The sequence below is a fragment of the Eumetopias jubatus genome, unplaced genomic scaffold, assembly GCF_037043125.1.
Source record: "Eumetopias jubatus isolate StellerSeaLion01/CBP00866 unplaced genomic scaffold, mEumJub1_p1.0 scaffold_13, whole genome shotgun sequence".
In the NCBI taxonomy this organism is placed as follows: domain Eukaryota; kingdom Metazoa; phylum Chordata; class Mammalia; order Carnivora; family Otariidae; genus Eumetopias; species Eumetopias jubatus.
In genome coordinates, this window is record NW_028274819.1 from 8,746,892 (window position 1) to 8,891,070 (window position 144,179).

General features: G+C 39.2%; 2 protein-coding genes across 3 annotated transcripts; both read right to left on the reverse strand.

The window, feature by feature from the left end:
• Positions 1-33,809: 33,809 nt before the first annotated feature.
• Positions 33,810-69,006, reverse strand: LOC114220453 (organic anion transporter 7-like). Of its 2 annotated transcripts, XM_028118345.2 has the most exons (10): positions 68,605-69,006; positions 67,809-67,912; positions 61,459-61,613; positions 61,192-61,360; positions 60,323-60,446; positions 39,142-39,257; positions 37,952-38,166; positions 36,512-36,620; positions 35,851-36,054; positions 33,810-33,870 (listed from the first exon to the last, which is right to left on the reverse strand). In XM_028118345.2, exons 1-10 carry the CDS (start codon positions 69,004-69,006, stop codon positions 33,810-33,812), a joined length of 1,659 nt encoding a protein of 552 aa, XP_027974146.1. The 2 variants fall into 2 exon arrangements, with proteins under 2 accessions (XP_027974146.1, XP_087873664.1); XM_088017538.1 differs by lacking the exons at positions 61,192-61,360; positions 61,459-61,613.
• Positions 69,007-93,740: 24,734 nt separating this feature from the next.
• LOC114220484 (solute carrier family 22 member 10-like) lies at positions 93,741-116,268 on the reverse strand. The gene is made up of 10 exons (XM_028118395.2): positions 115,867-116,268; positions 114,497-114,600; positions 103,535-103,689; positions 103,264-103,432; positions 101,711-101,834; positions 100,349-100,464; positions 98,296-98,510; positions 96,011-96,119; positions 95,121-95,324; positions 93,741-93,810 (listed from the first exon to the last, which is right to left on the reverse strand). The coding sequence occupies exons 1-10, from the start codon at positions 116,266-116,268 to the stop codon at positions 93,741-93,743; spliced, it is 1,668 nt and encodes a 555-aa protein (XP_027974196.1).
• Positions 116,269-144,179: the final 27,911 nt, after the last annotated feature.

Sequence of the window (144,179 nt, forward strand, 5' to 3'; positions counted from 1 at the left end):
AGTGGTTTCAGGTGTACAATATAATGATTTAGCAATTCTCTGCATGACTCTGTGCTCATTATGGTAAATGTGCTCTTAACCCCCACCACCTATGTCACCCATCCCACACCCACCTCCCCTCTGGCAACCCCCAGTTTGTTCTCTGTATTTAAGAGTCTGGCTTTTGTTTGTCTTTTTTTTTTTTTCTTTGTTTGTTTCTTAAATTCCACATATGAGTGAGATCCTGTGGTATTTATCTTTCTCTGTCTGGCTTATTTCACTTAGCCTGATACTCTCTAGATCCATCCATGTTGTTGCAAATGGCAGGATTTCATCCTTTGTTATGGATAATTGGTATTCCTTTATATATATATATATACATAATTATATATATCTGTTCATCTATGGGTGGACACTTGGGCTGCTTCCATAATTTGGCTATTGCAAATAATGCTGCAATAAACATAGGGGTGCATGTATTCCCTTTTTTTTGAGAGAGAGAGAAAGAGTGCAATTGTAGGAGAAGGGGCAGGGGGAGAGAGGGAATTTTAAGCAGGCTCCACACTGAGTGCAGGGCTCCAACTCACGACAGTGAGATCATGACCTGATCCAAAATCAAGAGTCAGACACGGGTTGCCCAGGTGGCTCAGTTAAGCGTCTGCCTTTGGCTCAGGTCATGACCCCAGGGTCCTGGGATTGAGCCCTGGATAGGGGAGCCTGCTTCTCCCTCTCCTTCTGCCCCTGCCCCCACTCGTGCTCACTCTTGCTCTGCACTCTCTCCCTCTCAAATTAAAAAAAAAAAAAAGAAGAGTCGGACACTTAACTGACTGAGCCACCCAGGTGACCCACATGTATCCCTTTGAATTAGTGTTTTTGGGTTTTGGGGGGGTAAATACCCAGTAGTTGAATTACTGGATGATATGGCAATTCTATTTTTAATTTTTTAATGAAGTTTTAAAATTTTAATTCCAGTATAGACAACATCCAGTGTTATATTAGTTTTGGGTGTACAAGATAGTGAGTCAACAGTTCTATACATGACTCAGAGCTCACAATGATAAGGGCACCCCTTCAACCCCATCCCCTGTTTCACATCCTCCACCCACCTCCCCTCTGGTATCTACCGGTCTGTTCTCTACAGTCAAGAGTCTCTTTCTTGGTTTCTCTCTCTCTCTCCTTTGCTCATTTGTTTTGTTTCTTAAATTCCACATACGAGTGAAATCCTATGGTATTTGTCTTTCTCTGATGGACTGACTTCACTTACTATAATACTCTCTAGCTCCATCCCTGTCATTGCAAATGGTAAGATTTCATTCTTTTTTATGGCTTATTTTTTATTTTTTTTTGAGGAAACTCCATCTCTTTTCCATGATGGCTGCACCAGCTTGCATTCCCACCAACAGGGCACAAGGGCTCCAAAAAAGCAAGATCTTAGAGGGAAGGCTGGTTTCTGTATCTGTGGGACTTGGATGCTTGTGCCACACATGGTCCGGCCCAACGTTAGGGCAGTGGGAACAGAATGCACTGCCTTCTGACGCATAGACCATTCTGACCCGCATGCTTTTCCTACCGAAACTTCTTTTGTCACTTGAGCAAAACAATAAATGGCCGTACAAACTCAGGGGAAGCTCTGTGAGCCATGTAAGGTTTTGTTCTCTTGAACTGTGTCTTCCCAGTGCGGTTGAAGCCATCTGTCAGTTAGGCAGAGCCTGTGATTAGAAGACAACTGTTCGTGGACCTCACGGCTGCTTCCTGGCACAGAGGAAGTGGTTTGGGTTTTGTTTTGTTTTGCTGGATTATGGTGGGTATTTTTTTTTTAATATTTTGCTCACTCAAATTATTCTGTTTGCTAGGTTAAATATAAAAGATTAATTTTTATGTTTGCTTTCAGACATATTGCTTAAAGTTCAACCCCAAAGTTAAGGCATATCTGAGTCTGTAGCCATGTGGGGGATGCTTTGTGAGTGAATACATTCGGGTACTTGGGCTTCTGCTTCAAAAGAAAGGCTTTCGAGAAAATCAGCGGAGGAGGCCACAACAGGCTTCCTTCACCTTTGCCCAAACCCACGAGCAGGGGTCAGGGTGGCAGTGAGAAGTTCTGAGTCAAAAAGACAAGGCTACTGCGGCCCCCATGTCATAGCAGCAGAACTCTCTCCAGGCGTGATGTCATCGAGCTGCCTGTGTCTGCATGGGATAAACCTGGAGCAGCTCTGGGTGAGGCGAGGCCCAGGGGGCAGCAGGGGGCTGGGGCTGGAGGGCGGCGTCTGCTGGATGGGAAGCCTCTCAGAGGAGCTCTGCCAACCGTTGATAAGAATGCAATACTAAAGACTAACGACAAAAGTAATAGTGACATTCACGGAGCGTGCACGCCGCTCTAGGCGCTGTTTTAAATGCTTTAGGACCTCCCTTGACCCCGTGCTTCATGTGTTTCTTACCTTCACCACAGACTCTGTGGCCCCTGAAACAGCTGCTTCCGCTCGACACGCTTGGTCCAGGGCTTTAAGTGGGTAAATGTTTATAGCAGTAATATCTCCACTTGGCGAAACAAGAACTTTGAGATCAAGAGCTGCTTTATTTTATTTTTTTTTTAAGATCTGCTTGATAATGAACCCCTAGTTAGGGGAAGAGAGTTCTTAAGGCTCAAAGATGCATAATGATGACAATGTGCAGGGCCAAAGACCGCATCATCCGTGGGGCCCACCAAGCAGAGGCAGCGTCTCATATAATCCTGACAGCGGCCCACGGCTGGTAGGTGAGTAGGAGTAGAGATTCGGGGGGAGGATGAATTTTTGAAGCTGATCTGTGCCACCTTTGGGATGGAGGTGCTCTGCAGGATCTCGACACTGAGCTGTGTTTATCCACATGCAGTAACGACTCATAGAACTGAAGCAATAAGGTGTGTTGTCTTTACAGGAGGTGGAGAAAAGCTCAGTCTGGGGAGGGACAAGGGAGTCACAGGACATCAGAATCTCTTTGGTAGGAATCAGCCTTTCAGGATTGATGTGGCAGAGCATCAACTCGTCTACTACTCTGCAAGGCTGGGCTCAGGAGGGGTGGGGTGGGGGAGGCTCACTCAGCCTTGTCCGTCAAGAACATATACCCACACTCCAAGCATGAGGACCCTGGCAGATACATAATATTAAGAAAAGTGTAGAAAGATGCATATGTATCGTGATCTGTCATCCTCCAAATATGGGGAAATAATCTGGGAGAAACTTCTTGAAGGCTTTCTCTCTAGATATTCCCAGAGCTGCAAGTAGACCTGTCTTAGGGCTCTCTTAGTTGCAAAGGATGGAAAACTCAACAAAATAACATAAGCAAAGTGAGGAATTTGCTGGTTTAAGTGACTGTCAAATCCTGGAGTAAATGAGGACAGCTGGATTTAGGGCTTCATGACATTGGCTTTAAAGTAGCGTGATGGGCCGTTTCTCTAGAACCATGTGATCATTGTGGATTAGGAAGTGAAGGAATTGGATAGCCAGAAAAAGCAAATGACCGCAGTAGATCCTTGCTTGTTTTCTTCTGGTGGGACCCAGAACATGCTCTGATGCCCAAAAGCTGATCGGTCAGTCCAGACTCATGGCTGGTCTTCCTTAGAAAAGCTTCATATGTAGTGAGACACATAGGTAGTGCCTGTTAACAGATTTGCCCCTTAGGTTATTCCATTAAAAATGTGTGTTTGGGGGGCGCCTGGGTGGCTCAGTCGTTAAACGTCTACCTTCGGCTCAGGTCATGATCCCAGGGTCTTGGGATCGAGCCCCACATCGGGCTCCCTGCTCGGCGGGAAGCCTGCTTCGCTTCTCCCTCTCCCACTCCTCCTGCTTGTGTTCCCTCTCTCGCTGTGTCTCTCTCTGTCAAATAAATAAATAAAATCTTTAAAAAAAATGTGTGTTTGGGGTTTACAGTTTTTGCGGCTTCAGTTTAATGCCGCACTGTAGAGAATCTACTGTTGCAAATCAGGCTCCCTGGGATGCAGACTCTGAGGCAGAGGTTTGCCCACTGCGGGAGGATGAGGCAGCAAGACCAGTCAGAGAGTCCAGCCGTGATGCAGCCACAGCAAAGGTCTGAGCCAGCCTCGGGGGAGCTGGGGAGCTGCAACGGCCCTGCAGGGTTGCCCTTTAATATAGGATCTCTTTATTTATTCGCTGGTGGCCACAGGCTGTCAAGGACGAGGGGAGAGGGTCTCAGCTGGGAGCTGCCAACCGTCAACAGTCCTAGCAGTGGGAAAGTGGGAAATTCATCCTTCAGTCCTGAAGACCCTGGCAAGTGGACAGGACACCACAGATGTAGGCCACCCACTGCAGTTTCTACCACACTTAACATTTTCTGGGCACCCTGATGGTTTTCTGGGGAGTCAACGATAAAAAGGCCCCCCGAGAAGTTCGGCGAGTGGAGGATTGCCTGCCCCTCGCATTTGCTATCAATGCGATTCTGCTGGCAAATAGGAAAACAATTTCTGTTTTGGGGGTGTTTGGAGTTTACTCAACACCGGTGTCAGAGTTGCAGATGAGATCTCCTCTACAGCCAAGTAACTAGGCTCTGCGAAAATGTAACTTCGAAAAAGTAATAACTTTCCGTCTGTTTAGATTCCCAGTTCTGCCTGTTGGCACGCAGCATCGGTACTCAGTCATTTCGGGTTTAAACCAAGCCATTTCCCTGTATTTTCCTTCCTTTGCCCACGGATGATACCTAAGTGACACGGAAGAGGGTGGAATCCGGTCTATTTCCTCTCCCCCATTGCTTGCACCTGCTGCGGGTGAACTCTTCCAGCGGCGGTGCAATTATCGCGGGCACCTTGCGGAGCAACCTGTGGGTCCTTCATTTCCCATAGGTGCAGTTCACACCACTGTCCACAGGGAAGCACCCTCCTCAAGACTCTGAAACTCCTTCCAGCCATCACTTCGCTCCAGCTGTTCTCTTGGCCTATTTGCCGCCTCCGCAGGCCGGAGGAAACTTGGGTCTGTCATCACACCCTTCCTGGCGTGCAGCCATCCATACTCTGCTGCTTCCTTACCTTTGTGTCAGGGGAACATCTAGAGTGTTGTCAAGTGACAAGAGTTTCTGCTGGGAATCGTGCACGAGTTCTTCTATTCTCAGTTGCCCTATTTTGGGGAGGAGGAGGGGGGCGCAGAACCTAGCGTATTTGTCGCCCGGAATAGGTCATATTTTAAGCCCTTCATCCTCTATATGGCAAAATAATTTTCAGTAATAATCAGGAAATAAGCGAATAATATTCATAGCCAGAATAGACAGGGGAAAATTTTTTTTAATTGAATTTCGAATATATAACCAAGCAAGTTAAACAACTGAATAAAATAGAACAACTAATACAAAGTACCACCAATACAATGCACCTCCTTATACCTTTGCTCAATAGTTTTTATTCTACCTTGTATTTTGAACTTGATCCTTTGGTTATTGCCTGATATGGTATTTTATGTAAATAATTGTCCAGTAAGTAAATTAAAATAAAACCCACACACAACAAAATAGAAACATCAGCAAAAGGTACAATAGAAGCAACCTCTATTGTACCGCTTAAAAAACATTTTGTTTTCTTAATTTGTTCTTTAGTTTTAAAAGAGGTAAGCACTTAAAAAAATGTGAGTTCCAACTGGAAAATATTATTCAAATTCAGTAAAATATTTCATTACATAAAATGAAATGTTCACTTGCCAAACAAAAATGTGACATCTCACAGTTGGTGTTGTTTTACTGGTGTAAATTTTAAACACAGATAAGACTCCAGGTGGTCACAGAAAATGACATAATTTAAGTAATTCAAGTTGAAGTTCATTATCTTTCCAATCACTATGCTTTCATCATTTATTTGAACCCACTATGGAAAGGCAGGAATACATCATGCCACAGGGATTGAAGATATGCTGGTGCCCAAAGTGAGCTGGTATGATTCTGAATCCTCAAGAACTTCTTGAAAGGAATGAGTGTGGCTGAGTCCACAGATACCTGGAATCAACTGTAGAGGGGGCAGTGCCCCAAATCAATGTCCATGTGGATACAGTATCTGTTAAGTGATAAGTAACAAAACTCTGCTAACTTTAAGCATACATATATATTATTAAAACTTAGCAGTAATCACATCAATTATTTAGAACTTGGATTGGCAAAGTATTTTTTGGGTGGGTAGGAAGAGTTTATCACTTATATTATTTAAAATTGTTGATGCCTGTGATAATAAGACAGAGATTGACTTAGTAAGTTTTACTGACTGTTTTCAAATTCTCTCCATAAATGCACCTCCTTATACCCTTGACTTCCTGCTAAGTGAGAGAGTTCATTCTATTTTGGTTGGTGGGACAAGTACTCTGACCAGAATTCTTGATGAGCACCTACTCTCCTGTTGCTTCCTCTTAGACAGTCGTCCCCCAGCTCAGAAGGTCTTTAGCTAGTCTTTGGGTTGAGGGGATGGTATGGAGGACAGAACTAGCTAAATAAGTTGTCTCCCTAACTCTTTCTTACACTTGGACAAAGATTTCTGAACCCAAAGTAAATAATTTGCTGGTTTACCTTAACACGTTCCCTCCCATGACATGATAACTCATGTCTAGTTTAATGACCCATTTCTAGCTGCTTGACCTGAAAAGAAAGGCCTTAGGTAGGATGATCATAAAAGCAAAACTTAGGTACTTTTGGTGGTAAAAGGGGATGCTGAATAATTATGCCAAAATAACAGGTGTGAGCTGGACAAACCAGGATGCATGATCACGCTAGTGCATGCGTGAAGATGTTAATGGAAGAGTGGTGTGTGTGTGTGTGTGTGTGTGTGTGTGTGTGTAGAAAAAATAAAACATGAGTTGTTACTTAAAAATATTATCTTGTTTTGCATAAAAATATAACATATAACACTGCTAAATACTCCAGGCCTTTTAAATACATTTTTGGTGACATAGTTCTAGCATTCCGTGTATTATTATTTTTTATTTTTAAAAAGATTTATTTATTGGTCGCCTGGGTGGCTCAGTTGGTTAAGTGACTGCCTTCAGCTCAGGTCATGATCCTGGAGTCCCGGGATCGAGTCCCGCATCGGGCTCCCTGCTCGGCGGGGAGTCTGCTTCTCCCTCTGACCCTCCCCCGTCTCATGTGCTCTCTCTTTCAAATAAATAAATAAATAAATCTTAAAAAAAAAGATTTATTTATTTTAGAGAGAGAGTACAGGGGGGAGGGACAGAGGGAGAGGGAGATAGAATCTCAAGCAGACTCCCTATTGAGTGTGGAGCCTGATGTAGGGCTCAATCCCACCCCTGAGATCATGACCTAAGCTAAAATAAGGAGTTGGTTGTTCAACTGACTACACTACCCAGATGCCCTTTAAAGTCTTTATCTAGTAAGTTCATCCTTTGGGCTTCCTTAGGGATGGTTTTTGTTGGTTTATATTATTCCTTTGAATGGGTCATACTTTCCTGTTTCTTTGTGTTTCTTGTGATTTTTTTGCTGCAAACTTAACATTTAAATTTAACATGGTAACATCGGAAGTCAGATTTTCTGCCTTTTCCAGGGGTCAGTGGTTAAAAAAAAACCCAAAAAACTGTTACAGGGTGTTTCCGTGATAGAGATTAGCTCAAGATGAAATCTTAAGGTCTTTTGGTTCTTTTCTGAGCCTGAACTTTACCTGAGCATGAGTGGTGATGTCTAGATTTCCCTGTATATGTGATTGCTTTTCTTAAAATAAGATTTAAAACAATTTTTTAAAGTAATCTCTACAGCCAACATGGGGCTTGAACTCACAACCCCAAGATCAAGAGTCGCACACTCTACTGACTAAGCCAGCTGGGAACCCCTATGCAGTTGCTTTTGATTGTCCTAGTTCTTAAGTGTATAGCTCCCAAAAGGGAAAAAGGGGTGGAAAAAAGAAAAATGGAATAAGAGGTGCTCTCTCTATAATATCTCTTGGGAGCTGCTTCAGGCCGTGGGGTCTGTGGTGATGGCAGCCTGCCGCTATGTATGCACCTCTGTGATCAGACGTAGCAATTGAACACAGATCCTTGATGTCTGAAGGACAAGGTCCTTTTTGCCCACCCTGGCTCCCCATAGCCTGTTCTAGGAATGTGGGCAAGGCTACCTACCAGGATGGGTGTTCCGGATGGTAGCCAATGCTGTACTAGTGGATGAAACTGACTCAAATGAAAGACAATTTATCAGCCAAGACTTCATTTGGAAGCTATAAGCTTTGAATAGACTCTCTATTTTTTTTATAGATTTTATTTATTTATTTGAGAGAGAGAGAGAGAATGAGTGGTGGGGAGGGGCAGAGGGAAGGAGAGAGAGAAAGAAGCAGACTCCCCGCTGAGCAGGAAGCGGGATGTGGGGCTACATTCCTGGACCAGGAGATCATGACCTGAGCCAGTACTTTTGTTGTCCAGATGAAAAGATGGATTCCAGGTGTTTTCTACTCTCCCATCTTCCATGATGTCACTTCCTACCTAATTCTTTTTCAATCTTCATACCACTGACAAATGCCCATGAGGAACTGTGGGACACTCTCCTCTGGAAACCTCAGAATCCGTGGACTGGCCACCATCCTTCAAGGTGAACAACCATAGGTTCTGCCTGTTCCTTCTCACGATAGGACCTCAAACATTTCATTAGAAGGAGGGATGTGGTTGGATAAGCCAATAATATTAGGGATGATTTCTTTGCAATTTCCTTTGTGTCTTCCCCCAGATTCTTAGGGTTTATCCTATCTGTGCTTTTTTTGTTTTGTTTTGTCTCTTGGAAGACATTTTGCAGATGAAAAATAGAAGAAGCTTGTTAAGACCAGTTGACTTTGCTTTCAAAACCTAAAGTGACCAAGTAAAACTAGAGGTTCTCTGGAAGACATAATGAGAGAGAGGAAAGTTGAGTGTTTGGGGAGGGTGGAAAGTGGGGCAGGGTCTGCAGGTTGTGGGGGGCAAGGATTCAGTCCTGAGATCTGGTAGCACCCCAGGGAAGCAGCAGGCCCATAACAGAGCAACTGCTTAGGAAGAGGGAGCAGCCAGACCGGAAGCCCCCATTTCCAGCGCCCCATGTGGTGGTGAATGTCAATGTTGTAGCAACCAAGTTTGTCCAGGGCCAGTAGCAACCTGGTGCTCTTTTTGAACAGATAACTAATAATCCCTGACTTTTTCACACCCCATCACTGTAGTACCACACCTGTCCATGGGATAAAAAATAGTTCTGGTAGGAATGAGTCATAAAAACAATCCACAAAACTAACTGACCTGTAATTTACTGCCAACTTGGAGGAAATGGGGACTTAAATTAAAATTATGTTGCCCCATAGAAAATAAAACTACAAGACTACACCTGTATTTGTGCATTGAGCTGTATACCATTCAAATCTCTGTGTAGGCCTATATTTTTATTGCATCTTCATCTGGGGAGTGCTTACCCCACTGCTTGGTAGTTACCACGTGATCCACAAATGGCTGCCGAATTAATGAAGACTCATTTAAAAGTTCTCGATAATGACACCAAATTGTGTTTTTAAGCAGCCTTCTAGCAGGAACTATTTTATAATTCTGCTATTGATTCATGAATTTCTGTTTAACTGCACTCTCACCAACCTTGACAATGAGCACCCTTTAATTTTTTGTCTTTTGGAGATAAAAGTTGATATTCCATTTTAGTTTGTGTGTCTTTAATTTCCAGCGGGTTTTATATGGTTTTCCATAAATGTATTGGCCATGTGGGCTTTTTGCTTTTGAAAATTTAATGTTCCAACTTTTACCCATTTCTATTGAATTACTTATAGTCTTTTGGGGGGTAGATATTAAAGGTGTATTTTGAAAATTGTTTATTTTGTCATCTGCTCTTTTATGTTTGGCATGATATTTTGAAATTTTACATACTGCTTGTTTAAACTTTGAATACAGAAAATTACAAAGAAGAAAGTAATAATCAAAAGTCCCCCAATAAAAGTTAATTGTCTTGGGTGCCTGGTGGCTTAGATAGTTAAGCGTCTGCCTTCGGCTCAGGTCATGATCCCAGGGTCCTGGGATCAAGTCCCGCATTGGGCTCCCTGCTCAGCTGGAAGCCTGCTTCTCCCTCTCCCTCTGCCTCTCTCCCAGGTCATCCTCTCTCTCTCTGTATCTCTGTGTCTCAAATGAATAAATGAAATCTTTTTAAAAAAGTTAATTGTCTTTTTATCATTTTGGTGAATATTTTCTGGTTTTCTCTGATAAGTTGTTAAGGTTTTGTCCAAAAAAAACTTTAAATGTGTATTATTCAAATTGATCTTTCTTTAAATTTCTGACATTTGCTTTACTATTCAGAACATTTTTTATTCCAGGGGCACCTGGGTGGCTCAATCGTTAAGCGTCTGCCTTCCGCTCAGGTCATGATCCCAGGGTCCTGGGATAGAGCCCCACATCAAGCTCCCTGCTCGGCGGGAAGCCTGCTTCTCCCTCTCCCACTCCCCCTGCTTGTGTTCCCTCTCTCGCTGTGTCTTTCTCTGTCAAATAAATAAAATCCTAAAAAAAAAAAAGAACATTTTTTATTCCAAGATTTTGTAGCCAAGTTTTTTTTTAAAGATTTATTTATTTATTTGAGAGAGAGAGAGAGAGAGAGAGCAGGGGGTAGGGGCAGAGGGAGAAAGAGAGAGAGTCCCAAGCAGACCTGGAGCTAAGCAGGTAGCCTGACGCTGTGTCGATCTCGTGACCCTGAGATCATGACCTGAGCCGAAGGCAGATGCTTGACCAACTAAGCCACCCTCAAATTCTTCTAAAAGTATGTGGTTTTTCATTGTAATTACTATTAATTGGGAGAAGAATTGTTATTTTTAGTTCTAGTCAACCTTCCCACCCAGAAGCATGCTAGTTATCTACAATTATACAAATATTGTAAGTCTTTTTAAAATATTTTGGTTTTCTTCACCTTTCTTATTGTGATTAATTATAGGTATTTTATACTTAGTAATTTAGTACGATAAATGTAAAAAAATCATTTTTTCCATTTTTATTTATTTTACAAATTTTTCCAGTATTTGGGAGTTATCTGTTTTCTCCTTTATTTTTTTCTTGAATCAGCTCCTAGAATTCTTTAAAACTATGTCACTTTAATGGAAATATCTTTCTGCTTTGCTTTTCTTGGGCCTCTTTCCTGGTAAAAATCCAATGAGACCAACAAACAAGCACAAAAATGAGAGGACATCAAATCAGCATATATGTCCTGCGTTCTTTAGAACAAGCTGATTCTTGACCCACCAGGTTCAATAAAAACCATGACCCCTGCCCCAGGGGTTTGAGCAAATTTTGTGAAGAAAAAGACCAGGCTCCCAGGACAGGATCTGTGAAGGCAGCTTCCATAGTTTCATCTCTCACCTTTGGACGCCAAGGGATCTGGAGGAGGCAGAGGCAGTATACAAAAGTTTAAAAATCCTTTCCAATTCTTGATCATTTAAAAATGCCTTAAAAAGGGGGGGGCGGAGCAAGATGGCAGAGGAGTAGGAGACCTGGATTTCGTCTGGTCTCAGGAATTCAGCTGAATAGGGATCAAACCATTCTGAACACCTACGAACTCAACAGGAGACCGAAGAGGAGAGTAGCAACAACTCTCTGAACAGAGAAGCGACCACTTACTGGAAGGTAGGACGTGCGGAGAAGTGAATCCGAGGCGATATTCGGGAGGATAGACGGCGGGGGAGGGGCCTCCGTCGGCCACTTCTGGCAAGTGCTAGAGCCGCGGAGCACAAAATCGGACCTTTTAGAAGCCGGCTCCGCTGAGGGACGTCGCTCCAGTGGCTAAGCAGGGGGTGGAACCCTCGCGGGACAGTGTGGTCTCAGGACCCTCGGGGTCACAGAAAGACCGGGGGAGCCTGAGTGTGGCAGAGCTCCCAGGGATCGGAGCGGGGAAACCGGCTACAGAGACGGAGCTGAGGCGCGGGCTCTCAGCTCGGGGTTGCCATAGACTGTGATTGGTGACAGTCGGGCCACTGCTTCTCCAGCAGGGACCCAACAAGCGGCAGAGCCGGGGAGACTCCCCTTCCTTCCCCGGGAGGAGCGGCGCGGGAGCACACCGCAGGGAACTGCTGGGTTTGGAGACTCTGCACAGGGTCGGGTGCCAGAGATAGAAACGCTCGGTCACAGGCCGGGTGAGCACGCAGTGCGGCCCAAGACTGGGGACATGGGAGTGACTGGCTGCTTTTCTCTGGGGGTGCACTGAGGAGCAGGGCCCCAAGTTCTTGCCTCCTGTGGGGCGGAGATTGGGAGGCCGCCATTTTCACTGTCGTCCTCCAAAGCGGTACAGAAAGCTTGCAGGGAACAAAAGCTCCTGAGAGCAAACCCGAGCAGCTTGCTTAGCAGGGACCGACAAGGGCGGGGCAATTCCGCCTCCGGCAAAGACATTTGGGAACCACGGCAACAGGCCCCTCCCCCAGAAGATCAGCACGAACAGCCAGCAAGCCAAGACCAAGTTTACCGATCAAGGAGAAAGGGAGAACTCCAGCGCTAGGGGAATACTGCACATAGAATTCATGGCTTTTTTTACCATGATTCATTAGTTTTTCAAAGTTAATTTTTTAACTGTTTTTTTAATTTCTCTTTTTCCCTTTATCAACCAACATCTTATCAATCCCTTTTAAAAAAAAAAACATTTTTTATTTTTCATTTTTAGAGTCATATTTTATCCCTTCATAGTAGTTACCCTTATTTTTGGCATATATATATAAGTTGTTCTCTCTTTAAATTTTGAGATACAGTTTCTTCTAACAGATCAAAATATACCCTAAATCACTAGTGTATGGCTTTGTTCTAGTCTCCTGCCTGATCACATTCTCTCCCCCTTTTTTTTTAAATCTTCTTTCTTTTTTCAAACAATTTCTTATTGTATCAATTCCTTTTATAAAATCTTTTATAATTTTCATCTTTACAGTCATCTTCCATCCCTTCATTGTATCAACCCTTATTTTGTACATATATAAGTCTTTCTTCCTTTAAAATTTTAGGAGGTACTTTTTTCTAACAGACCAAAATACGCCCAAAATCTAGTGTGTGGCACTGATCTATGCACTAGCCTGATCATATTTGATCATACTCGTTTTTTTTGTATTGTCCTGTTTTTGTTTTTAATCTTTTTCTTTTTGTTTTTTTCCTTTCTTTCTTTTCTCTTTCTTTGCCTTTCTTTTCCCCTGGTTTTAGGTCTTTTCTGATTTGTATAGAGTATATTTGCTGGGGACGTTGTTAACCTGTTAGCATTTTGTTCTCTCATTCATCTATTCTCCTCTGGACAAAATGACAGGATGAAAAATATCACCTCAGCAAAAAGAACAAGAGATAGTACCATCAGCCAGGGACCTACTCAATACGGACATTAGTACGATGTCAGACCTAGAGTTCAGAATCACGACTTTAAAGATACTAGCTGGGCTTGAAAAAAGCGTGGAAATTATTAGAGAAACCCTTTCTGGAGAAATAAAAGAACGAAAATCTAACCAAGTCGAAATCAAAAAGGCTATTAATGAGGTGCAATCAAAAATGGGGGAACTAACTGCTAGGATAAATGAGGCAGAAGAGAGAATCAGCGATATAGAAGACCAAATGATGGAAAATAAAGAGGCTGAGAAAAAGAGAGAGAAACAACTACAGGATCACGAGGGGAGAATTTGAGAGATAAGCGATACGATAAGACGAAACAACATTAGAATAATTGGGATCCCAGAAGAAGAAGAAAGAGAGAGAGGGGCAGAAGGTATATTGGAGCAAATAATGGCAGAGAACTTCCCTAATGTGAGGAAGGAAACAGGCATCAAAATCCAGGAGGCACAGAGAACCCCTCTCAAAATCAATAAAAATAGGTCAACACCCCGACATCTAATAGTAAAACTTACGAGTCTCAGAGACAAAGAGAAAATCCTGAAAGCAGCTCGGGAGAAGAGATATGTAACCTACAATGGTAGAAATATTAGATTGGCAACAGACCTATCCACAGAGACCTGGCAGGCCAGAAAGGACTGGCATGATATCTTCAGAGCACTAAACGAGAAAAATATGCAGCCAAGAATACTATATCCAGCTAGGCTGTCATTGAAAATAGAAGGAGAGATAAAAAGCTTCCAGGACAAACAAAAACTAAAGGAATTTGCAAACACGAAACCAGCCCTCCAAGAAATATTGAAAGGGGTCCTGTAAGCAAAGAGAGAGCCTAAAAGCAGCATAGATCAGAAAGGAACAGAGACAATATACAGTAACAGTCACCTTACAGGCAATACAATGGCACTAAATTCATACCTTTCAATAGTTACCCTGAATGTAAATGGGCTAAAGGCCCCAATCAAAAGACACAGGCTATCAGGTTGGATTAAAAAACAAGACCCATCAATATGCTGTCTGCAAGAGACTCATTTTAGACCCAAAAACACCCCCAGATTGAAAGTGAGGGGGTGGAAAACCATTTACCATGCTAATGGACACCAAAAGAAAGCTGGGGTGGCAATCCTTATATGAGACAAATTATATTTTAATTTTATTTTTTTATTGTTATGTTAATCACCATATATTACATCATTAGTTTTTGGTGCAGTGTTCCATGATTCATTGTTTGTTCATAACACCCAGTGCTCCATGCAGAACGTGCCCTCCTCAATACCCATCATCAGGCTAACCCATCCCCCCACCCCCCTCCCCTCTAGAACCCTCAGTTTGTTTTTCAGAGTCCATCATCTCTCATGGTTCGTCTCCCCCTCTGACATACTCCCTTTTTCTTCCTCTCCTGTTATCTTCTTCTTTTTCTTTTTTCTTGAAATATGTTGCGTTATTTGTTTCAGAAGTACAGAACTGTGATTCAACAGTCTTGCACAATTCACAGCGCTCACCGTAGCACATACCCTCCCCAATGTCTATCACCCAGCCACCCCATCCCTCCCACCCCCAACCACTCCAGTAACACTCAGTTTCTTTCCTGAGATTAAGAATTCCTCATATCAGTGAGGTCATGTGATACATGTCTTTCTCTGATTGACTTATTTCACTCAGCATAACTCCCTCCAGTTCCATCCACGTCGTTGCAAATGGCAAGATCTCATTCCTTTTGATGGCTGCATAATATTCCATTGTGTATATATACCACATCTTCTTTATCCATTCATCTGTCGATGGGCATCTTGGCTCTTTCCACAGTTTGGCTATGGTGGACATTGCTGCTATAAACATTGGGGTGCACGTACCCCTTCGGGTCCCTACATTTGTATCAGACAAATTATATTTTAAACCAAAGACTGTAATAAGAGATGAGGAAGGACACTATATCCTACTTAAAGGGTCTATCCAACAAGAAGATCTAACAATTGTAAATATCTCTGCCCCGAACATGGGAGCAGCCAATTATATAAGGCAATTAATAACAAAAGTGAAGAAACACATTGACAGCAATACAATAATAGTGGGGGACTTTAACACCCCCCTGACTGAAATGGACAGATCATCTAAGCAAAAGATCAACAAGGAAATAAAGACTTTAAATGACACACTGGACCAAATGGACTTCACAGACATATTCAGAACATTCCATCCCAAAGCAACAGAATACACATTCTTCTCTAGTGCCCATGAAACATTCTCCAGAATTGATCACATCCTAGGTCACAAATCAGGTCTCAACCGGTACCAAAAGATTGGGATCATTCCCTGCATATTTTCAGACCACAATGCTTTGAAACTAGAACTCAATCACAAGAGGAAAGTCGGAAAGAACTCAAATACATGGAGGCTAAAGAGCATCCTACTAAAGAATGAATGGGTCAACCAGGAAATTAAAGAAGAATTAAAAAAATTCATGGAAACCAATGAAAATGAAAACACAACTGTCCAAAATCTTTGGGATACAGCAAAGGCAGTCCTGAGAGGAAAGTATATAGCAATACAAGACTTTCTCAAGAAACAAGAAAGGTCTCAAATACATAACCTAACCCTACACCTAAAGGAGCTGGAGAAAGAACAGCAAATGAAGCCTAAACCCAGCAGGAGAAGAGAAATAATAAAGATCAGAGCAGAAATCAATGAACTAGAAACCAAAAGAACAGTAGAACAGATCAACGAAACTAGGAGCTGGTTCTTTGAAAGAATTAACAAGATTGATAAACCCCTGGCCAGACTGATCAAAAAGAAAAGAGAAATGACCCAAATCCACAAAATCATGAATGAAAGAGGAGAGATCACAACCAACACCAAAGAAATACAAACAACTATAAGAACATATTACGAGCAACTCTATGCCAGCAAATTAGATAACCTGGAAGAAATGGGTGCATTCCTAGAGATGTATCAACTACCAAAAATGAACCAGGAAGAAATAGAAAACCTGAACAGACCTATAACCACTAAGGAAATTGAAGCAGTCATCAAAAATCTCCCAACAAACAAAAGCCCAGAGCCAGATGGCTTCCCAGGGGAATTCTATCAGACATTTAAAGAAGAATTAATACCTATTCTCCTGAAACTGTTCCAAAAAATAGAAATGGAAGGAAAACTTCCAAACTCATTTTATGAGGCCACCATTACCTTGATCCCAAAACCAGACAAAGACCCCATCCAAAAGGAGAACTACAGACCAATATCCTTGATGAACACGGACGCGAAAATTCTCACCAAAATACTAGCCAATAGGGTCCAACAGTACATTAAAAGGATTATTCACCATGACCAAGTGGGATTTATCCCTGGGCTGCAAGGCTGGTTCAACATCCGCAAATCAATCAACGTGATACAATACATTAACAAAAGAAAGAACAAGAATCATATGATCCTCTCAATAGATGCAGAAAAAGCATTTGACAAAGTACAGCATCCTTTCTTGATCAAAACTCTTCAGAGTATAGGGATAGAGGGTACATACCTCAACATCATAAAAGCCATCTATGAAAAACCTACAGCGAATATCATTCTCAATGGGGAAAAGCTGAGAGCTTTTCCCCTAAGGTCAGGAACGAGGCAGGATGCCCACTCTCACCACTGCTATTCAACATAGTATTAGAAGTCCTAGCCACAGCAATCAGACAACAAAAAGAAATCAAAGGCATCCAAATCGGCAAAGAGGAAGTCAAACTCTCACTCTTTGCAGATGATATGATACTGTATGTGGAAAACCCAAAAGACTCCACCCCAAAACTGCTAGAACTCATACAGGAATTCAGTAAAGTAGCAGGCTATAAAATCAATGCACAGAAATCAATGGCATTCCTATACACCAACAACAAGACAGAAGAGAGAGAAATTAAGGAGTCGATCCCATTTACAACTGCACCGAAAACCATAAGATACCTAGGAATAAATTTGACCAAAGAGGCAAAGAATCTGTACTCAGAAAACTATAAAATACTCATGAAAGAAATTGAAGAAGACACAAAGAAATGGAAAAACGTTCCATGCTCATGGATTGGAAGAACAAACATTGTGAAGATGTCAATGCTACCTAGAGCAATCTACACATTCAATGCAATCCCCATCAAAATACCATCCACTTTTTTCAAAGAAATGGAACAAATAATCCTAAAATTTGTATGGAACCAGAAGAGACCCCGAATAGCCAGAGGAATACTGAAAAAGAAAAGCAAAGCTGGTGGCATCACAATTCCAGACTTCCAACTCTATTACAAAGCTGTCATCCTCAAGACAGTATGGTACTGACACAAAAACAGACACATGATCAATGGAACAGAATCGAGAGCCCAGAAATGGACCCTCAACTCTATGGTCAACTCATCTTTGACAGAGCAGGAAAGAATGTCCAATGGAAAAAAGACAGTCTCTTCAACAAATGGTGTTGGGAAAATTGGACAGCCACATGCAGAAGAATGAAACTGGACCATTTCCTTACACCACACACACAAATAGACTCCAAATGGTTGAAAGACCTAAACGTGAGACAGGAGTCCATCAAAATCCTAAAGGAGAACACAGGCAGCAACCTCTTCGACCTCAGCCACAGCAACTTCTTCCTAGAAACATCGCCAAAAGCAAGGGAAGCCAGGGCAAAAATGAACTATTGGGATTTCATCAAGGTAAAAAGCTTTTGCACAGCAAAAGAAACAGTCCACAAAACCAAAAGACAACCGACAGAATGGGAGAAAATATTTGCAAATGACATAACAGATAAAGGGCTAGTATCCAAAATCTATAAAGAACTTATCAAATTCAACACCCAAAGAACAAATAATCCAATCAAGAAATGAGCAGAAGACATGAACAGACATTTTTCCAAAGAAGACATCCAAATGGCCAACAGGCACATGAAAAAGTGCTCAACATCGCTCGGCACCAGGGAAATCCAAATCAAAACCTCCATGAGATACCACCTCACACCAGTCAGAATGGCTAAAATTAACAAGTCAGGAAACGACAGATGCTGGTGGGGATGTGGAGAAAGGGGAACCCTCCTACACTGTTGGTGGGAATGCAAGCTGGTGCAGCCACTCTGGAAAACAGTATGGAGGTTCCTCAAACAGTTGAAAATAGAGCTACCATACGATCCAGCAATTGCACTACTGGGTATTTACCACAAAGATACAAATGTAGGGATCCGAAGGGGTACGTGCACCCCAATGTTTATAGCAGCAATGTCCACAATAGCCAAACTGTGGAAAGAGCCAAGATGTCCATCGACACATGAATGGATAAAGAAGATGTGGTATATATACACAATGGAATATTATGCAGCCATCAAAAGGAATGAGATCTTGCCATTTGCAACGACGTGGATGGAACTGGAGGGTTTATGCTGAGTGAAATAAGTCAATCAGAGAAAGACATGTATCATATGACCTCACTGATATGAGGAATTCTTAATCTCAGGAAACAAACTGAGGGTTGCTGAGTGGTGGGGGTTGGGAGGGACGGGGTGGCTGGGTGATAGACATTGGGGAAGGTATGTGCTATGGTGAGCGCTGTGAATTGTGCAAGGCTGTTGAATCACAGATCTGTACTTCTGAAACAAATAATGCAAGATATGTTAAGAAAAAAGAAAAAGAAGAAGATAGCAGGAGGGGAAGAATGAAGGGGAGTAAGTCGGAGGGGGAGATGAAACATGGGAGATGATGGACTCTGAAAAACAAACTGAGGGTTCTAGAGGGGAGGGGGGTGGGGAGATGGGTTAGCCTGGTGATGGGTATTAAAGAGGGCACGTTCTGCGTGGAGCACTGGGTGTTATGCACAAACAATGAATCATGGAACACTACATCAAGAACTAATGATGTAATGTATGGTGATTAACATAACAATAACAAAAAAAAAACCCACAAAACGGAAAAAAAAGAGCCTACATTTACTACTCTTTACCCTCTTTTCTCAACAGTTACATTCCCAGCGGAAACCAGCCAGTCTGGATCTCATGGGCAGCCCAACTGGACTCTTCCTTTGAGATGCACGGTCACCTGTGGGAGGGGTTCCTGTCCTCTCCCTGATTCCACTCAGATTCTTCAGTGACCAGGGCAGTCCTCAGACCTCGTGGTGTTTGATTTTATATGTCAACTTGGCTAGGCTGTGGTGTTCAGATGTTTGATCAAACACCAATCTAGATGTTTCTGTGAAGGTAGTTTTTAGATATTATTAATAAATAAATCAGTAGATTTTGGGTAAAGCACATTACCTTCCATAACCTGTGTGGGGGAGGTGGAGGTGGGGGTGGGGAGCTCATCCAGTCCGTTGAAGGCCTTAAAGGAAAGAGACGGGTCCCCCCCACAGGAAGAAGGAACTTGGCCTCCAGATTGCCTTCAGCCAGAGAAACTCGTCTCTTCCTTAAAATCCTCCCTGGGTCTCCATGCTGCTGTCCGTTCACAGATTTCAAATGTGCCAGCCTCCACAATCTCATGAGCCAATTCCTTAAAATAAATGTCTCTCTGTATATGTACATATCCTACTGGGTCTGTTTCCTGGAAAATCAGAATCAGATTAATACAGGCCCACAGGAATCAGCAGTCGCAGAGAACTGACTGCACTCCCGGGGCTGGAGGCTGCTGGGGTCGGAGGGATGAGAGCCCGGTGTTTGGATCTGTGTGTTCGTGAAATACCTTCAAGGTGTGTTTGTCACCCCAAGGCACCCAATTTTGGCCTCTTCACCACTAAACCTATGGTGCAGGCTGGGAAGAGGTAGTCTGTGTGACCTAGGGAGCTGTGGGGGAGTCCGAGGACAGTGTAAGGAGGGATGAGGCTGTAACTAAACCAAAGGCATCAGCCACATGGAATAGTCTGGGTCTGAGACTGGGGGCAGTGGGCTCAACTCATGTTTTGTCTTCCTCATCACAGATCTAGAGCACACAGCTCTCCTAAGGGGCAGCCAGAGGGTTTACTCACTCCTTTTCCACATCCCGGATGGAGTTGAGCAGAGGCTGAATCCTGGTTTCAGCAAGGAGTTGGACAACAAGACCAGCGAGGATGGGGAAGGCTCCATACACAATCCCGGGCAGGTGTATTCTGTATCCAGAATACACTGTTAGGATCCCCTCTTGAGAGGGGAGCCAGGGCTGCTCCAATATTAGCAGCAGTTCCCAGGATTCCTGTGGCTGTTGTTCTTGGGGTACAAACAATAATACAAAATATATAGTGAATATCCACACATATAATTTGTGGTTTATTATTTTGCTTTGGTTATGGGAGATGGCACATCAGTGTGTTTAGACACATGGGAGTCTGATGACATCCTCTTGCTTTGAAAATCTCTCTTATTTGCTGACAAGTTTTTTCATTTAATTGTGCATTAAGACACAATTTGATCATTAAGAAAATACTGTTAACCATAACATCTACCCTTTGTGTGATCCAGGAGATCACATGAGATGTTACATTAAATGATTTAATCCAGTGCCTGGCAAAAACTCAGCTTTCAATAAAATTTAGGCATAATTTTTGTTATTATCATTACAATTATAATTGATGTTTTTGACAACCAAGTTGTCTTGGTTCTCTTCTCTCCAGTAAGTGTCAATTCACTGGGCAATGTCTGTTTTGATCCTGAAAGAGCATCATGAGATTTATACCTGATTACGGCGGGCATGAGCTCACTTCCATGAGTGGAAACAGTGGTGACAGTGGCAGGATAAACTCCTCCTACCCAAAGCTTCCAAAACCCCTCGCAGAGTCTGCATTTCTGGAGAGAAGACCAGTGAGACCCAAAACATCTGAGCTGAAAATCAGAATCCATCAAATTACAAGCAAAAAAGGCCTTTTTTGGAGATGCTTTTGTGCTTTTAAAATACACTGTTGAGAAAGTGCACAGAGGTAGAGCATGTGTGGTGGCTAGTCTGCTGAGAAGTGTGACTGACCTACATAATCTGCCTTGCAGTGAGTAAAACGGTCTGAGTTATTTCATCCACTCTTCCTGTGTATCTGAGATTCGCCAGAAAAGGAGGGAGGGGAAGCTGAGTCCAGCAGGAGCTGCTTTCATTTATTTTGTCCAGTGTCTCCTCTGTCCTTCGTGTAGAATGTAGGACTGCCGTGTGAGCAGTGACTGAGGGTGAAAGACTCCTTCGTGTCTTCCAGAGTTTAAAACCTAGGAGTTTACACAATGTTGACATGGGACTAGTATTGCAGAAGAGAATAACAAAATAGCAACTCCTGGGAGCTTGGGTGGCTCAGTTGTTTGAGCATCTGACTCTCTTGATTTTGGCTCAGGTCACGATCTCGGTCTTGAGATCGAGTCCCACAATGGGCTCTGTGCTGGGCGTGGAGCCTGGCTAAGATTCTCTCTCTCACTCTCCTTCTGTCTCCCCCCCACCCCTGGCCCCGCTGCTGTCTCTCACTCTCTAAAAAAATAAAAAAGAGTGTTATAACATTGGAGTGGGTTCTTTTATAAGACAGCAAACTTGCACCATTGCTGACATTCCATATGAGATGTGGAGCCACTGATCTGGGATCTTATAAAATACACAACTGTGCTGGGAGTTAGGTGGAGCCTGGGGACCACCTTGGTTGCCCCATTCATTACATATAATCATTCCGTTAGTAAAAGAGATCTAAGGGAGCCTCTTAATGATTTAATGCCTTGTTCCTACTGTTTACTCCTCTCCTTGAAGACAAAGAATTTTTATTTTCTTACTGTCAGGATGACATTCCTAAACCAGAGCTGCAGTTATGGTGATCTGATAGAAGACATGTGAGTGGTTACGTACGTACCAGAGAGTAAATGTTGGCTGAAGCTATAGTAATAAAAACAGAGGCCAGACAGAGGAAGTGACAGTATTATGTTCTCATGTGGAATACAATGACAAGGTCCAGATCCTCCACGCTTACTATATAAAGTGTTAACCAGCCAAAATTCAAGTGATCAACTGATGTCCTAGAGAACCTGCCAGCAAGAGGTGGCACCAGTTTCCAGATGCCTCCAGGACGTGATGAAGGCAATCATATATCTGAGCTGACCTTTGCTCACCTCTGGTTCTCTTCCCAGCAACATAATGGCAGAAACTGTGCTCACCCCCAGACCGGTTTCAGGAAATCCTTGGAACACCATCCTCCCTTTCCTTCTGGCTTCAGATCAGTGATCCATACAATCTCTTTTCTTGCCTCGGGGCACATATGTGATGGCTAGAATGGAGATTCCCAGCAGGAACATAAAAATCTCTGGCTCACTTGGCCCAGGCGATTCATTGCCAAAAATCCAGTACAGTTGCCTGGAAGGTTGGCAAAGCCAAAGAGAATCTGGAACAGGAAAATAATTTCCCCCCACATGCTAGAGGTGGAGAGTCAGGCCATAAGCGAGTATGAGAGTTGTGAGTCTGTGGTGAACAAAAGAGGAAAGACAGACGTCATAAGGTTTAGATTCTCTGTCCTAAAAATGATTATTTGAGCTAGGAAGCCAGGGTTGGTGTTAAAATACAAAGGCATGGTCTGATTTGTAGAATATTTGTGTTGACTATATCTTATTTTCTGTATTTTGGAAACTCTGGCATTTTGGGCCTTGATCCTGGAGAGACTGCCTCCCCCAGGGGTAGCTAATTCATAGTGAGAGCAAATGACTCCCCTGTAAGTCCATCTTTGATACACAAACCACCAACCCAGAGGCCATGCTCCAACCATCTCCTTTATCAAGCTCACACATCACACCAATATTCCCTCTCCCCTAAACCACCCCAGGGCCAGGTTCTGGACAACTAGGGGCCACCACTATGGCCCAGAGCCCACCAGAATTGTTCAAACCGTCCAATCCTAACCTTACTGGGGGACCTACCCTCTCCTGTTCCCACCAAAACTGCAATAAAGGTGCTAGACCATGCTTTCTCCTCTCTGCCTCCTGAATGACCCTGGTGCTCTCCACATGGCCCTGTCTGTCATGTCATGCCTTCTCTTTCTAAGGATCTGTGAGCGTAAGCTTCCTTCATGATAATCATTTCCAAGTGTGCATGCCTTGCCATACCTGATTAAAACATAATCTCTGGGTACATTTTAAACAGTTTCTTCTCAAGGTAATGATTTAAAAGTTATCATAAAATAATGGTATGATCATGGAGGCTATAATTGTTGTTAAGTTTATTGGGGGGGTGGGGAGTTTTGTTGTGGAGGTTACATAGTGGGACATTCTAGAGTTTTAGAGTTTTTTCCTAAACTTTATCTGGGTGATGGTTATATATTCACATATGGAAATATTAATTGAGCCACACTTTACTGTTTATAATTTTACCTCAGTTGAAATGAAAACAAATAAGTGAAGGAACTTAAAGCAAGTTCTGTCCATGATTGAAGATCTCATCATCATCTCCAGGGATGAGCCTTGTAGGGCCATATGATAAAACTCCTCATTGTACAATTTGTTTTGTGTTGGTCTTTTCATAACTTGTTTGCTACCTCCCAACAGCAATTATCTTTGTGGCTTCCTCAGATTTTATTTCAAATCTGTCTCTAGAGCGTGTTGTATCCTCTGAAATAACAAACAGAAAAATATCTCCAATATTTTAACATTCCTCATGTACTGTGCGAAGCCTACCTCACAAAGGACAGGGCACAGATCCTTTTAGGCAGGTTGGATATGTGGACCGAGTCACACACAGAAGGTTTTATCTGTGTTGCCTCCAGCTCCTCTTTCATCTCACAACCTTCAACAACAACAGCAAGAAATCACTCAGTTTTCACAAAATGTAGGCATCGTGAGGTCCATAATGGAGGACAAGATAGATGGCTTATTTTTCTGTATACTGGAAAATACAGCCATTAAAGATGCATTGATAATGTAAAAGTGCTATGAAAGGTGAATTGGAGGGTTAGAGGGGACTGAGGGTAATTATGTAGTGACAATGACATTTTAACGCAAGACTTGATTGGGCTGCAGGGCCTCAGAAGGGGTGTATTGGCTAGAGATTTAGATTAGGATGGGAACTAAATGAAGAGTAACTAGGATTATAGTCCAATACTTCATTTATATCAGATGGGCATGACAGTTCTGGCAATCGAGCTTGGTCCTCAGTCCGCTGCTCTTAGTTAAAAAAAAAAAAAGTTTAGTTCAGGAAGGAGGATAATTTCCTGAGAGTCTATATTTTGGTTCTTGGGTTTACCTCTTTCAGAGACATCTTGGCATGCTGTGCTCCACGAATGAGATGGCTAGAATTAAATCTGAGAATGAGATCAGGGGACAGCTTGGTGTAGTATGATTTACACCCAGATTTTATAACCTGGCCTTGTACAACGGCTCTGCAACATGCTAGGTATATACCTTGAGGAAAGTAACAGGACATCTCTAAGCCTCAACTTCCTCATCACTAAAAAGATGAATAAGAAGGGATGCAAGAATGGTTTCATATCCCCAAATCAATCAGCATGATACATCACTTTAACAAAGTGAAGGATAAAAACTATGTGATCATCTCAGTAGATGCAGAAAAAGCATTTGACAAAATTCAACATTCATTCATGATAAAAACTCTCAGCAAACAAATCCACAGCTAACATCTGTTGCATTTCTCTATACTAATAATGAGGTAGCAGAAAGAGACATTTAAAAAACAATCCATTTACAATTGCACAAAAAGAATAAAATACCTTGGAACAAATTTAACAAAGGAAGTGAAAAACCTATACTCTGAAATCTATAGGACACTGATGAAAGAAATTGAGGAAGACACAAACAAATGGAAAGATGTATCATGCTCATGGATTGGAAGAATTAATATTGTTAAAATGTCCATACTACCCAAAGCAATCTACAGATTCAATGTAATCCTTATAAAAATACCAACCATTTTTCACAGAACTAGAATAATCCTAAAATCTGTATGGAACCACAAAAGGCCTCGAATAGCCAAAGCAATCTTGAGAAAGAAGAACAAAACTGGAGGTAACACAATCTCAAATTTTAAGATATATTACAAAGATGTAGTAATCAAAACAGTATAGCACAAAAAATAGACACATAGATCAAAAGAACAGAATAGAGAGCTAGAAATAAACCCATACTTGTCTGGTGAATTAATCTATGACAGATGAAGCAAGAATATACAGTGGGGAAAAGACAGTCTTTTCAATAAATGGTGTTGGAAAAATATATAAAGAACTCATACAACTTAACATCAAAAAAGCCCCCAAATAATTCAATTAAAAATGGACAGAAGACATGAACAGACATTTCTCCAAAAAAGACATCCAGATGGCCAACAGACACATGACAAGATGCTCAACACCACTCATCACCAGGGAAATGCAAATCAAAATCACAGTGAGATATCAGCTCACACCATTCAGAATGGCTAGTATCAAAAAGATAAAAAATAACAAGTGTTGACGAGGATGTAGAGAAAACAGAACCCCATGTAATCTCGGTGGGAATGTAAACTGGTGTAACCACTGTGGGGGACAGTGTGTAGTTTCCTCAAAAAATTAAAAATAGAAATACTATATGATCCAGTAATTCCACTACTGGGTATTTATCCAAAGAAAGCAAAAACACTAATTTGAAAAAATATATGCGCTCCTATGCTCATTGAAGCATTATTTACAACAGGCAAGATATGGAAGCAGCCCAAGTGTCCATTGATACATGAATGGATAAAGAAGATGTGGTATATATGAATAATGGAATATTACATATTTCCAGAGATAGAACAAAACCTGCCACAGGTAGACACTCACTACATATACCATAAATGAAAGTGTGTGGATGAATGAACAAATAGGAAACCTCCTTATGCTCTCTTCTATGCAGTCACTAATCCTTCCTTCTACTGGCTTTACTGTTCTGAAAAATGGCCGCCATAACATTAGTTGGAAAGGCATGGATTACTTTTTTTTTTAAGATTTTATTAATTTATTTGAGAGAGAGAGAATGAGAGCCAGAGAGCACGAGAGGGAAGAGGGTCAGAGGGAGAAGCAGACTCCCTGCTGAGCAGGGAGCCCGATGTGGGACTCGATCCGGGGACTCCAGGATCATGACCTGAGCCGAAGGCAGTTGCTTAACCAACTGAGCCACCCAGGCTCCCAGGCATGGATTACTTTTTATTACTTTTCCTTACACAGAGTGAGACCAATATGTACTCTTTTTTTTTTTTAAGATTTTATTTTTTTATTTGACAGAGAGATAGAGAGCACAAGTAGGCAGAGTGGCAGGCAGAGGGAGAGGGAGAAGCAGGCTTTCTGCTAAGCAGGGAGTCGGATGTGGGGCCGATCCCAGGACCCCAGGATCAGGACCTGAGCTGAAAGCTCAGCTTAACCGACTGAGCGACCCAGGCGCCCGACCAATATGTACTCTTTAGAATTGTTAATACTCAGTGTTTCCTGCCTCCATTGAGCAAAATATGTGTTCAATATTTTTAGCAACAGCGTATTCCCTTCTAATGTTAACCCAAACAATGTTGATACCCTTTGAGAACCAGGAAAGTGAGCTCAGAAGGCCTGTGATCTTACCTTCCATTCCCCTTATGGATACTAACTAATATAGATGTCAGGTTATGTCTTTCCCATATCCCTATCCAGCTCCCTTCCTCCTCATGCCATGGCATTCTTTCTTCCATTCCTGTGTGCAGCTTTTCTAAGTTTCTTTAAGCCCCCTCAGGTTGGTTGGTGATAATCAGCCACCAAGCAGACTCTGTCACCCACCTGATCAAAGAAGACAGAGGTGCAGCCAATTCTCATGTGCCCATTTTTCACGTATTCTTTGCCTTGAGATGTGGAGATGCTCAGAACATACCACCCCAAATATACTGCTCTGGCCTTCTGATTATTTTGAGCTGAAGGCACATGAGAAACAGCAGATGCAGGAAGAGCTCCAACCTCTGTCTTTCTACCTGAAAGTAGGTCATGAAATTTCCCATGACAAAGATGTCCTTTCTGTGCCAGGAAGAGAAGAGATTCTTATCAGTAGAGACTGGGAGTTGATGCCAAAAAGGACCTGTACAAACTTAATGAAATAACTCGTAATAAAATAACTTTTCCCCTTAGTTTTCCCATATAGTTTCTATCACTGTCTCACAAATTACTGCCCCCAGGTCCAGCCCCTTTATTTTGTCTCATTGCCACAATTTACTGTGTGTTTGTGTGTGTGAGTGTGTAGTCAAAAGGTATATAAGCCTTTAGGGCTATTGGCTTTTTTGAATCTTCATTTTCCTTTTTCTTTCCTTTTGTCCTTTTCTCTTCTTCCCTTTTTTCTTTCTTGTTTTTCCCATTTTCCTTCTGAAGACTCCTGTGTACCTGTAAAAATATTGCATAAATTTGTATGTATTTCTCCTGCTAATCTGTCTTATGTCAGTTTAATTCTCATGCCATCCATGGAAACTAAAAGTGTAGAAGGAAGTTTTCTTCCCCAGCAGATAGATGCCTTTCCTCTCCCATCTAATAACCACCACTGTTCAGTTATACCGGAAAATATTTAATCTACTTCTTGTACCATAAGTAGGAAAATATGAGGATGATCCCTCCATGCAGTGCATCTTCACTGCTTGGAATACAGACTTGGAGTTATATTGGCTCCCCTTTTATTCAGGGGAGGTGCCAATTTTAGCAAAAATAAGTACAGTGTGCCTAGTTAAATTGTATTCAAATGAACAGTGAATAATTTTAGTTAAACTATGTTCTATGCAATACTTTGGGCATACTTATACTAAAATATTATTTGTTATATATCAGAAATTTGAATTTTTGACGGGACATCATGTATTTTATCCAGGTAGCACATAAAAATACAGAACCTCAAACAAGTAGAAATGTCACACAAGCAAAGAAAATTTTTCAGAGTACTATGTGCCATGAAACATTTGAGATATAGTTATTATAAAAAAATCATTGTTTGTCTGAAATTCAAATTTAATTTAGTGTCCAAAGATACTACCTGGCAACTCTGCCTGTTCAGCTTCTCAAATCACACAGATTAGTAAAGCACATGCTCAAGGTTTGACCAAGAACCAAACAGAATCCACATACCCTGATCCCATGCACTTTTCATTCCAGAATCCTCTAAGACTAAGAGAGAGCTTATTCCTTAAAGACAGAAAGATGACAAATAATGACACAGGAACAACCAGTTGGAAAGTACACCAGCCTTGAATGGCAAAAGCCAGACCTCGTAAGATTAAATGTCTGAAAATACTGATACAGATTACCAGAATCATTCCCAGGGCTTGGAACTGGGGCACTGTCCATTCTACAACTGAAATAAAACACAAACAGGATTTGAAGTTCAAACAAAGGTGGGATGTCAAAGTCAGAGTCAAGGCTTGGAAAGTGTACAAGGCCAAAAGTGTTGACTTACTGAGCATAACACTATTTGCAAAGACGGTCATGATAGAAAGTCTAGCCAAGAACTGCAGTGAGCAGGAAATGAGGAAGGCGAGCTGGTGGAAACACTTGTTTTGTGTCCTAACATGTGATCTATGCTGGAGAGCATTCCATCTGTGCTTGAGAAGAATGTGTTTTCTGCTGCTGTTGGTGGGGTGTTCTCCATATGTCTATAGAACACTTAGGTGCATTTAGTATAAAGTATACTCTAAGTTTATAATTTCTTTATTGATTTTCTATCTGGATGATCAATCCATTGTTGAAAATGGGGTATATAAGTGGTGCCTGGGTGGCTCAGTCATTAAGCATCTGCCTTCGGCTCAGGTCATGATCACAGGGTCCTGGAATTGATCCCTGCATCAGGCTCCCTGCTCAGCGGGAAGCCTGCTTCTCCCTCTCCCACTCCCCCTGCTTGTGTTCCCTCTCTCGCTGTGTCTCTCTCTGTCAAATAAATAAATAAAATCTTTAAAAAAAGAAAATGGGTGTATTTAAATCCCCTACTATTATTGTATTGTTGTCTACTTCTCCCTTTATATCTGTTAGTATTTGCTTGAGATATTTAAGTACTGTGATGATTGGTGCATATTTTTTTCCTAGTTTTATTGAGATATAATAGACATACAGCACTGTATAAGTTTAAGGTATATAGCTAAAGACTTGAATTACAAATATTGTGAAATGATTACCACAATAAATTTATTTAACAGCAATCATTTCATACAGATACAAAAAGAAAAAAAATTTTTTTCTTGTGATGAGAACTTTTAGGATCTATTTTCTTAGCAACTTTCAAATATATCATATAGCAATGTTAACTATAGTCATCCTGTCATACGTATTTATTCCCCAGTACTTATTTATCTTATAACTGAAAATTGTTCCATTTGACCACCTCCATCCAATCCCTCTCACTGCTCCTCATCTGGTAACCACATATTTGATTTCTTTTTCTATGGGTGTCTTTTTTTGTTTTGTTTTGTTTTGTGCCCACATTATGTGAGATCATACAGTATTTGTCTTTCCCTGTCTGACTTATTTCACTCAACATAATGCTCTCAACGTCCATTTATGTTGTTACAAATGGCAGGGTTTCCTTCTTTTTCTGGCTGAATGGTATTCCATTCAACTTGTTTAACCATTCATCCGTCAATAGACCCTTAGGTTGTTTCCATGTTTTGACTATTGTAAATAATGCTGCAATAAACATGAGGGTACAGATACCTCTTCAACATAGTGGTTTTTTTCCTTCAGATATATACCCAGAAGTAGATTTTTGGATCATATGGTAGTTTTATTTTTAATTTTTTGAGGAATCTCTTTTGCCTCTCCATATAAACTTTAGGATTATTTGATATTTACAAAATAATTTGGATAGATTTTGATTTTGATGCATTGGATCTATAGATCAAGTTGGGAAGACTGACATCTTGAGAGTCCTTTTAAAATTGTGTAGGAATAAGGGAGGGCTTTTTATTACCGATATTATGCAGAGTCTCCAGTAAATAGTTTCTAGTCTGTGACAGTGAGTATGGCTCATTATTTCCTTCTCTTTACCCAATTATTTATTGTTTCTATGATCTTAAAGGAGGTTTGGCAGATAATAATCTGGATGACATTGTATATGACTCAAGGTCAGAGCCTCAGATTAGGGTTCATAATAAAATTTTTAATCATCATCAAAAGGCTTGAATGCATTGCCAATGATTTCCTTTCTCCAAACTCTGATATGTAGCCTCTCTCCAGTCAAGAATATGTAGAGTGACCATAAAGTTTTCATTCTCAGTGGGATACTTTTGACATCAAAAGAGGGTGTTATTATTAGGCAAATAATTAGGCAAATAGGATTACTGGTCACTCGAGGAATAAAGGAATTTGGACTATTGCACTAGATATGCAAAGAGAAAGGATTCAAGGAACCAATGCTGAGTAGATTTGTCTAGGCTCAGACTAGTGTTTAACTGGCACAAAACCGTGATCACTAAGGTAGTTGTCTGAGTCCCAGAAGCCCATACCCACACCCTGAGTCACCCTCACCAGTGTATTTTAAAACTTGTTTCTACAAGGGCACCAGCATGGGTCTTGTCCCAACAATGGAGTGAAGGTGGGGTCTGGCTTGTTTGAGAGATTTAAACCATGAAATTTTTAATTGCTTTGTTTATATCTAAACATTTAGATATTCAACATTTTAAAGAAATGAGAAAAGTATGAGACTGCACATCTTTGAATGTTGGATGAAAGGGATGTATTCTTCTGCTGTTGGGTGGAATGTTCTAGTCTACTAAGTCCATTTGTTGTAGAGTGTGGTTCAATTCCAATATTTTCTTGTAGATCTTCTGTCTGGCTGATCTATCCATTGCTGATAGTGGGTTATTGAAATCTTCTATAGTTATTGTATTGTTGTCTGTTTCTTGCTTAAGATCTGTTATTAATTGCTTAATATATTTCTATGCTTAGGTGTTGAAGTATATATATTTATGATTATTATATCTTCTTGATGTATTGATCCCTTTGATATCATATAATAATTTTTTTTGGTCTTTTTTTACCTTTATGGCTTGAAGTCTATTTTGTCTGATGTAAGTGTGGCTACACCTGTCTTCTCACTTCCACTTGCTCGGAATATCATCTTCCACACTTTCACTCTCCTGCAGGCAGTATATATTAGGGTATTATTTTTTAATCCATTCAGCCACTCTGTGCCTTTTGATTTGTGAGTTCAATCCATTTCATCTAGGGTAATTATCAATAGTTAAGAATTTACTATTGCCATTTCATCTTTTGCTTTCTGGTTATTTTGGTTTCTCCCTTGTTTCTTTTTCTTGTTTTTGTCTACTTTAGTAAGTTGGTGGTTTTCCATGGTAATTTGCTCAGTCTCCCCTTCTATTTATGTTCTGTGTCTCTGCTCTAGATTTTTGCTTTGTGGTTACCACGAGGTCTATATAAAACATTTCATAAAATAATCCTTTTTCTGCTGATAGCAATTTATCTTCATTCACTTATCAAGTTTCCTTCCTTTTACCCTTCCTTTTTTATATTTTTGATATCATGATCATGTCTTTTTTTTTTGAGGGGGGAGGGGCAGAGGGAGAAAGGGAATCTTAAGCAGGTTCCATGCCCATCATGGAGCCCAACGCTGGGTTCAATCTCATGACCCTAAGATCACCAACAGAGCCGAAACCAAGAGTCTGATGCTTAACCAACTGAGACACCGAGGCGCCCCTCATTTCCTCTTTGCATCCAAGGTTCCCAGCATACTGCTTGGTAACAATTATATGCTGAATAAATGATTGCTGAATTAATTAGAGATTTTTAGCGCTCTTTATAATGACACCATCCAGTGTTTTAAGCAGTTCTATGGCATGTGTTATTTTATAATCCTGCCATCAATTAACAAATTTCTATTTACAAATCTTTGGTCTTTTGGAAATAAAAGTTGGTATTTTATTTTAGTTTGAATGTCTTTAAATTCCAGTGGTTTTGTACAGTTTTGCATTATTATAAGACTTTTTTCTTTTGAAAATTATATGTTCCTGCCTTTTGACTATTTAATATTGAATTATGTATTCTTTTCATGAGTATTTATTAGATACACATATTAATATAGAGCCATTTTGAAATTTTTAATTTGTCTTTTGCAATTTTTTTTAGGGGAGGCAGAAGGAGAGGGAGAATCTTAAGCAGACTCCACACTTAGCTTGGAGCCCAATGCAGAGCTCCATCTCACAACCCTGAGATCATGACCTGAGCTGAAATCAAGAGTCAGACACTTAACCGACTGAGTCACCCAGGTGCCCCCCGCAGCTTATTTTTGATGAATCCTTATAATATTTTAAAATGTTGCATTATCCTTTTTAAACTTAGAACACAGAGACTTATAAAAAAAGAAAATAAAAATCTCATAACGGTACACCACTAAAGATTAACAGCTTTTATCATTTTTATGAATATTATTCTAGATTTCGCCTATTTCTCCTATCTCTCTAGAGCTGGTCCAAGAGAGGTTTTAAATAAGTATTTAGTCCAATCTACCTCTACTTACATAACTGGCATTTGCTTTACTATGTGGAACACTTTTGTAATCCCAAGATTTTGTAGCCAGGTTTTGTATTGAATAACATGGTTTAATTGTTCTATATATCTTTTTAATCACATGGAGTATTTTTTTGGTTTAAAGAATTAAGTTAAATTATTAGGCATTTATTTATAAAGTCAGTTAATGGTACTTATTATGTAATCATTCATTTCTACCAGTGATTTATGATGCCCTAATTATTAAACTTTAAGTGTCAAACATGCTACCATATCATTCTGGACTTCTTTGGATTTGTAAATGCACCTGCTATTCGTGTTTTAGACCTATTACCTCTCATTCCAGCATATGCTGCCCCAAAAACTTGTCCCATCCTCCCTCCACGAGCCTCATTTTTTTGAATAATTTTGTCTATCACTAATTTGTAGATGCATTTGGAACTCTTTTTTGAGTTGTCCCAAAAGAATGGAGTTTTCCATTGTAATTACTCCATCAATTACTCTACCAGTTAACTGGGGCAGAATCAAAGTTTTTAAATACTATTCTACTTTTCTATCCAGAAACATGCTAGAGATCTACAATTTTACAAATATTTTACTATGATTCCTTTTAAAATGTTATGACTTTTAATGTATAGAATTGTCAAATCACTACGTGGTGTAACTGAAACTAATATAACATTGTATATCAACGAGACTTCAGGAATAAAAAAATATTTTTTTAATTTATTTATTTAATTGACAGAGAGAGACAACGAGAGAGGGAACACAAGCAGGGGGAGTAGGAGAGGGAGAAGCAGGCTCCCCGCTGAGCAGGGAGCCCGATGCGGAGCTTGATCCCAGGACCCTGGGATCATGACCTGAGCTGAAGGCAGTCGCTTAACTGACTGAGCCACCCAGGTGCCCCAATAAAAAAATATTTTTAAGTATTATGACTTTTCTCAAACTTCTCATTATGATTAATTGTAGATATTTCATAGTTACTTAGTACTGCAATTGTAAATAGGATCCATGATTCCATTATATCTTTATTTTATTTATTTTACAGGTTTTTCCAATATCTGGGGATGATCCTGATTTTCCTTCCTCTATCTTGCTCTTTGATTAGCATTGAGTTCCTGGAACTCCTTAAAACTGTGTCACTTTCATGAAAGTATCTTCCTTCTTTGCTTTTCTTGGAGCTTCTCTCCTGGTAAAAATACAATGAGACCAACAAACAAGCACACAAATGAGAAGACGTCAAATCAACATGTATGTCCTGCATTCTTTAGAGCAAACAGATTCTTGACCCCTGCCCCAAGAATTCTGAGTAAATTCTGGGAAGGCAGCTTCCATAGTTTCAACTCCCACTCTCACCTTTGGAGGCCAAGGGATCTCGATGCCAAAGGGATTTGGAAGAGGCAAAGGCAGTATACAAAAGTTTAAAAATCCTTTCCAATTCCTGATCTTTTAAAAATGCCCATTTTTTTTTTTCTTTTTGAGTAGACTCCATGCTCAGCATGGAGCCCAATGCAGGGCTTAAACTCATGACCCTGAGATCAAGACCTGAGCTGAGATGGAGAGTCAGATATTTAACTGACTAAACCACCCAGCCCCCCCTTTTTCTTTCTTTCTTTCTTTCTTTCTTCCTTCTTTCCTTTTTTTTTTTTTTTTTTTTTTGGTAGGCTCCATGCCCAAAAAATACCTATATTTTAAATTGGGTATTCTTCAGTATACCAAAAGGATAAGCAAACCCAAAAAGAAATAGGTATCACACATGCTATATCTCGAAATATGTTTTTGAGAGCATCTGAAATTTTGTTTGTACATGTGTCTTGGTCATTTATGAAGCTACTATGATCTATAAATCAAGAAAATTCATGGCCTTACCATTTTTAAAAACTCAAAAATTAAGACATCTGTAAGAAAATTTCAAAGTTAGACATTACCATGTATATGAAAGAACAAAGAAAACAAATTCTTTCTAACACTCTCAAATACTAGAAAAATTGTTTTACTCACTCTCTGTTTTCCATTTAACCTTACAGGTGAAAGACTTTGGTTGAACTTCATAACATAACAACTGTTAAAGTGAAAATGTCAAGTAAAAGGGAAGCCTTCCATCTGAAAAAAGCCTGAACAATTATGCCTTCAACTTTTAAAGGTTCTAAACCTGCCCAGAAATCCACCTCTGTATGTGAAGTTTCCCTCTGCCTCCTCTTCTGATTAAGCTTGTTATTTGTTTGAATGCACCAGCATTCAAGATAATAAAATTTCTTGTTCTGTGTAAAACAAACAAACAAACCTATATTTACTCCCCCTTTCCCTCTTTTCTCAACAGTTGAATTCCCCGTGGAAGCCAGCCAGTCTGGATCTCACGGGCAACCCAACGGGACTCTTCCCCTGAGATGCACGGTCATCAGGGGGAGGGGCTCCTGTTCTCTCCCTGATCTCGTTCAGATTCTTCAGTGACCAGGGCAGTCCTCAGATGCTCTGGGGAGCTACTGCACTCCCCCAGCTGGGGGCTGCCAGGGTCTGACGGATGAGAGTCTGGTGTCTGGATCTGTGTGTGCCTGTGAAATACCTTCAGGGTGTGTTTGTCACCCTTAGGCACCTAATTTTGGTCCCTGCACCACTAACTTACTAATGCAGGCTGGGCAGAGCTGGTCTGTGTGACCTGGGGAGTGGCAGGGAGTCTGAGGTCAGTGTGAGGAGAGATGAGGCTGTAGCTAAACCAAAGGCGCTGACCACATGGCATGTGTCTAGGTCTAAATCTTTTCCTGGGAGGGGCAGTTGACTGGCTCAGTTAGTAGGGCAGGTCACTTGGTCTTAGGGTCATGAGTTCAAGCCCCACATTGGGCATATAACTTACTTAAAAAAAATTCATAGAGGTGCCTGCGTGGCTCAGTCATTAAGTGTCTGCCTTCAGCTCGGGTCATGATTTTGGAGTCCTGGGATCGAGCCCCACATCAGGCTCCCGGCTCGGCAGGGAGTCTGCTTTTCTCTCTCCCTCTGCCTCTCTTCCTGCTTGTGCTCTCTCTCTCTGTCTCTCAAATGAATAAATAAAACATTTTTTAAAAAATTCATAAATCTTTCCCAGGGGACAGTGATCCTGAATGGTGTCTTGCCTTCCTCATCACAGACTTAGAGCACACAGCTCCCTTAAGGGGCAGCCAGAGGGTTTACTCACTCCTTTTCCACATCCTGGATGGAGTCAGGCAGAGGCTGATTCCTGGTTTCAGGAAGGAGGAGAACAACAAGACCAGAGAGGATGGGGAAGACTCCATACATGATCCAGGGCAGGTGGGGAGAATACACGGTTAGGATCATCAAGAGGGGAGCCAGGGCCGCTCCAATATTAGCAGCAATTCCCAGGATTCCTGAGGCTGTTGCCCTTGGGGTACAAACAGTACAAAAATAATTTGGTATAAATCCACACAGGTAATTTGTGATTTATTATTTTGCTTCAATTATGTAAGATATCACAACAGTGTTTAGATACATGAAGGTTGACAATATACGTTTACATTTCAAATATGCTCTCTTATTTGCTGGCAATTTTTTTCAAGTGCACAAGTGCATTAAGACATACTTTCATTATTTAAAAAATACTCTTATCCATAGCATCTACCATTGAGTGGTTCTATAAATTATGTGAGGTGATATGTTAAAAAAGAACACAGTGCTTTGCCAAAGTCAGATTTTAATAAATTTTGGCTGTAATTTTTGTTATTATTAATACTATTATAATTGATGCTTTTGATAACTCATCAGTGTTCTTCCCACTATGAATGTTAATTAGCTGGGAAAGCCCTATTTTGACCCTGCTAGAGCTCCCATGCGATTTGTACCTGATTATGGTGGGCATTAGTTCATTTCCATGGGCAGAAGAACACATGACTGCAGCAGAAGCAGCTCCTACTCCCAAAGTTGACAAAGTAACACGGAGGGTCTGCATTTCTGGAGAGGAAGACCAGTGAGAATCACCATCCACCAAATTACAAGTGAAGAAGACACAGCTGGAGATGTTTGCATGTGTTAAATACATTGTAGAGAAAGTGCAGAGAGGCAGAGAATATGTAGTGACTAGTGGCTGAGCTTACTGTTACAGCTTAAACAGAATAAAAAACCTGAGTCATTTTATTACCTCTCATTTACACATCAGAAATTTGCCAAAGACGGAGAGGGGAATGCGAGTTTGCTTTCATTTATTTTGCCCAGTGTCTCCTCTGACTTTCATGTATAAAGTAAGACTCCATATGAACAATTACTGAGGGATGTAAAACTCATCGATGTCCTTGAGAAGTTTAAAACTGGATGCATACATGAAATTGACTTGGGGCTAGTACTGTGGCAGAGAGTAATAAAACCATTGTCTATGGATAAGTAGCTTGATCTACAGTAATATTTGAAGATTGAAGAATAAAGACCTGTATTAGGGGAACAATTGTTGGACCTTGGAAACCTCTGAAAGGAAATCTCAGAGTCCGTTTTCTACTCAATTAAAAAAAAAATCTCACGAGAGTGTTACAACATTGGAATATGCTCCGTGGTAAAGAAGCAACATGCATCATTGCTGACATCCAAGATGATGGCAGAGCTACCAATCTGGGATCCTGTAATATACACACTATGCTAAGAGTTAGGCGAAGCCCAGGACCACGTCAGTTCTCCTATTCATTACATAGGATCATTTAATTTAGTAAAATTGATTCTAAGAGAGACTTTAACTGCTTCACTCCTTGTTCCTGTTGCATACTTCTCTGCTTGAAGACACGATATTTTTATTTTCTTGAAATCAAAAAGTCTTCCCTAAACCGCAATTGCAATTATGGTGACCTAATACAAGACACACAAGTGGATATATGTAGACATCAGGGAGTAAATTGTCACTGAAACTGTAGTAATAAGAAAGAAACCAGAGAGAGGAAATGAGGGTATTGTGTTCTCATATGAGATACAATTAATATATATTGGACAAAATATTGTCATTTACAGTTACAAGTGTGATTGGTCAAAGCCAAAAGGGCAAGTGAGCAATTGCTCTCCTAGAGAAACTTTCAGAAAGATATGGCACCAGATACTTCTCAGATGTGATGAGGATAGCCATATGTCTGAACCAACTTTTACTGGGCTTTGACTCTTTCCCAGCTACTTAATCATAGAATCTGTCCTAAATCTTCAGATCAGTTTTGGGGAATCATTAGAACCATATTCTCCCTTCCCTTGTGTGAGCCCAGTCCCCGAGTCTCTGAGATATTTCCTTTCTTCAACCTATGCTCTTTTCTCACCTTCAGGCAGAAATGTGTTGGTCAGAATGGAGATTCCAAGTACAGACATGAAAATCATCTGGCTTACTCGACGGCCCACATGATTCAGTGCCAAAAGTGCAATGTAATTGGCGAAGAGTTTGAACATGCTAAAGAGAACCTGGAACAGGAAAACATTGTTCCCAATGTGCTGGAGGTGGAGAATCAGGCCAAAAAAGGGCATGTAGATTGCAAATCTGTGGTGAACAAAAGAAGAAAGAAAGATGTCATTACATTTAGACCCTAGGTTCTACAAACAACAATCATAAATATTATCAGACAGGCAGCCGGTGGTTGGTGTTCAAGTACAAAAGGCATGGTCTGTTTTGTGGAATATTCTACATGGTGATGATTTAAAAACTGTCATAAAATATTGCATAATGATGGAGGTCATAATGGTTATTTTTTTGGTGGGTGGGGGTATTGTTCTTAAGAATACATAATCAGGGGGGCACCTGGATGGCTCAGTCAGTTAAGCATCTGCCTTCGGCTCAGGTCATGATCCTGGAGTCCCAGGATTGAGCCCCACATCAGGCTCCATACTCAGCAGGGAGTCTGCTTCTCCTTCTGCCCCTCACCCTGTTTGTGCTCTCTCTCTCTCTCTCAAATAAATAAATAAAATATTTTTAAAAAAAGAATACATAATGAGGTCCTCTAGGGTTTTAGAGTTTTTCCTATATCCTGATTTGGGTTATGGTTGCATATTTACATATGTAAATATTCATTGAGCTGTATACATTGGTACACTTAAATTTTTTTTTAATTTATTTAAGTGATCTCTACACCCAAGGTCGGCCTCAAACTCACAACCCTAAGATCAAGAGTCACATGCTCTTCTGACGGAGCCAGCCAGGCACCCCAAATGTTTGTAATTTTATCTCAATCAAAGTGGAAACAAACAAGTGAAGAAACTTAAAGCTAAAATCTCTACTGTGATTGAAGTTCACAGCCTCCATTTCCAGGTGCTGAGCCTGGTAAGGTGACATAATAAATAAAACTCATTGCACAATTAGTTCTGAGTCAGGCCTTCTGTAACTAAAAAACGCAATTATCTTTCTGGCTTCCTCATGTTTTATCTCCAAATCTGTCCCTACAACATGTTGTATCCTTTGATAGGATTAGATTCATGTCTCCACTACTTTAATATTCTTCATGCATGGTGTGAAGCCTACCTCACAAAGGACAATAAACAGATCCTTCTGCGCAGGGTGGGTGTGTGGAACAAGTCAGGCATGGAAGGTTTTTTCTGTGCTGTCTCCAGCTCCTCCTGCATGGTGGATCTCAAAACCTTCAACAACAACCACAACAAGAAACTGTTCAGTTGTCACACAATGTGAACTTTGGGAGGTCCCCCACAGAGGACAAGCTAGACCACTTGTTATATTTAGTAGGAAATCGACACAGCAAAAATGCATTGACATGTGAAAGGTGAATTAGGGAGTTAAAGGAGCCTTAGGAAAATTATGTAGCAACAGGACTTTTTAAACACAAGATCTGAGTGGGCTGCAGGGCATCCGAAAGGGTGTGTATGTTAGATATTCAGATCGGCAAGAGAATCAAATGTGAGTTACTTGGATTAAGGTCCAAAGCTCCATTTATGCTAGATGGACATGAAAGACCTAGAAGATAAGCTTGGTTCCCAGCCAGCCATTCTTTGCAAAGAAACTGTTTATCTCAGGAAAAATGACACATCCTGAGAGCCTTTATTTTGGTTCTTCATTCAGTCTCTTTGAGGGGAATCCTGGCATATTGTGCCTCCATGAAGGAGATGCCTAGAATTAAATCTGAGGTTGAAACCATGGCAGGAACTTGATGTAGAATAATTTATACCCAAGTTGGTTATAATCTGGGGTTACTTGATGGTCCTGCAACATGCTAGGTGTATACCTTGCAGAAGGTGATTAAGTATTTCTAAACCCCAACTTTCCTGTCATAGAAGAAGAAGAAGAAGAAGAGGAGGAGAAGAAGAAGAAGAAGAAGAAGAAGAAGAAGAAGAAGAAGAAGAAGAAGAAGAAGAAGAAGAAGAAGAAGAAGAAGAAGAAGAAGAAGGAAGAGGAGGAGGAGGAGAGGGAGAGGGAGATGGAGAGCGAAAAATAATAGCACCTTTTTCATAAAGACTTTCTAGCCATACATGAGGTTGCAAATACATAGATGGAATTATATCCAGCACACCTCGGATACTTACTTATTAATTATTCCAATAATATTGACTTAATTCTCATCCCACCTCTACAAGTGAAACAATATCATGAAGTCCATTGGAAAAATTCCATGAGGAAGGGACTTTAGAGAAATGTAAGGTCACCTAAGTGAGGAACTACCAGATCAAGAATATCCTTTTCAGTTGCAGAACTAGCTCAAGCAGCAAAATCCTGGACTTAAGATTTTGGAAGAGAAAAGTCAAGATAGCATCTCCCTCCTGCAACTAACACCAGAAACCCATGACCACAGGCCATTGTCATAGGCAGTATTCTAAGAATGGGTTCCAAGAATACCTTAAACTTGGGCCAGATGAGGGCTGCCATGCCTGTGAGACTGGCCTCAAATCACATCCAATATCAGAGTAAAAGTTTGGGAGATGATGAGGTTATTTCACACTGGCCATTCATTTTTGGTGAGCAGAGATGTGAGTTGCATTTCCAGAAGAATTTAGGAAGGTAATGCCAGGTCATTTATGGGAACTCAAGGAGCTCCTCCTACCTGGTAAAATTCTTATTCATGGAAGAGGAGGCCTATATTCAAATGGGAGCCTGCTGGAACTTTGTTTTTTTTTTTTTAATGCATCTTTTCCTCTGATTGTCCTTTGCTAGTAGAAAAACAAAACAAAACAAAAACGATTTGTGCCAGTCATAACACCATGTTGGGGTAAAAACATGGAACAGCCAGTTGGTGTCCTGGAATTAGCATGTACAAATTCACAAAAGCCCTTTGTTAAATTTTTAGATAGTTTGTGAAGCAGTTGCCATGATGTTGGTGGCTTTTATTGACAATGGTGGTGGTATTCATACTACAAAAATTGATAATCACCACAAATTTGAGATCTATGGCTTTTTTCACTTCTTGTAATGTTAGGTGTTAAACATTTACCAGCACACCACTGGCATGGCCCCTCTGCCATCATTTGGACTGCTCTCAATTGCAAATTTAATCATATCCCTGCTTGATTTAAACCTGGCTAGTTCTACCTTAACCTGCAAGGCCTATTTCAAATGTAACTACGTTCAAGTAGCATTCAGTTCCTGCACATCTGCAATACAGGCTATGTCTTCCTCTTGCCATTCACATTCCACCCTTGCTTTACTTCAAAGAGGCTTTATCAAGCCCACAACCTGGCCCATCTGTTCATGCACCTGGAAGTGGACCCACCTGCAGACTCTGGCAAATGGTCTACACATCCATGGACCCAGACAGCAAGTCCACTGATGAACCCTGCTAACTGGCCTACCCAGAATCTCCAGCCATGGTGACTGGTGAAGGGCATTTCCTGCCAAAAGCTGACTGTAAAGACTGGAAGAGGCGACTATTTCTTCAAATGCACAAACACCCTGGGTGATGGGTATTAAGGAGGGCACGTGTTGTGAGGAGCACTGGGTGTTATATGCAACTGATGAATCATTGAACACTACACCAAAAACTAATGTTGGCTAATTGAAAAACAATGCACAAACACCATACAAGGCTCTAAGGAATTGGGGGGGGGGGGGGGAACTGATAGAAGAGTTAGGTTTTTTTAAAGGATGAACAAAATTGACAAACTTTTAGCTAGACTGGCCATGAAAAAAAAAGACTCAAATAAATAAAATTGGATATGAAAGAAAAGACATTACAACTGATGCCACAGAAATAAAAAAGATCACAAGGGACTATAACAAACAATTATATGCCACCAAAGCAGACAACCTAGAAGAAATAGATAAATTCCTAGAAACATACACACTACCAAAACTGAATCAAGAAGAAATAGAAAACCTGAAGAAACCAATTACAAATAAGAAGATTGAAACAGTAATAAAAAGTATCCCAGAGGAGATGTTTGCAAAAGACATATCTGATAAAGTGTTGGTATCCAATCTATAAAGAACTTATTAAACTCAACACCCAAAAAACAAATAATCCAGTTAAGAAATGGGCAGAAGATATGAATAGATATTTTCCAAAGATGATATCCATATGGCTAAGAGACACATGAAAAAGTAAATTATTGAACACTACATCAGAAACTAATAATGTACTATATGTTGGCTAACTAAATTTAAATTAAAAACATTACAGGTAGCTCCCCCCCAAAAAGGAAAGGTGTTCAACACCACTCATCATCAAGGAAATACAAATCAAAACCACAATGAGATATCACCTCATACCTGTCAGAATGGCTAAAATTAATAACACAGAAAACAACAGGTGTTGGTGAGGATGTGGAGAAAGAGGAACTCTCTTACACTGCTGTTGGGAATGTAAACTGTTGCAGCCACTCTGGAGAACAGTATGGTGTTTCCTCAAAAAGCTAAAAATAGAACTACCCTATGATCCAGCAATTGCACTACTAGGTATTTACCCAAAGGGTACAAAAATACACATTCAAAGGAGTACATGCACCCTGATATTTATAGCAGCATTACCAACAATAACCAAACTATGGAAAGAGCCCAAATGTCCATCAACAGATGAATGGATAAAGAAGATGTGGTATGTATATACAATGGAATATTATGCAGCCATCAAAAGGAATGAAATCTTGCCATTTGCAATGGACATGGATGGAACTGGAGGGTATTATGCTGAGCGAAATAAGTCAATCAGAGAAAGACATGTATTATATGACCTCACTGATATGAGGAATTCTTAATCTCAGGAAACAAACTGAGGGTTGCTGGAGTGGTGGGAGGTGGGAAGGATGGGGTGGCTGGGTGATAGACATTGGGGAAGGTATGTGCTATGGTGAGCACTGTGAATTGTGTAAGACTGTTGAATCACAGACCTATACCTCTGAAACAAATAATACATTATATGTTAAGAAGAAGAAGAAGAAGAAGAAGAAGAAGAAGAAGAAGAAGAAGAAGATAGCAGGAAGGGAAAGATGAAGGGGCGGAAATTGGAGGGGGAGACGAACCATGAGAGATGATGGACTCTGAGAAACAACCTGAGGGTTCTAGAGGGAAGAGGGTCGGGGGATGGGTTAGCCTGGTGATGGATATTAAAGAGGGCATGTACTGCATGGAGCACTGGGTATTATACACAAACAATGAATCATGGAACACTACATCAAAAACTAATGATGTAATGTATGGTGATTAACATAACATAATAAAAAAAATCCTGTTTACAATAAATTCAACAGTAATAAAATCCTTAGGAATAAACTTAGCCAAGGAATGAAAGACTTGTATACTAAAAATCATAAGCACTGAAGAAAAAAATTAAAGTAAACACATGAAAAAATGAAAATACATCCCATATTCATGGATTGAAAGAATTAATACTGTTAAAATACCCATAGTACCTAAAGTGATCTATAAATTAATACAATCCCTATCAAAATCTTAAAGGCATTCTTTACAGAAATAGAAAAAACAATCCTGAATTGATGGAAAGGATTTCAAATAGGCAGGATTCAGGAATCTCCAAAGCACCAGGGAGCAGGAAGTCCAAGAAGAGTCTTGTAGTAGGAATGGTCAGGTCTGGGTACTTGCCTCTTGGATAAATCAACTTTATCCAACTTTCACCTCTGTCCCTCAACTCACATGCTAGGGGCATCTATTGGACTTGTTCTTAAGATATGCTTGCAAAAATGGAAAAAAGACAGTCTCTTCAATAAATGGTGCTGGGAACATTCGACAGCCACATGCAGAAGAATGAAACTTGACCATTCTCTAACACCATTCACAAAGATAAACTCAAAGTGGATGAAAGACCTCAATGTGAGACAGGAATCCATCAAAATCCTAGAGGAGAACATAGGCAGTAACCTCTTTGACATCAGCCACAGCAACTTCTTTCAAGATACATCTCCAAAAGCTAGTGAAACAAAAGCAAAAATGAACTTTTGGGACTTCATCAAGATAAAAAGTTTCTGCACAGCAAAGGAAACAGTCAACAAAACAAAGAGGCAACCCACAGAATGGGAGAAGATATTTGCAAATGACACTACAGATAACGGGCTGGTATCCAAGATCTATAAAGAACTTCTCAAACTCAACACCCAAAAACCAAATAATCAAGTCAAAAAGTGGGCAGAAGATATGAAAAGACACTTCTCTGAAGAAGACATACAAATGGCTAACAAACACATGAAAAAATGTTCATCATCATTAGCCATCAGGGAAATTCAAATCAAAACCAGATTGAGGTATCACCTTACACCAGTTAGAATAGCAAAAATGGACAGGGAAAGAAACAACAAATGTTGGAGAGGTTGTGGAGAAAGGGGAACCCTCTTACACTGTTGGTGGGAATGCAAGTTGGTACAGCCACTTTGGAAAACAGTGTGGAGGTTCCTCAAAAATTTAAAAATAGAGCTACTCTATGACCCAGCAATTGCACTACTGGGTATTTACCCCAAAGACACAAATGTAGTGAAAAGAAGGGCCATATGCACCCCAATGTTCATAGCAGCAATGTCCGCAATAGCCAAACTGTGGAAAGAGCCTAAATGCCCTTCAACAGACGAATGGATAAAGAAGATGCGGTCCGTATATACAATGGAATATTACTCAGCCATCAGAAAGGATGAATACCCAACTTTTACATCAACATGGATGGGACTGGAGGAGATTATGCTAAGTGAAATAAGTCAAGCAGAGAAAGTCAATTATCATATGGTTTCACTTATTTGTAGAACATAAGGAATAGCATGGAGGACACTAGGAGAAGGAAGGGAAAAATGGGGGGGGGAACTGGAGGGAGAGATGAACCATGAGAAACTATGGACTCTGAGAAACAAACAGGGTTTTAGAGGAGAGGGGAGAGGGGGGATTGGTTAGCCCGGTGATGGGTATTAAGGAGGGCACATACTGCATGGAACACTGGGTGTTATACGAAAACAATGGATCGTGGATCACCACATCAAAAACTAATGATGTATTGTATGGTGACTAACATAACATAATAAAATAAAATAAAAAAAAGATATGCTTGCAAAAAAAAAAAAAAAAGAGCTTGCCGCATGCCTAGGAAAAGACAGGGCACCTGACTGATGGTTCCACCAGACTGTATCCAAGGGGAAAGAGGTGATTCCCTAAAAGAAAACTAGGTTGCAATTAGGAAGTACAAATAGATAATGGGCAGCTCAAAATCAACAATGGCTACTAGAGGTTGTCAGCACCAGATCACAAAAGGCTTAGTGGGTCATATTTAAGGACATTGACTTTTATCCTAAATGCAAGAGGGAACCTGTCGAGGCTGTTAAGCAGGAGCAAGGGTGGTGTACAGGATCAGGCTTATGTTTCTAAAGTATCCTCTGGCTGTTTTCTTTCTTTTTTTCCCCTAAAGATTTATTTAATTTATTTGAGAGAGAGAACATGCACAAGTGGGGGGAGGGGCAGAGGGAGAGAATCTCCAGCAGACTTCCCACTGAGCACAGAGCCTGATGGGGATTGAGCAGGGCTCGATCTCACCCTGAAGTCATGACTTGAGCCAAAACCAAGAGTTGCATGCTTAACAGAATTAGCCACCCAGGTGCCCCACTCTGGCTGCTTTCTGAGCAAGGGATGAGAATGGAGCAACAGTGGAGGTGGTAGAGAAGCTAGGCCAGAGGGAAGAAAGATGTGGACTACAACGGTAGCAGTGGAGTTGAGAAATGGTTGGATGGATTCAAAATACATTGGAGAATATATATATTTTTTGTCTATGCATTAGTCTTATTCTTTATGCAGTCTTGATGGCTTTTTAATTTTAATTTCTATTTTCCTCACAAGTGATTCACATATTTGAATGCTGAAAACAGCATCAAATCCTTTGCAGAATGAAGTATCAAATAAATGTTTTTAAAAGAACAAAAAGAAGAAGAAAAAATCCTGAGTTCCAGTCCAGGGTGGCAACATAGGAAGACCCTGAACTGACCTCCCCATAGAACACACTGATCTACAACTCTTTATAGAACAATTCATCCTGAAGAAGAAGGAAGGCTGACTGCGCAAGAAAGAATAGAAAGACCACACAGAGAATGGCAAGAGAGATGGAGACATGATAACAAAGGGAACCCCCACCTCAGACACTGCAAACTGCAGTGGGACTATGAGCAGACTTGTCTGCCCTGGGGCACAGAAAAAAAAGCCAGTTTAAAAGAGCATGTGAGAGAGGAGGAGCAAGATGGCAGAGGACTAGGGGACCTAAATTTCTTCTGGTCCCAGGAATTCAGCTAGATAGTTATCAAACCATTCTGAACACCTACAAACTCAACAGGAGATCAAAGAAAAGAATAGCAGCAACTCTCTGAACAGAAAAGGGACCACTTTCTGGAGGGCAGGACGTGGGGAGAAGTGAATCCGAGGCGATATTCGGGAAGATAGATGGCGGGGGAGGGGGCCTCAGTCTGCCGCTTCTGGCAAGTGATAGAGCAGCGGAGCACAAAATTGGAACTTTTAGAAGTCAGCTCCACTGAGGGACGTTGCTCCAGTGGCTAAGCGGGGGGTGGAACCCTTGCTGGGACAGTGTGGCCTTGGGACCCTCAGGGTCACAGAAAGACCGGGGGTGCCTGAGTGCGGCAGAGCTCCCAGGTATCGGAGGGGGAAGCCGGCTGCAGAGATGGAGCCAAGGATTGGGTTATCAGCTCAGGATTGCCATAAACCATGATCCAAGGCACAGTCGGACCACTGCTCTTCCAGCAGGGACCCAACAAACAGCAGGTCCGGGGAGACTCCCCTTCCTCCCCCGGGAGGAGCAGCGCAGGAGCGCACCACAGGAATCTGCTGGGTTCGGAGACTCCACACGGGATCGGGTGCCAGAGATAGAAATGCTCGGTCACAGGCTGGGTGAGCACGGAGTGTGGCCAGAGACCAGGGAGACAGGAGTGAATGACTGCTTTTCTCTGGGGGTGCACTGAGGAGTGGGGCTCCGAGTTCTTGGCTTCTCCGGGACCAGAGATTGGGAGGCTGCCATTCTCACTCTCATCCTCCAAAGCTATATGGAAATCTTGCAGGGAACAAAAGCTAAGGAGAGCAAACCTGAGCAGATTACCTAGCCTGGCCCCAGCAACGGCGGGGCAATTCTGCGTCCAGCAAAGACATTTGCAAATCACTGCAACAGGCCCCTCCCCCAGAAGGTCAGCAAGGACATACAGCCAAGACCAAGTTTACCAATCAATGAGAACAGCAAAACTACAGCTCTAGGGGAATACAGCACATAGAATTCATGGCTTTTTTCCCCCATGATTCTTTAGTCTTTCAAAGTTAATTTTTTAAATTTTCTTTATTTTTTCTTTTTCTATTTTTTGTGAATTTTCCTTTTTCAACCAGCATTCTATCACATTCTATCCCTTCATAGAAGTTAACGTTATTGTGTGTGTGTGTGTGTGTTTGTGTGTTTGTGTGTGTGTGTGTATAAGTTTTTCTCTCTTTAAAATTGAGGGACACTGTTTCTTCTAACAGACCAAAATATACCCTAAATCTCTAGTGTATAGCTTTGTTCTAGTCTCCTGCCTGATCACATTCTCTCCCTTTTTTAAAAATTTTTCTTCTTTCTTTTTTCAACCAACTTCTTATCAATTCCTTTTATAAAATCTTTTATAATTTTCATGTTTACAGTCACATTCCATCCCTTCATCATATTTACCCTTATTTTTGTACATATATAAGTTTTTCTTTCTTTAAAATTTTGGGAGGCAGTTTCTTCTAACAGACCAAAATACACCCAGAATCTAGTGTGTGGCTCTGATCTATTCACCAGCCTGATCATATTCTTTTTTTTTTTTTTTTTTTTGCTTTCCCTTTTCTTTTCCCCCCAGTTTCAGGTCTCTTCTGATTGTTTAGTGTATGTTTTTCAGGGGTCATTGTTACCCTGTTAGCATTTTGTTCTCTCATTCATCTATTCTCCTCTGGACAAAATGACAAGATGGAAAAACTCACCTCAAAAAAAAGGAGGCAGTACCGACTGCCAGAGACCTAATCAATATGGACATTAGTAAGATGTCAGAACTAGAGTTCAGAATGACGATTATAAATTATAAAGATACCAGCTGGACTTGAAAAAAAGTATGGAAGATACTAGAGAATCCCTTTCCAGAGAAATAAAAGAACTAAAATCTAACCAAGTCAAAATCAAAAAGACTATTAATGAGGTGCAATCAAAAATGGAGGCTTAACTGCTAGGATAAATGAGGCAGAAGAGAGAATTAGTGATATTGAAGACCAAATGATGGAGAATAAAGAAACTGAGAAAAAGAGAGATAAACAACTACTGGATCACGAGGGCAGAATTCGAGAGATAAGTGATATCATAAGATGAAACAATATTAGAATAATTGGGATCCCAGAAGAAGAAGAAAGAGAGGGGCAGAACGTATATTGGAGCAAATTATAGCAGAGAACTTCCCTAATTTGTGGAAGGAGACAGGCATCAAAATCAAGGAGGCACAGAGAACCCCCCTCAAAATCAATAAAAATAGGTCAACACCCTGACATCTAATAGTAAAACTTACGAGTCTCAGAGACAAAGAGAAAATCCTGACAGCAGCTCGGGACAAGAGGTCTGTAACCTACAATGGTAGAAACAATAGATTGACAGCTGACCTATCCACAGAGACCTAGCAGACCAGAAAGGACTGGCATGATATATTCAGAGCACTAAATGAGAAAAATATGCAGCCAAAAATACTATATCCAGCTAGGCTGTCATGAAAATAAAAGGAGAGCTAAAAAGCTAACTAAAAGAATTTGCTAACATGAAACCTACAAGAAATATTGAAAGGAGTCCTCTAAGCAAAGAGAGAGCCCGAATCAAAAGACACAGGGTATCAAATTGGATAAAAAAACGACCCATTCATATGCTGCCTGCAAGAGACTCATTTTAGACCCAAAGACACCTCCAGATTTAAAGTGAGGGGGTGGAAAATCATTTACCATGCTAATGGACACCAAAAGAAAGCTGAGGTGGCAATCCTTATATCAGACTAATTAGATTTTAAACCAAAGACTATAATAAGAGATGAGGAAGGACACTATATCCTACTTAAAGGGTCTATCCAACAAGATCTAACAATTTTAAATATCTATGCCCCTAACATGAAAGCAGCCAATAATGTAAGCCAATTAATAACAAAATCAAAGAAACACATCAACAATAATACAATAATAGTAGGGGACTTTAACACCCCCCTCACTGAAATGGACAGATCATCTAAGCAAAAGATCAACAAGGAAATAAAGGCTTTAAATGACACACTGGACCAGACGGACTTCAGATATATTCAAAACATTCCATCCCAAAGGAACAGAATACACATTCTTCTCTAGTGCCCATGGAACATTCTCCAGAATAGATCACATCCTAGGTCACAAATCAGGTCTCAACTGATACCAAAAGATTGGGATCATTCCCTACATATGTTCAGACCACAATGCTTTGAAACTAGAACTCAATCACAAGAGGAAAGTCGGAAAGAACTCAAATACATGGAGGCTAAAGAGCATCCTACTAAAGAATGAATGGGTCAACCAGGAAATTAAAGAAGAATTTTAAAAATTCACGGAAACAAATAAAAATGAAAACACAACTGTTCAAAATCCTTGGGATGCAGCAAAAGTGGTCCTAAGAGGAAAGCATAGCAATACAAGCCTTTCTCAAGAAACAAGAAACTTCTTAAATACACAACTTAATCTTACACTTAAAGGAGCTGGAGAAAGAACAGCAAATGAAGCCTAAACCCAGCAGGAGAAGAGAAATAATAAAGATCAGAGCAGAAATCAACGAAATAGACACCAAAAGAATAGTAGAACAGATCAACGAAACTAGGAGCTGGTTCTTTGAAAGAATTAATAAGATTAGTAAACCCCTGGCCAGACTTATCAAAAAGAAAAGAGAAACGACCCAAATAAATGAAATCATGAATGAAAAAGGAGAGATCACAACCAACACCAAAGAAATACAATTATAAGAACATATTATGAGCAAATAAGTGCCAGCAAATTAGACAATCTGGAATGAATGGATGCATTCCTAGAGACCTATAAACTACCAAAACTGAACCAGGAAGAAATAGAAAACCTGAAAAGACCCAGAACCAGTAAGGAAATTGAAGCAGTCATCAAAAATCTCCCCCCCCAAAAAAAGAGCCCAGGGCCAGATGGCTTCCCAGAGGAATTCTACCAAACATTTAAAGAAGAATTAATACTTATTCTTCTGAAACTGTTCCAAAAAATAAAAGTGGAAGGAAAACTTCCAAGCTCATTTTATGAGGCCAGCATTATCTTGATCCCAAAACCAGACATGAGACCCCACCAAAAAGGAGAATTGCAGACCAATATCCCCGATGAATGTGGGTGCAAAAATTCTCACCAAAATACTAGCCAATAAGATCCAACAGTGCATTAAAAGGATTATTCACCACGACCAAGTAGGATTTATCCCTGGGCTGCAAGGTTGGTTCAACATCTGCAAATCAATCAATGTGATATAATACATTAATAAAAAAAAGAACAAGAACCATATGATCCTCTCAATAGTTGCAGAAGAAGCATTTGACAAAGTACAACATCCTTTCTTGATTAAAACTCTTCACAGTGTAGGGATAGAGGGTACATATCTCAATATCCTAAAAGCCATCTATGAAAAACCCACAGTGAGTATCATTCTCAATGGGAAAAACTGAGAGCTTTTCCCCTAAGGTCAGGAACATGGCAGGGATGTCCACTATCACCACTGCTATTCAACATAGTATTAGAAGTCCTAGCCACAGCAATCAGACAACAAAAAGAAATAAAAAGCATCCAAATCAGCAAAGAAGTCAAACTCTCACTCTTTGCAGATGATATGATACTTTATGTGGAAAACCCAAAAGACTCCACCCCACAACTGCTAGAACTCATACAGAAATTCAGTCAAGTGGCAGGATATAAAATCAATGCACAGAAATCAGTGGCATTTCTATACATCAACAACAAGACAGAAGAAAGAGAAATTAAGGAGTCAATCCCATTTACAATTGCACCCAAAACCAAAAAATACCTAGGAATAAATCTAACCAAAGAAGCAAAGAATCTGTACTCAGAAAACTAGAGAATACTCATGAAAGAAATTGAAGAAGACACAAAGAAATGGAAAAACGTTCCATGCTCATGGATTGGAAGAACAAATATTGTGAAAATGTCTATGCTACCTAGAGCAATCTACACATTTAATGCAAGCAATCCCTATCAAAATACCATCAACTTTTTTCACAGAACTGGAACAAATAATCCTAAAATTTGTATGGAACCAGAAAAGACCCCGAATAGCCAGAGGAATGTTGAAAAAGAAAACCAATGCCGGTGGCATCACAATTCCGGACTTCAAACTCTATTACAAAGTTGTAATCATCAAGACAGTATGGTACTGACACAAAAACAAACACAGATCAGTGGAACAGAATCGAGAGCCCAGAAATGGACCCTCAACTCTATGGTCAACTCATCTTCGACAAAGCAGGAAAGAACGTCCACTGGAAAAAAGACAGTCTCTTCAACAAATGGTTTAGGAAAATTGGGCAACCACATGCAGAAGAATGAAACTGGACGATTTCCTTGCACCACACACAAAAATAGAGTCAAAATGGATGAAAGACCTAAATGTGAGACAGGAATCCATCAAAATCCTAGAGTAGAACACAGGCAGCAACCTCTTCAACCTCAGCCGCAGCAACTTCTTCCTAGAAACATCGCCAAATGCAAGGGAAGCGAGGGCAAAAATGAACTATTGGGACTTCATCAAGTTAAAAAGCTTTTGCACAGCAAAGGAAATAGTCGACAAAACCAAAAGGCAACCAACAGAATGGGAGAAGATATTTGCAAATGACATATCAGATAAAGGGCTAGTATCCAAAATCTATAAAGAACTTACCAAACTCAACACCCAAAGAACAAATTATCCAATCAAGAAATGGGCAGAAGACATGAACAGACATTTCTGTAAAGAAGACATCCAAATGGCCAACAGGCACATGAAAAAGTGCTCAACATCACTCAGCATCAGGGAAATACAAAACAAAACAACAATGAGATACCACTTCACACCAGTCAGAATGGCTAAAATTAACAAGTCAGGAAATGACAGATGTTGGGGAAGATGCATAGAAAGGGGGACCCTCCTATACTGTTGGTGGAAATGCAAGCTAATACAGCCACTCTGGAAAACAGTATGGAAGTTCCTCAAAAAGTTGAAAATAGAGCTACCCTATGACCCAGCAATTGCACTACTGGGTATTTACCCCAAAGATACAAATGTAGTGATCTGAAGGGGTACATGCACCCCAATGTTTATAGTAGCAATGTCCATAATAGCCAAACTATGGAAAGAGCCAAGATGTTCATCAACAGATGAATGGATAAAGAAGATGTGGTAGATATATATACAACAGAATATTATGCAGCCATCAAAAAAACAACAACAAAATCTTGCCATTTGCAATGACGTGGATGGAACTAGAGGGTATTATGCTAAGCAAAATAAGTCAATCAGGGAAAGACAAATATCATATGATCTCACTGATATGAGGAATTTGAGAAACAAGACAGAGGATCATAGGGGAAGGGAGGAAAAAATGAAACAAGATGAAACCAGAGAGGGAGACAAACCATAAGAGTCTCTTAATCTCAGGAAACAAACTGATGGTTGCTGGAGTGGTGGCTGGGTGATGGATATTGGGGAGGGTATGTGCTATGGTGAGTGCCGTGAATTGTGTAAGACTGATGAGTCACAGACCTGTACCTCTGAAACAAATAATACATTATATATTAAGAAGAAGAAGAAGAAGAAGAAGAAGAAGAAGAAGAAGAAGAAGAAGAAGAAGAAGAAGAAGAAGAAGAAGAAGAAGAAGAAGGTAGTAGGAAGGGGAAAATAAAGGGGGGAATCAGAGGGGGAGAACCATGAGAGACTATGGACTCTGAGAAACAAACTGAGGGTTTTAGAAGGGATAGGAGTGGGGGAATGGGTTAGCCCGGTGATAGGTATTAAGGAGGGCACATATTGCATGGAGAACTGGGTGTTATGTGCAAATAATGAATCATGGAACACTACATCAAAAATAATGATGTAATGTATGGTGACTAACTTAACATAATAAAATAAAATTAATTTTAAAAAACATAAAAAAAGAGCATGTGAAATATAAAGGGTTATGCCCTACAACTCTACCAAATGGCAGGGGATCTGCTGGAACTCTCACCAGGTCAGAGGAGTTGACAAGCAGCAGGGTTTACATTTCCTTACCACCTTGATAGTGCAGATGGGAGCAGGGTCCGGGCACCATAGCCAGTCTATTGCCTCAGTGAGCCCACACTAGCCCCAGTTATCCCACCAAGGTAGCCCAGTGTGGTGCACACCGTGATATCCCTGGCCAATGCTCACGATAGCTCCAGCTGTCTCACCTATATGACACAGGTGCAAAGCACCTTGGAACACTTCAGGCCAGCACCACTTTGTTTCCAGATGACTTGCCAGGGAATCCCTAGTGTAGAGCACCCCAGGACCTCACAACCTGAACCCACCTTTGTCCCAGATGACTTGCCAGGGCATCTCCTATGTGGAGTGCCCTGGGACACCTCCTCACCTGGACTGCACCCACCTCAGCTCCAACCACCCTGCCATAGTGTCCCCTGCACAGAGTGCCCTGAGACGCCCTAGCTTGCACCCACTTCAGCTTCACCTGTCCTGCCAAGATCCTCTCTGTGCAGAGAGAACTGAGAACACTCCAGCTTGTGCCCACTTAAGACTCAGCTGTCCTGTTAGGGTGCCTTCTGCACGGAGAGCCCCAGGAACCCTAGGTTTGCACTCACTTCAGCTTCAGCTGTCCTGCCAGGGAACCCTCTGCATGGAGAGCCCTGGGACCACCCTGGCCCATGCCCACTTCAACTCTAGGCATCCCACCATGATAGCCCCAGCCCAGAGTGCCCTAGGACCCCTAGCCCACACCAGCCACAGATCTAGCCAGCCAGCACAAGTCACCAGGCACACACAGTCTACACAGGGGATAAGCATACATAGGACGATTCCTTCAAGTTTAGGAGAAGTAGCTGTTCCACCTAGTTCATAAAAACAAGCACAAAAAGCCAATAAAAATGAGAAGACAGAGGAACATGCTCCAAATGAAAAAACAAGACAAAACCTCAGAAAAGGAGCTAAATGAAGTGGAGATAACCAATCTACCTCATAAGTTCAAAGTAATGGTCATAAAGATGACCATCAGACTGGAGAGAAGAGTGGATGAATTCAGTGAGAACTTCGACAAAGAGATAGAAAATATAAAAAAAGAACCAATCAGAGTTAAAGAATACAAGAACTGAAATTAAAAAGACACTAGAGGGAATAAACAATAGATTAGAGGATGCAGAAGAACATCTCAGTGATCTGGAAGACAGGGTAATGGAAAACACTCACGCTGAACAGCAAAAATAAAAAAGAATTTTTAAAAATGAGGATAGGTTATGGCTCTCTTGAATAACATCAAGCGAACGAACATTCACATTATAGGGACCCCAGAAGAAGAAGAAGAAAGAGGAAGGGGCAGAAAACTTATTTGAAGAAATAAGAGCTGAGAAATTCCCTATCCTGGGGAAAGAAACACATATCCAAGTTTAGGAATCCAGAGAGCCTCAAATAAGATGAACCCAAGTAGTTCCACACCATGACACATAACAATTAAAATGCCAAAGATTAGAGATAAAGAGAGAATTTTATTTATTTTTATTTTTTATTGTTATGTTGGTCACCATACATTACATCATTAGTTTTTGATGTAGTGTTCCATGATTCATTGTTTGTGCATAACACCCAGTGCTCCATGCAGAACGTGCCCTCTTTAATACCCATCACCAGGCTAACCCATCCCCCCACCCCACCTCCCCTCTAGAACCCTCAGTTTGTTTTTCAGAGTCCATCGTCTCTCATGGTTTGTCTCCCCCTCCGACTTACTCCCCTTCATTCTTCCCCTCCTGCTAAATTTTTCTTGATAAAGAGAGAATTTTAAAAGCAGCAAGAGAAGATTATGCTAAGTGAAATAAGCAGAGAAAGTCAATTATCGTGGTTTTCACTTATTTGTGGAACATAAGGAATACCATGGAGGACATTAGGAGAAGGAAGGGAAAAATGAAGGGGGGGAATCAGAGGGGAAAACGAACCATGAGAGACTATGGACTCCGAGAAACAAACTAAGGGTTTTAGAGGGGAGGGGGGGTGAAGGGATGGGTTAGCCCGGTGATGGGGATTAAGGAGGGCACGTATTGCATGGAGCACTGGGTGTTATATGCCAACAATGAATCATGGAACACGACATCAAAAACTAATGATGTAATGTATGGTGACTAGCATAACAAAATAAAATAAAATACATTTAAAAATAAATAAATAAAAGCAGCAAGAGAGAAGCTACTAGTTACATACCAGGGAAACCCCATAAGACTAGAGCTGATTTTTCAGCAGAAACTTTGCAGGCCAGAGAGGAGGGACATGATAGTCAAAGTGTTGAAAGGAAAAACAACCCCTACAACCAAGAATACTCTACTCAGCAAGATTACCATTCAGAAGGGAAAAAAAGATAGTTTCCCAGACAAAAGTTTTAAAAGTTCATCCGCACTAGGGGTACTTGGGTGGCACAGTCAGTTAAGAGTCTGACTCTTGGTTTCAGCTCAGGTCGTGATCTCAGGGTCGTAAGATTGAGCCCTGTGTGAAGCTCTGTGCTTAGCGCAGAGTCTGCTTAAGATTCCCTCTCCCTCTCCTTCTGCCCCCTCCCCACACATGTGCATGCACTCTCTCTCTAAAATCAATCAATTAATCAATCAATCAGTCTTTTAAAAAAAAGCTCATCACCATTAAACTGGCCGTGTGAGAAATGTTAAAGGGACTTTTTTCTTTTAAGATTTTATTTATTTATTTGACATAGCAAGAGAGAGTACAAGCAGGAAGAGCAGCAGAGGGAGAAGCAGGCTCCCTGCTTAGCAAGGAGCCCGATGCGGGACTCGATCCCAGGACCCTCAGATCATGACCTGAGCCGAAGGCAGACGCTTAACCAACTGAGCCACCCAGGCATCCCTTAAAGGGACTTCTTTAAGTGGAAAAGAAAAGGCCATAGAGATGAGAAAATTCTGGAAGAAAAAATATTTCATGAGTAAAAGCAAACATACAGTAAATGTAGTAGAGCAATCACTTACAAAGCTAGTATGAAGATTAAAAGATAAAAGTAATAAAATAATTATATGTAAAGAATTAGTTATGGGGGCTCACACAGTAATTAGATGTAAAATAGTGCAATATATACATAAAATGTGGAGAGGGGAAATAAAAAGGAAGTTCTTTTAGAATGCATTCAAATTCAAGCAATCATCAACTTGATATAGACTACTATATATTTAGGATGCTATATATGAACCTCATATAAACCTGTAATAGATAACACAAAAAATAAAGAGAAAGAAGGCCAAGCACAACATTAAAGAAAGCCATCTATTACAAGGAAAGAGAACAAAAGAAGAGGAAAGGAACAGAGAAGGACTACAAAACAACGAGAAAACAATTAACAAAATGGTAATAAGTACATATATATCAATAATTACTTTAAATGTAAATGATCTAAATGCTCCAATCAAAAGACATAGGGTAACAGAATGAATTAAAAATAACAAGACCTATCCATATGCTGCTTACAAGAGACTCACTTCAGACCTAAAGAAACATACAGACTGAAAGTGAAAGGATAGAAAAAGATATTCCATGCAAATGGAAGCAAAAAAAAAGCTGGTGTAGCAATACTTACATCAGACAAAACAGACTTTAAACTAAGACTGTAACAAGAGACAGAGAGGGTATTACCTAATGATAAAGGGAGAAGTTCAATAAGAGGATATAACACTGTTGGTGGAAATGTAAATTGGTTCAGAAAACACCATGGAGTTTCCTCACAAATTAAAAATAGAGGGGCATCTGGGTGGCTCAGTCACCTGAGCATCTGACTCTTGATTTCAGTTCAAGTCATGATTTCAGGGTCCTGGGATTAAACCTCACATTTGGCTCCATGTTCAGCAGGGAGTCTGCTTGAGGATTCCCTCCCTCTCCCTCTGCTCCCACCCCCCCCCATTGTGCTCATGCTCTCTCTCTAAAATAAATAAAATCTTTAAAAAATTAAAAAGAGAAATACCATATGATCCACTAATTCCACTACTAGATATTTACCCAAAGAAAACAAAAACACTAATTCAAAAAGATGTATGCACCCCTATGTTTATTGTAGCATTATTTACAATAGCCATGATATAGAAGCAACATAATGTCCACTGATAGATGAATGGATAAAGAAGATGTGGTATTTGTATAATATATATGTATGTATATGACATATATTTATAATGGAATATTACTCGGCCATAAAAATAGAATGAGATTTTGCCATTTGTGACAATCTGGATGGACCTAGAGGATATTGTGCTAAGTGAAATAAGTCAGACAAAAACAAATACCATACATTTTCACTTACATGTGTAATCTAAAAAGCAAAACAAAAAGGAGAAATAGATCCAATAAATACAGAAAATAAACTGATGGTTGTCAGAGGGATGGGAGGTGGGGGATAGGAAAAATGTATGAAGTGGAGTGGGAGGTATAGGCTTCCAGTTATGGAATGAATAAGTCATGAACTAGAAAAGTACAGCATGAGGAATATAGTCAATGGTGGTGTACTAGCATTGTATGGGGACTGTAGCTACACTTGAGAGCATAGCATAACGTATAGAGTTGTTGATTCACTGTGTTGTATACCTGAAACTAATGTAATGTTGTGTGTCAACTATTCCTCAAAAAAAGAAAGAAAAAGCAAGCACTGATAAATTATTGACTACTACATCTGAAATTAATGATGTACTACATATTGGTTAATTGAATTAAAAAAAGAAAGAAAAAGTAATCTTAAAATTCATATGGAAACACAGAAGGCCCTAAACAATCAAAGAATTTTTGAACAGAAACAAAGCTGGAGGCATCACATGTTTTGATGTCAAAATATATTACACAAAGCCACAGTACGGTACTAGTATAAAAACAGACATACAGCCCAATGGAGCAGAATAACAATAAACTCAGCAAACACAGTCACTTGATCTTGGACAGTGGTGCCAAGAATTCATGTTAATGGGGACAGGATAGTGCCTTCCATGATCGGTGCTGTGGAAAACTAGATATTGACGTGTAAAAGAATGAAACTGGAAACCTCTTACGATGTACACAAAAATCAACTCACAAAGTGTTAAAGACTAAGATATAAGATCTGAAACAAAGAAACAGAGAACAGAATGGTATTTGCCAGATGCTGGGGTGTGTGGGAAATGGGGACATAGTTGTCAAAAGTATGAAGTTTCACTGATGTGATGTCAATCAGTTCTAGGGATCCACTGTATAGCATAGTGTCTATAGTTACAATATTGTACTATATATTGAAAATTTGCTATTAGTAGGTCTTCTATTGAGTGTTATCACAAAAATAATGAATAAAAAGGGCAGGAGAAAGTTTTAGGAGATGATGGATATGTTTATTGCATGGGTTGTGGTACTGATGTGTGGATGTGTACTTATCAGATTCATCAACTTTTATATATTAAATATGTACAGCTCTTTGTTAATCATACCTCAATAAAGTTGGGTTTTTTTAGATTTTATTTAAATTCAAGTTAGTTAACATATATTGTATTATTAGTTTCAGGGGTAGAATTTTGTGATTCATCACTTGCATAAAGTTGTCTTAAGAAAAATCCTTCAGATGTGCCATTGAACATATTTCCAGAGATGTTTTATTGCTTCTCTTTGGCTGTCTAGACCCTAATCCTCTCCTTTTCCAATTAAACAGGGGAAGATGATGTTTCCTTGTCTCTATGAGAATCTTTCCATCCCCTTTTCATTGCAAACAGAAAAGTTAAAGTTAAGCTCCAAAGAATTTAAACAGGATCTTGAGATATTTGCACACATATGTTCACTGCAGCACTATTCACAATAGCCAAACCGTGGAAACAAACTAAATGTCCATCAGTGGATGAATGGGTAAAGAAAATGTGGCATATACATACGCAGAATATGATTCATCCATAAACAGAGGAAATCCTGCTAGATGCTATAACAGATGAATCTCAAGGACATTTTGTTAAATGAAATAAGGCAGTCACAGAAGGACAAATACCTCACAATTCCACTTATATGAAATATATAAAATATTAAAATAATAAAACAATAAATAGAATGGTGGTTACCAGGGACCAGGGAAAAGGAATATGGGAGATTGCTGTTCAACGGGTATCGAGTTTTAATCATGCAAGATGAAAAAGTTTTAGAAATCATTGTACTTATAGTTAACAATACTGTATCATACAGTTAAAAATTTAAGAAGCTAGATTTCATAATATGTTATGTTATGTTTGTTAATTTTAATATGTCTTGATTTTTCTCTTATTAATACTAAAGTTCCTTGAAACATGGAATTCTGACCCTTACTGCTATTCAGGATCAAGCATCATGACTAGCACATTATAATTTTTTGATAAATAATGTATATGTTCAAGACATGATGAATGGTTTACTTAATGATCCACAGCAATATCTGCCTTCCAGACCCAGGGTGGGGGAAAAAAAGACTTCTCTGAGGCATTTCCACTCATCCATGTTCTTGGAACTTGTAATAGGTAGAATGTAAACTCCACAAAGCAGAGATCTGGACTATCGTGGCCAATGCCATATCTCCTGGAGAGAACAGAAGGGGCCCAGGGAAGCACGCGGTAAATACCGTTAATGAAAGAGTGTATGACCAACTTAACATGCTCTAGTCTGCATGGTCACTAAGCCTCCCTTCTGCTGGTCTTACTATCCTCAAAAAAGGCCATCAGAATATGAATGTAAAGAAATGGCTTCATTTGGGTTACTTTCTCTAACAAATACACAATCTTTACGATCGTAAACACTAAGAGCTATCTGCTCCTGTTGAGTAAAAGTATCTGTGTTCAGTTCCCAGCAACAGGATATTCTCTCTTTATATTAACTCAGACAATGTGGATGGCCATTGAGACCAGGACAATGAGGTAAGAAGACCTGAAGCCAGACCCGTGTCCCCACCCTTTATTTACTTTATGGACACCAACCAGTGCCTATGTCAGGTCACCGGTTCCCTACATCCCATAACACACTCCCATTCCTGTTCACCTCTATGGTGAGGGCTTCTCCAACATTCTTCCTTCCATTCCTGTGTGCAGCTTTTCTCAGTGCCTTTAAGCCCTCCTCGAATTTGTTGGTGATAACCAGCCACCGAGCAGACTCTACCAGCCACCTGATCAAAGAAGACAGAGGTGCAGCCAAGTCTCTCGTGTGTCCACACTCTTTGTCCTGAAATGCCTCTCCCTTCCCATCTAATACCTACCTCTTGTTCTGTTATACCAGAAAACACAAACTTACATTCTCTTGTACCGTAACTAAAAAACTGGGAGGATGGCCTCTCCATGCGGTACATTTTCACTACTGGCAACAGAGAGCAGGAGTCATATTGCCCCCTCACTCTTATTCTGGGGAGTATTTTTAGGTTTGGCAAATAAAAATAGTGTCTAGTTAAATCTGAATTTAGATAAACAGTGAATATGAGTAATTGTTGAGTATAACCATCTCCCATGTGGTATTTTGGACCTACTTATGCTGAGAAGTATTTGTTGTTTTTTGAAATTTTACTTGAATGAGACACCCTGTATTCTATCAGGCTAGTAAGCAAAAATACAGAACTCTCAGATAAATAGAAATTTCATATAAACTACAAAAAATTTTTAGAGTAGCTATGCTCCATGCAATATTTGGAATATTATACAAAAAAATTGTTGTTTACCTGAAATTCAAACTTAACTGAGTGTCCTTGATATTTTCTGGTAACCCTACCTGTTCAGCTGCGTGAAGCGTACAGAGGACACTTATTAGGAGAGCATGTGCTCAAGTTGTTAACTAAGAAACAAACAGAATTCTTAGGACCTGATTCCATGTATCTTGCATCCCAGGATCCTCTAAGACAAAGGAAAAAAGAAAGCTTTTACCTTGAGAAAAGAAAGGAGACAAATAACGGTGCAGAAACCACCAGCTGAAGGGTGTGCCAGTCTGGAATGGCAAAAGCCAGTCCTGCCAGAATCATCTGTCCTACACAAGCAGTACAGGCTGCCACTGTTATTCCCATGGCTTGGCATCGGGGCACTGTCCATTCTACGACTGAAAGAAAACATGAACAGGATTTTGACTTCAAAGTAGGAATCTCAAAGTCAAAGTCAAGGCCTGGAAAATGTCAAAGATGTAAAGTGTTTACTTACACAGCATAATAGTATTTATCATGATGTTCCCGGTAGAGCAGCCAGCCAGGAAGCGTAGCATGCAGTAAATGACGAAGGTGGGAGCAAAGCCTGCGCAAGTGTCAGCAATGGCCAGCTGCAGGAGGCACCACCTGAGAATTAACTTCCTCCCAAACCTGAGGAACGGGAACCAGTTAGATGGGGGAATAAGAACATCCAGATGGGAAAATTAACAAAAAAGAAGGTACACTTTGAAATTTAGCATGGGTTTTAGTAAGTGAAACTTTGCCCTTGAAACTTTAAAGAATCAACAGCTAGTCAACAGGAGATCTTCCCAGAAGCAACCCACCTGTTTGTAAATAGAGGCTGAGTATAACAAAACTTCTTCCCCAGTCTGTTACCAGATCTTTGAGACTGATTGAAGCCATATGAGACCGGTTGCAATACTGGAAATTTTAACACATCACACATGTCCCTTGTACTAACACAAGCACTTAACACACTGGAGTCTGTGCAGTGTCTAGAACACAAGGGAGCTGCTATGGACTGTGTCCCCTGCCCCCACCCCAATTCATATATTGAAGATCTAATACCCAGTGAAATGGTATTTGGAGATGCGCTTTGAGGGAGCTAATTAGGTTTCAATGAGGTCATGAGAATAGGGTCCTTATGATGGGGTTAGTGCCCTTACAAGAAGAGAGATTCCTCTCCTCTTCCTGCCATTTGAGGCTATAGCAAGAAGGCAGCTGCCTTGAAGTCAGGAAGACAGCTCTCACCAGGACCCAAATCTCTCTGCACCTAGATCTTGGACTTTCCAGCTTCCGGAACTTGAGAAAATAAATTTCTGTTGTTTAAGCCACCTGGTCTCTGGTGTTTCATTGTGGTAGCCTGAGCTGACTAAGACAAGATCTAAATCTGTACTTGGGACTCTGGGACCACGCAGGTCATGGATAAACTACATGAAAGGAATATCCAAGGAACAATACAGCAAAGTTGCTGATGAGTTGCATTAGAGACCCTCTTTGCCATGTCTGGCTTTATAGGCCTTGAACAACATGTTTCCCTAAAATAATAAGTGAACAACTCAGAGAACTTAGAGTGAGTTCTCAGAGGAAAGGATGAGGTGAGATGAGTATAAAGAAACAGAGAAGGAGAAGGTATTTTTATTTTATTTTTTAAAAGATTTTATTTATGGGGCACCTGGGTGGCTCAGTCAGTGAAGCGTCTGCCTTCAGCTCAGGTCATGATCCCAGGGTCCTGGGATGGAGCCCCGCATTGGGCTCCCTGCTCAGCAGGAAGCCTGCTTCTCCCTCACCCACTCCCCCTGCTCGTGTTCCCTCTCTCGCTGTCTCTCTCTCTGTCAAATAAATAAATAAATAAAATCTTTAAAAAAATAAAAATAAAAGAGTGTATTTATTTATCTGAGAGAGAGAGAGTGAGCACGAGAGAGAGAGAGTGGCAAGCAGAGGTGAAGGGAGAAGCAGAGTCCCCACTGAGCAGGGAGCCTGACATGGGGCTCAATCCCAGGACCCAGCCCCCCCAGGTGGGGGGGGTACCAGCGAGAAGGTATTTTTAAAAAGGAAGGAGAATTCTGTTTCACAGTTTTCTGGGAGAGAGGACCTTTCTCTGGACAATGTGGATGATTCTGTGCTGATTCTGTATGACCAGCAGTGGACAAACAGAGGGATTGGACAAAAATCCTGCAATCCTTGCTATGCTTGCAGAATATTTCCATTATAATGCAGTGTTAAATCTTTTATATTCTGAGTATTTATATTACATACATTTGTATTTCCATTTAAAATGGAATAAAATCTATGGAAAGAAAGGCTATGATTAATGAAATAATGTAATGACATTGTCACTTATTGTCAAATTATTGGAAAGTCTGGTTAGTCAAAATGAAAAGCAGCTGTATTAAAGATATATCAGGTAGTGATATCTAGGGGCACCTGGGTGGCTGTCAGTTAAGTGTCTGCTTTTGGCTCAGGTCATGATCCCAGGGTCCTGGGATTGAGCCCCACGTCAGACTCCCTGCTTAGCAGAGAGTCTGCTTTTCCCTCTCCCCCTGCTCATGATCTCTCTCAAATAAATAAACAAAATAAAAATCTTTAAAATGTAGTGATATTTAGAGTGGCAGGCATTTGGTAACAATCTGGTTGTCCATCACTGAAAAATGGATGAAGAGCATTGTCATAGAAGAATGAACTAGAAGTACATGTAGGAATGTATATATACCTCAAAAAACATAGCATTGGGTGTACAAAAGAAAAAGAATGAGATCATAACACATTTACATACATATATGAATTAAAATATATGTAAACCAAGCAATGTCATTTATTTTGAAAAAACACATATGAATTTAAAGAAATATAGTTAATGCATTATAATGACCCCTATTGGGAAGAAGGAAATGGGATTGGGGCATAAGGAAAAAATGAAACAGATACATAGATACATGAAAGGAATTCATGGCCAAACTAATGAGGACACTGTCTCATGAAATGAGTATAATTCAACCGTCTGTGGTTGATATCAAAGGAAGAGAAATTTGTGCTGGCAAAATATAAAGATTATTGTTTCATTAATTATTAATTGTTCACTTTGGCTGTATGTTCACCATTGCTTTTTTTTTTTCCAGATTCAGAAGAAGATGACTCTTCCCAGCCTTATATTTAAGTTAGAGTCACATGTCTGTGTTCTGACCATGGGCTGCAGACAGAAGTGACCAAGGCCACTTCCAGGCCTATCCATACAAGGTCCACATGGGTCCTGCTCAGTCTCTCTGACAACATGGCTGGAAACAAAAAACGTGCAGATGAAAAAGTCACACGATGGAAGATGCTGTTTCCCTGAGCCACTGCTCAGAGGATGGGGGCCACATGACCCACACCACACTGTGAGGACAGTAGAATCATGATTTTATTAAAATCCCAATTTTGATTCTAGGGTTCTTACTGTAACTAGCTGCCATGGCTAACACAGTAGTGTTTGAATGATTGTATTTGATGAAGATAACTAGAGAAGCTTTGTATGTTTTCTTTTTTGGTATAGGTTTCTCAAATTTATTTGAAAAAAATATTTGAGGGATTCCTGGGTGGCTCAGTTGGTTAAGTGTCCCACTCTTGGTTTTGGCTCAGGTCATGATCTCAGAGTTGTGAGACTGAGCCCCAAGTCAGGCTCTATGCTGGGTGTGGAGTCCGCTTAAGATTCTTTTTCTCCCTCTTCCTCTGCCCCTCCCCCCAAGACTGTCTAAAAAATATTTTTTTTAATTGGAAAAGAAAACGTGATGTAGAACTGTAAACATATGCATAAAAAGAGGTTACAAAATTACATATACACTTTTACCAATTTTATTTAAAACATATATTTCTATGGTGATTAACATAACAATAAAAAATTAAAAAAATAAAAAGTAAATAAAACATATATTTCTGATGTATGTGGCTCCCACTTGAGTGGACTTGTTCTTAGCTCTTTATTTTGAAAATTGTCAAATATGAAAGTTTAATTGAATATTATAACGAACATTGCTATAAATCTTAAGCAGATTCACCACTAGATAGCACTTTGCTATATTTGCTTTATTTCTTTGCCTTTGTGAACACACATGCACACACACCCCAAACACACCCCCCCACACACAAACTCCTTTCTACTGAACCATCTGAATGGCAGTTACAGACCACGTGACACATCACTCCTAATTTTTTTAGCATGCATGTATAAAAAACACAAGTAGTTTCTAGGGGTGCCTGGCTCACTCAGTTGGTTAAGTGTCTGACTCTTGATTTTAGCTCAGCTCATGATCTCAGGTTCTTGAGGTCAAGCCCCGTGGCAGTCTCCTTACTCAGTGGGGAATCTGCTTGAGATTCTCTCTTTCCCTCTCCCTCTGCCCCTTCCCCCCTCTCAAATAAATAAATGAAACTTTAGGATCTCCTTGCTTGGCCATATATTCCCCTTTAATGGGAGGGTCATGGGAAGATGGCGGCTTGGGTATTTATTAGCTGAGTGTAATCTTGGCTAGGGGTTATATTTGGGACAGATGGTTTTCAAGCAGATTCATAGTCAGCATTGTTTTCCTCTACTTGAAATCTCTTGCTGCATGACTAATAGGCACTTCCAGTTTATTACACCCAAAACAGAAGTCTTTACTTTCTCCTCTGTATGTGCTTCATTTCCTGTTTTCCTTCATCTCACTAAATGGTATCAGCATGTATCCATTTGCTCTGGCTGAAGATACAGATTCGATCCTTGATCCTCTATTTGCCACACCAAAGCCTCCTTAAAAATCTTTCTGTCAGCAGACTTCCAATTTCTCTACAACCTTGTGAATGCATGTTATTTTCCATCTTGGTTTTGTTTTGTTTTGTTTTTTGTTTGTTTGTTGTTGTTGTTGCTGTTTTAAGATTTTATTTATTTATTTGAGACAGAGAAAGGGAGAGCACAGAGGGAGAGTGAGAAGCAGACTCCCCACTGAGCAGAGAGCCTGACACAGGGCTTGATCCCAGGACCCCAGGATCATGACCTGAGCTGAAGGCAGATGGTTAACTGACTGAGCCACCCAGGCGCCCCCCATCTTGTTTTATTGTATTATAGCCATTCTAGTAGGTATGAAGTGTATTTCACTGTGGCTTTGACTTACATTGTTTTCAATATCATGCTGTTGAACGTTTTATTCTTGTGCTCATGCACCATTTGTACATCTTTTTTAAAGAAATGTATATTCAAGTCCTTTGTTCATTTAAAAATTGGGTTTTTTGTATTTTGTTGTTGAGAGTGGGAGTTCTTCATATATGCTGAATATTAAACCCATTCCATTGGTCTATTTTTCTATTTTATGGCTTATATATAATTTACAAATATTTTCTCCCATTACATAGGTTATCATTTCACTCTCTTGATAATGTGTTTTGAGACACAAAAGTTTTCAATTTTTGATGAAGACCAGTCTATCAATTTTGTCATCACTCATGCTTCAGATGACATATCAAAAAATTCATTGCCAAACCCAAAATCATATAGATTTACCCCCCCATTTTCTTTTTTAAGAGTTTTATGGTTTTAGGGGTGCCTGGGTGGCTCAGTCATTAAGTGTCTGCCTTCGGCTCAGGTCATGATCCCAGGGTCCTGGGATTGAGCCCCACATCGGGCTCCCTGCTCAGCAGGAAGCCTGCTTCTCCCTCTCCCACTCCCCCTGCTTGTGTTCTCTCTCTGGCTGTGTCTCTCTCTGTCAAATAAATAAGTAAAATCTTTAAAAAAAAAAAAAGGTTTTATGGTTTTAGCTCTTGTATTTAAATCATTAACCCATTTTTGTTAATATTCATTATGGCTTTAGGTAAGGATCCAACTTTATTATTTTGCATGTGGATATCCAGTTGTCATGGCGCCATTTGTGGAAAGGGCTATATTTTACCAACTGAATGATCTTGGCACTCTTTTCAAAAAATGAATCAGCCACAGAGATATGGTTTTATTTTTATTTCTGTAAGTGGGTGGTTCTGTGTTATGGAACTGTTAGAAATGGACACTCTGACTTGGAAAACTTTTATAAGCTACATTTACTGTCATCCCTTCAGAGTTCACAGTTTTGAGCTAACATACCTGATGACGTTGTGCTGGTAGGTGGTAAGGGGAACCTGAATTCTCCATATCCCTCAGAAGAGACATGCCTGGAGCTGGCAACTGGCTGTCTAATTCAGAAGTGATACTGTCAAGCACAGGATACTCCAATTTCTAACATCACAAATGGTGACAGCAGTTGTCATTAGATTAATTACATGGTTTAAAACTTACCTTCAAAGCGCTGTTTTTGCAAAAGCAAAAATCAAGGTCACTGGAAAAATGTTCTCTATACACCATCAAGACACATGGCTATGGACACAACAGGTTTAGTAGGAATGCCTACCCATCACACTTGGGAAACAGGGACATGGTGATCATGCTCTGGAAATCCATAAGCATTCAGTTCACAGCATCCAGGAGGGACTGAACACGGCCCCCTGGCCAAAGTCTGCAACACCGTTTTACATATCTGTGTCTTCAAATAGGTCAAATCTTATGTCATGAAACATCCTCTCTGTTCCCATAGGTAACTTTTCTCCATCTTCCTAAACCACATGCTGTGTCACCTCCTCTCTAAACCCTGTCCTAAAATGTCCTCATGTCTGATGGAGATGCTGTTTCTGTGCCCTGTACATGGCACTCACAGCTGACAGAGCTTGCTATACTGACTGTGATCCCCCATGAGTTTCTAGATCCCTGGGGACCAAGGGAGCCCGGGACAGTGTAATTGACAATACGTGTGTCTTAATGGAAGAATGATGTGTTGGTTCAACAAAATACCCCAGTGATCCAGAGACACTCACCTGTCTGATAAATGGCCAAATATCATGCCTCCCACCAGCATTCCACCCATGAATAAGAATTTGGCCATTGATTTCAGTGACTGAGATTCACATATCAGGTCCCACTGGAAGAGAAGGAAACCAGCAAAGGAGTGTGGCATAGTTGTTTATAAGCCCTCAGTGGAAACCTAATTGAAACAGTTTGAATGACACAAGTTTCTTTATATCGGGCCCCCTTCTTCCTCTCCAGCTTCCTTTTTTTTTTTTTTTTTTTTTGCATTAGCTGACCTTGATCATTCAAGTATCAGCTTAAATACAACTTCCTCTAGGAAGACTCATCTAAACCTGTTGGCTATATTAATGCCTTGTTTTATTTCATATGAAGTGATTCTCAACCTTGGCCACAGAATGCAATCATCTGAAAAGCTTTAAACATTTACTGATGGCAGAGTTTTACCACAGATCTCCTATGGCTGCTCAGGGGTACAATCTGTGCTTGGAGGTTTTGATCAATATCTCGATGTTTCAAATTCGCAAGCGTAACATTTTCAACACATTACATAAATTACTTGCTTCGACGTTGGTCTTCCTAAGAATAAAAGCCATATAATTGCAAGGTCACATCTACTTTTTAGTTCTTAGACTCATTAAATATGTAGATTAGTGGCATTTAATAAAGACATAAAGAATATTTGCTGAAATAATGAAGAATGAACACCACCTGTACAGTGATCAAAGGCTTGAAGCATGTTCATTATTTGTGCTGCCTCTAAACCCCCAGAGTGTGTACTCACAAGAGGTAAATAGGACCTCTTACCTTAGTCACAATGGTGGAAGGGAAGGAGCTTTGGTCGTACACCCAGCCATCCTTACAGGGCTCTACGTCCGACTCACTCGTGTTGGGGAAGGTCCCATTCAGGTGAAGGAGCTGCCACTGGGGATGGATGAAGCGACGACATTTCTCTGGCCTCATGTTTGAGTCCAGTGGGATGGAGATTCTCAGGAGGGCATCTTGGCTGAGGATCCTAGTGCCATTAGCAGAGACAGTGTCATTGTCGAGGATGTGAACCCAGCAGCGGTGACCAGGGACTGCTGCTGTGAAGTTCTCCAACAAAATATGAGGGTACATCATGAAGCTGGAGAGACAAAGGAAAACCGTCTGAAGGATCTGGAATCTCCCTAGGCCTCCAACTTGATCCAGGAGGTCCTGAAAGGCCATCGATGCTGAACAAGTGATTGCCAGTGGAAGGCAAAATGACTTTATTTAGAAAAATTCAAAGGGAGAAAGGTCTCCAGTCATTAAGTCACACCAAGCGTGTATTGATCCTGACTCCACTTTTTCCTCAGTGGCCCCCCCTTCACCTCTACCAGGGCCACGGAAGCTGATTCTCCAAATTGTTTGGGGATCAGGTAGGTAGCTGTTTTCTTTAAAGTCCCAGAGAAGTATTTTGCTGAGATGCTTCCAGCAGTTGACAAACAGCACTGTTTAAAGGTGTACTTTGTGAAAATTCTTTTCGTCAGCAGTGCCCTGAAGTGGCACTGGACTTTGATCCCCACATCTGTAAATAACATAAAATAAACCTGCTACATGAATCCCAGTTCTCTGCAGAATGTATCACTTGTGAGACTCAAAAGGGAACCGTTTTTTATTTTCCTGTGAAAAGTACTGAAGGTTTAGTGCTTGGCTTGTGTAGTACTGAATTTTGATTAAAAGAGTTAATGAAAATAACTCTGAGTAAACGAAAGCAAGTGAAGTATGGTGCAATCCTTCCCTTGTGGAAAGTGACATTCTGCTTCACTTAAAATCAGACCACGAATTCACAATAAAAATAAGTTAACTCCAAATGTGGGCAGAGTGGGTAGTGACAGAGGGCAGAGGCTAAGCCAATGGTAAGCTCCTAAAGAGGCTGACTTTCACAGGCTTACTGATTCCTTCAGATAACATTTGTGAGGACCTTTTCTGTGCTAGGAATACAGCAGTGGATAAGACAAGGTCTCTAAGGGTCTTATCCTGCAGTGGGTGACAGAGGAACAGAAATAATGACCCTCCGACATTATAAAACCTACACAAGGCAAATTTACCATGGGCTACGGAGGAATTGAGAAAATACAGGAACTGTCATGCTTCTTGGTATTTACCCAAATAAGATGGAAACTTATGTCCACTTAAAACCCTGCACATGGATGTGCGTAGCAGCTTTCTTCATCACTGCCAAAATCTGGACACAATCGAGGTATCCTTCAGCGGGCGAAGGGATTAAATAAACTGTGGTCCATCCAGACAAGGGGATATCACCCTAAAAAAGAAGAAAAGAAAAAAAAATGATCTATCAAGAGAGGAAAAGATATGGATGAGCCATCAATGTAAATTATTAAATCAAAGAAGCCAATCTGAAAAGGCTACATTCTGTTCCTCAAAGGCCGTTACACTGTCTTGGAGAATCTTCCAGTGTGTTTTCTTTCTGCTCTTCGTGTGGCATAACCCCTGTTGCTCCAGCTCACGTTTGAGAATTCTGTTTTGCTGCCATTTCAAATCCACCATTGAGACATTTGGTGGGTTTAGCACTTCAGCAACTGTACGTCCCAAGTCACACGTTCTCTCTATTGACATATCCTCTTAGACAAGTCATTGTTCTCATGCCTGTCCTTCGTTCTCAAACATATTTAATAATTGCTTTGGAGTATTTTTTCTGCTAAGTCTAATATGTGGGAAAACTTGGAAACCATAATGATTACTTCATTTTAGAACATTTTCATCACCTCCCGAAAGGAACAGTTCTATTGACTATTAACATGCAATCCTGATTACCTGTACCCAAACTCTGGCAACAATGATACAATTTCTGCCTGCATGCGTATGTCTCTTTTTGAAAAAATCAATCTCCTTAGGGCCTTTCCACTGATTTTGATGTGGCATTTGTCCTTAATTTGGGAAGATGCTCAGCCACGGTTACTTTCAAGTTTCCACTGGTCTTTTCCCTCATTCTTCTCTCCTGACATTCCCATTACAAGAATATTATACTGTTTGCTGCTGTCTCACATTTACCCATTCTGTTACATTTTAAAATTCTCTTTTCACTTTGCATTTAAGTTTGGAAAGTTTCCACTAACCAGCCTTCAAGCTTATGGATTCTTTTTTTATTATTCAATTAATTAACATATAGTGTATTATTACTCTCAGAAGTAGAGTTCAGTGATTCATCAGTTGCATATAACACCAAGTGCTCATTCCATTATGTGCCCTCCTTAATGCCCATCTTTTTGTGAGGATACAAATGGCATCTTTCATACCCTTTATAAGTCAGAGCAGAAACCTGAAGTCTTTTTCTCTAATTTTGTTAGACTGAGTTCCAAAAGCATAGTAAAACAAAAAACAAAAACTAGCCTGTGTGAAATTCAGAGTTGACAACTATAATGTATTATGTTCAACAATACAAATAGTATATTTGGTAATTTTGCAATTTATTTAAAGTAAATGCAATTGTTTGCTCAGTGGCATTAAAATAAATCTGACCCTAATGGCCCTACTTAGACCAAATATTTCTACTAGCTTTTTAGAGATGATTAACATCAGTGCTGTATGTATTTGAAAAGTCAAGTAGTTCATAAGTTTGTATTATTAGATGATTCATTATTACCTCTAAGAATACCTCCTGCAACATAAATTCCCAAATGCTTGTATTGGCATTCACAGTCTTCTATACAGAAACAATCCAGTTTCTCTACCATGTAAACAGACAAAGTCATCTTAATAGATAACTGAGAAAAATCATAGTGCACTAGAAATTGATATATAACTTCAGTTTGTAAGATTTAAATGCTTGCTTTTAGAAAATTAGCCAGAATACATAACATTCTGTGCAAAGAAAACCAGAAAAATTCTGGATGGTCATAATAGATCACACCACATAACTTAAAATGAAATTGTGTTCTTTATTCAAAGTTACTTTCCACTTTATTCATTCCTTTGACAACATTAATTTGTGAACCAAAGATTAGATTCTGTTCAGCTGCCACCAGTTATAGTTACAAAATGTTTATTTTGTAGCTGGAAGTTTATTTTATTTATTTATTGCTTATTTATTTTGTAGCTAGAAGTTTGTGCTTTTTAAGGCAAGCTTGACTCTTCACAAATGTCAGTAACTGAGGCACAGAATAAGCCATTGAAACCCCACATTGACAGATTATCGGATAGAGGCAGTGTCCCTGGGGTGTAACATTGAACAATATACCTTCCTTTGACCAAGGGCAATTCCAAGGGCTAAATCCTGCCATGAGCCACCATCTGTCAAAACTCCCAGTGGTTGGGGGTATCTCAATGGTGTAACATAACTACCCACACAGTCCATCTCATGTGCTGGGTCAATGCATATGATTTATGTAATAAATTCAATCACCACAAAATAACTCCTTTCAGGGAAAACTTACAAATGCAGCTCATCTCAGGTCTGTGAGTGTTATTCATTCTCTCTCTCTCTCTCTCTCTCTCTGCTATAACATATTCTAGGTACCCCTCATAGTCCTGGTCTATGAGTCATACCAGGAGCAGTGGCCTAATCTTTGAAAGGTCAGACTTTCTACACACCATGCTCTTTCAAGGGGCTGGCAAGTTCCTATGTCCCTTTACCATCAAAGTTGGACAGGGAGGTACCATAAGGTGCCCCCCAGTGGAACAACTCTGGAGGAAAAGAATATGTAGGCATACTAGAAAGATCAGCTGTACCTCCTGCTGATGTTGAGGGTTTATTAATCCAGTCCAGTTGGTGACTCCTTTCCTTGACTTCTGACCTCTTAGCCCACGAAATGGATGTGACAGTGGGGTAGGTAGGCATAATTTAATATATGATGCTCTTCCTGTGTTTACTGGTGAAAATGTTCCTGTTCTGGATATCAAGACTTCTATGCTCATATACATAGCCTGATTTGTAGGGACAAAGGGAACAAAATCCCCAAGTGGAGTACTAGGAGTTTGGTAAACAGGGTATTTCAACTTACACGATTTTGTTCCCAGAACTATTTGTTCTACCTATGAGGAATGAAAAACCATAGAGTGGTCATTGATTTAGAGTACGTAATTCAATTTGGAAATAATTTCCAGGTTTTGCATACTATCAACTCCTAGCTGGCTCCTCAGTGCACTTTAAATTTAACAAAGCCATCCCATTGCTCTATGATCCTGGCAGCTTCTATGTGATAGAGTGTGAATTTCAACCAGGAGATCGGAGATCTGGTGGTCATGAAACCACTGCCATGCCTTTTTTTTACACCACATGTCTTCTTTGGCTCGATGAAGTGTATGAATTAGTTTATGTTGGTGAATCAAGTGCTTCTCTGTGCCTTTGAACAGTTATTCTAGCTGAGTTGTAAAGGCAAGAAAGAGAAATACTTAGCCAGAGTCTGGGTTGATTCCAGTCAAGATGAATCACTGCCCTTTGGTCTTGAAAGAGATCTGATATGACCAGTTTGGCATCCCTGTTCTAGTTGGTCTCCTGGAGAAATGTCATTGTGCTGTTGATCTAGCATTGACATATTACTGACCCAGCATTTTTCACTCAGCAGTGGAAGTAGCTAATTCAGACTTAGTCAGTGGGAGCCCATGTTGTTGGATTTATGTATAGCTTCTATCCCTACTGTTCTTTGTCCTGGATATTGGTACAGATTTTGGTACTGTAATATGGAGTTCTACCTCTTGGTAACAAATACCTAAAAACATAGAAGTAGGTGGCCTTAAAACTTGGTAATGGGTAGAAGCTGGAAGGGTTTTGAAGTACATGCTAGAAAATGCCTAGATTGTCCTGAAGAGACTGTTGGCAGAAATATGTATGTTAAAGGCAATTCTTTTGAGATATCAGGAAGAAAAAAAGAGAGAGCTTTAGAGAAAGTTTTTTTGATCTTAGAGAAGGCATACACCATCATGAAGAGAGTATTGGTAGACACATGACTATTAAAGATGCTCTGGTGAGGTTTCAGATGGACAGACCATGTTACTGGAAATTGGAGGAGAAAAAAACCCTTGTTATAAAATAGTAATGAAGTTGGTTGCATTGTGTTCTAGTGTTTTGTGAAAAGTAGAACTAGGAAGTGATGAACTTGAATATTTAATGAGAAGGTTTCTAAGCAAAGTGTTGAAGGTGCGACCTGGCTTCTCCTTGCTTCTTATAGTAAGATGGAAGAGGAGAGAGATACATAGAAGAAGTAGTAAGCAAATAGTAACCAGAACTTGAATATTTGGAAAATTCTTAGCGTAAACATATTGCAAAAAAATGAGAAAGAATGTTCTGGAAAGAACATCAAGAGTGTGGCTGTGCCACCTCTTGCTAAAGTGATTTCAGGTGTGACCCATAAAATCAATCCCCATTGCTGCAGAAGTCAGGGGGGAGATGTGGTTAACAAGGAAAGATCTGGGTAGGATGGGTTGTCTAATGGTTCAGACTCCTGCGGATTGCTTGGGAGGCCAACACATTTTAAGAGAGTTTTATTCTAGCAGAAACACTGCAAGCCTGGACTGAAGACACGAGAAAGAGGGAGAAAGGAAGGAATGCTGTTAGACTCCTCAGATTCTACAGGATGTGTCAATAAAACTATCTGGCTGTGAACATGCATTATCCTTAAAGGAAAGAGAAGAATGCCCTGAACTCAGTTCAGAGTTTGGTGATAGATGTGTCTTCTGCTTGCTAATACCCACAGAGGGTGAATCCCCCAGCAGGGAATAGACTTTGAGTGTATTTCACAACTCTGAGCACAGCCTACTATTAGGTAAATTAACTATGATTTTTCTCAAGGTCCTGTTGCATGAGTTCACAGCCGGGACATGTGAGTAGCAACCCGCGTCCAAGTGTGGGCTGCTGTATAAAGGTGCCAGGCAGTGCCCTTAGAAGGAGGAGGGGAAGACCCCTATTCCCTGACTGCTGTGTGGGTGGGCTACACCAGGACTCCGAGTTCTGACCAGTACAGTAGGAACACCCCGGTTGGGGAAGGCGTGGTTCCTCGCAAAAGCAAGTGCAGACTGGGTCTGCAGTCCCTCTGTTGCCGTATACCTTGCTGCTGTCACACCTCAGTCCCCACCTCAGGCCTACAGGATACCAGGGGTCCCACTTCCAGGGCATGATGGCACAAGATCTAATGGCCCGAGCTATGAATGGCTTGAACACCTGGTGCTGGTATCTAAAACACCCAAGGAAGTTACCACCCACCCCTTTGTCATGGCTATCACTGCAAAGTCTCCAAACCAATGGAAGACACTAGATGAGGCCCAACTCCTTCTCCATAAGATTGGTATGGTCAAGGGTTTCTCATTTTTTTGAACATAGCAACCCAGATGACCTGGATTTCATACCAAATTCTAAAAAGGCCCCTAATCGACCCTAAATCCAGAGAATTCTTCTTACAGGGACCCCTCCCCCACTGCAATTACAAGTCTGGACTCCTTTATTTCATGGGGCCTCCTATACTATTCAGGAGTCCTGGAGGGAATATACATATGTGGTCTGCCATGAAGGAAACACTCACACAGACTCCCAGAGTTAACAGTGCACACACAGGCAGCCCACAACCCCAGTGCCAGCCCTTGGGTTCCAGACCTTGCGACGCTCCTTGTAGAATACCCTTCCCACTTCCTGGTCCCAGAGCCCCATGCTAACCCTATTGGGAAGCAACACTTAAGATGATTCTAAACAGCTGGTTTACACTGGTAGCTCTGCCAACTGGGGTTTCTAATGATCTTATATCTGGACAGCCCTGGTGCAAACTCCTCTCCCTAAAACAAGCACCTACCTCACTACAGAGCCCAAAACTTCCCCCAACTGTGACTTAGCAGTCTCCCAGAGCATTACCCGTAGGGACTCGGTGGCTCCCTGGAGCTTGTCCCACCTCCTAGGAACAAACACCCATTTACAACTCTGGTGGTTCTATTAGACATAGGAGCTCAAGTCATGATAATTCCAAATAACCCTTCTCAATTCCCCAAGGAAACTTCCTACAGTCTACAAGGCATGGCAGGTAAAACTGTAAAGGGGGTGAATATTAATCTGGACGTGTCTACTGGCATCATATTTCTAGAAGAGTTGCCAGTGTTGGTGCCCCAACTAGCCCTCTTTTTCCTATGAGAGGTACAAAGGCCCTCACTCAGTGACACATCTGGGAATAAACTCAAATTCCTGGCCTTTCTCTTGGAAGCTTCCAAATGAGAACCCGCCCAGTTGTCAGGTCTAGTGAAAATGTTAAATACACCAAAATATTGGCTGAAGCAAAGTACAGAAGGCCTTTGGCCCTTCATTAGAGATATGCTTGACCCTGGGGTCATTAGGCCTACCACCTCACGATTTAAAAGCCCTGGACACTGTTAAAACTGACCACCAATGAATAGAGACTAACGATTGACTATCCAAACTTAAATGCACAGGCTCCTGCCATTAAGACCCCATGCCCTGTATTGTAGAGTTAACAGATGATATGCAAAGGCTCAGGGCCTCTCTCTGCTGTCCTAGCTGTTGTCAACGTGTTTTATTGGGTTCAAATTACCAAAGACTAACAGTCTCAATTTGCTTCCACTTTTGAGGCGACCCAGTATACCTTTACTCAGCTGCCCACGGGGATCTGAATAGCACCCCCATCACACATAGCTTCTGCAGACAAGATCCAAATCCACTCAAACTAACCCACTGCCACCTTCAACATCATATAGATGACATTCTACCACGGAGGTGTTCTGAAAACGCCATGCAGGAAGAGTTACATCTGGTGACACAACATTTATAGCAGAGAGGACATGCCATTGCCCTGGGTACGATCCAAGGACTGGCCACTGCTGCTGGGTTTCTGTGCAGAGTGTGGTCAGCTGAGGGCCACACAGTCACTTTCTCTGGAACACATCAACCCCTCACCATCAAGCCTCCTGTTTCAGCAGGCACAACACGTGTGAGGTGTGCCCTTTGGGGGGCAACACATTCCACACATATCCATTTTACGTAGGCCCATTGACACCGTTGCAAGCAAATCAGCCTCTTTCCCTCAGGGAGGACCTTACAGCAGGCCCTGCCAATAGTCCATCTGAGCTCAGACTTTTGAGTTGAGTTACTAGAGACACCTGATTATACCTGGTGGAGTTGCTGTCTAAACATGGCTCCATCTGATTGCCCATGGGTTCTGGACCAACTGTCCTCCCTAGACAGCAGCCTGGTATGCACCACGTGAGCACCAAATCTTGGCAGCCTACAGGGCCCTTTTAAAGAGGCATTAATGTGCTCAAAGTTCATACTGCTTCATGCACAAGGGCTATCCTGCTTTGGGTCAGAGATTCAACCCAGCAGAGCCTTGGCACGGCCCCTGAGGCCTCACTGGGCCCTTCAGGAAAGTGCTAAACCTCATGTTAAGGGCCTTTCCAAATTATAGGATGATGTAGCCTCCCCTGTGCTGAGCCTCTTGCCCACTGGCACTGAGACGCAGCTAGCACCCTCCCCACTGCCAGCCCCTCTAGCGGTCTGGGGAGTCCACTGGAACCAACAATTTACAGTGGAAAAGGAATTGGAGTTTTTCACTGAGAGCAGCAACCTTCTTGTATGCAAGGCAGCCCACTGGGACACTGTAACATCTCATCCTGCTAGTGGCCTATCTCTAGTCGGGAAGGCTTTCCTGGCTCAGTCCAACTAGCAGAATCAGTAGCGATGTGCCTGGCTCCACACAGGCCACAAAAATGAGACTGCCAAGAACACTCCTTTTTTCTGACTTCTGGGCGGTAGCCAATGGGCTCATCGTCTGGCCTAGACAATGGCAAAAGGGCAGTTTCATGATTCAGGGAAAGCCTATCTGGGGTGCCTCATTCGGAGACAAATAGCCAACTCACACATGCTGATTATGGTCATTCGTATCTGCACACACACACACACACACACACACACACACACATGCACACACATGAACACACGCAAGCAGACACCAGAAACATATTATAACTACATGGCAGATCCCTATCCAAAGACATGCATGTTTCAAGACCCCACATGAACGACCTCCCAGAGTACCAGACATTGCCGCAAACACAACTATTCCTTCTGAGATGGCATACCCACTAGTGGAGGGGACCTATATTACATCAGGCCACCGGGGAGTGACAGCGCTCACTGACTGGGTGTGCAGACATGGCCCGTATGGAGCCTTCACCTGGGCTCTAGCCAAAGTTGTGGTAGATAATTGCCTCCTTTGTTCCCAAACAAAACCCTGAAAGTCTCCCAGGTGGAGCCTTGGCCTCCAGGGTGATAGACCCTGCTGGGGATGAAAATGTGTTTCATTGGGCCACTGCTGCCTCCTGCTGGAGTTATCAGGTATGTACCCACCATCACTGATACCTTCCCTGGACTCCTGCGGGCAGCTCTCTCCAGCATGCTGCCTCCTATCAGGTGATTTCCTTCTTCACCAGATACGTGTTCATCCCCTTCGATCCACCAGACATTACAGATTCAGATCAAGGTGCCCATTTCACCTCCCAAGTGTTCAATCATGGGCTCTAGAACATGGGATCTCATGGAATTTCCACCTACTTTAAGCGTCCCCCACGGCCAGACATAGACAACAATGGCCTACTCAGAAACAGGCTCCTCAAGCTTTTATGTTTTTTGCTTTTTTAAAGATTTTATTTATTTATTTGAAAGAAAGAGTGTGTGAGCAGGGGGAGGGCAAAGGGAGAGGGAGAAGCAGACTCCCCGCTAAGCAGGGAGCCCAATGCCGGGCTCAATCCCAGGACCCTGAGATCAGGACCTGAGCCAGTCAGACACTTAACTGACTGAGCCCCTCCTCAAGCTTTTAAACAATAAGTGGTTCTCCAGATGGGCAGAAATTTTATCCCAGTCTCTAATGCTGCCTGATTCCTGGCCCTAAAATCTCCAAACACCCTACACTAACCACCAAGTCTCCTCCAAAGCCTCCATGTTCGAACTTCCAGGGAACCCCTACACCTTTGACCTCAGGGAAGACATCACTCACATGCTCATCAGATGAATGTTTATCTTACCATTTTGATTTTTTGATCATCTTGCCACCTACCACACACTGGTGACCTGATTGAGGGCAGACTGTGCAATATGACCCTCTTATAATGGAGAGCCCAAGGGGACAAACCCCTCCCAAATTGCTTAGAGATTATGATTATATATATGTTATTGGCCTAGATGAGGCAAAGGCTAATGGCTTTGCCTCACTATTCAGGTTATAAAGGTTAGTTAATTAAAATAAATTCATTGAAAATTTGCCAGGAGATTAAAATTAGAGCTCCAGGGCCCACTAGTGGAATTGTGTGGCTCTCAGAGAGAGAAAAAAGAGGCCTCTCACCTAGTGGATGCCAGTCACGTTAGAAAATGAAATCCACAACAGATTTCCAGGATCCAGTGGCCCCTGTCGGCAGGGCTGGATGCTGCCCTGTCACTCATGGTGTTTGGCCGAGCTGCCTGAGGGAGCTGACGCCAGGCCCCCATGCAAGTGCATGTCTAGATCACAGCCCCAGGGTCCAGGCAAATGCAAGTTCCTGCCATGACTTCCAACAGCTCTTGTCATCGACGGTCTCCCCTGCTTCCCACCACCTGTATGCCTTATGCACCCCTTCAATAAGACCCCCATGGGGCTTATTACTAAAACCCCACTCTTTTGGTCTGCACTGACCAATGTAGCCCTAGCTCACGGAACACCAAAGCACGCCACCCACACACCCTAATAAAGGCATGGGCCCCAAGTCTTGTTGCTCTTTCTCTCTGCACCCTGCCTCGTCCTCCTCACGCTGCCCTTTGAGGTATGCTCCAGATAAGATTGGGTACTTTGAACTGGTGCTACAATAAGGACGAGGACTTCGGGAATCTTGAAAGGAACGAGAATGTGGCTCCGAAAGGGATGGTTTACAGAACCTTCTTTAAGGGGCTGTCTGTGGGCATGTCCAGGAAGAAGCTCTAACACTACAATTAGGAGAGAGAATTTGCCATAATTTCTAGCATCTCTCCATTGTTTTCTGATGTCACCATCAATTTCCCAACTTTTCTTTTTATAAAAATCCTTTCAAGAATTACTCCAAGGGGTGCCTGGGTGGCTCAGTTGGTGAAGCATCTGCCTTCAGCTCGGGTCATGATCCCAGAGTCCTGGGATCAAGTCCCGCATCAGGCTCCCTGCTCAGCAGGGAAATTGCTTCTCCCTCTGCCCCTCCCCCTGTTCCTGTGAGCTCTCTCTCTCTCTCAAATAAATAAATAAAATCTTAAAAAAAAAAACTACTACAAAACACAAAGTAAATGAAATGTGTTCACTGGTAATCCTATTGCAAATTGACCACCATGGGAAAACATGCCCAGGTGTCTGCAGGACGCTTCTGATGCTCGGCGTCAAGCTGGAAGGAAACTGGTCCAACTCTCTCTCCACAGCATTTCAGATTCGTGCTCACTCTACTTCCTGACCACTGATTTTTCTCTATCACTTTTCTCTTGCGTCTCTCTTTTTTATTCTTATAAAAATGTTTATCACTTTCTGTCTGCTCGCTTTGGGTTTAGTTTTCTTTTTTTTTAATTTCAAAGATTGAAATTTAAGTTACTGATTTGCATTTCTTTCTTCTTTAACATAGTTATTTATTGCCATGTATTTTCTCTGAACACTGCTTTCGTGCATCTCATAAATTTTGGTATGCTGCACTCTCATTTTCATTAATTTCAAAGAATTTTCCAGTTTTCCCTGTGATTTCTCCTGTAGCTAACAGTTAGAGAGAAGCACATTCCTAAAGTCCCCACATACTGGTAAGTCTCTCAAAATTTATTTTGTGGATTTCTAATTTAATTCCATTGTGGTCAGAAAACATACTTTGTGTTATTTCAATCCTTTACTATGTCTCAAGGCTTCTTTAATGGGCTAATCTGTAATCTATTCGGGAGAATGCTTCATGTGAGAAGCATTTTGATGAGAAGAATATTGTGATGTGTCGGGGAAAGTGTTCTATATTTGTTAGTTCTGGTGGGTTTATGGGATTAAATCTTCTATGCCCTTGCTGATATTCAGCCTAAGTGTTTTTTTTGTTATATAAAGTGGGTTATGGAAGCTTCCAACTATTATTGTTGCATTTTCTATTTCTGCCTTTGATTCTGTCGATTTTTGCTTCATGTGTTTTAGGGTTCTTCATGTCTTTTAGGGTTCATGTGGATTAATAATTATATCTTTATAATAAATTGACCTGCTTACCATCCTAAAATGTCCCTCTTTTGCCTTAGTTATTATCTTTTTTCAAAAATATTTTATTTATTTATGTGACAAAGAGAGAGAGAGAGAGAGACAGCGAGATAAGGAACACAAGCAGGGGGAGTGGGAGAGGGAGAAGCAGGCTTCCCGGGGAGCAGGGAGCCCGATGCGGGGCTCGATCCCAGGACCCTGGGATCATGACCTGAGCCGAAGGCAGATGCTTAATGACTGAGCTACCCAGGCATCTTGCCTTAGTTGATATCTTAAAGTCTATTTTTGTGAAATTTGTACAGCCATACTAGCTGTCTTGTAGCCGTTGTTTGAATGGTATGTCTTTTTTTATATCCTGTTACTTCCCATTAATCTGTATCTTTGAATCAAAAGTATATTTTCTGAAGACAGCATGCTGCTGGGTATTGTTTTTATCCACTTTGATTGCATTGTAAATGTTATCGATATGGTTGGAATCACATCAATTATTTTGCTTTTCTTTTTCTTTATGCCTCCTCACTATTTTGTTCCTCTGATCCTCTTTCAAAATCACCTTTTGTTTCAAGTGAATATTTCTAGGACATCATTAAATTCATGTAAGGATTTTTAACTATCATTTTATCAGTGGTTGCTCAGAGGTCTCTCTAGAGCTTACAGTACATGTCATAACCTACCAGAAACAATTTTGTTTCTACTCCCTGGATTTCATTATGATAAAGAAACTTCACTCTGCTGTAGCTCTATTTCTTCCCTTAACCATTTTTGTGCTATTATCATTAGGCAGACTAATATGTTTTCTTTAAGATTCAATTAATTAATTTAATTAATTAATTTTTTTGAGGGGGGAGAGGGAGAGACAGAATCTCAAGCAGGTTCCACGCCCAGTGCAGAGCCCAAGCGGGGCTCAAGCTCACCACCCTGAGATCATGACCTGAGCCAGAATCAAGAGTTAGACACCTAGCTGACTGAGCCACCCAGGCACCCTAGGCATACTAATATGTTAATAGAATATACTTTTCGGAGTCTAAAACAGTTACTCCATACCTCTGAACATATTTGAACATATTTTCATATTTATTGGTGTCTTGCATTTCTCTAATTGTTCAGCGATGTTCCTTGTGCACTTTCTTTAATCCAGTGTTTGTTATACTTGTTGCCTTGAAAGAGCTCATGATATTGGAATATTAGTAATAGTTTCTTATAGATGTTACAAATAGCTTTCTCATTAATTGTTGGCTTTTAATTGTTGCACTATTTTATTTCACAAAATGTGTGTGTTTTTAAAAGTCATACAATTAAGAGAAATTTTTCAAGGAATGTAAAAATTACCCAAATATCCATGACAGATAAATAAAAACTGGTATTTTTTATAGTTTTTAAAAAGTTTTTATTTAATTTACAGTGAGTTAACATATAATGTAATATTAGTTCCAGGTGTACAGTATAGTGATTCAACATTTCCATATATCACGAGGTGCTCATCACAACAAGCATCCTTCTTATGTTCCATCCCCTGTTTCACCCAACTCCCCAGACTCCCTTCCTCTCTGACAACCATCACATTTTTCTCTGTAATCAAGAGTCTGGGGCGCCTGGGTGGCTCAGTCGGTTAGGCGTCTGCCTTCAGCTCAGGTCATGATCCCAGTGTCCTGGGATCGAGCCTCATGACAGGCTCTCTACTCAAAAGGAGCTGGCTTCTCCCTCTCTCTCTGGCACTCCCCACTGCTTGTGCTCTCTGTCTCTCTCAAATAAATAAATAAAATCTTTAAAAAGAAAAGAGTCTGTTTCTCAGTTTGCCTCTTTCTCCCCTTTTATGTCCCTTTGCTCATTTGTTTTATTTCTTAAATTCCACATATGAGTGAAATCATATGGTATTTGTCTTCCCGTTTATTCTTCCTAATTAATTTCTAATTAAATGTTTTCTCTTCAGAAATATTTAAATGTTAATGTGAGCAATTTATCTTTACATCTTTGATTACTTAAATTGCATTTATGGTATGAAAATCCTTCACCTTCTGAAGATCTGATGTTTGTATTTTCATACAGTATTTTTTTACCACTTCTTTAAAATTTTAGCTCTTAAATTAATTAGAATTTATTCTGGTGTAATATAAAGCTATAATATTATTTCCTCAAAGACTTCAAAATAATTTTTTCTAGAACTATACTTTCTTTCCTCACTCTTTCTAACTTCACCAATATCATATCATAAATTTTTCTATATATGCCGGGGGGTCTTCCTGAACAAAATTGTTCTATAGATTTGCTAGAAATTATTTTGATTCTGAGACTTACAGAGACTCCTCTTAGTATTCAGCAGAGGGCCCCTCACAAGTACTCAGTTGAGTATTTGTGTGTGTGAGAAAAATATGTAAGGATGGAGAAAAATCTACCCTAGATGATTAGAGGTTATAGTCCCTGGATTTCATACCAACATGGGAATAATGCCTGCTCCTATCATCCAGAGTAAAAATACTTCATAATTCAAATAGGGTTTTAATAGCATTCTCAGAACGCTTTGATTCAGTAGAGGAAAAAGCTAAATGCTCCTCTTGTGTCACCTAAAGACATTTAAAAGCAAGACCCAACAAGATCAGTGTTTTCAAGCAATTTAAGTATCTCGCATACAGCTCAATAATATTTTTAGGAATACAAAAATATCCAGTGCCCAGAAAGATAAAGTCAGAGTGCTTGGCTTCCAATCAAAAATTACCAGGCAAACAAAGAAATAAGAAAATAAGATCCATGGTAAGGAAAAAAGTCACTCAAGAAGAAATAGATAAATTGAATAGTCCTATAACTAGTACATAAAATAAGTTTATAGTTTAACATCCTCCTACAAAGAAAACTATAGGTATCCTCACTGAAAGCTTTTACCAAATATTTAAAGAAGGTTAATTCCACTTGTACACAAACTCCTTCAGGAGTAGAAAAGAAGAGAATGTTCCCCAACATTCTGTGTAGCCAGCACTATTCTGATATCCAAAGTAGATAAAGATAGAAGAGTAAAGTACAGACCAATAACTCTCGTTAACATGGATGCAAAATTCTTACTAACATCTTAGCAAATCAAATAAAATAGTTTTATTTTAAAGTTTACTACATCCTGACCAAGTAGGTATATCTTAGTGGTTAGCTTAACATTTAAAAATATATAAATGTAGGGGCACCTGGGTGGCTCAGTCATTAAGCATCTGCCTTCGGCTCAGGTCATGATCCCAGGGTCCTGGGATGGAGCCCTGTGTCTGGCTCCCTGCTCAATGGGAAGCCTGTTTCTCCCTCTCCCACTCCCTCTGCTTGTGTTCCCTCTCTCACTGTCTGTCTCTCTCTCTCTGTCAAAAAAATAAATAAAATCTTTAAATATATACATATGTATATAATTCACCACTTAATGAGACTAAGCAAGAAAAACCATATGTTCATCTCAATTTTTTTATTTTTATTTTTTATTATTATGTTATGTTAATCACCATACATTACATCATTAATTTTTGATGTAGTGTTCCATGATTCATTGTTTGCATATAACACCCACTGCTCCATGCAGAATGTGCCCTCTTTAATACCCATCACCAGGCTAACCCATCACCCTACCCTCCTCCCCTCTAGAACCCTCAGTTTGTTTTTCAGAGTCCATAATCTCTCATGGTTCGTCTCCCCCTCCGATTTCTCCCCCTTCATTCTTCCCCTCCTGCTATCTTCTTCTTCTTTTTTTTTTAAACATATAATGTATTATTTGTTTCAGAGGTACAGATCTGTGATTCAACAATATCTCATCTCAAAATCTACTGGAAAATATGAAGGTTTGTAGAACTGCAAAGTGAAGCTGGACAAAGGGTGCTTTTCTGGAGACCCAGGCAGGAATCTTTCTGAACAAAAACATGAAAATCACTGGTGCCCCTTCTTTGTTCTCCAGCCTATAATTTTGGAGTTGTATAGAGCTGCTAGAATCTTGATACCTCAGATGGAGAGGTTTTGAAGTATATACCCACCAAATCACCCTGGAATCCTGCCAACTTAGAACTGAGCCTCCGAGTTAAAATCACACACACTTGTAGAACATCATCACCTAACATGCCAACTGCATTTGTGGACTGCCTGATATTTCTGGTTTTATGCTTTTTGTCTCATCGAATCTCTGTATCCACAGGAATAAGCCAAGTCCTTTGTACGTTGTACAAGCTTAACAAGTGTTTGCTGAACTAAAAATTGAATAAAACTCTTAATGTAATGCTGATTGTAATATAATGCATGCTTAATTTTTTATTATAGCATGCTTTCACCTTTATGAATGCCCACTGTAGCAAACCCTCACCCACAATGAGAATAATTAGCACTTTAAAATCTGCTGTCATAGGGGCGCCTGGGTGGCTCAGTCAGTTAAGGATTCCAGAGTCCTGGGATCGAGTATCACATCCGGCTCCCTGCTCAGCAGGGAGTCTGCATCTCCTTCTCCCTCTACTCCTGCTCATTCTCTCTCTCTCTCTCTCAAATAAATAAAATTAAATTTTAAAAAAATCTGCTGTCATGAAAATGAAAGCTTATAGCCAAAGTGGGTTTGTCTTAAATTACTATTATATTTGAACAGCTTTCCATATAAGCATCCATGTCATTTGGAATATAATTTTTAATTTAGTGATTTTATTAAATATGTATGCATTTTGAAAATTGCTTATCCTATTATTTACCCTTCAATTTTGATAATATTTTTATAATATCTAAAACGATGTATGGTAATTATTTAAATTATGAAAAAGGAAAACTATAAAGAAAAAGTAATAATCACTTAAAATTCCATCACTGAAAGATCACCATGTTTATCATTTCAATAAATGTTTTTCTGAAGGGCACATAATCTTTCTATTTGCCAGTGATTTATGATATCAAGACAAACACAAGCTGTCAACTCAACCCTAAATATTTAAATGAGCTTATATCAAAATTAACACCAGTTTCTACCCCATAACAACACAACAAAAAGTATCATGTATTAAGTGCATATATATTGGTATCTGTTTCTGGATTTTTTCTGATTTATGGTTGCAGATACTACATTGTTCTAATTGTTGTAGATTTATGATGGAGTTTACCATATGATGCTCCATATACATTAGCCAGCTACATTTTTTTAACTTCTTTTTTTTAATTAAACTCCAAAGATATAATAGCTACAGGAGTCATTGAATCAATAATTGTTTTTCATTTATTTCACCCATCCCCCCACCTACCTACCCTCTGGTACCCATCCGTTTGTTCTCTATAGTTAAGAGTCTGTTTCTTGGTTTCTCTCTCTCTCTCTCTTTTTTTTTTCTTTGCTCATTTGTTTTGTTTCTTAAATTTCACAAATAAGTGAAATAATATGGTATTTGTCTTTCTCTGTCTGACTTAATTCATTTAGCATTATACTCTCTAGTTCCATTCATGTTGTTGCAAATGGCAAGATTTCATTCTTTTTATGGCTAAATAATAGTCCATATATATATCACAGCCTCTTTTTCAACAATTTTCAACAATTTTTTAAATTTGAGAATGAGAGAGAGACAGAGATATTAAGAGAGAGCAAGAGCAGGGAGGAGAGGGAGAAGCAGGCTCCCCACTGAGCAGGGAGCTCGACATGGGGCTTGATCCCAGGACCCTGGGACCATGACCTGAGCTGAAGGCAGATGCTTCACCAACTGAGCTACCCAGGCACCCTTATATCATAGCTTCTTTATCCATTCATCTATCCATGGACACTTGGGCTGCTTCCATAGTTTGGCTATTGTAAATAATGCTGGAATAAACATAAAGAAGCATGTATCCCTTTGACTTAGTGTTTTTGTATTTTTTGGGTAAACACTCAACAGTGCAATTCTGAATCATAAAGTAGTTCTATTTTTAATTTTTTCAGAAGGGGGAGGGGAAGAGGGAGAGGGAGATAGAATCTTAAGTCCAATGAGGGGCTCGATTTCATGACCCTGAGATCATGACCTGGATGGAAATCGAGAGTCAGACATTTAACTAACTGAGCCACCCAGGTGCCCCTCTATTTTTAATTTTTTGAGGAACCTCCATACTGATTCCAGAGTGGCTGAACCAGTTTGTGTTTCCACTAAGAGTGCAAGAGGGTTCCTTTTTCTACACATCCTCACCAACATTTGTTGTTTCTTCTTTTTTATTTTAGCCATTCTGACAGGTGTGAGGTGATATCCCACTGTAGTTTTGATTTGCATTTCTCTGATGATGAGTGATGTTGAGCATCTTTTTATGCCTGTTGGTCATCTGAATGTCTTCTTTGGAGAAATGTCTATTTATGTCTTCTGCAGGAAGAGAAGCCATATCTAGAAGAATGTTAGACATAAGAAACCAAGAATGGAAACTTCTATTTGGGAAAAAATGTCAGAATTTGGGTCCCAATAAAGGAAAGTTGCAGATAATTGATTTTCTGCCCAATATAAAAAGAAATCTAATTATAGCTTTATAATATTGGAAAAGACTCTATTGTAAGGGAGTAAGCCTGTATCATTAATGATATTCTAAGGAGTAGAGTCCACCAATCTGTAATGCTGTAAGGTATATACTTGCATTCCACCAACGGTGCAAGAGGGTTCCTGTTTTTCCACACTCATTTCTTCCTGTGTTATTGATTTTTGCCATTCTGACAGGTGTGAGGCGCTATCTCATTGTAGTTTTGATTTGCGTTTCCCTCATGATGAGCGATGTTGAGTATCTTTCATGTGTCTGTTGGCCATCTGAATGTCTTCTTTGGAGAAATGTCTATTCGTGTCTTCTGCCCCTCTCTTTGATTGGATTATTTGGTGTTCTGGTTGTTGAGTTGTACCATTTCCTTATGTATTTTAGATACTAACCCTTTACTCAATATGTCATTTGCAAATATCTTCTCCCATGCAGTAGGTTGCCATTTAGTTTTGTCGATTTTTTCCTTTGCTGTGCAGAAGCTTTTTATTTTTATGTCATCCCAATAGTTTATTTTTGCTGTTATTTCCCCTACCCCAGGAGATATATCTAGAAAAATGTTGCTACAACTGATGCCAGAGAAATTACTGCCTCTTCAAGGATTTTTACGGTTTCAGGTCTCACATTTAGGTCTTTAATCCATTTTTACTTTATTTTTGTGTATGGTGTAAGAAAATGGTCTGGTTTCGTTCTTTTGCACATAACTGTCTAGTTTTCCCAACACCATTTTTTGAAGAGACTGTCATATTCCCATTGCTTGTACTTGCTTCCTTTGTCAAAGATTAGCTGATCATATAATCATGGGTTTATTTCTGGGTTTTCTATTCTATTCCTTTGATCTATGTGTCTGTTTTTTGTTGTTGTTGTTGATTTGTTTTGTTTGTTTTTTATTTATTTATTTTTATTTATTTTTTTATTAGGTTCAATTAGCCAACATATGGTACATCATTAGTTTTTGATGTATGTGTCTAGTTTTAATGCCAATACCATACTGTTTTAATTACTTGTAATTAAACTTGATGTCCAGCTTTGTTTTTCTTTTTCAAGAATGTTTTGGCTAACCAGGGCCTTTTGTAGTTCCATACAAATTTTAGGATTGTTTGTTCTAGTTCTGTGAAGAATACTATTGGTATTTTGATAGGGATTACATTATGTCTGTAGATTGCTTTGAGTAGTATGGACATTTTAATATTTGTTCTTCCAATCCATGAACATGGAATGTCTTTCCATTTTTTTGTGTCATCTTGAATTTCTTTCATCAGTGTTTTTTAGTTTTCAGAGTACAGGTCTATTAAGTTTATTCCTCAATTTTATTTTTGGTGCATTTGTAAATACAATGGTTTTCTTGATTTTACTCTCTGTCGTTTCATTATTAGTAGGAATGCAACAGAGGAATGCATAGAAATGCAACAGATTTCTATACATTGATTTTGTATCCTGTGACTTTACTGAATTCATTTATCAGTTCTAGTAGTTTTTTGGCAGTGTCTTTGGGGTTTTCTATATATAGTATCATATCATCCACAAATAGTGAAAATTTTACGTCCTCCTGACCAATTTGGATACCTTTTATTTCTTTTTGTTGTCTAATTGCTGTGGCTAGTACTTCCAGGACTATGTTGAAGAAAAATTAACCTGTGTGGACATCCTTGTCTTGTTCCAGACCTTAAGAGAAAGGCTCCCATTTTTCACCATTGCGTATGATATTGGCTGTAGGTTTTTCATGTAAGACCTTTATTATATTGAGGTATGTTCCCTCCAGATCTACTTTGCAGAGGGTTTTTATATGAATGGATGTTGTACTTCATCAAATGCCTTTTCTGCATCTATTGAAATGGTCATATGGTTTTTATTCTTTCTTTTATTGATACACATATCCTGTTGATTGTTTTGCAAATATTGAGCCACCTTGAGTTCTGGGAATAAATCCCATTTGATTGTGGTTTATGATTTTTTAATGTATTGTTGAATTTGATTTGCTAATATTTTATTAAGAATTTTTACATCTATATTCATCAGATTAAATCCCTGGCAGTAATTTCTTCCTCTTCTTTCTTTTGGGGTGAATTCCTCCATCTTGTCATTTTGTCTAGGTCACTGTGTGTGTTAGGAAAGCCCGTTATATTCCCGCTCCTGAGAGTAATGGCTGTATTAAGAAGTCCTATACTGTCTTAGGCCTGATGCTTCAGGAAGTTCAGAGTTTGCATTCTGCTGTTGTGTTTTGCCTGCTCCTTCCCTTGAGTCAGTCCTCTTCAGAGTTTCTTCTTGCCTGTAGTGAGGAGGGTTTAGACCTTGTCAACTGCATGGCAAGTGTTAACTAGGTGTGTTTTGATCTGCTTGTTAAAAAAAGCTAGATCCTATTTCCCCGTAAAGCTGAAGCTTTGCAGCAGCACTCTATGATCAGTAAACTTAGTGTGTGCAGGGGTTTTGTGCTGGTATTCTAGGGGAGGGGCCTGCTATAATGGTTCTCTGGCTGACTTGCCCTAGTAAAGATGCACCTGCAGGACACGGTGCTTGGTGTAAGCAGCTAAGGCCTCACTGAGGGCGCTGTGCTGCTCACTGAAATCTGATCTGTGTTGATGGGGGAGGGGAGGGGCAGGATTGCTCTCTCATCCCAGGAGCAGGGCGTTCCCATTCGCTGCAGTTCAGGAAACCCTCACAGAAGAGCAAACAGTCTCCCCTCTTGTGTCCCCAGCTTCCATCAGATCCCTGCCTTCACCCTGTCTGTGTCTGAGCTGTCTGCCCACCGGGCAGCACAGTTCTCCTGTGTTTTATGGTTTATGCCGGGCTGGGTTCCAAAACTCCAAAATTTGGGGCCCGGGTGTGGCACCCCTCCAGGGCACCTGCCTTCTCCTTTGTCCCCTGAGAGGCAGTGCCACCTCTCCCAAATGCACTCCAAGAAGGGGAACTGTTTCTCCCCGAGCGACCCAAGGCATCCTCAGGAGCGCACTGTCACTCCTGTGTCTCCACTCTCCTCCCTCACTGGAGCATGGCTGGGTCTGCCAGGCAGGACCCTAGCAACTTCTAAAACTTCAGATTTTGAGCTTGCTGCTTTTAAAGACTTGTGGTAGTCAACCCCTCTCCTTTTCCCAGTCAATGGTTTTGGGGAAGAGTTTTTCTTGTCCAATCCCCTGCATGTGCGCGCTCTCTCTCTCTCTCCCCTCTTGCGCTCATCTCTCCATGATGAGGGCTCCCTCCCCTCCCCGGCACCCACAATTTTTTCCTCCCCCAAATCAACTCTCCAGAGCTCCTACCTTCTGATGTGGCCATTTTTCTCCCTCTAGCTGAGCAGTTTGTTCTCTCAGTCTTCATATCAATTTCTTGGGGTGTTCAGAATGATTTGATATTTATTTGGCTGTGTTTGAGGGATGAGGCAAGCATAGGATCCCCCTACTACTCTGCCATCTGAACTTGAAACCCAAACCTATATTCACCAGAGATATTGACTTGTATTTCTCTCTCTTTCTCTTTGTTTTGTTTTGTTTTGTGGTGCTTTATCTGGTTTTGGTATCAAGGTGATACTGGCTTCATAGAATGAATTTGGAAGTTTTCTTCCCTCTTCTATTTTTTGAAACAGTTTGAGAATGGTATTGTCTTCTTTAAATGTTTGGTAGAATTCACCTGTGAAGCCATCTGGTCCTGGACTTTTGTTTTTTGAGGAGTTTTTTGATTACTGATTCAATTTTATTGCTGGTAATCAGTCTGTTCAAATTTTCTATTTCTTCCTACTTTAGTTTTGGTAGATAATATGCTTCTAGGAATTTATTCATTTCTTCTAAGTTGTTGAATTTGTTGGCATATAGGTTTTTATAATATTCTGTTACAATTGTTTGTATTTCTGTGGTGTTGATTATTTCTCATCTTTCATTAGTGATTTTGTTTATTTGGGTCCTCTCTTTTTGATGAGTCTGGCTAGAGGTTTATCAATTTTGTTGATCTTTCAAACAATCAGCTCCTGGTTTCCTTGATCTGTTCTACTGTTTTTTTGGGGGGGAGTTAGTTTCTATGTCATTTATTTCTGCTCTGATCTTTATTATCTCTTTCCTTTTGCTGGGTTTGGGTTTTGTTTGTTCTTTTTCTAGCTCCTTTAGGTGTAAGGTTAGGTTTTCAATTTGAGGTTTTTCTTGCTCCTTGAGGTAGGCTTGTATTGCTATAAACCTTCCTATTAGAATCACTTTTGCTGCATCCCAAAGATTTTGGGCCACTGTGTTTTCACTTTTGTTCTCATGTAATTTTTTATTTCTTCTTCAATTTCTTGGTCCACCCGTTCATTGTTTAGTAGCATGTTATTTAACTTCCATGTATTTGTGCTCTTTTCAGATTTTTCTTGTGGTTTATTTCTAATTTCAGAGCATTGTGATCAGAAAAGATGCATGGTATGAGTTCAATTTTTTTGAATTTGTTGAAACTTGTTCCATATGCTTGAAAAAGAATGTGTATTCTGCTGTGTTAGGATGGAATGTTCTGAATATGTCTGTTAAAGCCACCTGGTCCAGTGTATCATTCAAAGCCACTGTTTCCTTGTTGATTTTCCATTTAGATGATCTGTCCATCAATGTAAGTGGGGTATTAAAGTCCCCTACTGTTATTGTATTAGTATCAGTTATTTCCTTTATGTTTGTCATCACCTGTTTTATGTATTTGGATGCTCCCATATTGGGTGCATATTTACAATTTTTATATACTCTTGTTGGATTGTCCCCTTTATTATTATATAGTACCTTTCTTTTTCTCTTGTTACCGTCTTTGTTTTGAAGTCTATTTTGTCTGATACAAGTACTGTTACCCTGGCTTTCTTTTGGTGTCCATGTGAATGATAAATATTTCTCCATCCCCTCACTTTCAATCTGCAGGTGTCTTTCAGTCTGAAGTGAGTCTCTTGTAGGCAGCATATAGATGGATCACTTTTTTTATCCACTCTGTCACCCTATGTCTTTTGAGTGGAGCATTTAGTCCATTTACATTCAAAGTAATTGTGGATAGGTGTGTATTTATTGCCATTTTGTTACTTGTTTTGTGGTTGTTTCTATAGATTTTCTCTGATCCTTTCTTCTCTTGTTCTCTTTCATGGTTTGTTGGCTTTCTATAGTGATATACTTGAATTCCTTTCTCTTTATTCTTTGCATATCTATTACTGGTTTTCGAATGGTGATTGTCATTAGGTTTGTATACAACATCTTCTGCATATAGCAGTCTATATTAAGTAGCTAGTTGCTTAAATTTGAACCCATTCTTTATTCCCCTCCCCCAACCCATGTTTTAAGTATGTCATGTCATATTTTACAACCTTTATTTTATAAATCTCTTGACTGATTTTTGCAGAAATACTTATTTTTACTGCTTTTGTGTTTTTTACTTTTCGTAATCTTACTTATGGTCTTTCCTTTCCACTCAGAGTCCCCTTTAATATTTCTTGCAGGGCTGGTTTAGTGGTCATGAACTCCTTTAGTTTTTGTTTGTCTGGGAAACTTTTTATCACTCCCTCTGATCTGATTGATAGCCTTGCTAGATACAGTAGTCTTGGCTGCAGATTTTTCCCTTTCAGTACTTTGAACATATCATGTCACTTTCTTCTGACCTGCCAAGGTTCTGCTGAAAAATCTACTGATAGCCTGATGGGGTTTCCCTTGTATGTAACTATCTTCTTTTTGCTTTGCTGCTTTAATTTTTTTTCTTTACTACTACTTTTTGCCATTTTAATTACTATGTGTGTTGGTGTGGACTTCCGGGGTTGAACTGGGGTGGGGTGGGTAGGAATTTCTGTGCCTCCTGGATCTGGATATCTGTTTCCTTCAGATTTGAGAAGTTTTCAGCTATTATTTTTTCAAATAAATTGTCTGCCTCCTTTTCTTTTTTTTCCATGTTTTTATTTAAATTCCAGTTAGTTAGCATACAGTGTGATATTAGTTTCAGGTGTACAATATAGTAATTCAACACTTACATACAACACCCAGTGCTCATCACAACAAGTGCCCTCCTTAATACCCATCACCCATGTAAACTTTTTTCTCTCTCTCAGCCAGCTACATCTTAATTCTGTGGTTTTCCTTTGTTTCTGAATCATCTTGTGTATTAATAATAATTTGCCAATAAATTTGAAACTTTTGACTACTTTCCAAAAAGATTAGTTTGTTCATAGAATTACATGTTCCCACAAATTATTTCTTTAGCTGCAAATTAATACAATAAATGCAAATGAGATTCATTTTCCAGTATATTTTCTTGATAGTTTGTAGATATAAAAGAAAATTCCTGTGTTTTATTTTTCTTTCATAGTTTTCTTTTCCTCACCAATCAGCTCATGAAAACACCTTAAACTTTTGTCACTTTTACAGAGGAATTTATTTCATTTACTTCATTTACTTTTCTTGAGAATTCTTTGCTGGAAAAACAAAACAGAAACAACCAACCAATAAATCAACCAATCAACAAACAAAAACAAATATTAAAAAAAGAAAAGATAAAAATAAGTTTGTGTGCTTTCCATGCACAAGCACAAATTGATCCTCCAACTATTGGCTTTTTATAATCCAATAAAATTCATGGCACATTGATATTAATGTTAGAAAAGTCCCTGCTGCCTGTGCAGATCTGAGAAATTCCTGCAGTAAGACCCAAGAAAGCAGTTTTAAAAGTTGCTACTCTCACTTGGTCTTTTCAGACCTCTGGCCAGTGACATCTTTGGAAAGTCAAGAAGTGGATTGACAATCTTAAGGGAACTCTCCATTTGTTTGGGTTGAATTGTGTTGCCCCCTCCCAAATTACTACATTGAAGTTTTAACTCTCAGTATCTCAGAATGTGAAATTATCACATTCAGATATAGTTGTTGAAGATATAATTAGTTAAAATGAGGTCATACTGGAGTAGGATGGGCCCCTAATCAATATGACTGGTATCACAAAAGAGAAAATTTCAACACAAAGGCATGCCTGGGAGAATGCCATGTGAAGATTGGAGTTATATTGCCACAAGCCAAAGATACACCAGAAGCTGGAAGAGAGGCCTGGAACAGACCTTTCCCTAAGGCCTTCAGAGGGAATGTGGCCCTGCTGACACTTAAGCTCAGACTCCCAGCCTCCAGAACTGTAAGGAAATAAATTTCTGCTGTTTAAGTCACTCAGTTTGTGGAACCTGATTATGGAAGCCCTAGGAAACTAATCTACCATTTTTTCTCATTTAAAATATTTTGCTAGTTTCTTATTTTCTCTATCCTCAATCTTTCCATCACTTGTAGCAGCAAAATTCTCTGAATACCAAGGCACCTAAACAAGATTTCTTTCTTTTATTATCTTTTCAAAAAAGTATTAACTTTGTGTGATCTTCCTAACATTATTCCTTTATTAGCCATGGCATTTCCTTCCCTATTCATATCCGAGTCTCCTGTGGATCTCAGAATCATGAAATACCATCATGAATGTGTGTGCCATCACAACAGAGTCGATTTTCATCTCTTCACCACTGAAACTACTGATGAGATCTGGGCAGAAGGGATTTCTGCAATCTAGATTGGAACTCACAGGGGATAGAAGTGACCCTGCCACTAATGAAAGGCAGTGGCCTGAGATGGAAGTATCCCAGGCAAAGCTGAATCTTCTCAGTGATCTGAAGGACTCATGTGGTGTTTTGCCTTTCTCACCCACAGACCTCAGGCACACAGTTCCTCCCAGGAGATGGTTAGAAGATTTACTCACTTATTTTTCACATCATGGATGGTGTCAAGCAGAGGAAGATTCCTTGTTTCAGGTAGGAAAAGGACAACAAGACCAGCAATGATGGGAAAGACTCCATAGATGATCCAGGGCAAAGTGGAAAGATAGGCCATTAAGGTCATCAAGAGGGGAGCCAGTGTTGCCCCACACCTACTAGCCACTGTGTCTAGTCCTAAAGCTCTTGCCCTGAGGAGTAAACAACAATACATAATAATCTGGTAAAAATCTATGAATGTAATTTGAGATACATGATTTTGACTTGATAAAAGATGGAAGATGCTAGAACACAATTATTAAGTACATGGGCTTTGATGACAAACACTTGTTTTTTAGATTTGCTCTATGATTTTCTAGCTGTCTTTGTCAGGCTCAAAGTATGTTAAGACTCATTTTCATAATTTTACACAAAATATTATTACACATTGCACCTACCCTGATGACTTGTCTGAAAGATTAATGAGATGATGCATTAAAGTATTGCTCAGCACAGTTCATGGCACAAAGTCAGCTTTCAATAAACTTTGGCTAAAATGTTGTTAGCGTATTATTACAGTTACAATTACAAATGATTGCTTTTATAATAAACAGGTCTCTTTTTGAGAGAAAGTGTGTGGGAGGGGATGGGCAGAGGGAGAGAGAGAGAGAGAGATTCTCAAGCAGGCTCCATGCTCAGCATGAAGCCCTATGCGGGGCTCTATCTCATGACCTGAGATCATGACCTGAGCCAAAATCAAGAGTCAGACACTCAACCAACTGAGCCACCCAGGCACCCCTATAATAAATAGGCCTTATTGTGTTTATTCCTGCAACAAGTGCCAATTAGCTGAGAATGCCCTGTTTTATGCCCTGGCAGAACATTCAAAAACTCATACCTGAGGACTGTGGGGATGAGTTCAACGAGGTGGACAGAAAAACTTGTGACAGAAGCAGCAGAAAAGCTGATTCCCACACTTGCCAAAGACACACGCAGAGTCTGCATTTCTAGAGACAGAAAGACCAGTGAGACTAAGAAATTTGGGCTGAAGGAATCAGCATCCACCAAATTTAACCAGAAAAAAAAAAACTTGTAGGTTATTGGTTTGTTTGAGGTATATTGTAGAAAATTCTATGTCAGAGAGCACAGAGTGGTTGATAAGCTGAGAAATGTAGAATTGTCAACATAGGTGCTAGAAAGCCCACAAAATTATCTGGGTTAATTGCAGCAAATCTCTGTGTATATCTGAGATTTTCTAAAGAAGGAGAGGAAGAGGTGAATCTGGCAGAAATTTGCTTTTACTGACTCTGTCCAGTATTATATCCTTATTGTAGAAGGTGGGACAGTCATGTGGACAATTACTGAGTCTAAGACTCAGCTCTAAACTTGACAACTTTAGAGTTGTCTAAACTTTAAAATTAAAGTGCAGAATTTAAAGTGACAAGTGATCCTGGTTTTCCTGGGAATTAGGGGGTTTTAGCAATGGGATTTTCATTGATAAAACCAGGAAAATCCCAGGTAAGCCTGGATGTGTCAGTCAACCTAGTATAGATATCGCATGGTCATGGGGTGGGTATGGCATGATAGAGTAGTAAAAAACCAGACTACTCTTTTAGTAGACAGGCTGAAGAGAAGCCATGTCTAGAAGAGTGTTAGACATAAGAAACCAAGAATGGAAACTTCTATTTGGGAAAAAAATGTCAGAATTTGGGAACAATAAAGGAAAATTTCAGATAATTGATTTTCTGCCCAATATAAAAAGAAATCTAATTATAGATTAACATAACAATAAAAAATATTTAAAAATAAATAAAGAAATCTAATTATAGCTTTATAATATTGGAAAAGACTCTGTTGTAAGGGAGTAAGCCTGTATCATTAATGATATTCTAAGGAGTAAAGTCCACCAATCTATAATGCTGTAAGGTACATTCCTGCATTAGGACATACCTGAAGCTTAGTGTCCACTAAGGTTCTCCTGGTCATCACATACCATCATTCTATTAACTTACAAAGTCATCTAACTGGAATGGACTAGGCTTTTATTTTATTTTTTTATTGCGTTATGTTAGTCACAATACAGTACATCATTAGTTTTTGATGCAGTGTTCCATGATTCATTTTTTGTGTATAACACCCAGTGCTCCATGCAATACTAGGCTTTTAATCTGATTAATTCCTTTTTCCTATTGTATACTCCTTCACTACTTGAAAAAAGGGGGAAATTTACATTTTCTGGAAGTCAAGAAGGCTCCCATAAGCAAGAGCTATTGTGATGATGACCTAACACCACACTCACATGTGGATACAGAGCAATCAGGAAGTAGACAGTCATTAAAGCTGGTAATGAAGAGCCCAAGTAGAGCAAGTGATCACACTGTGTCCTCACATGAGATGTAATTGCGAAACCTAGGCCCTTCATGCTTGTTACTAAAACTGTGAAAGGCCAAAATGCAAGTGATCGATTTCTATCCTAAAGAAACTGTCAAGAATAAATGGCACCAGTTTCTAGATACTTCCAGGATGTGATGAAGAGAAATATATGTCTGAGCTGCCCCTTGTGGACCTTTGGCTCTTTTCCCAATAACTTATTTTTTCCATTTAGTTATTTAATCACATTTACTGTCATACAAATACACATTCCCATGCAAAGTGGTGAAAAGTTAGTAATGACAATTGTATAATGACAGCTCTCTTCTATAAAGGGAGAACTTCATTCTGGACAGTTCTGTGATTGAGCCGACTCTTTGTGGTGTGTACATTATAGAGGAGCAGTGATTGGTATCCCTCACTTTGTCTCTAGATTATTACACATTGTGGAACAGAGACGCATAAAATTGGCAAGTTAGACCCTGGATTCTGCTTTGTGCTTAAATGAGATCATTAGAGTGAAAATACTGGAGTTATTATTGGAGTTATTATTACCTTAAATTTTTAGATAATTTAGACCAAAGAATAGAATGGACACTATTAGCCACATATTCTGAAAATATCACCAGAAAAACCAGTCCTAGAGTTAGCTTCTTAGCAGGATTTGCTTTAAACCCTCAGATTGGTTTGGGGGAATATTTAGCTCTTAATTGGCACTTCTCTTTACTCAGCCTCAAGCAAGTGTGACCAATACAATCCCTAAAGGATGGGGAAAAGACACCTCTTTCCCCCCAAAGTCCAGCCTTCTCTCACCTTGGGGCACAAAGGTGTTGACCAAAACAGAAAGTCCCACCAGGAACATGAAAAGTGTCTGGGTTGTTCGACGGCCCATATGATTCTGTACTAAAAGAGGAAGACATCGGACTATGGCAGTGAGAGCTCCAAAGACTACCTGGAACAGGAAAATATTGCTCCCAAAGTGCTGTAGATTGATCATGATGCCATAAAAGGGTATTGTGATTGCAAATCTGTAATGAACAAAGGAGGAAAGACACATGCCATAAGATTTAAAGCCTACATGCTGCAGTTGATGACTATATTGACCCAGAGAGCTAGTGGTCAGTGTTAAAGAACAAAGGGCCAGTCTGATTTGTATAATACATTATTTTAAGGTATAATTTTAAAGTTAATATAAATAATTGCCTGGCAATATATAAAAACAATACTCCTTCTGTCGTTCTTTCATCTGAGTCCCCAAGTAAAGAGTTGGCAATGACTGGGAAATATAACCTGTCCCAATCACCAAACTGAATGATATAGAGAAGGATTAAAACCTGGGGGGAAGGATATCTTTTTTGAGGGTAGTCAGTATGCTGTGAGTCCTCCTTCTCTTTTCAACCCCAATACTGTGAAAAACTCTATTAGTTCTTGCTCAGCTTGATCAACCAGTGACTGAGCTGCAAAGAGACTACCCAAGTCCCCTTTATCTAGGGGCACCATGTCCTGAGGTGTGACACAGTTCTAGGGAATTTAAGGCCCATGTATGATTTTCTAGGGCTAAGAGAAAATGTCAGAATTCAAGCAAATGTGCACCAACTGTACAATAGGAAATATAATCAGAGGTTCCCAATGGGGATCTACAATTTACCCAGAAAGTATCTAAGGGAGAGGAGTCCACTTTAGTGATCTGCTATACCCAGAGAGAGCTACATTTAGACATTACAACCCAAGAAACCACCACAGATCACAGCAATTCTAACCAAGTAAGTCCTTTCTTGACAATTTTCTCTACTTTTCTTTCTACTCAAGTTGTCTAGGACTCAGAAACTTGAGCCTATGACCTAGTTGATAAGAGAAAAGTGAAAAATCACAATCCAGTGAAATGAAGACATAGTCTCCTAGGATATGTCTAGGAAGAGGTAAATAGTAAAATTCAATAGTTACTTTCTTAAGCTTGGCAGTGGGTATATATTGTTCTATATGCTTTTTTTTTTTTGGTAAATCGTCAAAAATTCAGAATTAAATTTAAAATCCCCCCCAACCCTACCAAAGTAAGTACTTATACCCTTCAAAAGATAAAGTACAAGATTTTGTAGGGAATTCCTAGTGCTAACACCCCAAATTGGAAACAAGTACAAGTTCAGCGATATTGAAGTACATTAAGAAATTGTAGGGTGTTCATCTCATGGATGAATCTTACATAAATAAGCTTGAGGAGAGGGTGCTGTCACAAAACCATTTTATTATTTATATCATGTGGAAGTCAAGACTAGGCAACACTTCTCAGTGGTGATGGGGAGCAGGACAGTTGGTAAGTTTAATGGGCATGCAAGCAGTGAGGAGGAAATGAGAGTGGAGCCAGTGTAATGGTGGTTCTCACTGTAGGGGATCTATGAAGGGAACTTCTGAGGAATTAGGATTTTCTTGATCCAGGTGCTGGTTACATTTGCACACACTGAAGTGTTTATTGAGCTGTATATATTCACAATCTATTCCTAACATATTAGTGTTAGTAAGATTTTATTGCATTGTATGTTAACTAAGTAGAATTTAAATAAAAATTTGAAAAAAAATTGGAAGAAAAAAATGAAGGAAACTAAATGCCAAGTCTGTACTGTGGTGGAAGTCCCAGCATCAATCTCCAGGGATGAGACTATGGAGTAATACGACACAATTAACTCCTCATCATATGGTGAGTCTTTTTATAACCTTTTGCCCATCTCCTAGTACAGCAGTATTCAGTCTGTTTTCCTCATCTTTTATATCCAAGTCAGCACACCCACCCCCACAACACTGTTAGAACCTTTGAAATAAATAGATTCATGTTTCCCCTTTTTAAGGTTGTCATGCACTATGTGAAACCCACCTCACAAATAGCAGGAGACAGGTTCTCTTACGCAAGCTGGGGGTGCGGAACAAGTCGAACTCAGTAGCTTTGGTCTGTGCTGCCTCCAGCTCATCTTGCATGCTGGATCTCAAACTCTTAAACAGCAACAAACATGTTTCATTTGCCAACACAGTGCCAGGCATTATGGTGAACCCCAGCACCCAACAGGACAGGAGAGATATGCTCCCTTTCTTTCCAGCATAACTTATTATACATGAAATCACAGGTGTGAAAGGGATATAAAAAAAGATGTAGAAAGTTAAAGGAGACTCCAGGATATTAAACAGCAAAAATGATATTTTTTATTAGTTTCATACGTAGAATTTAGTGATTCATCAGTTGCATAGAACACCCAGTGCTCATTACATCAAGTGCCCTCCTTAATGCCCTTCACCCAGTTATCCCTCCCCCCACCCACCCCCCCATCCAGCAACCCTCAGTTTGTTTCCTAGGGTTCAGCATCTCTTACAGTTTGTCCCCCTCTCAATTTTCATCTTATTTTAGTTTTCCTTCCCTTCCTCTATGTTCATCTGTTTTGTTTCTTAAATTCCACATATGAGTGAAATCATATGGTATTTGTCTTTCTCTGATGGACTTATTTCATTTAGCATAATACCCTCTAGTTCCATCCACATCCTTATAAATATCAAGATTTCAATAAAAACAGACACATAGATCAATGGAACAGAATAGAGAGCCCAGAAATGGACCCTCAACTCTATGGTCAACTAATCTTTGACAAAGCAGGAAAGAATATCCAATGGAAAATAGACAGTCTTTTCAACAAATGGTGTTGGGAAAGTTGGACAGCCACATGCAGAAGAATGAAACTGGACCACTTTCTTATACCATACACAAAAATAAACTCAAAATGGATGAAAGACCTAAATGTGAGACAGGAATCCATCAAAATCCTAGAGGAGCATACAGGCAGCAACCTCTTTGACCTCGGCAGCAAAAATGATATTAAGGAGGGCCTTTGTTGTGTTGAGCATAGGGTGTCATATGAATCCTGAAACCAACATTACACTATATGTTAAATAACCAGAATTTAAATAAAAATTTAGAAAAAGGAAAAGAAAATGAGGCCATGGAAAGGTGCAGGCCATGCACAAGAGTTATAGATTATAGATTCAGATCAGGAAGTAAACTAAAGGAAGCAGTGGTTGCACAGTGCTCAAAACAGCTTCTGTGTAAGGTGGCCATGAAAGGCTAGGGAACTGAACTCACCATCTTGGCTGCCCTTTTTAGGAAGACAGTTTGTCTATCTCAATAAGAAGAAGGTGGAGTCGGCTTATGTCTTCCCTCTAACCCAGTAACCACCTTCCATTTCCTGCTCACCTCCAAGGTCAGGGCATCTCCAGCATTCTGAATTCCATTTGTGTGTGCAACTTTTCTAAGTGCCTCCAAGCCCTCCTCTGGTTTATTGTTGACAATCAGCCATCGAGCAGATTCCACTATCTGCCTGATGGAAGAAGAGCACACAAGTGCAATCAACTCTCTCTTGCTTATTTGTCATATGATTATTGACTACAGATGCTTTTTGCCTTCCATCTAATATCCACCACTTGTTGGGTTAGGAATAGAAACTCAAGTTTTGTTTCACAAATACTAGGAAAATATAAGCAAGACAAATCCATTGCAGTACATCTTCATGGTCAGGAACACAGACTTTGGAGGGAACTCACCTCTCTGCTTACTCAACAGATTTTCAAAGAAGGTATGAAGCTTAAGCTTGAGAGTTCCTCATGCAGAATTCCTTTCCAAAGCTTGTCATGGTTCTATCAAATTTGTGCTCATAATATATAGTCTTTTAAAAAAAGAAGTCCCGGGCACCTGTGGCTCAGTTGTTTAATCTCCTGCCTTTGGCTCAGGTCATGATCCCGGGTTCCTGGGATCAAGCCCTGCATCAGGCTCCCTGCTCAATGGGGAGTCTGCTTCTCTCTCCCCTTCTCCCTCTGTGTGTGTGCTCTCTCTCTCTCTCTCTCTAGTTCTCACTCTCTCTCAAATAAATAAATAAATAAATAAATAAAATCTTAAAAAAACAAAGAAGTCCCCAGATTATGTAAGCTTAAAGCCCAACAAAGATTAGAAGTACTCCTGCCACTACCAGCTATGTTGGTAATTTACACATAAGTCAGTCACTTATTTACATCTGCTTCAATTTTCTCATCAATAAAATGGGAACAGTAGTACCATCTTCCTTGTAGCATATAATGACATAATGGGTGAGTCTGGCATGGATTACACTCTCCTCTCTCTCTGAACTCATCTCATTGTATTAAATCTATAGTGTGTCTCCATGATGAAATAAACCTCACTCTCCTTTAGATGGTTTTAAGTACAGGGATGAAGTTATCCATAAATAAATGTTTGTTTAAATTATTTAAGGGAAAAGGGAGTGCTAAACACATGATGTCAATCATCCAATCTGCATGCCAATCTTTAGTACTGAAGAAACCATGCTGCTCTTTTATGAATAAATTTGCTGCCTTATTCCTTTTATCCAACTTCACCTACAAAAATGAAAATCTAAAAACTACCATAACCTGATTCATCCCAAAACCAAAAAAAGAATTAAAAGTATTTCTTTTTGAAATATTTGAGTCTATATTTTATATTAAGGAAATAATATTGGAATAAGTCTATGACTACTATACTGGGTAAGACTTAAAGCAAAACAAAACAAAAAATACCTAGGAATCCCACACAGAAAAGTCATTACTACTTCCTGTTCTGCTTATCAAACTACACAGACTGAACAGATGAGAAACATGAGTTTTAGGTCCAGACAATAAGAAAGGGTCCAGGAAATAAGAAAATCAATATATCCCAATTCAGTCCTCATTTTCTTCCCAGGTTTCCATAAGGCAAAATGAGAAAGAAGGCCATACCTTGAGGAGAGAAAGAAGACAAGGAAAGGTACAGACACCACCAGCTGCAGAGTGCGCCACTCTCGAAAGGCAAATGCCAGTCCTCCCAATAGTATCTGTCCCATACTTAAGGCACAAGTTATCAGTGTTATTGCCATGACTTTAGATGGGGGCCTTATCCATTCTACGACTGAAAGAAAACCCAACTGGGATATTAATGTCAGATAAAGGTGAAATTTCAAGGTCAAAGTCAAGGCTTGGAAAATGGAGAAGATCAAAATTGTTGACTTACTGAGCATAGCACCATTTGTCAGGATGACAATGGAAGAACAACCTGACAAGAAGCGTAGTGAGCAGTAAATGAGGAAGGTGGGGGCAAAAGCTGAACTGGTCCCAAAGATGGTAAGCTGTAGGAGACACCACCTGAGAATCAACTTTCTCCCAAACCTAAGAAACAGAGAGTCAGATTAGATTATGGGAGCAATAAGAATTTGTGGGGGGAAAAACAAAAAACAAAAACAAAACTTAAGAAAACCAAAAGCATACTCTGAAATTTAGAGAATATTTTAACAAGTGATTCTTTGTTAAGAATCATCCCAAACAAATGATCCCACATCATGATCATTATCATCATCCAAGAAATAAGATAGAAAACAAAAAAAATATTAGACTGAAACAAAACCATGACAACAACCACAATTAATCAAATTAATTGCTAATAGTCCAAACACTCTATCAAATAATAGAGATTATCAGAATAGGTTAAAAAAAGAAACTATATGCTGTCATGAATCATACTTAAAATACTATATGTTGAAAGTAAACTGATAGAAAAAGATATACAATTCATATAGTAATAAGAACACTGCAGTCTTTATATTAATATCAAATAAAATAAATTTCAAAACAGAATACATTTCCAGAAATAATGCTGAAAATGTCAAATGTATATACACTTAAAAAATTACAAAACACATGAAACAAATTTGACAAAATTAGATACACAATTCACAATGATAGTTGGAAACAGTTTTGAATATGTTTATTGTGGTAAGAAATATACAATACAAAATTTGCCATTTTAATCATTTGGAGACAAACAATTCAGTGGTTAATTACCATCATCATGTTTCAAAATCATCACAACAATTTCCATTTTCATCACCCCAGACAAAAACTCTATAACCATTAAGCAATAATTCCTCATTCTCCCCTTCCCTCTTATCCTTCTAATAATCTCTAATCTACCTTCTATCTCCATTAATTTGCCTAGTCTAGATATTTCATAGAAGGTGATTTATACATTTGTCCTTCTGTGCCTGTCTTATTTCGTTTAGCACAATTGTTTTGAGGTTTATTTATGTTGTACGATGTGCCATTCTTTTTTTCTGGATAAATAATATTCCGTTGGGTATATATAATATATTTGTTTATCCATTAATCTGTTGATGGATACTTGGATTGTTTCACCTTTGGCTATTATAAATAATGCTGTCATGAACATCAATGTACAACTACCTGTCGAAGTCCCTGTTTTCAATTTTTTGTAGTGTGCACCTAGGAAGGGAATTGCTGGTTTGTATGGCAATTCTGTTCAGATTTTTGAAGAACTGCCAAACTATTTTCCACAGTGGCTGCACCACTTTCTATTCTCACCATCAATGCACAAGTGTTTCAATTTCTCCACATAGGTATTCAAGTTCTTTGCTGATTTTTTATGATTTATCATCTTGTTATTGAGATGTAGGAGTTCTTTATATATTCTGGATAGTAAGCCCTTTTCAGATATATGATTTGCAAATATTTTCATCCATTTGTAGGTTGTCTTTTAACTTCCTTGGTAATGATAATGTTAATTTTTATGAAATCCAATCTACCTATTTTTCTTTTGTTGTTGTGCTTTTGGAGTCTAAGAATCATTGCCAAACACAAGGTTGTAAACATTTACTTCTAGGCTTTCTTTTAAGAGCTTTACAGATCATTGACTCATTTTGAGTTAATTTTTGCATAAAGTATCAGGTAGTGATAAACCTCATTTTTTTTCTTTTATCATTTTTTAAAATTTTATTTATTATGTTATGTTAGTCACTATACATTACATCATTAGTTTTTGATGTAGTGTTCCATGATTAATTGTTTGCGTATAACACCCAGTGCTCCATTCAATATGTGCCCTCCTTAATACCCATCACCAGGCTAACCCATCCCCCATCGCCCTCTCCTCTAAAACTTTCAGTTTGTTTCTCAGAGTCCATAGTCTCTCATGGTTCATCTCCCCTTCCAATTTCCCCCCCCCTTCCTTTTTCCCTTCTTACTATCTTCTTTTTTTTAACATATAATGTATTATTTGTTATATGTTTAACATATATTGTATTATATGTGTTATATGTTTAACATATAATGTATTATGTATTATTTCAGAGGTACAGGTCTGTGATTCATCAGTCTTACACAATTCACAGTGCTCACCATAGCACATACCCTCCCCAATGTCTATCACCCAGCCACCCCATCTCTCCCAGCCCCACCACTCCAGCAACCCTCAGTTTGCTTCCTGAGATTAAGAATTCCTCATATCAGTGAGATCATATGATACTTGTCTTTCTCTGATTGACTTATTTCGCTTAGCATAATACCTTCTAGTTCCATCCACATTGTTGCAAATGGCAAGATTTCAGCGGTTTTTTTGATGGCTGCATAATATTCCATTGTATATATATACCACATCTTCTTTATCCATTCATCTGTTGATGAACATCTTGGCTCTTTCCACATTACAGTAGTTTGGTTATTGTGGACATTGCTGCTATAAACATTGGGGTGCACGTAGGGTAAACCTCATTCTATTTTATGTGAAAAGTTAGTTGTTCAACACCATTTGCTGAAGGGCCTGTTCTTTCCCACATTGAATGGTCTTGGCACCCTTGTTCAAAAGTCAGTTGGCTATAAATATGTGAGTTTACTTCTGGACTCTCAGTTCTATTACATTGGTTTATATGTCTATCTTTATGCCAAAACCGTATTAATCATTTACTGTAGCTTGGTAGTAATTCTGAAACCAGGAAGCATAAGTTCCCTGAATTTATTCTTCTTTTTCAACATTGTTTGACTATTTGGATGCCCTTGGAATCTCATCTGGATCTGAGGTTCAGCTTTTTTTTTTTTTTTTTTTTGAAGTAGCAGACACTTCTTGACTTTATAGACTGGTTTTGGCAGGTAAATATCTTCTCCTCCTGACTATGTAGACTGTTGGGACTGCCTCCAAGATCATGGTTGGGAGAGGCTGGAGCTGGGTCATGTGGCTGCTGTGTGTTCCATGATCAGGCCCAGTCAGTGGGCCTTTTACTGGTGGTATGGGTTGGTGTGGTTCCTGCCAGGCCCCTGGACTGGCAAGACTGCTCTGAAACTTGGTGTGCAGGGTCACAGGTCCACTTCAAGGTCCTCGGTAAGGTCTGAGATCAGTGTGTCTGTAATCAATGTCACCAATGAGCATGGTACTTCCTGGGTCCCTTGGTGGATGGGGCTGTGTCAGAGTCACAGAAAAGTTAGGTTGGAACTGGATCTGCAGGGGGCAGGTTCCTTTCAGGTCTACAGCTAAGACCACAATCAGTGGGCGTGGTACTAGAGTGCTTCTCAAGGCTACCCTTCTCAGTCTTAGTTCTACTGAGCTTTTGAAACCTCTGACCTGAATCCCAAGGTTCCCACAAAAGCATTTTTGTGTGTGAATGACTGCTAAATCATTGTTTCAATATGCGGATAAGGCTGGGGACCTCCTATTCTGCCCTCTTGCTCACATCATTACCTTCTTTTTCCTCTTTTAATGTAGGTATTTATAGCTATAAATTTCCCACTGAGCATTGTCTTCACTACATCCCATAAATTTTGTTATGTTGAATTTTTTATTTAATTGATCTTTGGGTATTTTCTAATCCCCTTTGTGATTTCTTCTTTGACCCATTCGTTGTCTGTAAGTGTGCTGTTTAATTTCCATGAATTCGAGTTTTCCAGTTTTGCTTCTGCTATTGATTTCTAGTTTCACTCTACTGTAATCAGAGAAAAGGTTTTATATAATTTTGATCTTTTGAACCCTATTGATTCCTGGTTTTGAGCCTTATAATGCAGTCTGGTCTAAATAATGTTCCACATACGCTCAAAAAGCATGTATATTCTACTGTTGTCAGATAGAGAGTTCAGCAAATGTCTGTCAGCCATGCTAGTTTATGCTCAAGTCCTCTATCTCCTTACTGTTCTTCTTTCTATATGTTTACTCCATTATTAAATCTGAGGCACTGACTATGGAAAACAGTATGGACGTGCCTCAAAAAGCTGAAAATAGGGTGCCTGGGTGGCTCAGTCGTTAAGCGTGTGCCTTCAGCTCAGGTCATGATCGCAGGGTCCTGGGATTGAGTCCCACATCGGGCTCCCTGCTCGGCGGGAAGCCTGCTTCTCCCTCTCCCACTCTCCCTGCTTGTGTTCCCTCCCTTGCTGTCTTTCTCTCTGTTAAAAAATAAATAAATAAATCTTTTTTTAAAAAGTTGAAAATAGAGCTACCCTATGACCCAGTAATTGCAGTATTGGGTATTTACCCCAAAGGTACAAATGTAGTGATCCGAAGGGGCACCTGCACCCCAATGTTTACAGCGGCAATGTCCACAATAACCAAACTATGGAAAAAGCCCAGATGTCCATCAATAGATGAATGGATAAAGAAGATATGGTGTATATATACAATGGAAGATTACACAGCCATCAAAAAATGAAATCTCACCATTGGCAATGATGTAGGTGGAACTAGAGGGTATTATGCTAAGCAAAATAAGTCAATCAGAGAAAGACAAGTATCATATGTTCTCACTGATATGAGGAATTTAAGAAGGCAGAGGATCATAGGGGAAGAGAGGAAGAAATGAAACAAGATAAAACCAGGGAGAGAGACAAACCATAAGAGACTTTTTTTTTTAAGACTTTATTTATTTATTTGACAGAGAGAGACACAGTGAGAGAGGGAACACAAGTAGGGGGAGTGGGAAAAGGAGAAGCAGGCTTCCCGTGGAACAGGGATCTTGATGCAAGGCTCAATCCCAGGGCCCTGGGATCATGACCTGAGCTGAAGGCAGATGCTTAACGACTGAGTTACCCAGGCACCCCCATAAGGGACTCTTAATTTCAGGAAACAAACTGAAGGTTGCTGGAGGGGAGGGTGGTGGGAGGATGGGGTGACTGGGTGATGGACACTGGGGAGGGTGCGTGTTATGGTGAGTGCTGTGTGTTGGGTAAGACTGATGAATCACAGACCTGTACCCCTGAAACAAATAATACATTATATGTTAATAATAAAAAATTTAAAAAAAACAGGAAGAATGATAAAGAATAGAAGAGAGAAAATAAAGACTTCCAAGATTAGAAATGAAAGAGGAAATATTACTAAAAATTTGTAAAGTATAAGAAAATTATATTTAACACCAATAAACCTCATGAATACAATTAATCTCAACAAAAGATTCGCAAACTAATCCACATCTTTATTTATCCAAACTTTGTTAATTTTTGGCAAAGGTATGAAGGCAAGTACCTGGAAAGAAAAAAAGTTTCAACACAGGATGCGGGGAAAAACTGAGTATCTGAATGAAAGGAAAACAAACAAACAATCCCTCAACCTTCTACCTGACATCATACACAAATAAAAGCTGAAGTATAAGAAATAAAATATAGAAAAATATTATGTAACCCTGTGATAAACAGATTTTTTAAAATAAGACAAAAAATGACTAAGAATAAAAGGAAAAAAATAGACTAGACTATATTATAACTAAATACATCTGCTCTTCCAAATAAATCATTTAAAGACAAGAAAAAAACTATAAGCCAGACTGAGGAAAAAATATTTCCCTAAATATCTCTGACGGACTTTAACAGAATATATTGATAACTTCTACAGATCAATAAAAAGATAATCCAAAAATGCAAAACACTTACAACTTCACAAAGTAAGATAAAATAATAACCAACAAGCACATTTAAAAAAGATTGCCATTGCTAGATATCAGAAAGTAGCAAATTCAAACTATGAAATACCACTTCACAGCCACTAGTATTGATAAATACTGAAATCTCATTACCAAATATTCCTGAAGAAACAGAACAACTAAAATCTCATAATTTTTCAGTGTAACTTACAAATGCAGCAACCACTTTGGAAATCAGGTATTTTTATAAAGTTAAAAATAGACCTGTAATGCAACAATTCTGCTCTTAGACAGTTATCCAAGAAAAATGAAAACTTATGTCCTGAAAGAGAATGCTTTTAGCTGAAGTTCAGAAGTTAAAAAAAAAAAAAAAAGAACTACAGCTAAATGCAACCAAATGTGGGAATGCCAATTTTTGAGTTCAGCTGGGGAAGTCAAACACAAAAAAAAATACTCAGTTTTATGAAGTTTTAGAACAGATAAAATTCTATGCTCATATAAATCAGCATAGGTTCTGAGGGATGCAAATTGCCTGAAAAGTGTTCAAGAGTTCCATCTGGGTTGATAGAAATTTCCATATTTCCATCATGGTTGGTGAGCTGGTAGTTACACTTGTTTATGCCTTTGTCAAAACTCATCAAACAACACGCTTAAAATGCATTCATTTTAAATTCTACATAATTTGCAATAAGTAAACAAATAATGGACAAACAAATAAAAATAAACAAAGTAAAAAAAATTGAGGCATTGAAGTTTTCAACTATTACTAGAGAATTAGTTTGCTCTTCAATTGTGCCAATGATTGTTATATATATTGGGGGACTTTCTTCTTTGATGCATATATGGTTATAATTGTTACAGCTTCTTGATGAACTGACCCTTGTATCAATATATAATGTCCTTGTCTCTTGTAACAATTTTTGGCTTAGTCTATTTTGTCTATTATTATAACCAACCCAGCTCTTTTTTAATGACAATTTTTTAAGGAATACCTCTTTGCATCCTTTCACTTTGAATCTATTTGTGTCTATAGATCTAAACTGAGTCTCTTGTACACAGCATATGGTTGCACCATGTTTTATTATGGCTGGATCATGTTTTGTTTATCCATTGTGCTAATCTCTGCCTTTTGTTAGGAAGATTTTATCTATTTTATCTAGTTCAATAAGGAACTACTTCTGCCATTTTGCTGTTTTCTGTATGTCTCACACCTTTTTCATCATTCATTTCTTCCACTACTGCCTTCATTTATGTTTACTTGATTTTTTGTTATGAACCATTTTGAGTCTCTTCTTGTTTCCTTTTGTGCGTATTATGAGATATTTCTTTGTGGTTACCATGGTGATGACATTTAACATCCAAAATTTAAAACAATATAGTTTGAATTTAATGCCAACTTCAATAGCATGTAAATTTCTAAATGATTTTTGACACGCGTAAAATATATAAGGCTAAAGAAACTACACATATGTCCTGTAATCTAGTTGATAAAAGTTGTTTCCCAAGGAGGTTACAGGTTAACAATTCTGATGCTGGTGCATGTATATACTGGAATTGAACAAATGACTATGTGGATGGTGGTTGGTAGAACACAAGTTTTTCACTTTTGGAGAGGGAATTCACAGAGAAGCAAAAGAAGGAGGCTAGAATGGTCATTATAGTAACAGATTAGAGTGGGGATGTTAGTATGAACTCATGTGTATCTTAATATACATGCAGATGGTTACACATAGAAATATTTATACACATGTTTATATACATGGGTTAGAATACACACATGCAGTTCCTTGTTCTGTCAGCTAAGAGGACTTAGAAACAATGGCACTCCAGATCAAAGACCAGACTTAGTGCTTATATATTATTTAATTTTTTGCTTTTCTGTTTTGACATACAAAACCTGTACATAATTAATGTTTACAACTTGAGTTTGGAATTAAGTATACACCTGTGAAATCATCACGACAAACTATGCCATACATATTAACTGCAAAAGGTTTCTCTCACCTTCTTATATTTTATTTTTTATAAGAACACTTAACAAAAACATAGATGAGAGGAAGTAAAAGGGTAGTGTTTGTATGTGAATGAACTTAAGGTTCATTTATTTATTTCATTCATTCATTTTATACCTATAAAATAAACTATTATATCTATATTTTTTGTAAGCCTCATAGTAGCCACAAACAAAAAGCTACATTAGATTCACAAAGTATAAAGAGAAGGGAATCAAAGTATACCACTAAGAAAAATGATCCTTCACAAAAGAAGACAGCAAAAGAGGAAGAAAGGAGTAAGGGACATAAAAAAACAGCCAGACTGAGGGTTCTAGAGGGGAGGGGGGTGGGAGGATGGGTTAGCCTGGTGATGGGTATTAAAGAGGGCATGTTCTGCGTGGAGCACTGGGTATTATGCACAAACAATGAATCATGGAACACTATATTAAAAACTAATGATGTAATGTATGGTGATTAACATAACAATAAAAAAATTTTAAAAACAGCCAGGAAATAATTAATTAATAACATGGAATTATTGAGCCTTACCTATCAATAATTATTCTAAATACAAATGGATTGAATTATCCAATTAAATAAAAACAAGAGACAAAGAAGGTTATTATATAATTATAAAGAGCTTAATTCATCAACAAGATATATCAGTCATAAGTAAATATGCACCTAACATAAGAGTACTTAAATATATTAGCAAATACTAACAGATCTGAAGGTAGAAACAGACAAAAACACAAAAATAGTAGCTCCATTTTCAACAATAAATAAATCATCCAGACTGCAAATCAATAAGGGAACATTGGATTTGAACTGTACTTTAGAAAAAATGACCATAATAAATACACATAGAACATTCACCCAACAACAGCAGAATACACATTTTCCTCAAGTGCACATGGAACATTCTCCAAGACAGATTATATGTTAGGTCAAGAAAATGTCTTAGCAAATTTAAGAAGATTGAAATTATATCAAGTGTCTTTTGCAACCACAATGGGATGAAACTAGAAATACAGAAGAAAAGTTGGAAAATTCACAAATGTGTGGAAATTAAACAACTGGAGAACTAGAAGAAGAAATCAAAAGAGAAATAAATAAAATCTTGAAGCAAATAAAATGGTAACACAACACACCAAACCTATGAAATAAATAAAAACAAATAAAATAAAATAAATAAATAAAAGCTATATATGGCAAGCCCATAGCTAACATTATACTCAATGGTAAAGGGTTGAAAGATTCTCCTCTAAATTCAGGAATAGACAAGGGTGCCCACTTGCACCCCTCCTATTCATAATAGCACTGGCAGTCCTAACCAGAGCAATTAGGCAAGAAAAAATAATAAAAGACATCAGATCAGAAATGAAGAATTAAATTGTCTCTGTTTGCAGGTGATATGATCTTATATAGTGAAAATCCTAAATGCTCAACCAAAAAATTGTTAAAGCTAATCTAAAAATTCAGTAATATGGTCAACTACTATTTGATAAAGGAACCAATAACACAAAATGGGGACAAGATAGTCTCTTCAATAATGGTACTGGGTAAACTGGATAATTACATGTAGAAGTGTAATTTGACTTCTATCAATACCACTTACAAAAATTAACAAAATGGATTCGACCCCTATCTATACCACTAACAAAAATTAACTCAAAATGGGTTAAAGACTTAAACATTAGACCTGAAACCATAAAACTCCTAGGAAACAAACAAACAAACAAACAAAAAAACAGAGAAAAATTCCTTGACATTGGTCTTGACAACAAATTTTTGGTTATAATAAACATTTAAACTGTTGTAAGGTTATATTGCATTGCAGTTTTGATTTCCATTTCCCCGATGGTCAGTAATATTAAGCACCTTTTCATATACTTGTTACTTATTTCCATGTCTTCTTTGGAGAAATATCTGTTGAGTTCCTTTGCCCATTTTTTAATCAAGTTATTTGTTTTGTTTTTGTTTTTGCTCTTGATTATAGTGGTTTCCTTTATATTCTGGATATTAACACTTTATCAAATATATGGATTGCAAATATTTTTCCCATTCTGTAGATTTTCTTTTTATTTTATTGATTGTTTCCACTGTTGTTCAGAAGCTTTTTAGTTTGATGTAATCTCACTTGTCTATTTTTGCCCTCATTGCCTGTGCTTTTGGTGCCAAGACCATTGTTCAGAAGCTTTTTACCTATGTTTAATTCAAAATCTGCGGCTTAGCTGTAAGGCTCAGTCTTCTTCACCAAATTTTCTACTCTCCTATCCTGCCATATCCACTTCCTCCCCCCCACCACACACACATACATCTGCTACCCTATGCTCATATAAACTCATTAATCAGCATTTTATGATGAATTACCAAAAAAAGACTCAGTCAAAAGATTGGTCAATATCAACACTTTGACCCTGTAATCTTTTATGAATTACATTTAGGGTGATATACTCAGAGTTCTCAATTTTCAGCTGAAAGATTAAAGTAAGTTTTCCTAATAGCTGATAAGGGATACTCTAAGTCTCCCATTTCCTCTATGGGAGACCTGAGTGTGTGCCTGCCATGGTTTGCTGCCACTTCATGATGGGCATTGCCAGGCACAGGATACCCCAAATTTCTCACTACACAAATCATGACACCCAAGGTCTTTAGACTAATGACTTCATACGGTTGCAAAAATTTACCTCTAAAAAGCCTCACTTCCCCCCCTTTCTTTTTTACAAAATCAAACAGCCAGATTTAGCCACAATTATTTCTTAATATAAATTCAATACCACCTTATTATGTTTTATACAAATGTCTACTAATTACAGTGAGGCAACCATGGTATGATGATCAGTCTGAAAATTTACAAGCACTGGGTCCAGTAGGGACTTAACACAGAAGCCTTGGTGAAGGCTTTCAATGTTATTCTTCATATCTGAGTCTTTAAACAAGCTGAACCCCTGTCTTGGAGTACCTTTCTCTCCCTGCCCATAGGTAACTCCTTCTCATCTTTCTAAATGAAGTATTATGGTACCTCCTGATAAATACTGTTCTGAAATGCCCACGGGTTTTATGGAGATGTCATTTCTATGTCCTGTACAAAAATATTTGTGGCAACAAAATGGCATTTATCATACAGACTCTAATTCTCCACTTCCTTCTCTAGCTCCATGGGAACCAAGACCACCCACAACAGTATAAATTGCATATTGGAACCCAATAAACACTTCTTTATGAAAGAGTTAATCATAAGCTGATGAAAACACCATAGAATAAGGGCAGTGGTGATCGGGAGACACTCACCTGTCTGAAAGATGACCACCTATGAGGCCTCCCACCAGCATTCCAGCCATGAATAAGAATTGAACAATTGATTTCTGTAGCTGAAAATTACATACTAGGTCCCACTGGAAGAGAAGGAAATCAGCACAGAGGAGTTTCACAGCAGCTTACAATCCCTCAGTGTTTACCAGCTGCAACAGCAGTCAGTGGACACACTGTCCAGCCTCCCTTCCCTACATTTACTTACCTATATCACCCAAGTCTCAATTTAAGCATGACTTTCTCTAGAAATCCTCAATTAATTCTTCTAGGTTATATTAGGGCCAATCTTTATATTCGCTTAGTACTCCATACCTCCGTGGTTCTCAATCTTTGCCACACATAAAAACACTGAGGAGATTGTCTAAAATACTGATGCCTACATTTCCTACCTTGAGTGTAACACTCTGACCTTCTTCTCTGAGAAGTAGCCAGGGCATGGAAAATTTTATTTTTAATTAATATGGGTACTTCCAATTTGCAACTAGGCTGAGAACAAGTGACCAAAAATAACTTTTCACACATTATATCAAGTACTTACTTGTCTAATCATTAGTATTCACACTGTTTAGTGGAATTCATGTCTAGTTGGTTGATTTCACTGGCCTCAAATTCAACGTAAGTGCTTGGCAGTTAAGAAGGCAAATACCATATGCTCTCACTCAAATGTGGAATTTAAGAAACAAAACAGATGAACATATGGGAAAGGGGAAAAGAAAAAAATGAGAGAGGGAAACAAGCTGTAAGTGACACTTAACTATAGAGAACAAACTGAGGGTTGATGGAAGGAGGTGGGTGGGAGGCAGGCTAGAAGGATGATGGGTATTAAGGAGGGCACTAGTTGTAATGAAAACTGGGTGATGTATGTAAGTGACAAATCACTGAATTCTATTCCAGAAACCAATATTACACTATATGTTAACTAGCTAAAATTTAAATGAAAAAAAAAAAGATAAAGCAAATCACTATTTGCTGAAAGAATGAAAGAGAGCTGACTACAGTATCTACACAATAACTAAAGACTTGAACCATGTTTATTCTGTTATTCTAAACACCTAGGGCACCTGGGCGGCTCAGTCAGTTAAGTGTCTGCCTTTGGCTCAAGTCATGACTCAGGAGTCCTGAGATCTAGCCCCACTTCTAGCCCCAGTACTCAGGGGGAACCTGCTTCTCCCTCTCCCTCTGCTGCTCCCACTGCTTGTGCTTGCTTTCTCTCTTACTCTCTCTCTCTCTCTCGCTGTCAAATAAATAAATACAATCTTAAAAGAAAAGAAAAGAAATTGTATGAATAAATAAACAAATAAATAAACACCCAGACTGTATATTCGTAAGAGATAAATGGAGCCGCTTACCTCAGTCACAATGGTGGAGAGGAAGGAGCTTTGGTCATACACCCAGCCATCCAGACAAGTCTCTTTGTCTGGCTCAGTCATGTTGGTGAAGGTTCCATTCAGATGAAGGAGCTGCCACTGGGGATGGATAAAGCGGTGACATTTCTCCAGCCTCAAGTCTGAGTCCAGTGGGACGGAGATTCTCAGGAGGGCATCAGGGCTAAGGATCCCAGTATCATTATCAGAAACTGTGTCATTGTCAAGGATGTGCACCCAGCAGCGATGACCAGGAATGGCTGCAGTGAAGTTCTCCAACAATATTTGACATATTACCATCATCAAAGAGGGAAGAATTAAAACCATCTGAAGGATCTGGAATTTCCCCAGGCCACCAACTTGATCCAGGAGCTCCTGAAAGGCCATTGAGTGTGAACACAGGTTGTCCTCAAGGGGAGACTTTATGGAGAGAAGTCCAAAGGGAGAAAATAGTTTCCTTTCATTAATTCACACTAAGTCAGTGCCAGTTTCTTATCAATCATTCCTACAACAGAGCAGTGGAAGCAGTATCTCCAGTCCTTCTGGAATCAGGAGATGTTAATTTTTTAATAAAGTCACAGAGAAATTTACTTACCTGAGACACTTCTATCTGTTGACAAAGAAATCTGTTTAAAATTTTAATCTCTGAATGTGTTTGCCCTCAGTGATCTTCTGAGTGAGCATTGGACTTTGGCCTGTACACAACTCTCCAAATAAACTAAAATAAGCTTGCCATGCAATCTTCAGTCATTTCCAGAATATGGAGTTTGAGAGGCAAAAAGTGAATGGCTGTGTGATTTTTCTGTGGAAAGAATAAAAAGCAAGTGTTTTTCTTGCTTGGTACTGAATTTAAATTAAAATAGTTAAGATATACTATCCTTTGTTTTTAATTAGAACAAAGTGGAATATGGTACAATTACTATTGAAAAGTGACGGATATTGCACTTCTGTTTAAATCACACCAGGAACTCATGGTAATTTTAGATTCCTTGCAATGTAGATATAGGAGGAAGGACATGTTAAGTCCATGCAAGGGTTTTTTTCCTCAGGTTTATTTATTCACTTACATAATATATTTGAGGATCTTTTCTGTGCTCGTTTTTAGAATCCTCAATTGGTGATTTCATCATTATGAATGAGGCTTCTTTATCTCTGATAGTGTTCCTGGCCTGCAAGCATGTGTTTTCTCACACTAATATAGCCATTCCAAGTTTCTTATACCTACAGTTTGTATGGTATAAACTTCTAATCCTTTAGGTATTTTTTAATTGACATGTTTATTTAGATTATTGTAGAATCACATGCAGATGTAAGAAATAAGGAGAAGCTCTGTACAGCCCCCCTAGATTCTCCCTATAGTAATAGTTTGCAAAACTATAGTATAATATCACACTGGGATATTGATACTGATCAAATCCACTAATCTTATTCAGATTTCCTCAGTTTCACCAGTACTTATGTGTATGTGTGTGTATTTAGTACTATATGGTTTTATCACATGTGCAGCTTAGTGTTCTCACCAGCTCAATCAAAATACCAAACAGTTCTATCTCCACTGGCATCCCTCATGTATACACAACTCCCTCCTGCTCCTGTCATTTTCTTTTCTACCTTTGGCAACTACTAAACTATTTTCCACTTTTTTCAACTTCTGCTAATTAAAAATTGTTATAAACAAAGAATAATATAGGGGAGTGATATCATCAAGATGGTAACATACGTTGTTCTTACCTTCAGTCCACCTCAAAAGAAGACCAACTAGCAACTGTCCATAGAAAGACACGATTGTGAAAATCCCAGAACCCAGCGGTCAGGCTGAAGCAACCTCTGAACAACAGGGACTGACAGGATCACATTAGAAGAGCAAGAGGAGTGGCTACACTCTGACCATATTGCCCCTTCTCCATGCCAACACAACACCACACTGAGAAGCCTCCACCCTGATCCTACGGTTTCTCCAGTGAGAAAAAGAGAACTCAAGGTAGACATCAGTTTCCTCAGCATTAGGTGTTGCTTCCCAGAAGTCCCAGTCAGGTCTCACCTCATGGGGATTACCTGGAGGAAACTGCAGGGCTCAACCACTGGGAATCAGATAGAGATGAAGAAGGGGCAAAGCTTACATTAACCAGTGCTTACATCTCTTTTTTCCAAACTTTTATTTAAATTCTAGTTAGTTAACTTATAGTATAATAGTGGTTTCAGAGTAGAATTTAGTGATTCATCACTTACATATAACACCCACTGCTCATTACATCAAGTGCCCTCCTTAACACCCATCACCCATTTAGTCCATACCCTAAATTAAGACATCAACTGAGTGATATTCCATGCATATATATACCACATATTTTTTTCTTTTTCTTTTTTTTTAAGATTTTTTATTTACTTGAGAGAGAGTGAGAGAACGAGAGAGAATGAGTAAGAGTGAGAGAAAGAGAACAGAGCTGAGCAGGGAGCCTGATGTGGGGCTTGATCCCAGGACCCTGAGATCATGACCTGAGCCAAAGGCAGCGGCTGAACCAACTGAGCCACCCAGGTGCCCCATATCACATCTTCCTTATCCATTCATCAGTCAGTGGACATTTGGGCTCTTTCCATAATTTGGCTATTGTTGATAATGCTGCTATAAACATTGGGATTCATGTGCCTCTTTGAATCTGTATTTTTGTATCCTTTGGGTAAATAGCTAGTAGTGCTTAGATCTTTTTATTATTATTATTATTGTTATTATTATCATTATTATTATTATGTTATGCTAGTCACCATACAATACATCACTAGTTTTTCATGTGGTGATCCACGATCCACTGTTTTTGTATAACACCCAGTGCTCCATGCAGTACATGCCCTCCTTAATACCCATCACCGGGCTAACACATCCCCCCACTCCCTTCCCCTCTAAAATGCTGTTTGTTTCTCAGAGTCCATAATCTCTCATGGTTCATCTCTCCCTCCTATTTCCCCCCTCTTCATTTTTCCCTTCCTTCTTCTAATGTCCTCCATGCTATTCTTTATGTTCCACAAATAAGTGAAACCATATGATAATGGACTTTCTCTGCTTGACTTATTTCACTTAGCATAATCTCCTCCAGTCCCATCCATGTCGATGTAAAAGTTGGGTATTCATCCTTTCTGATGGCTGAGTAATATTCCCTTGTATATATGGACCGCATCTTCTTTATCCATTCATCTACTGAAGGGCATCTCAGCTCTTTCCACAGTTTGGCTATTGTGGACATTGCTGCTATGAATATTGGGGTGCATATGGCCCTTCTTTTCACTACATCTGTGTCTTTGGGGTAAATACCCAGGAGTGCCATTGCTGGGTCATAGGGTAGCTCTATTTTTAATTTTTTGAGGAATTTCCACACTGTTTTCCAAAGTGGCTGTACCAACTTGCATTCCCACCAACAGTGTAAGAGGGTAGAGAGCCCAGATATGGACCCTCAGTTCTATGGTCAAATAATCTTTGACAAAGCAGGAAAAAATGTGCAATGGAAAAAAGACAGTCTCTTCAATAAAAGGTGCTGGGAAAACTGGACAGCCAGATGCAGAAGAATGAAACTCGACCATTCTCTAACACCATTCAAAAAGATAAACTCAAAATGGATGAGAGAGCTCAATGTGAGAGAGGAATCCATCAAAATCCTAGAGGAGAACATAGACAGTAACCTCTTCGACATCGGCCTCAGCAACTTCTTTCAAGATACATCCCCAAAGGCTAGTGAAACAAAAGCAAAAATGAACTTTTGGGACTTGATCAAGATAAAAACCTTCTGCACAGCAAAGGAAACAGTCCACAAAACAAAGAGGCAATCCACAGAATAGGAGAAGATATTTGCAAATGACACTACAGATAAAGGGCGGGTATCCAAGATCTATAAAGAACTTCTCAAACTCAAACACCCAAATAACAAATAATCAAGTCAAAAAATGGGCAGAAGACATGAACAGATACTTCTCTAAAGAAGACATACAAATGGCTAAAAGACACATGAAAAAAATGTTCATCATCATTAGCCATCAGGGAAATTCAAATCAAAACCACACTGAGATACCACCTTACACCAGTTAGAATGGCAAAAATGGACAAGGCAAGAAACAACAAATGTTGGAGAGATTGTGGAGAAAGACAAAAATTAATTTAAAGAAATAATGGCTGTTTATTGGAGTCCACAGTCTTTTATGGTTTGTCTCCCCCTCCGATCCCCCCCCTTCATTTTTCCCTTCCTTCTCCTAATGTCCTCCATGCTGTTCCTTATGTTCCACAAATAAGTGAAACCATATAATTGCCTTTCTCTGCTTGATTTATTTCACTTAGCATAATCTCTGAGAAATGAACTGAGGGTTTTAGAGGGGTGGGGGGTGAAGTGATGGTTAGCCCAGTGAGGGTATTAAGGAGGGCATGTATTGCATGGAGCACTGGGTGTTATACGCAAACAATGAATCATGGAATACTACATCAAAAACTAATGATGTACTGTATGGTGACTAACAACATAATTAAAGAAAGAAAGAGAGAGAGAGAGAGAGAAAGGAAAGAGAGAAAGAAAGAGAGAGAGGAAGGAAGGAAGGAAGGAAGGAAGGAAGGAAGGAAGGAAGGAAGGAAAGAAGAAAGGAAGAAAGAAAGAGAGAAATAATGGCTGAAAACTTCCCAAACTTGAGGAGAGAAATGGACATCAGATTCATGAGACCCAGCAGACCCCAAATAGGTTAAACCTGAAAAGAGCTTCACTGAAACACATTATAATGAAATTGTTGAGAGTCAAACACAAAGAGAGAATTTTGAAAGCAGCAAGAGAAAAGTGACTCATCACATGCAAGGGAGCTGCCATAACACTATGACCAGAAACCTAAACTGAAACTCTGCAAGCCAAAGAGAGTAAGATGATATACTCAAAATAATGAAAGAAAAATATTAACCAAGAACACTGTACTCAGCAAAACTGTCCTTCACAGATGAAGGAGCTGAAGACTTCCCAAAACTAACAAAAGCTGAGGGATTTCAACATCACTAAACCTGCCCTACAGGAAATGCTATGTGTATCAATACTGGCTTCTTTTTATTGCTAAATACATGGAATGTATAACAAAATTTGGTTTAACCATTTACCTGGTGAAGGCCATCTGGACTGTTTCTAGCTTTTGTTTATTTGTTTGTCTTTTATTGATATATAATTGACATATAATACTTTATAAATTTAAGGTGTAGGTCATGTTGATTTGATACATTTATATATTGCAAAATGGTTACCATCTCATTCATGTCACAAAATTATAATTACTTATTCGTGTTAAGAACACTTAAAATCCAGTCTCTTACCAAGGTTAAAATTTATAATGCGGTGTTTGCTATAATCACTTGGATGTGCATTAGAGCTCCAGAACTTATTTATCTACTACTTGCAAGTTTGTATCCTTAAACAACTTCTCTCCAATTCCCCCATCACCCAGCCCCTGATAATCACATTCTACTCTCGGTCTCTAAGAGTTTGGCTTTTGGGGATTTAACATACAAGTTATATACAATATCTACCATCCTCTGGGACGTCTGGGTGGCTCAGCTGTTTAAGTATCTGCCTTCAGCTCAGGTCATGATCCTGGGTCCTGGGATCAAGTCCCTCCTCCAGCTTGCTCAGCAGGGAACCTGCTTCTCCCTCTGCCTGCTGCTCCCCCTGCTTGTGCTCTCTCTCTGTCTCTCTCTGATAAATAAATAAAAATCTTTTTAAAAAAAAATCTACCATCCTCTGAAATATCACTTAGCATAATGCCTTCAAGTTTCATCCATGTTGTCTCAAATGGCAGAATTTTCTGATGACTGAATAATATTCCATTGATATGTATACACACATCTTCTTTATCCATTCATCCATTGATGAATACTTAGATTTTTCTCTATCTTGGTTATTTTGAATCATGCTGCAATAAACACTGGAGTACAGACATCTTTTCAATATTCTGATCTCATTTCTTTTGGATATATGCCCAGAAGTGGGATTACTGGATATGGTAGTTCTATTTTTAACTTTTTGAGGAACTTCCATATTGTTTTCCATTGTAGCTGCACCAATTTACATTGCCACCAACAGTGCACAAGGGTTCCCTTTTCTCCCCCACCTCACCAACATTTATTGCTTATCTTCTTGATCGTAGCCATTCTAAGTGTGAGGTGATACCCCAGAGTGGCTTTGATTTGCATTTCCCTGATGATTAGTGATGTAGAGCATCTTTTCAGTGCTTGTTGGGCATTTGTGTATCCTCTTTTAAAAATGTCTGTTTAAGGGGCACCTGGGTAGCTCAGTTGTTAAGAGTCTGCCTTCAGCTTAGGTCATGATCCCAGGGTCCTGGGATCAAGCCCCGCATCGGGCTCCCTGCTCCGCAGGAAACCTGCTTCTCCCTCTCCCACTCCCCCTGCTTGTGTTCCCTCTCTAGCTGTGTCTCTCTCTGTCAAACAAATAAATAAAATCTTTGAAAAAAAAAGTCTGTTTAACTGCATCTCCAAAGGCAGCCCAAATATCCTTGAAAGAGCACCTCCAGGATAAACAGGTTTGATCACTATGCCATCATCAAGTTCCCCCTGACTACTGAGTCAGCCATGAAGAAAATAGAAGACAACAACACACTTGTGTTCACTGTGGATGTCAAGGCCAACAAGCACTAGATCAAACAGGCTGTGAAGAAGTTCTACAACATTGACATGGCTAAGGTCAACACTTTGATCAGGCCTGATGGAGAGAAGAACGCATATGTTCAACTGGCTCCTGACTATGATGCTTTGGATGTTGCCAACAAAATAGGGATCACCTAAACTGGGTCCAGCTGGCTAAATTTAAATATAAATTTTTCACCAAAAAAAAATAAAATAAAATAAAAATGTGTGTTTTGATCCACTGCCCATTTTTAAATCTGTTTTTTGTTATTGAGTTATATGAGTTCCTTACATATTTTGGATATTAATGTTTTATCCAATATATAATTTGCAAATATTTTCTCCTGTTCCGTAGGTTGCCTTTTTATCTTGTTTAATGTTTCTTTTGCTGTGAAGAAGACTGTTAGTTTGAGTAGTCCTATTTGTTTATTTTTGCTTATGTGCTTGTGCTTTTGTTGTCATATCCAAATAATCATTGCCAAGACCTATGTCAAGGAGCTTCTTCTCAATGATCTCTTCTAAGGGTCTTAAATTATCAGGTCTTATATTTAAATCTTAGTTCCATTCTGAGTTAATTTTTGTGAGTGGTACATGGGTCCATTCATTTTTCTGCATTTGGTTATTTGGCACCATTTGTTGAAGAGACTATCTTCCACCATTGAGTATTCTTGGTTTCCTTGTCAAATATTAGTTGACCATGTTTGTAAAAGTTTATTTCTGGGCACTCTATTCTGTTTCACTGTACTATGTGTCCATTTTTATGCCAGTACCATGCTATTTTAATTACTCTATCTCTGTAGTATAGTTTGATGTCAGGAAATATGATGCCTCCAGCTTTGTTCTTCTTTCTCAGAATTTCTTTAGTTATTTAGGGTCCTTTGTGGTTCCATATGAATTATAATATTGTATTTTTTATTTCTGTAAAAAATGCCATTGGAATTTAATAGGGATTGCTTTGAATCTATAGATGGCTTTGGGTAGTATGGACATTTAATAATGTTAATTTTTCCAATTCATGAACATGGAATATCTTTCCAGTTATTTGTGTCTTCTTTAATTTCTTCCATCAGTATCTTGTACTTTTTGTTGTACAGATCTTTCCTTGGTTAAACTAATTCCTAATTATTTTATTGCATTTGATATTAATGTGAATGGGATAGGTTTTTTTACTTCAGATAATTCATTGTTAGCATATGAAAATGCAACTAATACCTATGTGTTGACTTTGCTGAATTCCTTGATTAGTTCCAAAAATTTTTGGTTGAGTTTTAGTATTTCCTATATATAAGATTTTATCATTTGCAGACAACAATTTTACTTCTTCCTCTCCAATTTGAATTCCTTTTATTTCTTTATCTTGCCTGATTGCTCTATCTAGGACTTCCAGTACTATGTTCAATAAATGTTGAGAGTGGGCAACTTTGTCTTGTTCCCAATCTTAGAAGAAGAGTTTTCAACCTCTCACCATTGACTATAATGTTGGCTGTGGGTGTTTCATATATGACCTTTATTATGTGGAGGTATGTTCCTTCTATACCCAATTTGTTGAGGGTTTTTATCATGAAGTGGTGTTGAATTTTGCCAAATATTTGTTCTGCATCTATTGAGGGTGTCATATAATTTTTATCATTTATTTTATTAATATGGTGTATCAACCATCCTAGCATCCCACTTGATCATAGAATATAATCCTTTGATGTGTTGTTGACTTTGGTTTGCTACTATTTTGATCAGAATTTTTGCATCTATATTCATCAAGGATATTGGTTTATTGTTTTCTTCTAGTGTCCTTATCTGGTTTTGGTATTAGGGTACTGTTGGTCTCATAGAATGAGTTTGGGAGTGTTCTCTTGTCTTCAATGTTTTGAAGAGTTTAAGAAGGATTGGCATTAGTTCTTCTTCAAATGTTTGGTAGCATTCACCAGTGATGCCATATGGTCCTGGGCTTTTCTGTATTGGGAAGTTTTTGATTTACTGATTCAATCTCTCTACTCATTATTGGTCTGTTCAGGTTCTCTATTTCTTTCATTTAGTCTTGGTAGGTTGTATGCTTCTGGGAATCTAACCATTCTTCAAAATTACCCAATTTATTGGCATATAATTGTTCACAGCAGTCTCATGATTCTGTGTTTTCATGTAGTATCAGTTGAAATGCCTGTCTGTCATTTCTGTGTTTATTTGAGTCTTCTTTCTTTTTTTCTGAGTAGTCTAGCTAAAGGTTTGTCAGTTTGTTTACGTTTTCAAAAAAAAAAAACAGCAGTAGTTATTGATCTTGATCTTTTCTATTGTTTTTCTTTCTTTTTATTGTTATGTTAATCACCATACATTACATCATTAGTTTTTTATGTAGTGTTCCATGATTCATCGTTTGCATGTAACACACAGTGCTCCATGCAGAACGTGCCCTCTTTAATACCCATCACCAGGCTAACCCATCCCCCCACCCCCCTCCCCTCTAGAACCCTCACTTTGTTTTTCAGAGTCCATAGTCTCTCATGATTCATGTCCCCCTCCGATTTCCCCCCCTTCATTCTTCCCTTCCTGTTATTTTCTTCTTCTTTTTTTTTTAACATATAATGTATTATTTGCTTCAGAGGTACAGATCTGTGATTCAACAGTCTTGCACACTTCACAGCGCTCACCACAGCACACACCCTCTCCAATGTCTAACACCCAGCCACCCCATCCCTCCCACCTCCCACCACTCCAGCAACCCTCAGTTTGTTTCCTGAGATTAAGAATTCCTCATATCAGTGAGGTCATATGATACTTGTCTTTCTCTGATTGACTTATTTTGCTCAGCATAATACCTTCCAGTTCCATCTACATCATTGCAAATGGCAAGATTTCATTCTTTTTGATGGCTGCGTAATATTCCATTGTATATATATACACCACATCTTCTTTATCCATTCATCTGTCGCTGGACATCTTGGCTCTTTCCACAGTTTGGCTATTGTGGACATTGCTGCTATAAACATCGGGGTGCACATACCCCTTCAGATCCCTACATTTGTATCTTTGGGGTAAATACCCAGTAGTGCAATTGCTGGATCGAATGGTAGCTCTATTTTCAACTTTTTGAGGAACCTCCATACTGTTTTCCAGAGTGGCTGCACCAGCTTGCATTCCCACCAACAGTGTAGGAGTGTTCCCGTTTCTCCGCATCCCCGCTAACATCTGTCATTTCCTGACTTGTTAATTTTAGCCATTCTGACTGGTGTGAGGTGATATCTCATTGAGGTTTTGATTTGGATTTCCCTGATGCCGAGCGATGTTGAGCACTTTTTCATGTGTCTGTTGGCCATTTGGATGTCTTCTTTGGAAAAATGTCTTTTCATGTCTTCTGCCCATTTCTTGATTGGATCATTTGTTCTTTGGGTGTTGAGTTTAAGAAGTTCTTTATAGATTTTGGATACTAGCCCTTTATCTGCTATGTCATTTGCAAATATCTTCTCCCATTCTGTCAGTTGTCTTTTGGTTTTATTGACTGTTTCTTTTGCTGTGCAAAAGCTTTTTATCTTGATGAAGTCCCAAGAGTTCATTTTTGCCCTTGCTTCCCTTGCATTTGGCGATGTTACTAGGAAGAAGTTGCTGCAGCTGAGGTCAAAGAGGTTGCTGCCTGTGCTCTCCTTTAGAATTTTGATGGACTCCTGTCTCACATTTAGGTCTTTCAACCATTTGGAGTCTATTTTTGTGTGTGGTGTAAGGAAATGGTCCAGTTTCATTCTTTTGCATGTGGCTGTCCAATTTTCCCAATACCATTTGTTGAAGAGACTGTCTTTTTTCCATTGGACATTCTTTCCTGCTTTGTCGAAGATGAGTTGACCATAGAGTTCAGGGTCCATTTCTGGGCTCTCTATTCTGTTCCATTGATCTATGTGTCTGTTTTTGTGCCAGTGCCATACTGTCTTGATGATGACAGCTTTGTAATAGTGCTGGAAGTTTGGAATTGTTATGCCTCCAGCTTTGCTTTGCTTTTTCAACATTCCTCTGGCTATTTGAGGTCTTTTCTGGTTCCATACAAATTTTAGGAATATTTGTTCCATTTCTTTGAAAAAAGTGGATGGTATTTTGATGGGGATTGCATTGAATGTGTAGATTGCTCTAGGTAGCATTGACATCTTCACAATATTTGTTCTCCAGTCCACGAGCATGGAATGTTTTTCCATTTCTTTGTGTCTTCCTCAATTTCTTTCATGAGTATTTTATAGTTTTCTGAGTACAGATCCTTTGCCTCTTTGGTTAGATTTATTCCTAGGTATCTTATGGTTTTGGGTGCAATTGTAAATGGGATCGACTCCTTAATTTCTCTTTCTTCTGTCCTGTTGTTGATGTATAGGAATGCCACTGATTTCTGTGCATTGATTTTATACCCTGCCACTTGACTGAATTCCTGTATGAGTTCTAGTAGTTTTGGGGTAGAGTTTTTTGGGTTTTCCACATAAAGTATCATATCATCTGCAAACAGTGGGAGTTTGACTTCTTTGTCAATTTGGATGCCTTTTATTTCTTTTTGTTATCTGATTGCTGAGGCTAGGACTTCTAGTACTATGTTGAATAGCAGTGGTGATAGTGGACATCCCTGCCGTGTTCCTGACCTTAGGGGGAAAGCTCTCAGTTTTTCCCTATTGAGAATGATATTCGCTGTGGGTTTTTCATAGATGGCTTTTATGATATTGAGGTATGTATCCTCTATCCCTATACTCTGAAAAGTTTTGATCAAGAAAGGATGCTGTACTTTGACAATTGCTTTTTCTGCATCTACTGAGAGGATCATATGGTTCTTGTTCTTTCTTTTATTAATGTATTATATCACATTGATTGATTTGCGGATATTGAACAAACCTTGCAGCCCAGGAATAAATCTCACTTGGTCGTGGTGAATAATCCTTTTAATGTACTGTTGGATCCTATTAGCTAGTATTTTGGTGAGAATTTTTGCATCCGTGTTCATCAAGGATATTGGTCTGTAATTCTCCTTTCTGATGGGGTCTTTGTCTGGTTTGGGGATGAAGGTAATGGTGCCCTCATAAAACGAGTTTGGAAGCTTTCCTTCCGTTTCTATTTTTTGGAACAGTTTCAGAAGAATAGGAATTAATTCTTCTTTAAATGTTTGGTAGAATTCCCCTGGGAAGCCATCTGGCCCTGGGCTTTTGTTTGTTGGGAGATTTTTGATGACTGCTTCAACTTCCTTAGTGGTTATAGGTCAGTTCAGGTTTTCTAGTTCTTCCTGGTTCAGTTTTGGTAGTTGACACATCTCTAGGAATTCATCCATTTCTTCCAGGTTATCTAATTTGCTGGCATAGAGTTGTTCATAATATGTTCTTATAATTGTTTGTATTTCTTTGGTGTTGGTTGTGATCTCTCCTCTTTCATTCATGATTTTGTTGATTTGGATCTTTTCTCTTTTCTTTTTGATAAGTCTGGCCAGGGGGTTTATCAATCTTGTTAATTCTTTCAAAGAACCAGCTCCTTGGGTTTCGTTGATCTGTTCTACTGTTCTTTTGATTTCTATTTCATTGATTTCTGCTCTGATCTTTATTATTTCTCTTCTGCTGGGTTGAGGCTTCATTTGCTGTTCTTTCTCCAGCTCCTTTAGGTGTAGGGTTAGGTTGTGTATTTGAGACCTTTCTTGTTTCTTGAGAAAGGCTTGTATTGCTATATACTTTCCTCTTAGGACTGCTTTTGCTGCATCCCAAAGATTTTGAACAGTTGTGTTTTCATTTTCATTTGTTTCCATGAATTTTTTTAATTCTTTAATTTCCTGGTTGACCCATTCATTCTTTAGTAGGATGCTCTTTAGTCTCCATATATTTGAGTTCTTTCCAACTTTCCTCTTGTGATTGAGTTCTAGTTTCAAAGCATTGTGGTCTGAAAATATGCAGGGAATGATCCCAATCTTTTGGTACCGGTTGAGACCTGATTTGTGACCTAAGATGTGATCTATTCTGGAGAATGTTCCATGGGCACTAGAGAAAAATGTGTATTCTGTTGCTTTGGAATGGAATTCTATTGTTTTTCTGGTCTTTCTTTCATTTATTTCTACTCTCTCTATTCTTTCCTTCTTTCTGTTACAAACTTTGGCTTCATTTGTTCCTCTCTTTTTAGTTCCTCATGGTGTAAAGTTAGGTTGCTTGAGATTTTTCTGTTTCTTAATATATTCATGTATCTCTATAAACTTCCCTCTAAGAATTGATTTGCAGGTTCCATAGGTTTTGAAGTGTTGTGTTTCCATTTTTGTTTGTTTCAAGATTGTTTTTATTTCCCTTTTGATTTTTTCTTTGATCCAGTGGTTGTTTGGGAGTGTGTTGTTTAGTTTCCACATGCTTTTAAATTTTCCAGCTTTCTTTTTTAAAAATTTGTATATTGTATTTTCATTGTATATTTTCTAAAACTGAGATATAATTCATGTACCATAAATTGACGCTTTTAAAGTGTACAATTCAGTGGTTTCTAGTATATTCAGAGTTCTGCAGCCATCACCATGATCTTAATTTCAAAACATTTTCATCAGCTCTATCCCCATTAGCAGTGACTCCCTAGTCCTACCTCTCCACACCCCCCTCCCCTGCCCCACCCTGCAACCATTAATCTGGTTTCTTTGTGGATTCACCTGTTCTGGACATTTCATATAAGTAGAGTCATATAATATGGCTTTTTGTGTCTGGCTTCTCTTACTTAGTATAAAGTTTTGAAGGTTCTTCCATGTTGTCATGTATCAGTATTTCCTTCCTTTTTTGGCCAAACATAGTCAATCATATGACTATGCTATCTTTGTTTATGCATTCATTGGTTGATGGCTCTTTGAGCTAGTTATTTTCACTTTTTGGTTATTACAAATAATGCTGCTATGAACATTCATATACAAGTTTTTGTTTGTATATGATGTTTTAGTATTTATGCTGTGTTTTGGGATCTGACTTGGTCCTCATAAATACTTTGTGAGATAAGGCAAGTCTTACTATTAACATTTTATAGGTAGGGAAACAGAGGATCTCAGATATAATTGCCTTGTACATGCTAGAATCTGGCTGGGGGATGGATTAAATAGGTGATGGGGATTAAGGAGTGTACTTGTGATGAGCACCAGGTGTTATATGGAAGTGATGAATCACTAAGTTGCACACCTGAAACTAATATTACACTGTATGTTAACTAACTGGAATTTAAATAAAAACTTAAAAAGAAAAACTAGCTTTATTTTTTTTGTTGATTTCTCGTTTCATTCCATTGTGGTCAGAAAAGGTACTTTGGTATCAATCTTCAAGATTGATATCTTTTTGAATTTGCTTAAACTTCTTTTATGTTCTGTGTTAGGATCTAGCCTGAAGGATGTTCCATGTGCATTTGAGAAGAATATTTATTCTGCTGCTGTTGAATGGAATGTTTTATCTATGTCATAAGATCCGTTTGGTCTAATGTATAGTTCAAATCCAATGATTCCTTTTATATTTTCTGTCTAGATAATCTATCCATTGCTGAAATTGGGGTACTGAAGTCCGTTACTGTATTATTGTATTTTTCTCCCTTCAATTTTATTAGTAGTTGCTTAAGATACTATGTGCTTTGATGTTGGGTGCATATATATTTACAATTATTATATTTTCTTGATGAATTGACCTCTATATCATTATATGATGATCTTTGTCTCTTGTTACCTTTTTTAGCTCAAAATCTGTTCTGCCTGATATAAGTACAGCTATCCTGCTTTCTTTTCGTTTCCATTTCCATAGAATATCTTTTTTCCATTTCTTTTTTTTTTAAAGGTTTTATTTATTTATTTGAGAGAGAGAGAATGAGAGATAGCACGAGAGGGAAGAGGGTCAGAGGGAGAAGCAGACTCCCCGCTGAGCAGGAAGCCCGATGTGGGACTCAATCCCGGGACTCCAGGATCATGACCTGAGCCGAAGGCAGTCGCTTAACCAACTGAGCCACCCAGGCACCCTCTTTTTTCCATTTCTTCACTTTAAGCTTATGTGTGTCCTTGAAGTGTGTTGTAGGTAGAATATAGTTAGGTCTTGGGTTTTTATACATGCCTTTTGATTGGTGAATCCATTCCATTTACATTTAGAGTAATCACTGATATTAGGACTTACTAATGCCAATTTATTAATTGCTTTCTGGCTCTTTTGTATTTCCACAGGTTTTTTTTTTTTTTTTACCTCTTTCTTCCTAATTTCCTACCATTTTCCATGGCAGTAATCTCTGATTCCCCTCTCTTTATCTTTTGCGACTGTACTATAGTTTTTGCTTTGTGGCTACCATGAGGCTTACATAAAATATCTTATAGATAAAGCAGTCCATTTTAAGCAGATAACAACTTTGATCATATACCAAATCTCTATCCAATTAGTACACCTCTTAGGTTTTTGATGTCACAGTATTTCTCTACTTATATTGTGTGTCTGTTAACAAATTATAGTAACTACAGTTATTTTAACATCTTAGCTAAATGGTTAACACACCCTCGTATTTTTTAGTTGGATTCTTCTAAATCTGACTGCGTATTTACTTTTACCAATGTGTTTTATATTTATGTATGTTTCCATGATACTAAAAGAATCTTCTCATTTCTGCTTGAAAAATTCCTTTCAGGGACGCCTGGGTGGCTCAGTCTGTTAAGCGTCTGCCTTTGGCTCAGGTCATGATCCCAGAGTCCTGAGATCAAGTTCCACCACAGGCTCTTTGCTCAGCAAGGAGCCTGCTTCTCCCTCTGCCTGCCGCTTCTCATGCTTTGTGCTCTCTCTCTCTCTCTGACAAATAAATAAATAAAATCTTTAAAAAAAAAAACCTCCTTTCAATATTTCTTTGAAGGTAGGTCTAGTGGTGATAGATTGCCTCAGCCTTTGTTTCTCTGTATGAGTCTTAGTTTCTCTTTCACCTCTGAAGGTTTATCTTTCCAGATAGAGTATTCTTGTTTGGTGCTTTTTTTTTTTTCTTTCAACACTTGGAATATATCTTTCCACTTTAACCTGTCCTGTAAGATTTATGCTGAGAAATCTGTTGATAGCTTAAGGAGGGTTTCTTTTAAGTTACAATCTTTTTTTTTTTCTCTTGATACTTTTAGAATTCTCTTTTGTCTTTGATTTTTGACAATTTCATTATAACATGTCTTGAGAATGTTGTTTGAATTGAGACGTTTGGTGATTAGTTTTGTGAACCTGGATATCCAAGTCTCTCCTCAGTTTTGGGAAGGTCTCAACTATCATTTATTTAAATAGACTTTCTGTCTCCTTCTCCCCCTCCACTCTTTCTGGAACTCCGATTATTCTAATATTTGTACATTTGATGGTGTCCTATAGATCATATAATCTTTAATCACTCTTTTTCATTCTTCTGTTGTTGTTATTCTCCTCTGGCTGGGTTTTCAAGGTTCCTATCTTTTGTCTCACTGATTCTATCTTCCGTTTGATCTATTCTGCTGTAGATGCTCTCTATTGCTTTTTTTTTTTTTCATTTTATCCATTGAACATTTTAGCTTCAGAATTTCTGTGTTGTTATTTTTTAATCATTTCTGTCTTTTTCTTAGACTTCTCATTTTGTTCATGTATTGTTTTCCTGATTTTGTTGAATTGTCTTTCTGTGTTTTCTTTTAGCTCATTGAATTTCCTCAAAACAGCTACTTTGAATTCTTCATCAGGTAACTTGCAAAATTTTGTCTTTGAATTCTATTACTGGAGGACTATTCTGATCTTTTGGTGAAGACATGTTTCTTGACTCTTCAAATTCATTGAAGTTTTGCACTGCTGTTTTCACATTTGAATTGCAAACACCTCAAATCTTTACTTGTTGTCTTTTGGTGGGAGATACTTCCATTAGTCCTGCTTATATCTGGGACTTTCTCCAACCTTATATGGATACATCTGTTACACACTTGTTGCTTCCTTCTGTGGCAGAATTCTTAAGCTCATTTTGTCTTCTCTGGTTCTTACAACATGCCAGGTTGGCTGCTGGAAACTTCTCTTTTGTTTTCCTGAAAGTGGCACTACAGCTGAAGTTTATGGATTCTCCCTTACCTGTTGACCTGGCCTATTTTCTGAGGGCACTCCCATTTATCAGAGCTTACTCTTCTGCCACACAAGCAGTTGGCCTCAGAGCTGGGGGAGGAATGGGTTTAGTACTTGGGGCATGGGGTGGGGGGGACAGGCCAGGAGGGGGATCCTTAGGTGATGTTCTCCCAGTGGCTTGTGGGCAGGATTTCCTGGAGCCCTGGAAGCAGCTAGCAGGAACTGCATCCTTTTAATGCGTTTTGATATTCTTATCTGCCTCTTCCTGATCTCTCTCACCTAGTCATGAAATTCATGCCTCAATATTCTGGGTGCTATGAGAGAGAAGGAGGCTTCTTTAGCAGGGTCCTGCACAGTTGGGGTAGCCAGGCACTCACTCACTGCTCTCTCCTTCTAGCTGCAAGAGAAATCAACTCTAGCTGATTTAGCACTGGCATGTACCTCCTTAGAGGAAGGACAATGCTGGCATAGCTCCTCTTACCCTCTCCAATGCATCCAAACTCACATCTTTGTTTTGTTTTCTTTGCATTAGAATTTCTCCTTGGGAAGGCTGGACTTCTACAAAGGCTCTCTTATCTATGGGCATCTGCCCAAATCAGCACTCTCCTGGTTTTCCTCAACCAGGGCTAAGAGGGACTGTTGCCAGTTCACAAGTTCCCACTGATTTCACAGCCCATACCAAGGCATATCTGTCTGCCTGTTATCTGATGCGCAGGTGGACAAGATCCCTCCAGATATCTTGTCATATGGTGTTGGATTGCACGACTTCCACAGACATACTTCTGTTCGTCGGATGGGTGCAGAATTAGTTGTTTAAAAAGGGAGACAAAAAGAGGTACATCTTATGTCACCATGATGCTGTCTCCTGTTTCTAATTTTTGACTGGTGAATAAAGCTGCTATGAACATGCATGTGTAGGTTTTTGGGTGGACATAAATTTTCATTTCTCTGGAACAAATTCCCCAAAGTGCTATTGCTAAGTCACATACTAAGTGTATATTATTTATTAAAGGAAAATTGTTGGGGGATAGTAATTTTATGGTCAGTTTTAACAGAAACTGCCAAACTTCTCTCCAGAATGTCTGTCCAATTTTACACTCCTATAAGCAATACATGAGTGTTCCAGGTTTTCTGCATCCTTAATACCATTTGATGTTATCATTATGTTTTATTTTAGCTCTTCTGATAAATGTGTAGTGATACCTCTAACTCACCTCCCCTCTCGCAACCACCAGTTTGTTCTGTATATTTAAGAATCTTTTTTTGTTTGTCCTTTTTTTCCTTTGTTCATTTGTTTTGTTTCTTTCTTTATTTTTTTTTTTTTTTTAGAGAAAGAGAAGAGCAGGTAGGGAAAGGGCAGAGAGAGAGAGAGAGAGAGAGAATCCTAAGCAAGCTCCACACTCAGCGTGGAGCCTGATGCAGGGCTCAATCTCACAACCCTGACATTATGACCTGAGCCAAAACCAAGAGTTGGATGCTCAACTGACTGAGCCCCTCACTTGTTTTTTTTTCTTAAATTCCACATATGAGTGAAATCACATGGTATTTATCTTTCTCTGACTTATTTCACTTAGGATTACACCCTCTAAATCCATGCATGTTGTTGCAAGTGACAAGATACAATTATTTTTATGGTGAAGTAATATTCCATTGTGTATATATATATATATACCACATTTTCTTTATCCATTCCTCTGTGAACTGACATTTGGATTGTTTCCATATCTTAGCTATTTTAAATGCTGCAATAAACATAGGAATGCATACATCTTTTTGATTTAGTGTTTTTGTTTCCTTTTTTTAATTTAAATTCAATCAGCCAACATATACTACATCATTAGTTTCAGATGTAGAGTTCAATAATTCAACAGTTGCATATAACACCCAGTGCTCGGGGCGCCTGGGTGGCTCAGTCGTTAAGCGTCTGCTTCGGCTCAGGTCATGATCCCAGGGTCCTGGGATCCAGCCCTGCATCGGGTTCCCTGCTCAGTGGGAGGCCTGCTTCTCCTTCTCCCACTCCCCCTGCTTGTATTCCTTCTCTCACTGTGTCTCTCTCTGTCAAATAAATAAATAAAATCTTTTTAATAAATAAATAAATAAATACACCCAGTGTTCATCACATCAGGTGCCCTCCTTAATGCCCATCACCTAATTACCCCATCCCCCCACCAACCTCCCCTGTAGCAACCCTCAATTTGTTTCGTATAGTTAAGAGTCTCTCACGGTTTCTCTCCCTCTCTTATTTCTTTCCGTTCTGTTTTCCCTCCATTCCCCTATGATCCTCTGTGCTCTTTCTTATATTCCACATATGAGTGAAACCATATGATAATTATCTTTTCTGACTGACTTATTTTACTCAGCATAATACCCTCCTGTTCCATTCATGTCGTTGTAAATGGTAAGTATTCATCCTTTCTGATGAGTGAGTAATTTGAGCAAAGGCCCAGTAGTAGAATTACTAAATCATATGGTAGTTCTATTTTAATTTTTTTAAGGAATTTCTATACTGTTTTCCAGAGTGGCTGCACCAGTTTGCATTCCCATCAACAGTGCATGAGGGTTCCCTTTTCTCCACATCCTCATCAACACTTGTTATTTCTTGTGTTTTTTATTTTAACCATTCTAACAAGTGTGAAATCATATCTCACTGTGGTTTTGATTTGCATTTCCCTGATGATTAGTAGATGTTGAACAACTTTTCATATACCTGTTATCCATTTCTATATCTTCTTTGGAGAAATGTTTATTCAGGTTCTTTGCTTATTTTTAAATTAGGGGAGTTTGCTATTGAGTTGTATAAGTTCCTTATATATTTTGGATATTAGTCCCTTATCAAATATACGATTTGCAAATATTTTTCCATCCATATTATATAATACTATTCAACAATAAAAAGAAATAAAATACTGATACAAACAAAAATATGCATGAATCTCACAAATACTATACTGAGGGGGAAAAAAACAAGGAAAATTAACTCATAATAAAATTTATAGCAGAGAAGTGAGGGCTAGAGGACACTTTGAAGAATTCTGGGATAATGCAACTGATCTGTTGATAGGATTGTGGTTTTACATTAGTATGTGAATTTATCCAAATACATTGAATTTTGAACCTGATCTCAGGGTCATGAGTTCAAGCTTGGCACCCAGTGTGGAGCCGACTTAAACAAACAAACAAACCTTCTCCTATTATTGCCCTGATATATCTTTAGGTTCTAACTTTTGAATATCTTGTAAGTGCAAAAATATTACTTAACTTTTACTATAATTGTGTGCTTATTATTTTCTTGGTTAGATACTTTTTCACCCCAAACATTCACCCACTGCTTTATTGTCTCAAGTATCTTCCTTCAAGAGCAAAGTTCACTTCTGTAAAGATCATTGCCCTGGCCCATAGCACCTCCCCAGGAGTCATTAAACATTGCCTTTTTAATTTTTCCACACACATTGTGTATCTTCCCTATAACTATCTTTTAACATTGTAGTGTAATTATTTATGTACCTGTCTCTTATTAACCGGATTATGAGACCTTGAAACACTGATCTCATGTTTCATTTGTAAACATAAATAAATATATAATATACAAATACATATAAACACATGATATTCTTTTATTTATAGCGATAGCAGGGAAAGTTAGTACCAAATGATATTTGGATGACTCAATAAATCTGGTAAAATAAACTTACAGAATAATATTATTTCCTTCCTCCATTTTAAAATTTCCTCATTTTGAAAATCTTAAAATCACTGTTATGGTATGATCTGAACTGAAGCAGAACTTCAGTTACCAAAAGTCAGCATTTATTCACATTCCAGTTTGCTTTAATTTAACTAAGGATGGTTTTCATTAACTTTTAACCAAAATTCAGTCTTATCAAGAAAAATCCCTTCTCTGTGCTCTTTGCACAAAAACATCACAAAGCAGTTCACCTTTGACTATTCACACATCCCTTTTCTGAAAATAATAGCAGATCATTGAACAGGTGTATTTCCACCTACAGTCTACTGACTTCTCAGGAACTTTTAAGGTCAGGATCATTCACAAAGTAGTCTTTTAAGCAAGTTTAGTTGTCAACAACTAAATCTTTTGCCAAATAATTATATCTGTGACTTTATTGAAACTATCTAGCTGCCTCAAGATTTGAGGGCAGAGAGAGAGTCCAAGATGGCAGAGGAGTAGGAGACCTTAATTTCATCTGGTCCTAGGAATTTGGCTAGATAGCTATCTAATCATTCTGAATACCTTCAAATTCAATTGGAGATCAAAGAAAAGAATAGTTACTCTATGAATAGAAAAGCAACCACTTTTTGCAAGGTAGGAGGTGCAGAGAAGTGAATCCAAGGAAATCTATGGGAAGATAGACTGCAGGGGGAGGGAGACTCCATCAGCCAGCTACCGGCAAGTGATATAGCAGCAGAGCACAAAAACAGAACTTTTAGAAGTCTGCTCCGGTGAGGGACAACACTCAGGCTGCTATGCCAGGACAGAACCCTAGCTAGAACAGTGTGGTCTCAGGATCCTCAGAGTCACAAGAAGACCAGGGGTGCCTGAGTCAGCAGAGCTCCCAGGCACTAGAGCAGGGAAGTCAGCTGCAAAGAATGAGCCCAGGAGTGGGCCCTCAGCCATAAACCATGAACTGCAGCAGTTTCAGACTGCTCTCTGAGCAGGGGACCAACAAGCAGCAGAATCAACAAGACCACCCCTTCTTCCCCCAGAAGGAGTGGCATGGAGCAAGCCGCAGGAGTCTGCTGGGATTGGAGACCGCTATCATGTGCCTGGGATAGAAACACTCGGTCACAGGCTGGGTGAGCATGGAGTGTGGCCAGAGACCAGGGGAACAGGAGTGATTGACTGCTTTTCTCTGAGGGAGCAATGAGGAGTGGGGACCCGAGCTCTCAGCTCTGGGGCTGGAGATTGGGAAGCCACCATTTTCATTCTCATCCTCTAAAGTTGTGAGGGAAACATTCAGGGAACAAAAGCCACATAGAACAAATAGAAGCAGATTACTTAGCCTGGTTTCTGGCAAGGGCAGTGCAATTCTGCCTGGGACAAAGACACTTGATAATCAATACAACATGCCCCTCCCCCAGAATATCAGCAAGAACATCCAGCCAAGACCAAGTTTACCCATCAATGAGAACGGCAAAACTCCAGCACTAGGGGAAGACAGCACATAGAATTCATGGCTTTTCTCCCATGATTCTTTAGTCTTTCAACTTTAATATTTTTCTTTTCTTTTTTTAAATTTTTCTCTTTCTTTTTTCAAGCAACTTCTCATTTTATCAACTCCTTTTTTAAATCTTCTTGAATTTTCATTTTTACACTTACATTCTATCCCTTTAGTGTATTGAACCTTACTTTTGTGTGTGTATAGATATGTGTGTATATATATTTTTTTTCTTTATTTAAAATTTTGGGATGCAGTTTCTCCTAACAGAACAAAATACACCCAAAATCTAGTGTATGACTCTGTTCTATTCACCCATCTGATCATATTCTCTTTTTTCTTCTTCTTCTTTTTTTGTCTTTTTGGTTTTTTTTGTTTTGTTAAAGTCCTTTTTAATTTTCATCATTACAGCTACATTCTATCCTTTCAATGTATTTAATTTTTTTTTATATATACAAATTTTTCTTTCTTTACAATTTTGAGATGTAGTTTCCTCTAACAAACCAACCAAAATACACTCAGGAGATAGTGTATTGCTCTGTTCTGTTCACCAGTCTGTTTATATTCCTTCTTTTTTGTTGTTGTTTTTATTTCTCTTTTGTTTTTTCTTGTCTTTTAATTTCCATTTTTACAGTTACAGTCTATCCTTTCATGGTATTTAATTTTATTTTTGGACATATATATTTCTTTCTTTATAATTTTGGAATCTAGTTTTCTAAAAACTAGACCAAAATACACAGAGAATCCAGGGCATTGCTCTATTCTGCTCACCTGTCTGATTATATTCTCTTTTTTTTCTCTTTTCTCTCTTTTTCCTTTCTTGTTCCCCGCCCCCCCCCCCCCCCCCAGTTTCAGGTCTCTTCTGATTTGTTTAGTGTATATTTCTCTGGGGTCATTGTTGCCATTTTAGTATTTTGTTCTCTCATTCATCTATTCTTCTCTGGACAGAATGACAAGATGGAAAAACTCACCTCAAAAAAAGAGAACAAGAGGCAGTACTAACTGCCAGGGACCTAATCGATATGGACATTAGTAAGAAGTCAGAACTAGAGTTCAGAATAACAATTATAAAGATACTAGCTGGGCTTGAAAAAAGTATAGAAGACACTAGAGAATCCCTTTCTGGAGGAGGAAAAGAACTAAAATCTAACTAAGTTGAAATCAAAAATGTATTAATGAGATGCAATAAAAAATAGAGCTCTAACTGCTAGGATAAATGAGACAGAAGAGAGAATTAGTGATATAGAAGACCAAATGATGGAGAATAAAGAAGCTGAGAAAAAGAGAGATAAAACAACTACTGAATCACAAGGGGAGAATTCAGGAGATAAGTGATACCATAAAGCAAAACAATATTAGAATAGTTGGGCTCCCAGAAGAAGAGGAAAGGGGGAGGGCAGAAGGTATATGGGAAAAAATTATAGTGGAGAACTTCCTTAATCTGGGGAAGGAAACAGGCATCAAAATCCAGGAGGCAAAAGTTGAAAATAGAGCTACCATTCGATCCAGCAATTGCACTACTGGGTATTTACCCCAAGGATACAAATGTAGGGATTCAAAGGGGTATGTGCACCCCGATGTTTATAGCAGCAATGTCCACAATAGCCAAACTGTGGAAAGAGCCAAGATGTCCATCAACAGATGAATGGATAAAGAAGATGTGGTATATATATACAATGGAATATTATGCAGCCATCAAAAAGAATGAAATCTTGCCATTTACAATGACGTGGATGGAACTGGAGAGTGTTATGCTGAGCGAAATAAGTCAATCAGAGAAAGACATGTATCATATGACCTCACTGATATGAGGAATTCTTAATCTCAGGAAACAAACTGAGGGTTGCTGGAGTGGTGGGGGTGGGAGGGATGGGGTGGCTGGGTGATAGACATTGGGGAGGGTATGCGCTATGGTGAGCACTGTGAAGTGTGCAAGACTGTTGAATCACAGATCTGTACTTCTGAAAGAAATAATACATTATATGTTAAAAAAAAGAAGAAGAAGATAGCAGGAGGGGAAAAATGAAAGGGGGGAATTGGAGGGGGAGATGAACCATGAGAGACGATGGACTCTGAAAAACAAACTGAGGGTTCTAGAGGGGAGGGGGGTGGGAGAATGGGTTAGCCTGGTGATGGGTATTAAAGAGGGCACGTTCTGCATGGAGCACTGGGTGTTATATGCAAATAATGAATCATGGAACACTACATCAAAAACTAATGATGTAATGTATGGTGATTAACATAACATAATAATTTAAATAATTAATTAATTAATTTTTAAAAATCCAGGAGGCACAGAGAACCACCCTCAAAATCAATAAAAATAGGTCAATACCCTGACATATAATAGTGAAACTTACAAATCTCAGAGACAAAGAGAAAATCCTGAAAGCAGCTCAGGACAAGAGGTCTGTAAGCTACAAGAGTAGAAACATTAGATTGGCAGCAGACCTATGCACGGAAACCTGTCAGGCCAGAAAGGACTGGCATGATATATTCAGGGTGTTAAACGAGAAAAATATGTAGCCAAGAATACTTTATCCAGTTAGGATGTCATTCAGAATAGAAGGAGTGATAAAAAGCTTCCAGGACAAACAGAAGCTAAAAGAATTTGTGATCGCCAAACCAACCATACAAGAAATGTTAAAAGGGGTCCTCTAAGCAAAGAGAGAACCCCAAAGTAACATAGACCAAAAAGGAAGAGAGACAATATACAGTAACAGTCAACTTACAAGCAATACAATGGCACTAAATTCATATCTTTCTCTTTTTTTAAAGATTTTATTTATTTATTTGACAGAGAGAGAGAGAAAGAGCACAAGCAGGGGGAGCAGCAGGCAGAGGGAGAGGGAGAAGCAGGATCCCCGCTGAGCAGGGAGCCCAACGTGGGGCTGGATCCCAGGACCGTGGGATAATGACCTGAGCCAAAGGCAGACACTTAACTGACTGAGCCACTGAGGTACCCCTAAATTCATCTTTGAATAGTTACTCTGAATGTAAATGGGCTAAATGCCCTAATCAAAAGACACAGGGTATCAGATTGGATAAAAAAACAAGACCCATCAATATGCTGTCTGCAAGAGACTCATTTTAGACCCAAAGACACCCCCAGATTGAAAGTGAGAGGGTGGAAAACCATTTGTCATACAGATGGACATCAAAAGAAAACTGGGATAGAAATCCTTACATCAGATAAATTAGATTTTAAAACAAAGACGTTAATAAGAGATAAGGAGGGACACTTTATCATAATTAAAGGGTCTATCCAACAAGAAGATCTAACAGTTGTAAATATTTATGCCCCTAACATGGGAGCAGCCAATTATATAAACCAATTAATAACAAAATCAAAGAAACACATCAATAATAATACAATAATAGTAGGGGACTTTAACATCCCCTCACTGAAATGGACAGATTATCTAAGCAGAAGATCAACAAGGAAATAAGGGCTTTGAATGACACACTGGACCAGATGGACTTCACAGATATATTCAGAACATTCCATCCCAAAGCAACAGAATACACATTCTTCTCTAGTGCACATGGAACATTCTCCAGAATAGACCAGATACTGGGTCACAAATCAGGTTTCAACAGGTACCAAAAGACTGGGATCATTCCCTGTGTATTTTCAGACCACAATGCTTTGAAACTGGAACTCAGTCACAAGAGGAAAGTTGGAAAGAACTCAAATACATGGAGAGCATCCTACTAAAGAATGACTAGGTCAGCCAGGAAATTAAAGAAGAAATTTAAAAATTCACAGAAACAAATAAAAATGAAAACACAACTGTTCAAAATCTTTGGGATGCAGCAAAGGCAGTCCTAAGAGGAATGTATAGCAATACAAGCCTTTCTCAAGAAACAAGAAAGTTCTCAAATACACAGCCTAACCCTACACCTAAAGGAGCTGGAGAAAGAACAGCAAATGAAGCCTCAACCCAGCAGGAGAAGAGAAATAACAAAGATTAGAGCAGAAATGAATGAAATAGAAACCAAAAGAACAGTAGAACAGTCAACAAAACTAGGAGCTGGTTCTTTCAAAGAGTTAATAGGATTGAAAAACTCCTGGCCAGACTTATCAAAAAGAAAAGAGAAAGGACCCAAATAAGTAAAATCATGGATGAAAGAGGAGAGATCACAACCAACACCAAAGAAATACAACAATTATAAAAGAATATTATGAGCAACTATATGACAACAAATTAGGCAATCTGGAAGAAAGGGATGCATTTCTAGAGATGTATAAACTGCCAAAACTGAACCAGGAAGAAAGAGAAAATTTGAACAGACCCATAACCAGCAAATAATTGAATCAGTCATCAAAAATCTCCCAACAAATTAGAGCCCAGGGCCAGATGGCTTCCCAGGGGAATTCTACAAAAAATTTAAAGAAGAATTAATACCTATTCTTCTGAAGCTCTTTCAAAAAGTAGAAATGGAAGAAAACTGTCCAAACTCTTTCTATGAGGCCAGCAATACCTTGATCCTAAAACCAAAGACCCCACCAAAAAGGAGAATTACAGACCAATATCCCTTATGAACGTGGATGGAAAAATTCTGACCAAAATGCCAACCAGTAGGATCCAATAGTACATTAAAAGGATTATTTACCACGACCAAGTGGGATTTATTACTGGGCTGCAAGGTTGGTTCAACATCTGCAAATCAATCAGTGTGATACCCTCCATAAATAAAAGAAAGGACAAGAACCATATGATCCTCTCAATAGATGCAGAAAAAGCATTTGACAAAGTACAACATCCATTCTTGATTAAAACTCTTCACAGTGTAGGGATAGAGGGTATATACCTTAATATCATAAAAGCCATCTATGAAAAACCCACAGCAAATATCATCCTAAGGTCAGGAACACTGCAGGGATGTCCACTATCACCACTGCTGTCCAACATAGTACTAGAAGTCCTAGCCTCAGCAATCAGATAACAAAAAATAATAAAAGGCATCTGAATTGGCAAAGAAGAAGTCAAACTTTCACTCTTTGCTGATGACATGATACTCTATGTGAGAAACCCAAAGACTCCACCCCAAAACTCCTAGAACTCATACAAGAATTCAGCAATGTGGCAGGATATAAAATCAATGCACAGAAATCAGTTGTATTTCTATACACCAACAATGAGACAGAAGAAAGAGAAATTAAGGAGTGAATCCCATTTACAATCGTACCCAAAGCCATAAGATATCTAGAAATAAATCTAACCAAAGTGGCAAAGGATCTGTACTCAGAAAGCTATAGAATACTCATGAAAGAAACTGAGGAAGACACAAAGAAATGGAAAAATGTTCCATACTCATGGATTGGAAGAACAAATATTGTGAAAACATCTGTACTACCCAAAGCAATCTACACGTTCAATGCAATCCCTATCAAAATACCATGGACTTTTTTCACAGAACTGGAAAAAATAATCCTAAAATTTGTGTGGAACCAGAAAAGACCCTGAATAGAGAGCGGAATGTTGAAAAAGAAAGCTAAAACTGGTAACATCACAATTCCGGACTTCAAACTCTATTACAAAGCTGTAATCATCAAGACAGTGTGGTATTGGCACAAAAACAAACACATAGGGGCGCCTAGGTGGCTCAGTCCTTAAGCGTCTGCCTTCGGTTCAGGTCATGATCCCACAGTCCTGGGATCGAGCCCTACATCGAGCCTTGCATCGGGCTCCCTGCTCGGCGGGAACTGCTTCTCCCTCTCCCACTCCCCCTGCTTGTGTTCCCTCTCTCACTGTGTCTTTCTCTGCCAAATAAATAAAATCTTTTTAAAAATTTAAAAAATTAAAAATTAAACAAACAAACAAAAACAGACACGTAGATCAATGGAATAAAATAGAGAACCCAGAAATGAACCCTCAACTCTATGGTCAACTAATCTTTGACAAAGCAGGAAAGAATAGCCAATGGAAAAAAGATAGTCTCTTCAACAAGTGGTGTTGGGAAAATTGGACAGCCATATGCAAAAGAATGAAACTGGACCATTTCCTTACACCACACACAAATATAACTCAGAATGGATGAAAGACCTCAATGTGAGACAGGAATCCATCAAAATCCTAGAGGAGAACACAGGCAGCAACCTCCTTGACCTCAGCCATAGCAATTTCTTGCTAGACACATCTCCAGAGGCAAGGGGAAAAAAAGCAAAAATGAAGTATTGGGACTTCATCAGGATAAATATCTTCTGCACAGCAAAGGAAACAGTCACCAAAACCAAAAGACAACCAAAAGAATGGGAGAAGATATTTGCAAATGACACATTAGATAAAGGGTTTGTATCCAAAATCTATAAAGAACTTATGAAACTCAACACCCAAAGAACAAGTAATACAATCAAGAAATGGGCAGAAGACATGAACAGACATTTCTGCAAAGAAGACATCCAAATGGCCAACAGACACATGAAAAAGTGCTCAACAGCAATTGGCATCAAGAAAATAC

What these genes read in the sequence shown, in the direction of transcription:
- LOC114220453 (XM_028118345.2), bottom strand. Translation starts at nt 69,006, where the DNA reads ATGGCCTTTCAGGACCTCCTGGATCAAGTTGGAGGCCTAGGGAGATTC. An exon ending in GAGAAGCCCTCACCATAGAG is followed by an intron (nt 39,258 to 60,322) that starts GTGAACAGGAAT and finishes TTGTTGTTGAAG; the next exon opens with GTTTTGAGATCCACCATGCA. An exon ending in CAACACATTTCTGCCTGAAG is followed by an intron (nt 36,621 to 37,951) that starts GTGAGAAAAGAG and finishes CTTCCTCTCCAG; the next exon opens with AAATGCAGACCCTCCGTGTT.
- LOC114220484 (XM_028118395.2), bottom strand. Translation starts at nt 116,268, where the DNA reads ATGGCCTTTCAGGAGCTCCTGGATCAAGTTGGTGGCCTGGGGAAATTC. An exon ending in TGTCTCCTGCTATTTGTGAG is followed by an intron (nt 98,511 to 100,348) that starts GTGGGTTTCACA and finishes TGTTCATTACAG; the next exon opens with ATTTGCAATCACAATACCCT. An exon ending in CAACACCTTTGTGCCCCAAG is followed by an intron (nt 96,120 to 98,295) that starts GTGAGAGAAGGC and finishes TTCTGTCTCTAG; the next exon opens with AAATGCAGACTCTGCGTGTG.